The 144,179-nt window shown below is 36.2% G+C and overlaps 2 protein-coding genes across 2 annotated transcripts; one reads left to right on the top strand and one right to left on the bottom strand.

Moving 5' to 3' along the window:
- Positions 1-53,096: 53,096 nt before the first annotated feature.
- LOC148952400 (uncharacterized) lies at positions 53,097-53,471 on the bottom strand. The gene has a single exon (XM_089089200.1). The coding sequence runs from the start codon at positions 53,469-53,471 to the stop codon at positions 53,097-53,099; it is 375 nt and encodes a 124-aa protein (XP_088945326.1).
- A 1,350-nt stretch (positions 53,472-54,821) lies between these two features.
- LOC148952399 (gamma-soluble NSF attachment protein-like) lies at positions 54,822-141,680 on the top strand. Its single transcript, XM_089089857.1, has 9 exons — positions 54,822-55,121; positions 89,876-89,943; positions 96,185-96,269; positions 98,527-98,544; positions 100,507-100,714; positions 117,389-117,459; positions 121,873-122,050; positions 130,066-130,344; positions 141,507-141,680. The coding sequence occupies exons 1-9, from the start codon at positions 55,066-55,068 to the stop codon at positions 141,564-141,566; spliced, it is 1,023 nt and encodes a 340-aa protein (XP_088945983.1). The 5' UTR covers positions 54,822-55,065; the 3' UTR covers positions 141,567-141,680.
- The last annotated feature ends 2,499 nt before the right edge of the window (positions 141,681-144,179 follow it).

Below are 144,179 nucleotides of genomic sequence, written 5' to 3'. Positions count from 1 at the left end.
CCCTAACCATGTGATCTAATTTTGCTCCGAATATAACATGTGCAATGATATGAAATTTGACCAAAGACGAGCTGAGAGGTAGCAACTCCCTTGCGTCATTAAAAAACAGAATTAAGGATCATTTGTTAGCATTAAAAAAAAGTTGATCTTTTCTCTTTTTATTCATTATATTTATTTTTCCTTCATTTTTTATGATGGGGTGGTTTCCTCTAAGGCTAGGAGCAGGAGAATATTTGGTTAAATTTATTGATTGATGAGAGGTAAAATCGTGTCTGAGAGTAGGAGTTATGACCACTCTGAGCATTTCTGTTTAAAAATGTAAATGTTGTGGTTCTCGGCATCCAGGAATGGATTGAGATTTGTTTTTTCCACACGTCCTCTTCCCTCCCGAGAATCAATGCTTGGCTCTTAATCGGCAGAAATACCAAGTTATCCCTGCAGTCTTTAAATATGAGTTCAACGGTCTAGAGTGAAGTAATTTGCAATTTCGACGTCTCAGTGCATCTCTAAGGGTGATAGATACAGAGTTTTGGCCGATTCCAGGAGACCTCTGGATTGCTTGGTTTACCAATTTGTCAACCTCCTCGTTAAGACGTATTCCCTGGTGGCTGAGCACGTGTTGGAAAGCTAGTTCTACCCCTCCTTGGCAGGGGCTATTATCAATTCTCGCAACCGATGGACATCTTTGCCAATAGCTTCAAAATGGATTTTCTTAATAATTTGTACAGATGATTGAGAGTCTGAGAATACATCTGCCTTTTTCCTGGGAGGAAGGTTTGCGTTGACCACCTTCAGAGCCTCATATATTGCAGCTATATTACCCGTGATGACGGAGGAACCGTCGGGGAGCAGTTTCCAAATGTGGAGGTTTAGCTGAGCAGCAGTTGCTTTACCTAATTGTACGGAGCCATCTGTATAAATTTCCATGAACTCATGGAACTTTGTCACTCTATTTTTTTAAAAATTCCGCTTGAGTTATTGCAGGAGGGATATTTTGTATCTTTTCGGCAATTATTCGAAGGCATACATTAACAGGAGTTACCCTCCATGCTGAAGGAAATGACAGATAAGTGGAAGATAAATGGTCATTTCGCCTGGTTGGGCATTTGAAAATAAAAGTATCCCATCTCTCCGTGAAGATTGAGTATTCGTTTTCCCGAATGTTAACGGATACGGTGGATGGTCTGAGCCATATGGCTGAGTCCTTTTAATATACCCTACTGATAGTATTTGGCTCTGTTCAAATATCGAAGAAAATCTAGTTAGTTGGGGAATTCTAGCTCCCTCTAAGTGGTGGTGACGCCCTAAAGCAGTTCTAAGAGATTTATTTTGAAGCTGTATTTGAGCTTTTCTATGGTGATTTGATTACAATTGTTATATACTATCAGTCTATAATCAATTTTTGATAAGATAAACCTCTTATAAAAATCCAGCAGAACTTTGGGAGAATTCATCCAGGAGAAGGAAGTAAGTTGTCTAAGGATTGATATTCTCTTCACACAAGACCGCTTCACAGCTTTGACTTGAGCATTTCATGTAAGCCGTTGATCCAAAGTTAATCCTAAAATCACAGGGTTATCTTGAAGCTGAATTAATGAGCCTTTCATGTAAAGCTGTGGTGATCGGACATTTGGTTTTTATGGAAGATTACTGCTTTCGTTTTAATAGCTGATACTGGAAGGGACATTGTTTCTGAGTCGCCTCAACTTTGAAAACTTTTAAATATACAAACTCTTTAAGGCCGCCTTAAAATTGTGATTAGAGAGGTAGAAAAATGGATAGATGACTCTTTACCATTCATTAACTATCCATATACAGGGTTTCAACATCTACTGATTCATCACTATTTCTAGTGATTTTTTATGTTGCCTAATGATTTTCTTCTAGCTAGTTATTTATAGTGATTTTTGTTCCAAAACTAGGAATTTTTTCATAAATATTGTTATTTTTCACATTATAGCGTGAACATTCATATTTCAATCGAATAAACCATATAAGAAGCTAATTAATAAAAAAAAAAGGGCAAAATAGTGATTTAATACACTTCTTAATATGTTCCAGATTAGCATTTATGCAAACGTACCACCTTTAAAACTTCCAATTTCTCACCGACCCGGCTCAATAGTAACCGAAACTCTAAACAACGGAATTTTGACACCAATAGATACATCAGAAGAATTAGATTTCTATGCTGATTTCAAATCTATAAGTTTCATCAAGCTTAGTTTTACCCATCAAAAGCGACGAGCCTGAGAAAATTTGTGTTATTTTCGAAAAAAGGAGACAACTCCCCCTAACAGTCATAGAATCTTAACGAAAATAACACTATCAGTTTCAATGTATTAGAGAACCATAGTGTAAAGGTTTGAAGCTCCTATCTGCAAAAATAAGGACTTTTGTTTGCCAGAAGAAAGATGACGGATGCGTGTTTATTTTTATTTTTTCCAGGGGTGATCGTATCGATTCAGTGTTCCTAAAATATCGTGATAGTGCTTATTCAAACGGAAATTAAAAGTTCTAGTGCCATTTTTTAAGTAACCGAAAAATTGGAAGGCAACTAGGCCCCCTCCCATGCTCATTTTTTTCCCAAAGTCACCCGATCAAAATTTTGAGACAGTCACTTTGTTCAGCATAGTCGAAAAATCTAATAACTATGTCTTTGAGGATGACTTAATCTTAAATATATATTAAATATAATTAAATTATTAACAACATATTAAATACAATTTTCTAAATAAAAAAAGAAATCATTAATAAAGAAAAGAGGACTCAGTGCTTTTTATAATAGGATTTGTAATATAACTAAATAGGTTAAATCGATTGTAGTTTGATGATTGAAGTTGGTTAGGGGCAAAGGGGGGGGGGTATCTGCTTTGGGAATTGTCTAATGGTTTTTAATATTTACTTCTAATATCAAATCGAAATTCGAATAATTCTCCAAATTCTCTTATTTTTAATTGAAATACCTAATAAGCGCAGCTACCGTTCTACTCTCTAAATTTTTAGATATATGTACTATTATATCAAATATTTTGGGGTAACGAACTGCTAGAATGGAGCGACAATAGTAACCGAAACTCTAGAAACAGAATTTTGATATCAATCGATATATCATCGGCTTATTAACCCTTTCAGACCTGAACCAAGAAGGAGTTGCGTAAAAATTCTGAAAATATCAGAGAGTGATCCTGGAGGTTCAACTAGAACATATTTATTTAAAAAAAAAATTTATTTCATTCTAAATCCAAACTGTGAATGGTTACCATATGGTCACGTCAGGTATATACAGGTACTATTTTAGGTGAAAATTTGTGAAACAGTTGCGATCTGAGTTCAAACACAGTCGAACTTTGCACTTCGAACACATGATTCGACTGGTTCCACCCCTAACGCACTTCTCATAGTGCCACCTTCCCTTTTCAGTCGTATCCGAAAAATGCGAGGTCTGGTCAAACCTCATTGATTCCGAAGGCATCCCGTCTCGCGAGGTAGACATATTGTTCTTCGTCACTAATAAGGATGGTCTTCCAACTCGAGGACTTTGAGATACGCCAGTAAGAACCAACCCACGAGCAATGTCCATTTTGAAGTACAGTAGAGACATATGCTGAACATTGGTCTGCTTACACTGTCGGCGGTGTATCAGCCAGGCGTCGTTCACAGCCATGTCAAAGAAGTAGTACACAATCCTCATATATCATTTCTTCGAGCAAATGTCTGTCCTGTAAAGCTTCAGGAACATGTCAGCAAGATCTACGCCCTCAATTGATTTGTTGTACTCACGGACGATTTGGGGGCGATCAACTTCGACGTATTTCCGTGTTGTGCCATCCCATCTCTGACACTTATCAATTGGGGTGACTGCACAGTATGACGAAGCCAAATGGACTGGTTTGTTGTCTTACCATTTTACTACCGATACTTCTGAATGTCTTTCAAAACGGAAGTCCACTGACCCTCGTCCATTCTTCTTCATGTTGGCGTCGGTATCTAGAACAGAGCCCCTCATTCTGTTGCTGCGTATCGTACCACATGACTTGATGCCATATTCAACCCGAAGCTTGTGAATGAGATCGATGTCAGTATAGAAGTTATCAAAGAACAGCTTGAAGTTCATGAACCTTGGCAGATTTTCTACAAACCTTAGGACAACGTCAGTACCTTGGCCAAATTAAGAAATTTCAACAGATCCTTTTCCTGTATATATCTCTATGTCACACACTATTCCGCTGATGCCGGCTCTCGTAAGAAACTTAACACCCCACGAGTGGGGCTTGTCCTTCAAGTGCTTTCGAAATCCAATTCTTCCTTTGAACAGGATCATCTGTTCGTCAATACTTTGGATCTCTTCAGGGTCTCTCCCTGAATGCGTCGTATAGTCTTCTGATCTTGAACAGTTTATCATGACCAGCCTCCCCTTTCGGTATCATTAAGGTGTCATCGCAAATGTGGAAGAAAGATCTCAAGCTGATGAACCTATCTCTGCTCATGGTATCAGCCACCGGGGAATATCGTATTCCATTCTCCCAGTACATTCTCACAGCCGGAAGCTTGAGAATGCTCATAAGCATTTGAACTCCAAGAAATCTGTGCAACTCTTCAAGAGAAAGTTTCAGAACAAGATTCTTCTTTCTCATAGCATTCAGGTTCGTTTGGTCCACAGTGTTGGAAAGAATATCTTCTGTGATAAACATTTGGAAGAGATCAAGAGACGTTTTTACCTCGTCGTAGTTTGGCATCAAAACCTTCCATGTAATATCTCGAGGTTCGGGCTCCATTTTTATCCACTTGTATTGCTTTGCCTCCTTTGCTACCTTCTTTTTTGCTACTGGTTTTGCCGTGACCTGAGGAGAATCAGTTGGAGTTACTAGACCGGCCACTGCTTGGGAAGGAGCATTTTTCTTAGCTATTGTAGGGACAAAGGGTTCAGCAGGTGCAATAACTGTTGCTGACTGCATTGCAGAAGAAGTTGCCACTGGTGCTGATGATGTGCTTGAAGAACTGTTTGACGCTGCTGTGTCATTCAAGCCCGGGAGAGGCAAATCGAATTAATCCGTGTCATCGCCATTGTCTAACTCGAACCTGCCAAGCATCGATAAAGGGATGTCGTCTGTGTGGTCAATATCCTCTTCATCACTTCTTTCTTCATTGCCATAACAGTTGAGAGAACGTAGAGGTTGAAATTCTTGATCTGGATTGTCTGGTGCCCAGTTTGGGTCGTCGTCGTCGGACGAGATATCGAGATCTAAGTCACAATCAGGTATGAATAAAAGCATTGCTGCTTCTTCTGCAGTCATTTTCTTGGCAGCTCTTTTGCTTCTTTCCTTGATCAGTCTCTATTCTAAGGGGTTAGGACCATGACCTCCCATGGAGTCAGAGCTCGTGCTTGGGCCAGCTGAAATGAAATTCAAGGTAAGTGCATCACTTAATAAAAATAATATAATGCAATAAAATACGCCATTGGCCTCTACACTTGCTTGAGACAGAAAATAGCTCTTTTACCCTTGTTACCAGTAAAAAGGAGGAACAGAAAGAAAATGTGCCTATTCCCGATCATAAAAAGGACTTGCTGCCTCGTTTGCTGTACAAATCTGCCTAGGTGTGGTTTGGCAATGAATGCCTGACGTGACCATTTGGTAACCGATCGTTAGCAACCTTGTTTGGGGCTAAACTACAGCTCAGAATTAGACTAGTGATATCTCATTCGAAAGATCGCATTCTTAGCTACAAAATAATATCATAATCAGGCTCTGAACTTACCAGAAACGTCCAGGTCATCGAGGTCAAAATCTGCACCTTTCCTCTTTTTCGACATTTTATGTTTTGTCTAAACTTGGACGCTCGCTCGACCGCTCGGGTAAAGCCTTGAGGGATAATAAATTCAAACGCGAAAGAGCCAAGCAAGCGCTATCTAGTGGAAAAGAAATCACGGTTGTAACTTTGTCGAGTCGAGAGAAAAAAAATAGGGGGCGAGGGGTATCCGTATGGTAACCACAGGCATGAAAGAGTTAAGTTGATTCCAAATATATAAAATTCATTAAGCTTAGTTTTACCCATAAAAGACTAAGAAACTGCGAAAAGTTACCTGGTTTTCCAAAGAGGGAGGAAACACTCACTAAAAGTCAAAGAATTTTAATTAAAACCAAATCATTAGATTCGGCGTATCAGAGAACCCTACTGTACAGGTTTCAAGCTCCTATCTGTAAAAGTGTTGAATTTGTATTATTTGCCAGAAGACAAATCACGGATGGGTGTTAATTTATTATTATTTTTCCAGGGACGATCGTATTGAATTAACGGTCCTAGAACATCGAGAGAGATGATTCGAACGGAAATTAAAATTTCTGGCGTCTTAAAATTTTGTTTAGCACAGCTGAAAGGTTCCAAAGCTATACCTTTTGCCCCTGAGGATAGGTCTGGGGATGAAAGAATGCTAAGGATTATGCATCATCTATGAAAACCAGTTTCATAGCCACAAAGGCAAATAAAGGGTGACAGAATGCATTGGACTTGTAAAACTCGGGCTATATATTTGCATATTTGGGGGTGGGGGTAAGGTTAGGTTAGCTAAGGCTACTTTACCCCCACACCCCCTAATGTGCAAATATATAGTCCAAGTTACATTATTGTATAAAGTAAAGTATTATATTTTCATGATATTTTGGCATATTTTATTGGGATTAACATAACTTTACTTCTTGGGTGTGTTCTGTATAATCAAAAATACCTTTTTTTTATTAAACAAGCAGTAAGACCGATGCTTATCGAAATTTGTGAAGGATGGGGCAAATTTTTTCCATGAAGATATAAAGAGGTCATTTTCAAAATTGTAGCTTGTGTCCCTGTAATTATACTAGCTAGACTTGAGTAAAAGGAAAATAGTTCCTATACTTTTTGGGAAATAAACTGGGATTTTGAATCGACAAGGATAACAAAAAATTAAAAAGAAAAAGCAGATATTTCGATTAGATCACCCATAACACATTTTCAGTGATCGAGGCATAAGCCGATGGTACCAATTCTGGAAAATACAGGGAGGAAGCAAAGATTTTGTTCTATTCTCTGCTTAAATATGCAAAAAGGCCTTTTTCAAAATCACAAGGGTAATTTTCTCTTGAGAAAAAACAAAAAGTCAATCTAAAGGTATTTTTCCACATCTAGGGGAGTAATTTTACCCCTTCCTGTAGGTCCGTCTGTATCACACCTGGTAAAGAACCAAAACAATTGTTAATTACAATGATAGACTACATGGGCGTAGGCAGCATCTTGTGTAGGGGGGGGGCAGCCGCTTCTGTGATGGAGGGGGGAGGGATCTTACTAATACTTCCCGAGATCCTTTGAATATAGGTCTTTAGAAACTAGTCATTCTATATTTCACTAAAACTGTGCCTTTAACATTTTCCATGTTCTACTTTTCCTGCAACAGTATAACATAAGAGACCCACTATCGTACTTCCAATTTCCAGAAAACATAAACACCACAAAAGCGATTTGACACAAATCACATTATGGTTAGATAACAGCTTTTTCTAAGAATTCAACTCAAAAGTTTACAGTTGGGCAAAATTAAATATCAAAATTGGTATAGGGCCCACGTCTAGCCAAAGCAAACAGTTTCAATACAAAAACCTATGGGGCTTCTGGTGGATTATATACGCTCTGACAGATTGCAGTGTATTTTTTTTTTAAAGTCTGACCTTAATTAATACTTTTACCAAAAATTTCAGATTGGATCAGGTGTTATGGTGATTAACTCTGGAATTTTGTTCAATTTTGTCTGAAAGCTTTTATCCTAATTACGAATATTAGAAAACTCGCGTTGTAAACTAACATTGTATTCTCCTATTATTTGCCTGTTTTTGGCAGCTTCCGAGACGTACCATCTTCACCAGTTTGCTGTTAGTATTTTTTCATCCTGTGGGATAGTGAACTCCCATGTTCGGCCACAATACCCAGGGTAAATTCGGCATGCCGTACCAAGGCGTCCAAAAGTGGGCTATGCTTTTAAAAGCTGTGTAAAGATCATATTTAAAGGTTGAAGGCAAGCTTAATACCCAAAACTGTGTTATTTCTGGCGTTGTTTAATCCTGTCAGAACAGTAGGTGAACTGAAATTCTTTTTTTTATGTTAAATTTCATTCAAGATAAAATGATTAAAAGTAAAACAGAAGAGAAAAGAAAGAAAGGTGGCTGTGATCCAGAAGAAAATAAAATAGCAGTTTTTTCTGCCTTATCCTACAAGAAGTCAGTTGGATTCTCTGGAAGTACCATGGGTGTCCCTAGAGGAACGCTGCAAGACTACATAAAAAAAAAGTTGAGAAGCTGAATATCCCTCTAAAAAGTCTGGACCTGAATTTCCTTACACCCTGTTACAACCCATGATCAATATTTACAGAGGAACAAGCAAAAAGACTAAAAACTTACTTGAAAACGATAGCTTATATGCTTTCGACTGTATTCCCCTAGTAGCTTGTAAATTTGCATAAACTTTTGCCATTATTAAGAGCATAAAAGTACCGGATAACGGAACTGCAAAGGTAGTGGAAACAGTGGAGGAATTACAGGTAAAGATTGGTACCGTGGTTTTATGGATTGACTTAAAACTCTATCAGTAAGAACGCCAATAAGTACAAGCCTATGATGGACAACTGCTTTCAACTGTCACAGTGTAGGAGCTTTCTTTAAGAACCTGGATTGAGGCCTGTATAAACACATATTCAGACCACAAGACATTGGAAGTTTTGACGAATCAGGTCTGAAAAATCCACAAGCCTGGTTAAATCATTGCAGAGCGAGGCCAGAAGCAAGTAAGGAAAGTCGCGTCAGCAGAAAGAGGCCAGTTGACCATGATTTGTGCTTGTGTTAAGGTGTTGGGAACACAGTCCCTCCTCTACTTATATCCCCACAAAAACAGTGTCCGGAAATTTTACTCAAGGGAGCATTGCCAGGAACCATCGTTATCGGCTCAGAAAATACTTTTGGCTGGATGAATGTCTCACATTTTTTGCTTTACTTGCAGCATTTTATCAATCAAGTCAAACCCAAAAAATCAACAGGAAAGAAATATGAAAAACTCAGAAGTGCTTACTGACACCCCTATGAAAGAATGCATTACTGCTAAGATAAAAGCTGTATCTGCCAAAAGGCCCTAGTGTAGCGATAAAAGAATTTATATTGTGGTAATGGGAAGATTCGCTACTGTGGTGATAGAGATTTCTCCTATAGCGCCACTTATAGCGCTGGAGATTGTGTCAACTAGGCTAGCGCCGCTCTCGATTAATGAGAGAAAATTGAATATGTAGACATACCAATGTGGCTTCTTCTTTCTTGAGCTATCCGGAGATCAGATTCCTTTGGGAGCATTTACCTTGGAGACTGGCAAACTAATTACCTATTATCGGACTAGACTCAGACATATAAGAGACACAAACACATATAAAAAGACAATAGATTTATTGAACTTACATGCTTAGTTGTACAGCAACGGGTCACTTCAATGACAATAATGGAGACCGAAATTATTTGCGGTACGAATCGTTTTAAGTCTGACTTCATATTAAAATCAAAAAACACATTTACCCCACTCCCAAACTCAGTTCTTTTGTCCTGCGATCTAGGGACTGCCTGCCATTGGCTCACGTGCCCCCATGACATGAATCCTCGTCCAATAATATCTTAAATATTTTTCAGATGATTTAGGCGTTCACACGGTTCTTTGCCTTTTAAACTTCCTTGGAAGTTCTATGCATTGCATTTTTTTTTTGCTACAATTATCTTAGCGAAATTAGAACGACTAGCGCCGATGTCTGACTGAAGCTAGAAATGCAATTTCTCTTTTTGCTGATTAAGGACTTTTCATTTTTGCGACTAGATTTAGCTTAATTATAAGTTTCGGAATTATCTTTAGAAAGAAACTTTATTTTGGTATTTCAAATACATCACATCTTACTCATGGTGCATATCACCCTTCCCATGAAATAATGACGCCCCGTCATTAGTTACTGCCCATTAGGAGTTTTAAAATTTTTCAATTATTTTTCTTATTTTATTCTACACCCCTATCTAAAATTCATCTACCGGACTATGATTATTTTTGGTTCTAGGTTAGCTACTGTACTAAAGGTTTTTTTTTCTATATCTAACTCTGATTACTTTTACTTTTCCAATAAGGTTGGGACTATTCTACTTTTACATTAGTTTTTTTTTTGATTTTGCTGTCTATATGACGTATTACATACTATCTACACAGCGTTAAATGAATAACATAATAATATTACACCTAATTCTACTTGTGGTACATACATGAATGATTTATAACATACAATATTTGGTTCAACATATTCACTTATGACATTAAAACACTTTCACTATTGAAATTTTTGCATTGTCAAAGCTGTTGGGAAGTAACGAATGTAGCTTCACATCTATTCATCACCTTTCGTGTCCTTAGTGTGCTACACCCTTCTGTTGTAAATTACTATCCTTCACTACTTTTGTCCTGGCAAAAATTTTGAAGAACTTACGTTATGGTTTCTTCATGGAACAGTTTGAGTCTAGTTGTCTGGACACGGTAAATGTTCCCTAATAGTCAACTGGGAAATGACCGTTAAATATCGTTCTAATGGTCAACTGGAAAATGATTCTTCCCACTACAGGTGTTGGTGTTTTTTTTTCTTTTCAGCATATCATTTTTAGGATTTTTGGGGCACGTAGAGAATGTATTATCGCATAAAACTGTTCATTTGTGCCTTTTGAAACGGGTTGTCGTCATACTATAGTGACTCTATTAATATATTGTCTTTAAATTCAACTTCAAACATCTTCAACTATCATTTAACTTCAAATATCGTTAAATATTGTTTATCTTGTACTGATCGATGGCGTTCTCAGAGTTAAAGTTCAAATTGTCTTTAATTTCTGCTTCGAATATCTTCAAATGTCTTTTAGTGTTATTTAACTTTAAATACAGTCTATCATGTGCTGATTGATGGAGTTCTCAGAATTAAACTTCAAATTGTCTTTAATTTCGTCTTCAAATATCTTCAAATGTCTTTAAGTATCATTTAACTTTAAATATCGTTTATCGTGTGCTGATCGATGGAGTTCTCAGAATTAAACTTCAAATTGTCTTTACTTTCATCTTCAAATATCTTCAAATGTCTTTGAGTATCTCTTAACTTCCAATATCGTTAAATATCGTTTATCTTCAAATATCATCACTATACTGTCAAATTATTCTGGGGTCCATAGTGAGTATCAACAGCAATATCTGCGTATTTATATCTTGTACTGACCGATGGGTTTCTCAGCGTTTATGCGATTATATAATTCGTTAAAGCACTTGATACTGAGGTTCAAATATAGTGTTACCTGATACATAATATGGTTCATAGTCGAAGAAACGACGATCGAAGGTAACTGTTGTTTTCGTAGACGAAGTTGGGATGAAACTTGCCTGGAGTTCTGGTGAGTACTCTTCGTTGGTTGAGATATGATAAAATAGATGTTACTGGGTCGTATCTGTACTGGGCAGCTTATTGTAATACTCAATGACTAAAGTGTCCATTTACTTTCCTGCAATAAAAACAACGCGGCAGAATCACATGTTCTTTTAAGTAAATACACATACAATAATTCACGCATTAATTGGGTTATAATTTCTAAGCTATGAGACAGAATTAAATAAATACATTATTACTAGCACTCAAAATGAAAATCTAAAACAGAAATTTCTTCAAATTTGTTCTGATAACGAAAATATCAATATTAAATAAACATAATTTACCCTTCATTATTAAGTTTGAGGTCTACTTTTACGATATTTTTCATGCCTGCATTGTTCACGCACGTCCGTGCTGTATAAGAAAAGCATGTGCAGCGTCATAACCACACGGTTTTACGCAAACGATACTACAATGAGGGAACAAGACATAACAAGGACTAGTGGAGACCTCTATACCCACTAGTTTTCTGATGTCTTCCCTATTTCTTGGCTTAGACGTTCTCATGGGGCTCCGGGTTTAACGGCTGGAATGCAGAGGTTCTTAGTCTCAGGATTTTTCCGTAATTGCAAGTCCACATTGGTGCCTCATATTCGTTTTTCGAATAAGGTCATTAGATGCAGGATTTCCAAGCTTGCCTCCGTAGATTCCGGTTAATGCTTGGCAAAGAATATAAGCATAATGAAGAACTGACATCAATATCTTATTAGAAGGCTATTGTATGAGCAAATCCTTCAGCACTAAATAAATAAATATTATATTAAAGTCTTATTAGAATCCGTTAAGCGAGAAACACCTTCACATTAATAGGGAATTCCTTGTGGGTTATACTTAGTCGCCATTGGACATACACAGGGTTTCAATCCGTATATCTTAACTGATTAAATGGTTTTAAAATTTTACATATTATTATTGAGATATAATTTCACATCCGCCGTGAAATTCTACATATAAACGTCCCAATAGGTTGTTTGGTTATAGTTACCAATAGTTTGGCAATTTGTACATATATTACTCGAGTAAGAAATATTTTATTCCTTGAGTAACAAATAGACGAATAAGCGAGCGTGCAGCACGTAATTACTCTGGTATCATATTTTTTATGTGTAGGCCTAAAATAATTATAATCTGCACTAAGATAAAATATTTCGTATAATTAGACGCTTCTGTACTGATAATTTCTTTTTTTTTGATAATATCCATCTTGGAGTCAGTATAGGTAAGATATAACGTGACTGACCTGCAAAAATATGTCCCAAAAATTAGAGCACAATATGTATCATAGATAAACCAATGAAATTAAAGAACATTTTTGTCACCGAACTATAGAACAGTGATCTCTCTGTTATTGTATACGTCATAGATATAAACTAACATAATTAAATTTTTCACCAAGGAGCTAAAAAAATTAATGTCTCTGTTTCTCTTTGGAAGTAATGTTTAACACGGAGCTGTAGGACAGCATACGTCATTGATATGATATAATTAAATTAAAAAGCTTTTCTCTCTTTTTTTTTTTTTGACTCGGAGCTATCAGAAAGTAAGCTCTCTGTTTCTCTATCAAAGCGTTATGATTAAAAAAACGAAAACTTAACTCACTGAAGTTTCTATTCAACCTTTAAGTGTTGTTTTGATTGGCCCGGATTGGCATAAAAATACTAATTTCTTACACTTGAAGGACTGAAAAATATCCCTTCCTACGGTCGTTGAAAAAAATTACAAAACAAAAAATGGACTTGAGTTACTAACCAGGCTTCCCACAAAACGTGGTCAGTCAATTTAGATTTGATTAAATAAACAAATAATGAGTAGGGGATCATTTCCATAGTTTATTTGTAGAATAGAAGTTGAATTCCACAGAGGAGTATGAATTTGAAGTATGAACATCACCAATTCACATTAGAATTGATGATATTGACTTCGAGAACACGACCTCCCCTCCTCAAGACATAAGATCCGTTATTGATATCAACTACTGGGTACAATATAGGTAATCCAACTGATTAATTCGCATTTAAAGGGGCATAGTTGATTTTCATAAGGGATTTGAATTTTTCTTTACGTTAATTATGGATATTTCCATCTGTCAGGTTTTTTTTAACAGTTCTACCTGACTGTGTCGTGATTTTATACTAGGTTTGTTGCGGTTTTTTCTTTTTCGGGTTGTATAGTGAAATAGGGTAAAGCTTTTTGTATTTTTTTTTAAAAAATTATTTCCCTTTTTATTTAGTTTGTTTACTGTGTGCGGCTGCTGAGGTCGGCCTTGATTTCCCTATTTCTTTAGATACTATTTGGTCTGATTCACCATCAGACTCTTCTGAACTGGTTTCCGACGAATCCGGATTAGAACTTTTAGAGGTGGCCCTTTTTGAGGTGTCACATGCCCTTCCTTCGTAAATTTCTATTCTTCTGGAAGTAGAAGGTTTATTCTCTAAGTCCTCGCCTTGAGTTCTCAACTCGGGGTATTTGAAAGATTCTTGAGAGCTTTGGGAGGAATCAAGAGTTTTTGAGGGGTTCCTCCATTGTTTGAAGGCCATGTCTTCAGGGGGATGGGGCATTCTTTGCACAAAGGTTTCCCTACATTAAGTCGACTTTTTAGGTTTGACTTTGGACACAGTTATACCATGATGTTGACCTTGCTGGTCATCCTTGGGAGTTTTATTCTCGGGCGATGTACTTTGACTCTTTTTTATGGGGAAATTAATTAAATCCATAGCTTCTCGCAGGTTTGTTTTAATTAACTCTTTGAGAGGAGTTTTCTTTACAGTGATACCGGGGGTTTCTACAGCTCTGTTTAATTCTTCCTGTAATGACAGGGGCCTTTCTATTGGTGTTGTAGGGGAAACCATATCGTCTGGAAATCTTTTGGGGGGACATGGGGTCGAGATTCTATCGGGGAAAAATTGGGTTTTTGGAGATATTGTATAATCTAAATCTCCTGCGTTTGCCGATGAATAACTTTTTGGCGTTTTTATTCTTACTGGTGTTACGGATTTTTTTTCTGGAATAACTAGATTTTCCATAGACAAAAATTCTTCAAAGTTTTGTTCATCACTTTCATTTTCAAAATAATCTTGTTTGAAATTAAAGGGTTTTAGTTTTGCCAGTCTTGACCTAGGGGGCTCATTTTCCGAATCTGACGAATACGTAGAAGAGGGATGGGATACCCATCTCTCTGGAAATTTGGCTATTTTTATTCGGCTAACATGCGCCTTGTAAGTTCTTCCGCTATCGGGGTTCTCCATTTTAAAGGTATATTCATTATCGTACTTTTTGATTATTCTGTACGGTCCAGAATATTTGTTGGAAAGTTTTCTTCCTTCCGTTTTCGCCTCGTTCTTTCGGTAAACGAAGTCTCCTACTTTGAAATTTATATTACCCTTAACTTTGGGTTTGTTTCTAAGCTCTTGGTTTATTTTACATTTTTCCAGTTCTTGCCTAACTATTTTATAAGTTTTCCTCATCCTATTTATGAATTCTTGTTTATAATCTTCTGAGTCGTTATAAAAATGCCCAGATTAAAAAAACTCATCATACGGGATTCTAAAATATAGACCAAAAATTAAATAAAATTGATTGTATTTGGTTGTTTAGGAATAAGCAGTGTTAATTACGTTAGTTAAATAAGGTAAGAATTTATCCCAGTTACTCCTATTGTATTTACTATAAATACTTAGAACGTTAGAAAATATTTTATGTCAGTTTTATATTTTGCCATTATCTTGTGGATGGTACGGTGCGGTCACCATTTTATATATATTAAGGAAACTTATTAAATATTTTGTTACTTTTACAACAAAATTGCTCCCGTTGTCGCTCAAAATTTTATTAGTAAAGCCAAATTGTAAAAATAATTTTGCTAATGCCCTACTTGTGGCATAAGCACCTTGATTTTTTAATGCTTTTGCAAAAGTAAATCCGGCCAAATGATCCACACCAGAAAGAAGACCCATAGGGCCTCTGCTAGAAACAGGTTCGACTCAAGTTGTACCGTATAGGTCGAATGAGATAATATCAACGGAGTACTTTGCTACCGGGATCCGTCCCATTGGAGGAGTTGGATCAGCTGGGGGTATTTTTCTCAAGTTACATGCTTCGCATGTACTTACACAGTCTTTAAGCTTTATCAGTGCCGATTGTACGTAAAAGTATTGTTTTAATTTATGGAATGTTTCTATAACTCCTAAATTTCCACCTGTGTCCGAATGAAAATATTCAAATGCAGGCCCTGTCAAGTTTTTTGGTAACACAGGTATTATCGAGGTTTGGTTTCTATTTGTCTCAACAGTCACAATCCTACACAGTATTTCTTCATCAAGGTCGTAGTAAAAATTATCTATCTCTTTTCTAAGAGTTTTGAATTTATCCGGTAACGCATCATCATTCACAAAATAATCAATTAGTGCTACACACATTTCGTCCTTTTTTGATTTCTTTTTATATTTTCTAAAGACAAGGGACAATAGTTAATCTTATTTTCTTTTACTGCATCTTTGAATTTGTTTTTCTTATATCCATGTTTAATTTTAGCATTTCTAGCGTTAACTTCATTTTCTTCATTTTCCGACCGACCATTTTCTGGATATCTACTCAAAAAGTCGCAAGCTACGTTTTGTTTTCCCTTTAAATGTTCAAATTCATAATCTAGGTCTTGAATTTTCATAATCCATCTAGCTAGAATGCCCGTGGGGTTTTTAAATGTGCGCAGGTACTGCAAGCTTTTATGGTCTGATCATAATATGAATTTTCTACCAATTAAATAATGTCTACATTTGTCCAAGTTGTAGATAATAGATAACAATTCTAAGTTTGTGGCGGAATAACTGCTTTCTCCTTTTGATAAAGTTTTACTCGAATAGCATATAACTTTTTCAATTTGTTGGTTTGATACATGTATAGGGATAGGATTTTCTACTGGGATTGTTTGCGAAAGGATAGCGCCTATGCCCTTTGAGCTAGCATCAGTGGTAACGATGAATTTTCCGTTTTCGAAATCAGGGAGTGATAAAATTGGTTCAGAAGTGAGCGCCTTTTTGAGCTGGTCTAGGGAAGTTTGAGCTTCCTGGGACCAGGTAACATTATGGGAGTTTCCTTTGGTTAATTCCGTGAGGGGTTTCGCAATTTGGGAATAATTGCGTACAAATTTTCTAAAGTAGCCAGTAAGTCCTAAAATTCCCCTTAATTCTTTCATAGTTCTGGGGGGCTTGAGGTTTTCAACACATTTTATTTTATCAGGGTCTGGGGATATCTTTCCCTGGGTTACTACTACTCCTAAAAATTTAATTTTGGATTGAAATAAATTTACTTTCTCAGGCCGGCATTTTAAATTTCCTTGCCTGAACTTCTCGAACACCTTAGCTAAAGTTGCCAAGTGTTGCTCAGTGTTTTCCCCCACGCATATAATATCATCAACAAAATGAATTATGTTCCTTAATCCTCTCAACAGGTGCAATAGGGGTCTACATAATGCGCTTGAACTTGTTTTAAGCCCAAATGGTACTCTCAAGTATTCATAAGAACCATATTCGGATGCTGAAAATGCAGTTTTATGGACATCCTTTTCGGCTATTTTCACTTGGTGGTAGCCTTGGGTAAGGTCCAAAGAGGTAAAAATTTTGTTTTTGCTTGAAATTGAGTCAAGAATTTCGACTATTCTTGGTAGAGGAAATTTATCGCTAACTACTTGTTTGTTGAGAGCCCTATAATCTACTACGAGTCTAAGATCTCAATTCTTTTTTGGTACTGAGATCACTGGTGCACTATACGGACTTATACTTGGGCGTATAATTTCGTTTCTTTCTAATTCATGGATTTTATTTTTTAACCACTCTTTGTGCTTATATGGCACACGGTATGGCTGTTTTGCTACAGGATTACCAGTCATTCAAAATTAATTCTGATAAAATTGAATCAGCCCGATATAATCTTAAGATGCAGAAAATAAATACTTAAAATTACATAATAATTCGCATAATTTTTTCTTAAGTTCCATATCCGTAATATGATCCATTTTAAATTTGTTTAAAAATTTCGATTTAGTCAAAGGATATTCGTTATTTTAAGTTTTAATACCGTTAACTATGTTTCTTTTAGAATTTTCCTATGTATTTAAATCATTTTCCGTTAAAACCTCGATTTGGACTAAACAAGTCCCCTTTTTAATTGTAATTGTATCGTTTTCATGGTTATTGGATACCCAAATAAAACCTTCCCCTTTGTTATAAGATATAATCTGCTCCTCGCATAACAGATTTTCGAGTATTTCAGACGGTGTCGCAAACCATATTTCTGATTTTCTAATTATTGGCTCGATCATTTGTGATATTTGAATTTTTTGCATCGTGTTGGGAGGGACTTTTGTTTTCCTTATCGCAAATCCGTAATATTTTTCTTCATTTTCATTGTTTATTTGATTCATACTGGCGCTATGCTGCGCCATTGCGGCATCTTGTGGCGTCACGTTGGGTTTTACTATGTTTTTCCACAATTCCACTATTTTCTTAATTTCATTTGACCTGTACTGTCGCATATCTCCTATTTTTATTTTCGCAAATTCAGTACTGTTATTATTTAAATTTACTTGATTTCTGCGATATCTTTCAGGATAATTGAATAAATTTCCAATTTTGCCATGTCTTTGCGAGACATGGGGTTCAAAATACTTCGACATTATACCGTTAGAAATTTTGTTTACTGTTATGTTGTCTTCGTAACCTCTGTTACGATTTCTTAAGGTAGAAATTTCTTCCCCTACCTTGGCTGGGTTTACTAACTTCTCGTTGGCTACGTCTAATAGTATCTTATTAGACCTTAGAAAATTTGCCCCTATAATAGCTTCATATGGGAGATTATCACATATAATAAAATTTGTCATGAAGGTTCTGTTGTCTCTTTTTACGTTTAGGCAAATTGACCCTTTTACATTTAATTTATGGCCTGTAATACTTGTTAAATTGGGATTATTAGGGTTCTTTTGTCGCCTAATGTGCAGAGGCAACGTATTAAATACGCAAGAGTTTATGATATTTACAGTAGCACCACTGTCAACTAAGTCCGTAAAGTAAACGTTTTCTACACAAAAATCATTAAATATAGGTAACGAGTTAATAATATGACTACAAGAAGGCACTAGTATTTTTTTGGACCTATTAAATAGTCCTGGCACCCTCGGGGTACAACTTATGTTTCTGAGGGGCCTGAAGCGTTTCCCTAAGAATTTATCACATTTGTCGGTGCCTGTAATAGATATTCAGACGTACTAGGTTCCGTAGGCATACTTAAATGATTTACGTCTGCCTGTCTTCGCCATGTATTATTATGGTAACGTGGATGTCTCGTGTCAGTGCCGTTTGCTGGCGCGGTTTTCCAGTTCTGTTGGCTTGTAAAATTTTAATTTATCATCGGCAAATTTTGATTATTTTTATATTTCATTCTAGCATTATATTTGCCTTGGCGAGTATTTTGGTTTTAAAAACGGTAATTAATTTGCCTGTTGGGGAAAGGGCTGCACAAATTTGGTTGGTACGCATTATAAGGTACTGATTGGCGCACTCCCCCTTGGCTATAGCCTATTGCACGACCGGTGCTAAAATTTGTTCTTCTGAACAAATGGTTACCGTAATTTTGCGTATTACCGACAGCTAAACAAAAAATCGTTTTTGTTTAGCTGTCGTTCCTTTCTCCTTTCTCCTTTCTTTTTAGCCTCGTTTCCTTTCTTCGCGATTTTTTGTTTATCATGATTAGCCAGTGTGGTCTCAGAAATTATTTATTACCGACAGCATTTCTTGGTATGGGATTGGTGACGTAGTGGCACTCTCTTGCTATGTGGCCGACACGATTGCAGTTATAGCACCTTATTATTGTAGGGTTAATGGGCTGAAAACGTACTGTTTTCTGCCTAGCGGTTTCTGGCGTTTTGCTTCTTTATGCTACTGGGGAGTTATCTCTTGAAAAGAAATTTGGGGATGTCTGATCGCCCTTGAAGATTAGGTTCGCGTTTGGGTCGCCTAGGCTGTTTATTTTTGCATTACTATGATTAGCAACCATTTTATCAACTTCAATTAGTCGTTCTACCTCTTGGACTGCAAGATCCAACGTCTGAATATTCTTGGATATTACTACTGTATATAGTTTTGGGGTTAGCCCTTGAAAAAAGGTATTTAGTATGACTTTTTCATACAGTTGCCCCGAACCACTTCCGTATTTTGCTTCTACAGAAATGCGTATATTATCCAGATATTCCCTTATATTTTGTGAAAAATCAAAGTTCACTACTCCATGTTTTAATTTATTTATTGAACTGGTTTCTATAAATCTCTCTTTGAATGCTTTTAATAAGTCATCAACCGTATTTATTGGCAAGTTGGCGTTATTCCCTATGGTATGCTCGACCTGTTTTAGAAAGGTTAAGGCCTGGCCTCTTAATCGTAGAAGCAGCATTTCTTTTAACGCTCCAACGTCTGTTTTTGTTAATTGTACAAACTGGGTCAATTGGATATTAAATTCGTCAATATCTGATTGACCATTGTATTCCGGGATAGATTTTGCAATCTCTATATTTTTTGCGACCAACTTTTGCACTATTAGTAATTCATTTAGATCGTCCATGTTTTTTTTTGCGTTTATATTAACTTAAAATTTTACTTAACCTATTTTTGGGGTAGACTATTATATCCTATGAGATATAAGGGGTTTCCTATCGTAGCCTAGCGGCTATAGGCCTAATCAATTTTCTTATATGTCTGTATCTTCCCAAAAATTAAATTTGAATTACACAGTTTAAATAGCCTAATTAGTTAGCAGTTTTCCTCCAGTATCCTACACGCGCCATTTGTACCATTGAAGAATTATTTGTGGTAATAGAAAAGGTTTGCTCGTGGCGATAGAGATTTCTCCTATTGCGCCACTTATAGCGCTGGAGATTGTGTCAACTAGGCTAGCGCCGCTCTCGATTAATGAGAGAAAATTGAATATGTAGACATACCAATGTGGCTTCTTCTTTCTTGAGCTATCCGGAGATCAGATTCCTTTGGGAGCATTTACCTTGGAGACTGGCGAACTAATTACCTATTATCGGACTAGACTCAGACATATAAGAGAAACAAACACATATAAAGAGACAATAGATTTATTTAACTTACATGCTTAGTTGTACAGCAACGGGTCACTTCAATGACAATAATGGTGACCGAAATTATTTGCGGTACGAATCGTTTTAAGTCTGACTTCATATTAAAATCAAAAAACACATTTACCCCACTCCCAAACTCAGTTCTTTTGTCCTGCGCTCTAGGGACTGCCTGCCATTGGCTCACGTGTCCCATGGACAGGAACCCTCGTAAAAGAAGCTATTAAATTTATTTGATGAGTTAGTCTTCCAAACAGTTTTTTGACTTTTAATAGTACTGGTAAATTCCATGCAGGGCATTTTTTTTTTGCTAAAATTATATTATAGAAGTTCGACTAACTCCCGAAGTTTTCTGATTGAAGTTAGAAACGAAATTTCTCTTTTTGCTGATTAAGGACTTTTCATTTTTGCGACTAGATTTAGCTTAATTATAAGGAATCGGAATTATCTTTAGAAAGGAACTTTATTTTGGTATTTCAAATACATCACATCTTACTCATGGTACACTAGTCCTGGAACGGAAGAATTTCAGACAAGTGAAAAGACTAAAAAGCAGAAGGCGTGTCTCTGGCAACAAGAGTTACAGTTAGAGTGACGATTCTGACGTAGATGATCCTGTATGCAACAACTTTTTAGACCCCAGCATAGACATTGAAGACAAGCCCCGTACCAGCAACTTCTAATTTTACACTGAGAAAGTCAAGGCTGGTGATTACATTTTGATTGAGCTGAAGAGCAAGAAAGGGAATTCTGTTCGCAATGTTATCATTATCAAAAGTAGCAACTGAAGAACTTAAGGTCCTCTTTTGGAAAAAGACTGGAGCAAGAGACTTTGCGCTAACTGACGAGATGAATAGTGTCTTAAAGACAGAAGTTGAAATAAAACTGCCACCACTGAAACGTAGAACACCAAGATTAGCGGAGCGGCTTACTTTTGGTGTTGATCAGTCAATGTATAATTTGAAATTAATACTCTTTAGTTTTTTTTAAACCTTAATGAAATTCATTTTGTAGTTTTTTTATGCTGACCATATTCTTTCTTAATTTTATAGCCGAAAAACAAGCTTTAATGTTCCCCCGGTCACTTTTCTTTTTCTTTTGTCTGGTGGCCAAATTCATGGAGAATTAAACAAGTCAAAATCAGCCGATCGTGGGCCAGTCTCCTATCTATATATCGGACCAAAAATCAATATTAAAGTTAAAAACATAAATATTGATATTGCCAATGATGTTTAGAAATTCCTGTACGTTTTTGGCTTTTTTAACCATCCACCAGGTATCATCCAATACTAATTTTCGACGTGTAGACAGGTCTCCTTAATATATAGTGTGAATTTGAAGTACTAGGGGGGACAACTGCCCCCCCTGCCCCCCCCCCCCCTTCCCTACGCCCATTTTCATGTGTTGCACAGCCTATTATAAGATTCCGCTTTGAATCTACTACCACAATTAAAGAGGAGCATGCTAGAAGATTGGTTTTTCTTTTGATGACCCTTCAGATTATGACTTTGTGAAGTGAAGAAAAAAGAAGAGAAATTGTAATGTTATATTTTTCGCGCTAAACCGAATCTAGATCTTTAACGTTAAAGTTACCGCGTCACGTGATGATTGTTCATCTGCCCCTATTGACACTTTTTACAACACACCCGAGTAGTATTCTTCATCGGTTTCAAACAATATTCGTCGTTTTACTTAGTTAAATCATTAACACTTGCGGCAGTATTTAAAATTTGCATGCTGCAGAGCTCATGGAGCCAAGGTATCTCCTACCCTTTTCCACCCTTTTCCAGTATCTGGGAGACACAAAATGAGGTTTCGGTTGAGTCAACAGCAGGATTGCCAACGCTTTGAAATAAATTATACCATTTTCCCGACCAAAGTTCTACCACAAAGGATTAATTTCTGCCATCTGAACAGTAGGTTAAAAATTCGAAGCTCGCGTTGCTTTGCGACGCTGACCGGTAGTTACGATTAATTGATTTTGCTGAAAACTGAGAGAGAAAAAGTTCTAGGGCAAGAGCAGGAAAAATAAACCCAAGGCAGTAGCAACCTCATAACATGAAATATGAAGAATGCTTTTATAGACTTTCTCAGCTTAACAAAATAGCAGACCCGAACCACTAAAAGCATTTTAGAAGAAGGTTTCAGTAAAATTTTCTGAAAGCGTTCTCTAATCAGATCGTTAGGGTTAATTCTTTTTTTCGAAATTTTGGGAATTAAGGCGAATAATAGATAAAGTAAGAAGACCAATAACGTAGCGTAAACAACTTATTATCCACCTATAGGATGAGTAACGAGCGCCAGAAGCTACAAACAAAACATATCAGCCATCACGCCATGAAAGGGGCTAACACCACAGATTCCCATGGATCCACGGACTAGGCTACTCACCGGTGAGTTACGGGTTGACCACAAAATTCACTGGTCATCCTGCATAAGTTCTTGGTCGACTCTCCTATTCACAACTAAATTAATTCAACAGTTGTATTTCGACTATATTGCACATGAAATCAGGTTAAACCACACAAAGGTAAAAAAAAACTGTAATATTGAAAAAAAAGAGGAACATTTGTGCTAGTTGGTCATTTTTTCTGCTGTTTCTTCTTATAGCCCAACTTTTTCATATCCCCTTCCACAGTTTTTCTCCTTTGGATGCAGAACCGTTTTCAAGGGTGGTTTCCAATTCCTTGAGACGATCCGTTTTGCTCTGAGAAGCCCGTTCATGGTGGTGAAACCGAGACGATTCTAATGCTGGTTTTATTCAGATTGACAGCTGAGAAAGTTTGCTCAGCAGCAGCGGAAGCGTGTGGGAGAACAAGTAGGCTTAAAGTTAAACCCCCAAGCAGAGAAAAGCGCTTTGATCCATTAACATCTCTGCCTGTAAACCAGAGTCCAAAACACGGCTGAATTTGATTCAATCAAATTACTAAGCTCAGAGCAAACGGTCTTCCACTCTTAGGCGGTATCTTCCAGGTCATTGTCACTCAGTAAATTTGGAAACTGAGCCAGAAGTAGTACCAGGTTTGGCTGATCTTACTCTACTCCCAAAGTATTGCGTGGATAAAGCATATCGAAGTTTCTTACCGATGGATACCTGGAGTTGAAAAAACGCTTCCTCATCTCATCACAGAGCACAATAAAAAATTTCCTACGCTCTTTTTTAAACTCAACTGCAGCAGATAGAGATACCTTTTTTAGTGCAAAAATCACTTCCACTCGGCTCCCAAAGTCCACGTCCTCGACATCGACGTAGTAGCTGGTGTCATATGGGTTTATAAGGCGGGAATCACTTTCTTTGGTATAACTACGCAGCAAAAAGTGGAATGCTATTGTCTTGTACACTTCAGAAAAACGATTATTGACAAGATGAATCTGGGTGTCCTCTGCCTGAAATTCCTTGTTTATGTCTTCGATATACTTCACAATATACACCAGGGAGGCAAAGTAAGCCTTGAAAACCACTGACAGAAGATCTTTTAGTATGGCAGTGGCCTTTCACGGCTTGTTGGCCTCTTTCAGACTTTCTGCACGGAAAAATATAGTCAAGAAATCCCACTCTTCCAAATATCGAGCTACAACGGCTTCTCTAGACAACCATCGAGTTGTTATATGTGTCAAAATTCGATGTTCTTTCAACTCCATTTACTTTTGCAATTCCAAAGTCTCACTGGCCCGTTTTGGGCTGCGACAAATATAGCTGTATACATACTGACAAAATCTTCAATTTCTTTTGGCAATTGTTTGCCGGCAGTACTAGCACGCATGTGAATGGAATGGCATGGACAACCAAGTCCAAATACACTGGAGCAGTCTTCTGACAGTTTCGCCTAAACACCACCTTGTTGCCCCATCATAACCAACACATTGTCTGCAACAAATCCTTTTAGGTTTGCCTTTGGAGCTCAAATTTCTTAAAAAAGTAGTTTAGTTATGGCCCGGTATATATCCTCAGCTGTACATTGCTAAACTTCCATAAGTCACAAGACGGAGTCTCTTACAGGGAAACTGTCTTCTCGATCGACACCATTCAGATCAAGATGGCGAACATCTATAACCAGGCTCTTTTTGTTACTCAAGTGTGTGCTTTCATCAACTATTATCGAGAATATCTGCTTCTTGGTGATTTCTTGGTGATCTTTGAAATCAACTTCTCCAATAACGTTATTGACGAGATGTGAACGACGTTAAAATTTGGATTGTACCAAAAAAATTTCAAATGTACCGCATGTTACCAGGACCTCTAAATTTTACCAAAAACGGTACAATTGCACCGCGTTCATACCATTCCCCTCTGGAACAAAATTCCCGTGTACGCACATTCTAGGACCAATATTTCATTTAAGAGCAAAATACTAACTTGTGTAATATGAAAAAGTAAACAAAAATAGAAACAATCAAATTAGAAAAGCGAAAGAAAAGAACTGTTTATAAAAAGGAAGGAAGGAAGAAAAAACAAAGAAAAAGGGGAAAAACGAAAACTAACAATCGTGCATATTACTTCCCTCAACTTTCTCATTTTTTCGAATTGTGCTTTCTGAATCGGGACCGCCTTCTTTAGCTGCTATGTCACAAACGCCTTCGTCAGGATGCTTTGGTAAGTCTGCGCCTTCTTCAAAACGTTCATTTCTATTCTGTGAAGAAAACAAGAGCCAATAAATATTTTTAGAACTACTTTTTTCTGGGCTGACTGACTGTACTTTAAACCGCCAAACAACAGATTTTTTCAATAAAATTATTTTTAGTACACCCCAGGGCCGTACTGGGGGGGGGGGTGGGTGAGGCGTTTGCCTCGAAGTGCATGACTCCCCCACCCCTCCCCTCCCCTCCGAAATTCTAAATTTCCTTGAATCTATGGGCAATTCTTATTCAAATTATCAATTTTTTATCCCCACCCCCGAAAAAAATTCTTGCGTATGCGCCTAATATAGTCAATATTGCATTCAAGAGGATAGATAATACTAACTTGTATATAATGAAAAAACAAATCAAATGAGAAATACGAAAGAAATAAAATATAAATAAAAGTTCAAATAGGGATAAAATCCTTTTAATAGACAGTGATGATGATAACAGTGATAGAAATTCACAAAAATACCAGATATTTCGGTCACATATACAGCGACCGTCATCAGTAGTAAAACAAAATAAAACGATTTAAAACAATATTTTATGTACGAAATCAAACAACACTTCATATCGTTCAAATTTCTAATTATTTTTAAAGTAAAGGCGGGAGGTATTCTCTTTGACCTTCTTGTATTTGGTTCATTATTGTTCAAAGATACAAAATCTGGACAAAGGTCAACTACATTGGGTGAATTGAACTTTACTCTGTCAGATTTTAATAAATTATCATAGATGGATAGAGTTCAGCCCATATTTGCCAGTATCCCGATTCAAAGCAACATTCTTGAATAAGATTTTCTTTATTTCAAGAGCTTCACGAAAAATTTGCTTTAAACCCCGATCCCTAGAAATCAAAGAGACATTATCGAGCAAAATAAAATGGTCTGGAAAATTAAAAATATGTCCTGAAAGGGCTGAAGTAAAATTTTCAGACATAGAACCTTGCTTTGAAGCAGAAGGAATAGAATTTTTGTGTTGTAAAAATCTCATCTTCAAACTCTGGTTAGTGTGCCCTACATATGAGCTTGTGCGAATACATGGCATCTGATAGACTCCACTCTACTGCCCAAATGAAGTATGATCCTTCCTAGAATTTACAAAACTATTCAAAGTATTATTGATCTTTAAAGTTACACTTTAGCTTTAAAGCGGTCACTGTATATGTGACCGAAATATCTGGTATTTTTGTGAATTTCTATCACTGTTATCATCATCACTGTCTATTAAAAGGATTTTATCCCTATTTGAACTTTTATTTATCCTCATGGAAAGGCAGTGTGGTCTCCGAAATTATCTACGAAATAAAATATTTATAAAAAGGAAGGAAGGAAGAAAAATCAAAGAAAAAGGAGAAAAACGAAAACTAGCAATCGTGCATATTACTTACCTCAACTTGCTCATTTCTTTTTAAATTATACTTTCTGAATCGAGACCGCCTTCTTTAGCTGCTATGTCACAAACGTCTTCGTCAGGTTGCTTTGGTAAGTCTACGTCTTCTCCAAAACGTTCATGTATATTCTATGAAGCAAAAAAGGGCCTGTAAATATTTTTAGGCCTACCTTTTGCTAAGCTGACTAATAGGAATTTCAAACGGCCAGTAGTAAAGTTTCTTCACTACACACACATTTAGCACAGCACAGGGACGTATGAGCGGTGGGGAGGGTGTGGGGTTTGGCTCGAAGCATATGTTCCTCTCCCAAAATCCTAAGTTTGTGTGTCATCCCTAGAGATATTATTTTATATTCTTTGGACTATTTTCAAAAAAAATCGCTATCTCATAATTTAATCAGATACGTTTGGTGAAATAAGGGGTTGTAGGAGAGGGGGGGGGGCTAAATGCCGTTCATCACTTTTGACGTTTAAATAGGAGCCAGAACTTCCAATTTACGACCAAATGAGCCTCTTCTAAAATTAAACAACCATCCCTTCCATAAAAACCTTAAATACCCCCTGGGTATAACACAAATCCCTTGCCCCTAATCTCGGGGTTTTTTTTCAACCCCAAAAACCATGTTATATGATATTTAGACTATTTTGAAAAGAATGGCTATCTCAAAATTTCTATTAGATGCATTTCGAGACAATACGACGTGTGTGTGTGGGGGCAGGGGTAGCCACCCTCCGATCACTTTGACTCTTAAAAAGAGCACTAGAGTGTCTGATTACCGATCCGATGAGCCCCCTCCAAAGTTTATATGACCAAGCTCCATCCTGAGGAATGGAGGAATTTGTTATCATCAAAGACATATTTTCCAGACATTTCAAATACGTTGAACAAAATAGTAGTTTCAAAATTTTGATTGGAAGTGTTTGGGAAAATGATGGGCGTGGGGGGCATTCACCCTCCGATCACTTTTGACTAATCAAAAGGGACCAGCCCTCTCAATTTCCAATCGAATGAGCTCTTTCTGAAGCTTCTATGACAAAGCTTTCTTTAAAACCCTAAATGACCCAAGGGAATAGCTTACTAGCCTTGTACCGAGGGCTATGGAGAGAGGGAGGAGGGTTGTCATCCTCAAAGACATAATTTCCACACCTTTCAACTACGTTGAACAAAATGGCCATATGACACTGTTGATCGGAAATGTTTGGGGAAACGAAGGGTGGGGGGCTGATTCTCCCTCTGATTACTTCCGACTACTAAGAGGGGCAATAGCCCTCTGAATTTCCAATCGAATGAGATCTTTTTAAAATTTTTACGACAATGCTTTCTATAAAAACCTTATATGCCCCCAGGGAATAACTTACAACCTTAGCCCTGAGGGCTGTGGGGTTTGTCATAATCAAGGACAGACTTTCCAGGCCCTTCAACTACGTTCAACAAAATGGCTGTATCAAAATGTAATGGGAAGTGTTTGGGAAAATGGTGGGCTTGGGGGGCATTTGCCCTCAGATAGCTTTTGACTATTAAAAAGAACACTAGCATTTTCAATTTACAATTGAATGAGCCCTTTTTAAGTTTCTACGACAGCACTTTCTATAAAAACCTTCTATGCCCCCAGGGTATAACTTACAACTTTTGCCCTGGGGGCTTTGGGGGGTTTATCATCCTCAAAGACATAATTTACGGACCTCTCAACTATGTTGGAAAAAATGAATATCTCAAATTTTGATTGGATTTGTTCAGAAAAATGGTAGGCGTGAGAAGGGGGTTAGTTGCCCTCTAATCACTTTTGACTATTAAAACGGGCACTAGCCCTTTCAATTTTCAATTCAATGAGCCCTATTTGAAGTTTCTATGACAACACTCTATAAAAACCTTATATGTCCCCAGGGTGCAGCTTTCAACCCTTGCCCTGAGGGTTCTGGGGGGGAGTGTCATCCTCAAATATATAATTTCCAGACCTTTCAACTACGTTGAACAAAATGCCTATCTCAAAATTTTGATTGGGTGTGTTTGGGTTCCTACATGGTAAGATCCTCCCACATAACCCCCAACCCACGCCCCCCCCCCCACTACCAGAAAAAATACCCTCTGAAAACGTCTGTATACTTCCCAATAACGAATACTATATGTTAACATTGGGTAAAGTTCATAACTTTCAGCCCTCCCCCCGGGGACTTCGGGGGATTAAGAGTAGAAGGGCCTTATTGACTCCCACGAGGACAATACCCCTTCGAATCCCGATCCGGACACTTTTTTAAAAATTCCGACGCCCACACCATATATGGGCATAGTCATTAGGGAGAATACGTGGCTAATGGGGTCAATGACCTCTTTTTCCAAGGTCGATTTATTTGATGTTTCTATGTGTAATAGCTCCGGGGCGAAGGTTGCACATGCGCATTGAATTCTAACGGGAACAATGTTATTGATCTAGGACTCGAGGGGGAAGTGAATTTCCGAGAAATTGATTGCGTAATCGAAGTGTGTCAACAACAACAACAACGACCTTGACATTCGCTGAGAGCGTGCACTTACAACAACATCGACCGTGGAACACCTGTGCTGTCGACCTCAATTCACCTATCGTGAATCAATAATTCCCCTTAGAAACAACAAATTAATTTTCATTTCTTGACAGATCAATCAATCAATGACATCATCTGTCAGACTTTAAAAATTTTCGCCCTAGAAACATTTCTCCAGGAATAGATCCAAGTCAATAATGTCTTTGCCTCGGGAACAACTCTTTTGGTCGAACTCCAAAGGATATTAATATCCAAAGGCCATGGACACAATTAGGCAAGAAACATCTTAGCGATGAATTGTTTTAGCGCGCGAAAAGGTTTCCTATTAATTTGAAATGCGTTAGCACAGAGATGCCAATAACAAAGGAACACGCTGAATTTACGTTTAGGGATTATTTGGGCGAAACCGTTTTAGACAGGTTATGGAACTATTTCGGCGAAACAGATAGAGACATTTTAAAAGATGATTTTTGAAGAGATTTTAGAAGAGAATTTAATGGTGAAACTCTTTGGTCGTTATAATACACAAGTTTCATTTGAACAGTGTTGTGAGGTCCTCTAACCCAACCCTAAAGGGTTCCAATCCTCCTACCCCAACCCCGAAGGAAGCCCCCGGTCCTCAAAGGCCCCCCAAGCTCCCAAAGGCCCTCCACCGGTCCCCAAATGTCCCCCAGGCCCTCAACTGTCCCCCCGGACACTCAAAGGCCCCCCAAGCTCCCAAAGGGCCACCGGCGCCCCAAAGGCCCACCCAGACACCCAAATACCATCCCCGGGCCCCCCAAAGGCACATCGAGCTCCCAAAGAACCAACGGGGTCCCAAAGGCCCTCCACCGGTCGCCAAATGTCCCCCAGGCACCCCAAGACCCTCCCGGCGCCCCCACGGCCTCCCCAGACCCCCAAATGCCCTCCCCGGACCCCCAAAGCCCATCCACCGGTCCCCACAGGTCCCCCCCGAGCTCCCAAAGGACCACCGACCCTCAAGGGACCCACAGACCCACAAAGGCTCTCCCCGAGCACCCGTCTTTCGTTGATGTGTGTTGTCTGAAACCTATGATTTGGGATGTGTAGTTTGCTACTTCAGGCTTTTCTGAGCTAAGGTTTCCTAGTATTTCCTAGGTGAATGTTGTCTGAAACCAATAGTTTGGGATGAGTAGTTTGCTATTTCAGGCTTTTATGAGCTAGGTTTCTTAGCCTTTCGTTGGTGTGTGTTGAGTGAAACTTATGATTTGGGATATGTAGTTTGCTATTTTTGACTTTTCTGAGTTTGATTTCTTAGTCTTTCATAGGTGTGTGGTGTCTGAAAACTATGATTTGGGATGTGTAGTTTTCTATTTTCGACTTTTCTGAGCTGGATTTCTTAGCATTTCATAGTTATGGGTTGTCAGAAAATTATGATTTAGGATGTATAGTTTGCTATTTCAGGCTTTTCTGAGTTAAGGTTTTATAGTATTTCATAGGTGAATGTTGTCTGAAACCAATAGTTTGGGATGAATAGTTTGCTATTTTTGACTTTTCTGAGCTAGGTTTCTTAGTCTTTTGTTGGTGTGTGTTGACTGAAACCGATGATTTGGGATATGTAGTTTGCTATTTTTGACTTTTCTGAGCTGGATTTCTTAGTCTTTCATAGGCGTGTGTTCTATGAAACCTATGATTTGGGATGGGTGGATTGCTACTTTTGACTTTTCTGAGCTGGATTTCTTAGCCTTTCATAGGTGTTTGTTGTCTGAAACCTATAGTTTGGGATGAATAGTTTGATATTTTTGACTTTTCTGAGCTAGATTTCTTAGCATATAATATGTGTGTCCTTTAAGAAAATTATGATTTGGGAGGTGTAGTTTGCTTTTTGGACTTTTCAGAGCTAGGATTCTTAGTCACTCATAGGTGTTTGTTGTCTGAAACTTCGAGTTTGGGATGAGTAGATGTCTATTTCAGACTTTTCTGAGCTAAGGTTTCTTAGTATTTCGTAGGTGAATGATGTCTGAAACTTATGATTTGGGATTTGTAAATTACTATTTCGGGCTTTTCTGAGTTAGATTTCTTAGTCTTTCATAGGCGCGTGATGTCTGAAACCTATGATTTGGGCTATGTAATTTCCCTTTCTGACTTTTCATAACCGGATTTCTTAGTCTTTCGTAGGTGTGTGTTGTCTGAAACCTATGATTTGGGATGTGTGGGTTGCTATTTTTTTACTTTTCTGAGCAGGATTTCTTAGCCATTCGTAGGTGTGTGTTGACTGAAACCTATGATTTGGGATGGTTAATTTGCTATTTTTGACTTTTCTGAGCTAGATTTCTTAGCCTTTCATAGGTGTGTCCTTTCAGAAAATTATGATTTGGGAGGTATAGTTTGCTTTTTGGACTTTTCATAGCTGGGATTCTTAGTCACTCATAGGTGTTTATTGTCTGAAACTTCGAGTTTGGGATGAGTAGTTGGCTATTTCAGACTTTTCTGAGCTAAGGTTTCTTAGTATTTCGTAGGTGAATGCTGTCTGAAACTTATGATTTGGGATATGTAAATTACTATTTCGGGCTTTTCTGAGTTGGATTTCTTAGTCTTTCATAGGTGTGTGATGTCTGAAACCTATGATTTGGGATGTGTAGTTTGCTATTTTCGACTTTTCTGAGCTAGGTTTCTTAGCCTTTCATAGGTTTGTGTTGTCAGAAAATTATGATTTGGGATGTGTAGTTTGCTATTTCAGGCTTTTCTGAGTTAAGGTTTTCTAGTATTTCATAGGCGAATGTTGTCTGAAACCAATAGTTTGGGAGGTGTAGTTTGATTTTTCAGGCTTTTATGAGCTAGGTTTCTTAGCCTTTCGTTGGTGTGTGTTGAGTGAAACTTATGATTTGGGATATGTAGTTTGCTATTTTTGACTTTTCTGAGTTGGATTTCTTAGTCTTTCTTAAGTGTGTGTTGACTGAAACCTATGATTGGGATGAGTGGTTTGCTATTTTTGTCTTTTCTGAGCTAGATTTCTTAGCCTTTCATAGGTATGCGTTGTCTGAAACTTATGATTGAGGATGTATAGTTTTCTATTTGAACTTTTCAGAGCTATGATTCTTAGTCCGTCATAGGCGTTTGTTGTCTGAAACTTCTAGTTTGGGATGAATAGTTTCGCTATTTCAGGCTTTTCTGAGCTAGGTTTATTAGTCTTTAATAGGTGAATGATGTCTGAAACATATGATTTGGGATATGTAAATTACTATTTAGGGCTTTTATGAGTGTGATTTCTTAGTCTTTCATAGGTGTGTGTTGTCTGAAACCTATGATTTGGGATGGGTGGATTGCTACTTTTGACTTTTCTGAGCTGAATTTCTTAGCCTTTCATAGGTGTTTGTTGTCTGAAACCTATAGTTTGGGATGACTAGTTTGCTATTTTTGACTTTTCTGAGCTAGGTTTCTTAGCCGTTTTTAGGTGAGTGTTGTCTGAAAAGTAGGATTTGGGATATGTAAATTACTATTTCGGGCTTTTCTAAGCTAGATTTCTTAGTCTTTCATAGGTATGTGTTGTCTGAAACCTATGATTTGGGATGTGTGGGTTGCTATTTTTTGACTTTTCCGAGCTGGATTTCTTAGCCGTTCATAGGTGAGTGCTGTCTGAAACTTGTGATTTGAGATGGTTAATTTGCTATTTTCGGCTTTTATTAGCTAGGTTTCATAGCCTTTCATAGGTGTGTGTTGTCAGAAAATTACGATTTGGGATGTGTAGTTTGCTATTTGAACTTTTCAGAGCTAGGATTCTTAGTCCATCATTGGTGTTTGTTGTCTGAAACCAATAGTCTGGGATGACTAGTTTGCTATTTCAGGCTTGTTCATTTTGAATTTCAGTCATGAAATACAAGAGTTGGAAAATTAGGGTCTTAGTCCACCAGCCTGAATGGTGGAAATCCACTAGCTCAGTATTAGGGTCCCAATCCACCAGCCTGAACGGTGGAAATTCACTAGCTCAGAATTAGGGTCTTAGTCCACCAGCCTGAATGGTGGAAATCCACTAGCTCAATATTGGGGTCTCTGTCCACCAGCCTGAATGGTGGAAATTCACTAGCTCAGAATTAGGGTCTTAGTCCACCAGCCCGAATGGTGAAAATTCACTAGCTCAGAATTGGGGTCTTAGTCCACCAGCCTGAATGGTTGAAATTCACATTAGACGACACAAAAACTTACACACACACAAAAACTTACACACACACACACACGCACACAAAAACTTACACATGAACACAAAAAACTCAAACACACACGCACAAAAACTTACACACACACACACACACACACACACAAACTTACACACACACACACACACGAAAACTTACACACACACGCCAAAACTTACACACACAAAAACTTACACACACACACACACACAAAAACTAACACATACACGATAAAACAAACATGAACACAAAAACTTACAAGGACACAAAAACTTACATCCACACACACACACAAAAAACTTAAACACACAAACACACTAAAAATCACACACACACACACAAAAACTTAAAAACACACAAAAACTTACACACACACACACACACACACACAAAAACTTACACATGAACACAAAAAAAACTCACACACACACACGCACAAAAACTTACACACACACACACATACACAAAACTTACACACACACACACGAAAACTTACACACACACGCCAAAACTTACACACACACACAAACTTACACATGCACACTAAAAATTACACACACACACACGAAAAATTACACACACACGAAAAAAATAACACACACACACACACAAACAATTACACACACACACACACACACACACTCACACACACACACACACACACACACACACAAAAAATAACACAAGCACACGAAAACTAACAAGAACACAAAAACTAACATGCACACAAAAACTTACACACCCACACACACACAAAACTTACACACACACACACACACACACACGAAAACTCACACACACACGCGCGCGTACGTAGGCTAACCTAGCCTAACCTAACTTAACCTAACCTAACTTAATCTAACCTAACATAACCTAATCATACACCTAACTTTTTGCCTGTCTCTCACCTAACCTAAGCTAACCTAAGTGAAGCATACGTGGGCTAACCTAACCTAACTTAACCTAACCTAACTTAATCTAGCCTAACCTAACCTAACCATACTCGCCGGAAAAGGTTAGGTGTCGTCTCTTTGGGTGTGTGTTGTCCCTGTGGGTTAGTCGTCTCTCTCTGTGTGTGTGTGCGCACGTAACCTCGTCTAATGTGAATTTCAACCATTCAGGCTGGTGGACTAAGACCCCAATTCTGAGCTAGTGAATTTCCACCATTCAGGCTGGTGGACTATGACCCTAATTCTGAGCTAGTGAATTTCCACCATTCAGGCTGGTGGACTGAGACCCCAATAGTGAGCTAGTGGATTTCCACCATTCAGACTGGTGGGCTATGACCCCAATTCTGAGCTAGTGAATTTCCACCGTTCAGGCTGGTGGACTGGGTCCCCAATACTGACATGGTGGACTAAGACCGCAATTTTCCAACTCTTGCATTTCATGACAGAAATTCAAAATGAACTTCGAAAAATCAAGAGAATGTAACTGTGAGAAGGTAGAGCACAGCAAGTCACTACTGAAATATTTCGACTCTTGCATTTCACGATAGAAATTCAAAATGAAATTTGAAAAATTAAGACAATGTAACTGTGATATGGTAGTTTTCGTGTGTGTGCATAAGTTTTCGTGTGTGTGTGTGTGTAAGTTTTTGTGCGTGTGGTTCAGTTTTTGTGTGTGTTTTAGTTTTTGTGATTGTGAGTTAGTTTTTGTGTGTGAGTATGTTTTAGTGTGTGTGTTTATTTGTGTGTGTGTGTGTGTGTATGTTTGTGCGTGTTTGTTTAAGTTTTTTTGTGTGTGTGTGTGAGTAATTTTTTGTGTGTGTTAGTTTTTGTGTGTGAGTGTGTGTGAGTTTTTGCGTTTGTGTGTTAGTTTTGTTGTGTGTGTGTGTGTAAGTTTGTGTGTGTATAAGATTTTGTGTGTGTAAGTTTTGAAGTGTGTGTGTAAGTTTTAGTGTGTGTGTGTATAAGTTTGTGTGTGCATGTCAGTATTAGTGTGCATGTGTAAGTTTGTGTGTGTGTTTTTTTTTTTGTGTGGTTGTGGTTGTGTGTGTTTGTGTGTGTGTTTGTATGTTTTTTTGTGTGTGTGCTTGTTTTTGGGTGTGTGTGTTATTTTTAGTGTGTGTGTGTGTAAGTTTTTGTGTGTGTGTGTGTGTAAGTTTTTGTGCGTGTGTGTAAGTTTTTGTGTGTGTGTGTAAGATTTTGAGTGCATTTTATTTTTTGTGTTATTGTTTTTTTTTTAGTTTTTTTTATTTTAATTTTTTTTTTTTGTAATATATTTGTTTTCTTTTATATTTCTTTTTTTTTTTTGTTTTTTGTTTGTGTTTTTTAGTTTGTGTGTGTGTGTGTGTGTGTGTGTGTGTAATTTTGTGTGTGTGTTTTTTTTTTTTGTGTGTTTGTTTAATTTTTTTTGTTTGTTTGTGTGTGTGTGTGTGTGTGTGTTTTTGTGTGTGTTTTTTTGTTTGTGTTTTATTTTTTTTGTATGTTTTTAATTTTTCGTGTGTGTGTGTGTTTTATTTTTTTGTTTGTGTGTGTAATTTTTTTTGCGTGTGTGTGTGAGTTTTTTTGTGTTATTGTGTATGTTTTTGTGTGTGTGTGTGTGTGTTTGTGTGTGTGTTAGTTTTTGTGTGTGTGTTAGTTTTGGGGTGTGTGTGTGAGTTTTCGTGTGTGTGTGTGTTTGTGTGTGTAATTTTTGTGTGTGTGTACGTGTGTAAGTTTTTGTGTGCATGTAAGTTTTTGTGTGAATGTAAGTTTTGGTGTGCATGTGTTAGTTTTTGTGTGTGTGTGTGTGTGTGTATGTGTAAGTTTGTGTGTGTGTGTGTGTGTGTTATTTTGTCGGTATGTGTGTATGTGTCATTTTTTAAGTGTGTGTGTAAGTTTTAGTGTGTGTGTGTGTATGATTTAGTGTGAATGTGTAAGTTTTTGTGTGTGTGTAAGTTTTTGCGTGTGTGTGTAATTTTTCGTGTGTGTGTGTGTAAGTTTTTGTGAGTGTGTGTGTGTGAGTTTTTTTGTGTTCATGTGTAAGTTTGTGTGTGTGTGTGTGTGTGTATGTGTAAGTTTTTGTGTGTGTGTAAGTTTTGGCGTGTGTGTGTGTGTGTGTTCGTGTGTTTGTGTGTGTTTTTTTTTTTTGTGTGTGTGTGTGTATGTTTTTGTTTGCATGTTTGTTTTTGTGTGCATGTAAGTTTTCGCGTGAATGTGTAATTTTTTGTGTGTGTGTGTGTGTGTAAGTTTTTGTGTGTGTAAGTTTTTGCGTGTGTGTTTAAGTTTTCGTGTGTGTGTGTGTGTGTAAGTGTGTTTGTGTGTGTGTGTGTGTGTGTAAGTTTTTGTGCATGTGTGTGTGAGTTTTTTTGTGTTCATGTGTAAGTTTTTGTGTGCGTGTGTGTGTAAGTTTTTGTGTGTGTGTAAGTTTTTGTGTCGTCTAATGTGAATTTCAACCATTCAGGCTGGTGGACTAAGACCCCAATTCTGAGCTAGTGAATTTCCACCATTCGGACTGGTGGACTAAGACCCTAATTCGGAGCTCGTGAATTTCCACCATTCAGGCTGGTGGACAGAGACCCCAATATTGAGCTAGTGGATTTCCACCATTCAGGCTGGTGGACTAAGACCCCAATTCTGAGCTAGTGAATTTCCACCGTTCAGGCTGGTGGACTGGGACCCTAATACTGAGCTAGTGGATTTCCACCATTCAGGCTGGTGGACTAAGACCCTAATTTTCCAACTCTTGCATTTCATGACAGAAATTCAAAATGAACAAGCCTGAAATAGCAAACTAGTCATCCCAAACTATTGGTTTCAGACAACAAACACCAATGATGGACTAAGAATTCTAGCTCTGAAAAGTTCAAATAGCAAACTACACATCCCAAATCGTAATTTTCTGACAACACACACCTATGAAAGGCTATGAAACCTAGCTAATAAAAGCCGGAAATAGCAAATTAACCATCTCAAATCACAAGTTTCAGACAGCACTCACCTATGAACGGCTAAGAAATCCAGCTCGGAAAAGTCAAAAAATAGCAACCCACACATCCCAAATCATGGGTTTCAGACAACACATACCTATGAAAGACTAAGAAATCTAGCTTAGAAAAGCCCGAAATAGTAATTTACATATCCCAAATCCTAGGTTTCAGACAACACTCACCTAAGAACGGCTAAGAAACCTAGCTCAGAAAAGTCAAAAATAGAAAACTAGTCATCCCAAACTATATTTTTCAGAAAACATACACATATTAAAGGATAATAAAGTCAAATCATAAAAGTCAAAATTAGCAATCCACACATCCCAAATCATAGGTTTCAGACAACACACACCTATGAAAGACTAAGAAATCCCACTCAGAAAAGCCCGAAATAGTAATTTATATATCCCAAATCTTAGGTTTCAGACATCATTCACCTAAGAACGGCTAAGAAACCTAGCTCAGAAAAGCCTGAAATAGCGAAACTAGTCACCCCAAACTATAAGTTTCAGACAACACACGCCTATGACGGACTAAGAATCATAGCTCTGAAAAGTTCAAATAGCAAACTATACATCCTAAATCATAAGTTTCAGACAACGCATACCTATGAAAGGCTAAGAAATCTAGCTCAGAAAAGACAAAAATAGCAAACCACTCATCCCAATCATAGGTTTCAGTCAACACACACCTAGGAAAGACTAAGAAATCCAACTCACAAAAGTCAAAAATAGCAAACTACATATCCCAAATCATAAGTTTCACTCAACACACACCAACCAAAGGCTAAGAAACCTAGCTCATAAAAGCCTGAAAAAGCAAACTACACCTCCCAAACTATTTGTTTCAGACAACATTCACCTAGGAAATACTAGAAAACCTTAGCTCAGAAAAGCCTGAAATAGCAAACTACACATCCCAAATCATAATTTTCTGACAACACATACGTATGAAAGGCTAAGAAACCTAGCTCAGAAAAGTCAAAAATAGCAAACTACACATCCCAAATCATAGGTTTCAGACATCACACACCTATGAAAGACTAAGAAATCCAACTCAGAAAAGCCCGAAATAGTAATTTACAGATCCCAAATCCTAAGTTTCAGACAGCATTCACCTACGAAATACTAAGAAACCTTAGCTCAGAAAAGTCTGAAATAGCCAACTACTCATCCCAAACTCGAAGTTTCAGACAATAAACACCTATGAGTGACTAAGAATCCCAGCTATGAAAAGTCCAAAAAGCAAACTATACCTCCCAAATCATAATTTTCTGAAAGGACACACCTATGAAAGGCTAAGAAATCTAGCTCAGAAAAGTCAAAAATAGCAAATTAACCATCCCGAATCATAGGTTTCAGTCAACACACACCTACGAATGGCTAAGAAATCCTGCTCAGAAAAGTCAAAAAATAGCAACCCACACATCCCAAATCATAGGTTTCAGACACCACACACCTACGAAAGACTAAGAAATCCGGTTATGAAAAGTCAGAAAGGGAAATTAAATAGCCCAAATCATAGGTTTCAGACATCACGCGCCTATGAAAGACTAAGAAATCTAACTCGGAAAAGCCCAAAATAGTAATTTACATATCCCAAATCATAAGTTTCAGACAGCATTCACCTACGAAATACTAAGAAACCTTAGCTCAGAAAAGTCTGAAATAGCCAACTACTCATCCCAAACTCGAAGTTTCAGACAACAAACACCTATGAGTGACTAAGAATCCTAGCTCTGAAAAGTCCAAAAAGCAAACTATACCTCCCAAATCATAATTTTCTGAAAGGACACGCATATGATAGGCTAAGAAATCTAGCTCAGAAAAGTCAAAAATAGCAAACTAGTCATCCCAAACTATAGGTTTCAGACAACAAACACCTATGAAAGGCTAAGAAATCCAGCTCAGAAAAGTCAAAAGTAGCAATCCACCCATCCCAAATCATAGGTTTCATAGAACACACGCCTATGAGAGACTAAGAAATCCAGCTCAGAAAAGTCAAAAATAGCAAACTACATATCCCAAATCATCGGTTTCAGTCAACACACACCAACGAAAGACTAAGAAACCTAGCTCAGAAAAGTCAAAAATAGCAAACTATTCATCCCAAACTATTGGTTTCAGTCAACATTCACCTATGAAATACTAGAAAACCTTAGCTCAGAAAAGCCTGAAATAGCAAACTATACATCCTAAATCATAATTTTCTGACAACGCATACCTATGAAAGGCTAAGAAATCCAGCTCAGAAAAGTCGAAAATAGCAAACTACACATCCCAAATCATAGGTTTCAGACACTACACACCTATGAAAGACTAAGAAATTCAACTCAGAAAAGTCAAAAATAACAAACTACATATCCCTAATCATAAGTTTCACTCAACACACACCAACAAAAGGCTAAGAAACCTAGCTCATAAAAGCCTGAAATAGCAAACTACTCATCCCAAACTATTGGTTTCAGACAACATTCACCTAGGAAATACTAGGAAACCTTAGCTCAGAAAAGCCTGAAGTAGCAAACTACACATCCCAAATCATAGGTTTCAGACAACACACATCAACGAAAGACGGGTGCTCGGGGAGAGCCTTTGAGGGTCTGTGGGTCCCTTGAGGGTCGGTGGTCCTTTGGGAGCTCGGGGGGACCTTTGGGGACCGGTAGATGGGCTTTGGGGGTCCGGGGATGGCATTTGGGGGTCTGGGTAGGCCTTTGGGGCGCCGGGAGGGTCTTTGGGTGCCTGGGGGACATTTGGCGACCGGTGGAGGGCCTTTGGGACCACGTTGGTCCTTTGGGAGCTCGAAGTGCCTTTGGGGGGCGCCGGGGATGGCATTTGGGTGTCTGGGTGGGCCTTTGGGGTTCCGGTGGCCCTTTGGGAGCTTGGGGGGCCTTTGAGTGTCCGGGGGGACAGTTGAGGGCCTGGGGGACATTTGGGGACCGGTGGAGGGCCTTTGGGAGCTTGGGGGGCCTTTGAGGACCGGGGGCTTCCTTCGGGGTTGGGGTAGGAGGATTGGAACCCTTTGGGGTTGGGTTAGAGGACCTCGCAACACTGTTCAAATGAAACTTGTGTATTATAACGACCACAGAGTTTCACCATTAAATTCTCTTCTAAAATCTCTTCAAAAATCATCTTTTAAAATGTCTCTATCTGTTTCGCCGAAATAGTTCCATAACCTGTCTAAAACGGTTTCGCCCAAATAATCCCTAAACGTAAATTCAGCGTGTTCCTTTGTTATTGGCATCTCTGTGCTAACACATTTCAAATTAATAGGAAACCTTTTCGCGCGCTAAAACAATTCATCGCTAAGATGTTTCTTGCCTAATTGTTTCCATGGCCTTTGGCTATTAATATCCTTTGGAGTTCGACCAAAAGAGTTGGTCCCGAGGCAAAGACATTATTGACTTGGATCTATTCCTGGAGAAATGTTTCTAGGGCGAAAATTTTTAAAGTCTGACAGATGATGTCATTGATTGATTGATCTGTCAAGAAATGGGAATTAATTTGTTGTTTCTAAGGGGAGTTATTGATTCACGATAGGTGAATTGAGGTCGACAGCACAGGTGTTCCACGGTCGATGTTGTTGTAAGTGCACGCTCTCAGCGAATGTCAAGGTCGTTGTTTTTTTTGTTGACACACTTTGATTACGCAATAAATTTCTCGGAAATTCACTTCCCCCTCGAGTCCTAGATCAATAACATTGTTCCCGTTAGAATTCAATGCGCATGTGCAACCTTGGCCCCGGAGTTATTACACATAGAAACATCAAATAAATCGACCTTGGAAAAAGAGGTCATTGACCCCAATAACCACGTGTTCTCCCTAATGACTCTATGCCCATATATGGTGTGGGCGTGGGAATTTTTAAAAAAAGTGTCCGGATCGGGATTCGAAGGGGTATTGTCCTCGTGGGAGTCAATAAGGCCCTTCTACTATTAAGTCATCCTAAAAGACATAGTTATCATATTTTCGACCATGCTGAACAAAATGGCTATCTCAAAATTTTGATCGGGTGACTTTGGGAAAAAAGTGAGCGTGGGAGGGGGCCTAGTTGCCCTTGATTTTTTTTGGTCACTTAAAAAGGGCACTAGAACTTTTAATTTCAGTTCGAATGAGCCCTCCCACGATATTTTAGGATCACTGGGTCAATACGATCACCCCTGGGGAAAAAAAACAAAAAAAAAACAAATAAACACGCATCCGTGATCTTTCTTCTGGCAAAAAATGCAAAATTCCACATTTTGTAGATAGGAGCTTGAAACATCCGCAGTAGGGTTCTCTGATACGCTGAATATGATGGTGTGATTTTCATTAAGGTTCTATAACTTTTACGGGGTTTTTCTCCCTTTTTTCGAAAATCAGCCAAATTTTCTCAGGTGCGCAACTTTTGATTAGTAGGTAGGACTAAACTTGATCAAATTTATATATTTGAAATCAGCATTAAAATCTGATTCTTTTGATGTATCTATTGGTATCAAAAATCCGTTTTTTAGAGTTTCGGTTACCATTGAGCCGGGTCACTCCTTACTTACAGTTCGTTACCACGAACTGTTTGAATAAATTCTGCTCATTTCAGGGTTTAATGTTACTCTTTACGTTCATAATAGTAGCGCAGACCAGAAATTATTCCCAGAAACTATCAGGAAGAAGATATGAATTTTAAGTTTTTGATGCGTTTTTAAATTTTTTTTGTACCCCCCCCCCCCCAAAAATACCTCCCTCTCCAAAAAATATTGGTTATGGCCCTGGGAACTATACATCAAGTTTATACCTCCACCCTCCGTCTCTCCCATAGAACTAATTCTGTATTTATATAATGTCTCAATTGAACACATTACAAAACTTAAAAAGACATTTAACCCTCTACAATGGAGTTCTCCGATTCTTTTGTAGTTAGGGAGGGAGGGAGATACCCCAAAGGGTACATTTTAATGCCAAAATATCCCAGCTCTGATTGAGCCTTCAGAAAAATACATAATTAGTTCTAAGGGAGAGAAGAGGGGAGAGCGGAAGTACAAATTGATCTATAATCCCCAGAGAGCTCTACTTGGGGTCTCAGTCCGCCAGCCTGAATGGTGGAAATTCACTAGCTCAGAATTGGGGTCTTTGTCCACCAGCCTAAATGGTGGAAATCCACTAGCTCAGTATTGAGGTCTCAGTCCACCAGCCTGAATAGTGGAAATTCACTAGCTCAGAATTGGGGTCTTAGTCGACCAGCCTATCTCCACTGCCAGCCAGTCGACCGACTATCTGGGCTTTATTTGTCAAGACCTGAATGCTAAGCGATGGACATGAGCTAGATTAGGACCCCGTGTGAAAATGAAAAACAAAAATAAAAATATATTGTTGGTATGTGTGTAGAGCATGGCATGGTTACCGCTAGGGCAACAGTCTAACCGTTGACGGTTTTAGGTATCCGTGAATAAGTTCTAAGGCGAGAGTGGAAGTTGGGACACAAATTTTTGGAGGTGCCCACCTCACTTGCCCAGAGTCTCAGGCAAGTGACCCTAAATTTGAAAAAGTGGAAATTGGCTCAGATTTTCTAAACTGAGCTGAGACAATGAATAGATACTATTGGGAAATTGACTGGAGACGCTGGGCATCCATGAACAAGTGCTAAATTGAGAGAGGAATTTGGGACAATAATCGGGGGTGCTCACCCGCCCAGAGTCTCGGGCAAGTGACCCAAAAATTAAAAAAATATGTGAAAAATTCAAATTTTTTTCAGAATGTTGGGCTAAGCTTAGGCAACGAATAGGTACTATTTGAAAGATAAGAATGGATTTAAACAATTGTTTTGCCTGTTATTTCAAGCAAATTTATGGTCCTATGTCAATTTTAAATTCTTGGTCAACCTTCTTAAGACCATAGGCGGGTCTGCCTTGTTTGCCTTTTTTTTAAATTCTTGATCAGCATGCCTAAGACTCTAGGCAGGAATGCCTTTCCAAAAACTAACCTGACAAGCATGTGTCCAATAAGAGAGTCATTCATACTCCTGCCATTTACCCCTGCCATTTAAACATTTGCCTCTCAATTACTTGGACTATCTGTCTTGGCTTTTCTCTGTCTACAATTACCCAGCCCAGTCTTGATGCAACCTATTGCCCAAAATACTTGATAAATTCAATTATATCAAGGAGGCACACTTGTGCCTCTATAAAGAGGCGACCCACCACAATGTTAAGCGATTTCATGTCCTAGAGGTCGCAGAGAGACGGCGGTAATCGCATTTTGTAGCTCAAGCTCAAACTAAGAACCTTGCAAAATTTCATCCTCCTCCGACTTTATCTTCATGGGGTAAACTGGGCCGGAAGTTTGGACCCTCCCACCACAGCCCCCCTTTAACGTTGTCCGATTGGGCTGAAATTTAGAGGTTAAGCTTTCCTAGGGCCCAAAAGCTTATCCTCGAAATTTCAGCTCAATCCGATCACTCCTTCCCTGTTTTCAAAAAACCAAATATAGCCACTTAAAATTCATCATTTCTTTTTTTTTCTTAGCCACGCCTACAGGCCATAGTTGGCAACGGATCCGGGTGAATGAGGACTCATTCGAAGCAGAATTTGACCTGTTAGTGCCTTTTGATATTTTCAGACCGAAAAAATTATCCCCCGAATTTACATTTACGAAAAACCTCGTTTTCATATAATAGCCCATGTTAATTTTCCCACCGCAAACCCCCTTTTACGTTGTCTGATCGGGCTGAAATTACGAGGATAAGCTTTTCTGGGGCCTGGGAGCTTATCCTCGAAATTTCAGCTCAATCTGATTACTCCTTCCCTGTTTTCCAAAAACCAAATATCAAGTTTTTTGGGAATTTGCTTGCGTCGAAAATAGCTTCCATTTACTAAAAAATAATTACTATTGTGTCTCTATAGTCCAGCGGTTGATACTCCAGACTGTCAGGCGGAAAACCCGGGTTAGATTCACCGTCAGAGCAAATTTTTTATATACTGAATTTAAACTTTGAAAAATAAACTCAGTTTCTTTTTTAAATTATTTGAAAAAAATTACGTTTTCTAAAGAGTTAAAGAGGCTGAGTTACAAGGTCGACCCTTAAAACGTACAGGGATTAGGAGGCACAGTTGGGGGGCTGTTAAAGAGGCTGAGTCACAAGTTCGAACCTTAAAACGTACAGGGATTAGGAGGCACCCTGTACGACGTGATTTGAGTATTCAGGAATTAAAAGCCTTAACACAAGAATGCTGAAGAGCGGGGGGTTTGGGGGGCGGCAGCCCCCAACTTTAACTCCTGACACGATCAGCTAACAGTTAGTTAAGCAATAATAAGTAATAAACTGTACAAAAACGTGCAGAAATTATTTGAAAAAAACTACGTTTTCTAAAGAGTTAAAGAGGCTGAGTTACAAGGTCGAACCTTAAAACGTACAGGGATTAGGAGGCACAGTTGGGGGGCTACCGCCCCCAAACCCCCGCTTTCGCAGCCTTTAAATATAAAAAAAATTCTTTAAACTGAAAGTAAGGAGCGACATTAAAACTTAAAACGAACAGAAATTATTCCGTATATGAAAGGGGCTGTGCCCTCCTCAACGCCTCGCTCTTTACGCTAAAGTTTGACTTTCTCACAAATCTTTTTTTTAAACAATAACTGAGTTTCTTTTTTAAAATTTAAATTCAGTATATAAATATTTTATCTGACTCTGAATCCAACCCGGGTTTTCCGCCGGACAGCCAGGAGTTTCACCGCTGCACTAAAGAGACTTAATTGAAATTCTTTTTTAGTTAGGTGAATCTTTTTGACGCAAGCAAAACGTGATATTCGGTTTTTGAAAAACAAGGAAGTAGTGATCAGATTGAGCCGAAATGTTGAGAATAGGCTAACATGCCCTAGGAAAGCTTATCCTCTAAATTTCAGCCCGATCAGACAATGTTAAAGGGGGTTGTGGTGGGAAAAATTAACATGGGCTAATATAGGAAAACAAGGTTTTTCGTAAATGTAAATTCGGGGGATAATTTTTTCGGTCTGCAAATATCAAAAGGCCCTAACAGGTCAAATTCTGCTTCGAATGAGTCCTCATTCAACCGGATCCGTTGCCAACTGTGGCCTGTAGGCGTGGCTAAGAAAAAAAAGAAATGATGAATTTTAAGTGGCTATATTTGGTTTTTTGAAAACAGGGAAGGAGTGATCGGATTGAGCTAAAATTTCGAGGATAAGCTCCCGGGCACGAGAAAAGCCTACCCACTAAATTTCAGCCCAATCAGACAACGGTTAAGGGGGGCTGTTGTTGGAGGGCCCAAACTTCCGGCCCAGTTTACCCCATGAAGATAAAGTCGGAGGAGGATGAAATTTTGCAAGTTTCTTAGTTTGAGCTTGGGCTACAAAATAAAATTACCGCCGTCTCTCTGCAACCTCTGGGACCTGAAATCGCTTAAAATTGTGGTGGGTCGCCTCTTTATAGAGGCACAAGTGTGCCTCCTTGATTTAAAACGCACATCTTCAGAATTTTGGCTTGATTACCTTTTGCTGGGAATAATTAAATGTTTCGCCAAACAGAGAACCCTGCAGAAAAAAAGCTGCGTTTTTTTCATTGCTACTTTTTTTTTTCTAGCCAGAATCCATATTTAAGCCGTGGGTTTTCTTAAATACATGGTTTTTGCCAAATTTAACGCTTAAACGAACTTATCTCCTGTAATTACCTCATGCTGGAAATAATTAAGTGTTTCGCCAAACAGAGAATCCTGCAGAAAAATGCTGCGTTTTCTTCATAGCTACTTTTTTTTAGTCAGAATCCATATTTAAGCCGTGGGTTTTATTAAAAACATGGCTTTTGCCAAATTCAATGCTTAAACGAATTTTTTTAACGTCTTGACCCATCTAGATCGTTTATTCAGGAAAAAAAAATCTCAACTTGCCAGTTTTCAACAATGAAAAAAATATGGTGGCGTTTTCAAGTAAAACTTAAATAAGTCATCTGGGGCTATCAAATTATCCTTTTGGATGTTTCATACTAGCTGAAAATAGCATATCAATAGTTTCAAATAATTTTGAGATGTTTCAAATTACTCTGACATCTTCTTATGTTTTACCTAATAAAGAAATGTTTAATCATCAGCTGTTCTCCTATTTGCATTGGCTTATCAAAAAAGAGCCATTCGGAAACATTTGAAATGCCTAAGATTTAAAGCAATAAATTGAAAAATTCACTCTTGATTTAGGGGTTTTGAATTGTATTTGAAAATTAATAATCAAGAAAAATTATTCAAAATAGAGCAAAATTAGTTGCAGTTATCAAATTATTATTAATGTTTAAATATAGAAAATAATTTGTATAAGCCTTTTGTACAACTTAATTGGACAAAAAAAAGATATATTGAGTTAATATTAAACGAAAATTATAAAACGAAATAAAACGAAAATTATAATTTTTGAACTGCTGAATTGAATGAAGATCGACACCCTGATCTTCATCAATCAGCACACATTAGGGTGTTATTCCCATGAATTTATTCGTAGTGTTGGCAGATGAAGAGTAATTGGGAAGCGAAAGTGTCCAAACATAATAGTCTAGTTGACCAGTGTTACCAACACCTAAAAAAAAATGTACCACAAATTGCATGAAAAATGTACCAAAGACAAAAAAGTTGTACCATATCCCAAATTTTTTTCCCCGTGTTACGCGATCGTTGTAAGACGCGGATCGTCGCGTGGTTTATCCGCTATCGTCGGTTACGTAAAGTACTATCTATGGAAATTTTGCATAAGACATTTTCATTCACTTTCTTTCTCCGTTCCTTTGTTTTTCTTTCTCTTCTAATACAGTGCATTACTCTTGACCGTACTTGAAAAAATTGTTCGAAGTAACATATATTACCACAGAAACATTTTACTACAGGCCAACAAAAGTTAAAGACAGAAGTTGAAATAAAACTGCCACCACTGAAAGGTAGAACACCAAGATTAGCTTACTTTTGGTGTTGATCAGTCAATGTATAATTTGAAATTAGTACTCTTCATTTTTTTTTAAACCTTAATGAAATTTATTTTGTAGTTTTTTATGCTGACCATATTCTTTCTTGATTTTATAGCCGAAAAACAAGCTTTAATGTTTCCCTGGTCACTTTTCTTTTTCTTTTGTCTGGTGGCCAAATTCATGGAGAATTAAACAAGTCAAAATCAGCCGATCGTGGGCCAGTCTCCTATCTATATATCGGACCGAAAATCACTATTGAAGATCGAAACGTAAATGTTGATATCGCAAACGATATTTGGAAAATTCTGTTTATTTCCAGCTTTTTTAACCATCTACCAGGTAACATCCAACAAAAGATTCCAACATACGAAAAGTTCTCGCTAATATCTATCGTAAATTTGAAGTTCTAGGGGGGGGGGCAGCTGCCCCCCCGCCCTGCCCCCGTTCCCTTAGCCCATGTTCGTTTGTTGCACAGCCTACTATAAGATTCCGCTTTGAATCTACTACCACAATTAAAGAGGAGCATGCTAGAAGATTGGTTTTTCTTTTGATGACCCTTCAGATTATGACTTTGTGAAGTGAAGAAAAAAGAAGAGAAATTGTAATGTTATATTTTTCGCGCTCAACCGAATCTAGATCTTTAACGTTAAAGTTAGCGCGTCACGTGATGATTGTTCATCTGCCCCTATTGACACTTTTTATAACACACCCGAGTAGTATTCTTCATCGGTTTCAAACGATATTCGTCGTTTTACTTAGTTAAATCATTAACACTTGAGGCAGTATTTAAAATTTGTATGCTGCAGTGAACATGGAGCCAAGGTATCTCCTACCCTTTTCCAGTATCTGGGAGACACAAAATTAAGTTTCGGTTGAGTCAACAGCAGCATTGCCAACGCTTTGAGATAAATTGTACCGTTTTTCCGACCAAAGTTGTAACACAAGGGATAAATTTTTACCATCTGAACAGTAGGTTAAAAATTCGAAGCTCGCGTTGCTTTGCGACGCTGACCGGTAGTTACGATTAATTGATTTTGCTGAAAACTGAGAGAGAAAAAGTTCTAGGGCAAGAGCAGGAAAAATAAACTCAAGGCAGTAGCAACCTCATAACTTGAAATATGAAGAATGCTTTTAAAGACTTTCTCAGCTTAACAAAATAGCAGACCCGAACCGCTAAAAGCATTTTAGAAGAAGGTTTCAGTAAAATTTTCTGAAAGCGTTCTCTAATCAGATCGTTAGGGTTTATTCTTTCTTTCGTAATTTTGGGCATTAGGGCAAATAATAGATAAAGTAAGAAGGCCAATAACGTAGCGTCAACAACTTATTATCCGCCTATAGGATGAGTAACGAGCGTCAGAAGCTAAAAACAAAACATATCAGTCATCACGCCATGAAAGTGGCTAACACCACAGATTCCCATGGGTCCACGGACTAGGCTACCCACCGTTGAGTTATGCGTTGACCACATAATTCGCTGGCCATCCTACATAAGTTCTGGGTCGATTATACTAATCAGAACTAAATTAATTTAACAGATGTATTTCTACTATATTGCACATGAAATCAGGTTAAACCACACAAAGGTAAAAAAAAACTGTAATATTGAAAAAAAGATGAACATTTGTGCTAGTTGGTCATTTTTTCTGCTGTTTCTTCTTTAGCCCAAATTTTTCACATCCCCTTACGCAGTTTTTCTCCTTTGGATGCAGAGCCGTTTTCAAGGGTGGTCTTCAATTCTTTGAGACGATCCGTTTTGCACTGAGAAGCCCGTTCATGGTGGTGAAACCGAAACGATTCTAATGCTGGTTTTATTCAGATTGACAGCTGAGAAAGTTTGCTCAGCAGCAGTGGAAGCGTGTGGGAGAACAAGTAGGCTTAAAGTTAAACCCCCAAGCAGAGAAAAGCACTTTGATCCATTAACATCTCTGCCTGTAAACCAGAGTCCAAAACACGGCTGAATTTGATTCAATCAAATTACCAAGCTCAGAGCAAACGGGTAATCTCTTCCACTCTTAGGCGGTATCTTCCAGGTCATTGTCACTCAGTAAATTAGGAAACTGAGCCAGAAGTGGTGCCAGGTTTGGCTGATCTTACTCTACTCCCAAAGTATAGCGTGGTTAAAGCATATCGAGGTGTCTTACCGATGGATACCTGGAGTTGAAAAAACGCTTCCTCATCTCATCACAGAGCACGATAAAAAAATTCCTACGCTCTTTTTTAAACTCAACTGCAGCAGATAGAGATACCTTTTTTAGTGCAAAAATCACTTCCACTCGGCTCCCACATTCCACGTCCTTGACATCGACGTAGTAGCTGGTGTCATGTGTGTTTATGAGGCGGGAATCACTTTCTTTGGTATAACTAGGCAACAAAAAATGGGATGCTGTTGCCTTGTACACTGAGAAAAACGATTATTGACAAGATGAATCTGGGTGTCCTCTGCCTGAAATTGCTTGTTTTTGTCTTCGATATACTTCACAATATACACCAGGGAGGCAAAGTAAGCCTTGAAAACCACTGACAGAAGATCTTTTAGTATGGCAGTGGCCTTTCACGGCTTGTTGGCCTCTTTCAGACTTTCTGCACGGAAAAATATAGTCAAGCAATCCCACTCTTCCAAATATCGAGTTACAACGGCTTGTCTAGACAACCATCGAGTTGTTATATGTCTCAAAAGTTGATGTTCTTTCAACTCCATTTACTTTTGCAATTCTAAAATCTCACTGGCCCGTTTTGGGCTGCGACAAATATAGCTGTATACATACTGACAAAATCTTCAATTTCTTTCGGCAATTGTTTGCCTGCAGTACTAGCACGTATGTGAATGGAATGGCATGGACAACCAGTATTGACTAGGGGGCGAACCCTCTAATATACGTATTAAAAATATAAGAATATAGAGGTTGGTTACGTCAGTTAATTCGTAAGTTACGTATATTTATTACTAATAAAAACGTTCAAACATAAATTATTCCGTATATGAAAGGGGCTGTCCCCTCCTCAACGTCTCGCTCTTTACGCTAAAGTTTTTAATTGTTTAAAAAAAATGGAGTTTTGAGAAAGTCAAACTTTAGCGTAAAGAGCGAGGCGTTGAGGACGGGACAGCCCCTTTCATATACGGAATTATTTCTGTTCGTTTTAAGTTTTAACATCGTTCCTTACTTTCAGTTAAAAAAACTTGTTTTTTTTATTTAATTTTTGAACGTTTTTGAATTAATGCAGGTTTTGATATTGGCTTACCGTACATGAATAATTGAAGAAAAAAAATATGTATATTAATTTTACTTCTATTTGGTTAAATGACTTTCTCGAAACCTGTTTAATTTTATTTACGAACGTTTTTATTAGTAATAAATATACGTAACTTACGAATTAACTGACGTAACGAACCTCTATATTCTTATAATTTTAATACATATATTAGAAGGTTCGCCCCCTAGTCAATACCTTGTTCTTTAAGCTAAAGTTCGAATTTTGTTCCAATTCTTTAAAAATGACCCCCTAATCACAAATGCCGTTAATTAGAATAAATAGCTCTTATGAAAGTACTAAATAATCTTTGGCTTAAAGAGCGAGGCATTGACTAGGGGATGAACCAAATCATATACGTAATGTTTTCTGTCGTTTTAAGTTTTAATATTTCTCCTTACTTTCAGTTAAAAAACTTTTTTTTTTTTATATATAATTTCTGATCTTTATTTAAATAATGCTGGGAAATCCGGCGACCCCTTCATAGCAATGTCCCTTTTCCCATGAAAACTTCCTTCATGGTAAGATCCTCCCACATAACCCCCGACCCACTCCCCCCCCACTACCAGAAAAAATCCCCTCTGAAAACGTCTGTATACTTCCCAATAACCAATAATATATGTTAACATTGGGTAAAGTTCATAACTTTCAGCCCCCCCCCCCCGGGACTTAGGGGCATTAAGTCATCCTAAAAGACATAGTTATCATATTTTCGACCATGCTGAACAAAATGGCTATCTCAAAATTTTGATCGGGTGACTTTTGGAAAAATATTAGCGTGGGAGGGGGCCTAGTTGCCCTCCATTTTTTTGTGTCACTTAAAAAGGGCACTAGAACTTTGAATTTCCCTTCAAATGAGCCCTCCCAAGATATTCTAGGACCACTGGGTCTATACGATCGCCCCTGGAAAAAAACAAACAAACGAACAAATAAACAGGCATCCGTGATCTTTCTTCTGCAAAAAAATGCAAAATTCCACATTTTTATAGACAGAAGCTTGAAACCTCTGCAATAGGGTTCTCTGATACGCTGAATCTGTTGGCGTGACTTTCATTAAGGTTCTATAACTTTTAGGTGGTCTTTTTCCCTTTTTGCCAAAATCAGCCAAATTTTCTTAGGCACCGAGCTTTTGATAAGTAGGTAGAACTAAACTTGATGAAACTTATATATTTGAAATCAGCATTAAAATCTGATTCCTTTGATGCATCTGTTGGTATCAAAATCTCGTTTTCTAGAGTTTCGGTTACCATTGAGCCGGGTCACTCCTTACTTACAGTTCGTTACCACGAACTGTTTGAATAGATTCTGCTCATTTTGGGGTTTAATGTTAGTTTTTACGTTAATAATAGCAGCGTAAACCAAAAATATTCACAGAAATCATAAGGAAGAAGATATTAATTTTACATTTTGGATGCGTGTTTTAATTTTTTTTTGTACCACCCCCTGAAAAAATACCTCTCTCTCCAAAAAGTACTGGTTATGGTTATTGGAACTATACATCAGTTTATACCTCCACCCTCCTTTCGTCTCTCCCTTAGAACTAATTCTGTATTTATCTAATGTCTCAATGGAACACATTACAAAACTTAAAAAGACACTTAACCCTCTCCGATGGGATTCTCTGATTCTTTTGTAGTTAGGGAGGGAGGAAGATTCCGCAAAGAGTACATTTTAAAGCCAAAATATTCCAGCTCTCATTGAGCCTTCAGAAAAATACATAATTAGTTCTAAGGGAGATAAGAGGGGAGAGTGGAAGCACAAATTGATCTATAATCCCCTGAGAGCTCTACTTTTTTTTTTTATATTTAAGTCGAAAATGATTGGAGAACAACCAGCCACAAAGGGTATTTTCCGGGGGGGGGGGTGTATTTTCCATGGGGGGGTATTTTTTACGAGGGGAAATATTTTCTAGGGGGCATTTTCTGCTGGAGGAGAGGGGGTAAGCTCTTAGAACGTTTCAAAGAACAGGCTACAATTAATGTGACGTAAAGTACTATCTATGAAAATTTTGCATAAGACATTTTCATTCAGTTTCTCTCTCCATTCCTTTGTTTTTCTTTCTCTTCTAATACAGTACATTACTCCTGACCGTACTTAAAAAAAATTGTTCGGAGTAACATGAATTACTACAGAAACATTTTACTACAGGCCAACAAAAGTTAAAGACAGAAGTTGAAATAAAACTGCCACCACTGAAAGGTAGAACACCAAGATTAGCGGAGTGGCTTACTTTTGGTGTTGATCAGTCAATGTATAATTTGAAATTAATACTCTTTTATTTTTTTCAAATCTTAATGAAATTTATTTTGTAGTTTTTTATGCTGACCATATTCTTTCTTGATTTTATAGCCGAAAAACAAGCTTTAATGTTTCCCTGGTCACTTTTCTTTTTCTTTTGTCTGGTGGCCAAATTCATGGAGAATTAAACAAGTCAAAATCAGCCGATCGTGGGCCAGTCTCCTATCTATATATCGGACCGAAAATCAATATTGAAGATCGAAACGTAAATGTTGAAATCGTAAACGATATTTGGAAATTTCTGTTTATTTCCAGCTTTTTTAACCATTTACCAGGTAACATCCAACAAAAAATTCCAAAATACGAAAAGTTCTCCCTAATATCTATCGTAAATTTGAAGTTCTAGGGGGGAAGCTGCCCCCCCCCGTCCCTACGCCCATGATACTTACTTACTTAGAACTTAGGTCCTCCTGAGCCATCTGGGGCGCCTAGGGCATCGACGAAGCCTCGGTAAACGTTACGTATTGGCGCTGTGGCAAGTACATCCTCCCACTGGGGTTGTAGTGATGTGTGAGCACTGTGTAGATCACAATCGTATGTGTGTCTGAGCGGGTTTCTCGGTCTTCCCCTCTGTCGACACCCACGCGGCTGCCAATGTTGAACCTGGTTCGGGATTCTTGAGTCCTCCATGCGAAGGACGTGGCCAAGATAGCCCCATCTCTTCTTCTTAATCACTTCAGTAATAAGCGGCTGGCCAGTTCTTCTACGTACCACGATGTTGCTGACTCTTTGACGCCAACAGATATTCAGTTCGCGTCTGAAGCACATGTTTTAGAAAGCTGTGAATGTTCTCACTGTCCTAACATCTACTTTACAGCACTCACTATCATACAATAGCACGGACAAAACGTTGCTATTAAAAAGTCACAGCTTTAGTGCAAGCGAGTACTTCTTTGATTTCCATACTGGCTTAAGTTTGTTGAAAGCAGCGTTTGTCATGCCAAGTCTTCTCTTGACCTCAATTTGCACTTTTACTGTGTAATCGACCCAGCTTCCAAGGTATTTAAATTCATGGACTTGTTTGACTCTACGATTTTTTTGCAGGAGCTCGACTGGCGAGCCTGATGTTGCCATTGATTTAGTCATGTGTGTGTTGATGTTTAGGCCAACTTTCTCCGCTTTAACGCTCACTTTATTAAGGAGCTCCTGGAGTCACTGCTTTGTCATTTCCAGAAGTACCACATCATCTGCAAAGTCAATGTCCGAGAGGATTTTATTTCCTACTGTTATTCCGAAGCCAGCCGCTTCACTCAAAACATAATCCATTAAAATTACAAATAAAAACGGTGATAAAACGCATCCCTGTCGCACTCCTGACATAATTTTGAAGTAGCTAGTTGTTCCATTCTCTGTCTTTATGCAACATTCCGTATTTTCATAAAAGGCCATGACCAAACTTATTATTTTCTTGGGGACACCATGATACTTTAGAATTTCCCAGAGTGTGCCACGGTCCACGGAATCGAAGGCCTTTTCAAAATCAATGAAGAGCATGTATACTTTGTTGGACCACTCATTTGATTCTTCTATCAGAGTCCTGAGCGCGAATATGAGATCTGAACAAGATATACCGGTCCAAAAGCCATGTTGCTCTTCTCTCAGATACGGATCAAGTGTTCGAGTATTACAAGCGCTACAACCTTGCTTGGTACTGATATTAGAATTATACCTCGCCAGTTATCGCAGTTAAGAGCATCACCTTTCTTAAATATCTTAAAAATTATCCCTTTGGTCCAGTGGCCAGGGACCTTTTCAAACTTCCAGACTGTTGTAATCAGTGTTATCCACACTGAGAGGCATGTCCTCATTGATGCCTTGATCATTTCCGAAGTTATGCGGTCTTCACCAGGTGATCTTCCATCCTTGAGTTTCTTCACTGCAACAAGTATTTCCGCAGATATTGGGGGATTTTCGTCAATCTTAAGGTTAAGAAAGGGCGTAGGAGGGATGCTTTCTCGGTCAGTTGGTCTCGGTCTATTTAAAACCTTTTCTAAGTGGGATACCCATCTCTCGTCAATTTTCTTAGTTTCGGTGAGAACATTTCCGCTCTCATCTTTGACTTGGCTGGATCTGACTATATAATAATTGGCTGGATCTGACGCCCATGATAGACTATAATAATTCTAGTGATTTCTATTCAATAATCTAGTGATTTATGTGCTGATTTAAAGATATTTTTTGAAGAATCTAGTGACTTTTCTTTTCACCGGGCGATAAACCTGTCCACATAGGAAAATTTAATGATTTTGATATTGAAATCTATTTATTGAAATTGAGCTCTCATTATCTTGGATTTTATTTTTAGCTGATGACTTAGAATTGGTCCCAAAGTTTAAATGTATAAGTAAAAAACTCTGCAAGAATGGAAAATAAGAAGCTGAATCAAGCCCTGGATCTTGTTAAACAAGCTGAAAAATAGTATGTAACCTGATAATAAAACTGTCAGTAACTTCTAGGCCTAGGGCTAAAGCAGTGCTTCCTAACCGATTCTGGGCCATGCCCCACCTAGGCATATGTAAAATTTTGATTCCCACTCATGATGTTTAAATTCTATTTTTTAAAATTTAACAGGTCTTTACCAGAAGGAAACTTAAAAGGCTATTAACTTGGGATATTTTTTTAACTTGTCTTTTAGGTATATGGTATATGTTGTACTAATGAAAACTTGCATCTGCATACAGACACAACAGGTCTAGAGGCTCAATTATGGGTTAATTTTTACCAAATCGTATTATTGAGTTTCAAATAAAATGAATAAACCATTTGATGCCTTTTTTTTTTTCTTATTACAAATATAATAATAATTTCTTTTTGAAATGAATTTTAGCCCCCCCCCCCCCTATATATACCAATTCAGAGTATATATTTCTAAATTAGGGGGGTGGGGGCAAATTTTATTTCTGGTGTAAATGGGAGGTAAGTTTAAACTTTACCCCCTCCCCCCCCTAATGTAGAAATATATACCCTGAATTGGCATATATCGGAGGGGGGGGGGGCTCAAATTCATTTCTGATAGAAATGATTATTATATTTGTGATCAGCATAAAAAAGGCATCAAATGGTGTATTCACTTTATTCCTAACTCAATAATATGATTTGGTAAAAATTGACCCAATTATGTCCCAGGAAGGTATTTTGCAATACCTACCTTAAGTCCTTCTCTTTCTAGAGGGTTCTGACCTTTGATGACCTTGAAAAATCTGTGTGCTATAGAAGTGAAACCTTGCAAAATAGATCTTCTGCTTAAATAAAGTACAGCAAAATTATTTTCAGCTTCAAAATTTTGCTCAATCCCAATTTATAAGGTTTTAAAGATATGCAAATACATTTTCTAAATTTTGGAAATAAAACATTGATATGGCTTAAAATTATGCTCAAATAACTGAAATTGCATTTTCAGAGCTAAAGCCAGACAAAAAGAAACATAACTGAAAATTAAGGTGGTATTCATATGTTTTTTTTTCAAAATTAAGGCTCTAGAGTAGGCTTTATTCAGCTGAATAGTGCATGTCCTGCAAATGACCCACCAAAGTAATGTTAGGCCCTACTGGTGGAACCTGTCCCCATGTCAAGAATCATGGGGCTAGAGGTAAAATCCAAGATGATTAATTTTTTTTAACTTGGAAAGTAGTAGTTAAATGAATAGAGCCTTCCAGACTATGCACAGAGCTTGAAAAAGTCATGAGAGTGATTTTGTTAGGCCTATATTTATGTTGTGACCTAGCCTAAAATAGAAATCTTTAGGAAAACAAAAAACATAGCAAAACAAATCCCTATTCAGTACTCTTTTCAAATATAATAACACTGAAATCAATTGTGTCCCAGCCCCCTCCTTAAATGGGGCTAAAAATAACCATAGGCCAAGCTGTATAGAAATGTTTGCTGATCTGTGGGTTTACATTATTTAAGGTGCTTAATTCTCATCAACAGTCAGTCCATTGTGCCAAAGAGTAAGCAAATGTTTATATAGGCTACAGTTCAGGGCTATACCAGAATTATGGGGGTATGGGATAAGGATTTCCCTTAATCAAGGTTCAAAAAGAAGTAAGGCTACTTAAAAAAATTATAGCCCTTTTTGGTTTTTCTTCAATCTTTTTGAAGGGGGGGGGGGGGGCAAATTTGGGTCTGGGGGGGCTGTTGCCCCCCACACTGCCCCAAAGTAAATTATGCCCCTGAATTTAATGCTGGTAAGCATGGGATTATTGATTTTCACTGCCATAAAAGTAGCCCTTTCCCTTCTGTGGATTTTAGTTCCTCTCACTTTCAAAAACTGTGACTGTTAGTATTGGGGTACAAAAATGGGTTTGAATCCTGAGAATGTTTAGAAGACTATGTTGCTTTAACTAGGAATAACTGAGGGCAAAGGATAATGAAGAAAATTAGTCAAGTGGATAGCTTCACTTACTTGGGGGTATTATTAGTAAAGATAGTGGTTGCAGTGAATATGTAAAAAGTAGAATATTCAAGGTGTAGTTTTTTTTTTTTTTTTTTTTTTTTTTTTTTTTGCTGTTGAAAAAAAGTTGGAAGAATAAAACATGAGTCATCAAATTAAAATTACTATGTTAGAAGCCATTGTAGTGACAGTGGTTGAGCGTGGACACTTGAAAGGCAGAGGAGGATTTGCTAAATGTTTTTTTTATTGGAATTATCTAAATATAATTTCAGGTACTTGTTTAACTGACTGTATAGTAAGCAGAGCTGTATGAAAAAAGTGATCTCATTCTTATTGTTAGACCTACAGTGAAACAAAGGTTTAGAGGTTTAGGCCATATTCTGTGGTCCATCTGGAGCCAAACAAAAATCAGGTTGACCAAATGAGGTGGAAAGTGACCATAAGAAAGGGTTTAAAGAGAGTTGGAACTTTGCAGGAAGAGATAAAGAGTTTAGCGTAAAATAGATTGGGGTAGAAGAGGAGTGTGCACACATGACTTGGCTTCAGGTGGCTTGATTCTGCAGTGAAGTTAGTAATAGCAGATGACCAATACAGGTTAGGCTACTTAGAGTAAATAATTTCTTTCTGCATACCCTTTCTTTAATATTTTAGTGAGTAGTTGAGATATGTGAATGAATAATATAGAGATTTTAGAATCAGAGGTGATTCCTGAAAGTTTTATTTTCCTGGCTCTACCACTTTCTTTAAAATCAGAGGCAATGCTATAGCGTTGCCTATAATAAAGGCCATACAGCTTCACTGTTTTATTATTATTAATTAAAAAAAACTTTCCGAAAAATAAGTTTTTCAAAGAAAAGTAAAGGCCATTTTAAACTTAAGCTCAGCAGATACAAATACCTGTTAAAATTCAAGCTCAAAACAACCAGAAATTACTATTAAAGAATAAATGAAACCCAAAACGAACATAAATTAAATAAACAATCATAGGAAAAAAAATACAACAAGTAGTAATATAAATGAGTAAATATATCTTAAAGCGTGTAATGCTTAAATTGAATATGCAATTTAAGCTTAAAACGAAAAAAAATATTTTACTATTCAAGTGTAAATTAAACTTAAAACGAACATAAATTAAATAAACAATCAATGCAAACAAACATACAACGGGTACTAATGTAAATGAATCAATAAATCTTAAAACGAGTGAAACTTAAATTGAATATACAAGTCAAACTTGAAACAAACAGAAATCACCACAAACGAGAGTTTGAGTACTGTCTCCTTCTCTCACTGTAAAAGCCTAATACCTACTGTGTCATTAGCACTTTACTGAAAACCAATTTTATTACGAATATTGTCTTTTGTACCTAATATTGAAAATAAACATTCAAATTATAGTAAAATTTTGAACTGAAGAGCTTTCAGCAATTAATATCATTATACATTAAATATTCAGCTTAATTTATTAGTTCTTTCTAAAGTTGTTCAAGACAAATATAGTTTCACTACAAACAAGAGTTTGGATACTGCCCCCTTCCTTAACTGTAAATAAAAACCAAAGGCCTACTGCATCATTGGCACTTTACTGAAAACAAATTATATTACAAATATTTTTCTTTTCAAGTTCTTACAGCATTGAAAATAAAAATAAAATTAGAGTGGAATAAATTCTTGTACTGATGGAGCTTTCAACAACTAATATCATTATATATCAAAATTCAATTTGATGTTGTTTATACTTTCCAAGACTGTACAAGACACATATAGTTTTCAGTAAACTGCATATAGCAAATATTTGTAATAAAATTGGTTTTCCGTAAATCGCCAATGATGCAGTAGGTTTTAGACTTTTACAGTGAGAGAAGGAGGCAATACCCAAACTCTTGTTTGTAGTGATTTTAAAAAGGGAACTAGCCATTTAAATTTCCAATCAAATGAGTCCTTTCTAAAGTTTCTACAACAACGCTTTCTATAAAAACCTCATATGCCCCCAGGGCATAACTTACAACCCTTGCCCTGAGGGCTGTGAGGGGGTTGTTATCCTCAAAGACCTAATTTCCTGAATTTTCAACTACATTGAACAAAATGGCTATCTCAAAATTTTGATTGGATGTGTTTGGGGAAAAGGTGGGCGTGAGAGGGGGGTTAGTTGTCGTCCAATCACTTTCGACTATTGAAAAGGGCACTAGCTCTTTGAATTTCCAATTGAATGAGCCCTTTTTGAAGTTTCTACAACAAAGCTTTCTATTAAAAACTTATATGCCCCCAGGGCATAGCTTACAACCTGGGGCGGATCTCCAGCATGTTTATTGGGGGGGGCAAGAGGGGTCCATATCCAGATAGTCAAAGGGCATGGGATGTATAATAATTTTTTTCTCCATATTATTGGGGGTCAACGGCCCCCTCTTGCCACCCCCAAACGACGCCCCTGCTTACAACCCTTGCCCTGAAGGCTGTGGGGGAGTCTCCTCATCAAAAACATAATTTCTATCTGGAAATAAACTATGCTGAACAAAATGGCTATATCAAAATGACTAGAACTCTCCATTTCCATTCAAATGAGCCCCCTTTGAAGTTTCTACAATGACCCCTTCCATATGAAGTGCCTCTGGGAAAAAATAATCAGAGGCAACGCTGTAGCGTTGCCTATAGTAAAGGCCATACGGCTCCAATGTTTTATTATTATTATTTATTTTATTTTTTTTCCCCCAGAGGCACTTCATATGGAAGGGGTCATTGTAGAAGCTTCAAAGAGGGCTCATTCGATTGGAAATTGATAGTTCTAGTGCCCTTTTTAATAGTCTAAAATGATTGGCGGGCAACTAGCCCCCCCCCCCCCCCCACGCCCATCATTCCCCCAAACACATCCAATCTAAATTTTGAGATAGCCATTTTGTTCAGCGTAGTTGATTTCCAGATAGAAAAAATATTTTGGAGTTGGATACTCCCCCAAAACCCTCAGGGCAAGGTTTTCAAGTTATGCCCTGGGGGCATATAAGGTTTTTATAGAAGGCGTTGTCGTATAAACTTCAAAAAAGGCTCATTCGATTATAAATTAAAGAGCTAGTGCCCTTTTTAATAGTCGAAATTGATTGGAGTGCAACTAGCCCCCCCCCCCCCACACCCATCATTTCCCCAAACACATCCAATCAAAATTTTAGATAGCTATTTTGTTCAGCATAGTTAATTTCCAAATAGAAAATACATTTTTGAGGACGTCACTCACCCACAAGCCTTAGGGCAAGTGTTTTAAGATACGCCCTGGGGGCTTGTAAGGGTTTTATAGAAGGCGTGTTCTTAGAAACTTCAAAACAGGCTCCATTGATGGGAAATTAAAAGGCTATTGCCTTTTGTATTAGTCCAAAATCATTGGAGGGCAATTAGCCCCCCCCCACGCCCCTCCGTCTCCTAACCCCATCCTAAAAAAATTTTGAGATAGGCATGTGGTTATGCCGAAATGATTTTTCTGATTGAAAATATATTTTTGATGAGGACAATCCACCAAAACCCACAGAGCACGGGTTTTAAGTTATTCCCTGGGGGCATGGAAGGTTTTTATAGAAGGCGTTGTCGTAGAAACTTCAAAACAGGCTCATTCGATTGGAAATTAAAGGGCTAGTGTCCTTTTTAATAGTCGAAAGTGATTGGAGTGTAACTAGCCCCCCTCCCCCCCCCCCCCACGCCAATCATTTCCCCAAACACATTCAATCAAAATTTTAAGATAGCCATTTTGTTCAGCGTAGTTGATTTCCCAATATAAAATGTGTTTTTGAGAAACATAATCCCCCACAGCCCTCAGGGCAAGGGTTTTAAGTTATGCCCTGGGTGCATCCAAGGTTGTTATATAAGGCGTTGTCGTAGAAACTTCAAAACAGACTCATTCGATTGGAAATTAAAGGGCTAGTGCCCTTTTTAATAGTCAAAAATGATTGGAGGGCAACTAGCCCCCCCCCACGCCTACCATTCCCCCAACCACATCTAATCCAAATTTTGATATAGCCATCTTTTTCAGCGTAGTTGATTTCTAGATAGAAAATATATTTTTGAGGAGGATACTCCCCCACAACCCTCAGGGCATGGGTTTTAAGTTATGCCCTGAGGGCATGTGAGGTTTTTATAGAAGGCGTTGTCGTAGAAACTTCAAAACAGTCTCATTCGATTGGAAATTAAAGAGCTTGTGCACTTTTAAATAGTCAAAAATTATTGGAGTTCAACTAGCCCGCGTTCCCCCCCCCCCCCACGCCCATCATTTCCCCAAACACATCCAATAAAAATTTTCAGATAACCATTTTGTTCAGCGTAGTTGATTTCCAGATAGAAAATATATTTTTGAGGAGGACACTCCCCCACAACCCTCAGGGCAAGGGTTAAGTTATGCCCTGGGGGCATATAAGGTTTTTATAGAAGGCGCTGTCGTAGAAAATTTCAAAACAGGCTCATGCGATTGGAAATTAAAGGGCTAGTCCCTTTTTAATTGTGGAATGTGTTTGGTGTGCAACTACCCCCCCCCCCCCCCCCCACGCCCATCATTCCCCAAAACACGTCCAATCAAAATTTTGAGATAGTCATTTTGTTCAGCGTAGTTAATTTCCAGATAGATAGAAAATATGTTTTTGAGGAGGACACTCCCCCACAACCCTCAGGGCAAGGGTTTTAAGTTATGCTCTGGGGGCATATACGGCTATTATAGAAGGCGGTGTCGTAGAAACTTCAAAATAGGCTCATTCGATTGGAAATTCAAAGGGCTAGTGCCCTTTTTAATAGTCGAAAGTGATTTGAGGGCAACTAACCTCCCTCTCACTCCACCTTTCCCCCAAATACATCCAATCAAAATTTTGAGACAGCCATTTCATTAAACATAGTTTTAAGTTCTGAAAATTAGGTCTTTGGTGATGACAACTCTCCCACAAACCTAAGGGCAAGGGTTGAAATTTAAGGATTCTCCGAATCCTTCCCATTATTTCTTATGGAAGGGAAGCTTGTATAAACTTTGGAGAGGTCTCATTTGACTGAAAATTGAAAGTTCTTGTTCACTTTTTAAGAGTCAAAAGAGATTGGAGGGTGACTACCCCCCCCCCTCATCCCCGCCCTAAATTTATCAGCTAAAAATTTTGAGATAGACATTTTGTTAAAATAGTTTAAAGGTCTGATAACAAAAAACTCCAGTGTCGACACAGCCCACCAGGGCCCGGGGGGAGGCGTTGTAAGTTATGCCCTGGGGCATAACTTATTAAAGGGGTTTTTTTACTTATGGGAAGGGGTTTTGTATGGGAAGAACTCATAGGAAATCTATTATAATTATCCAATTATAAGGTTAAAATACATACTCTGAGATATATGTAAAATTCCTTTGGCACACAAAATCCTATTAAGGTCAATTCCAAACAGTCGTGATCCCTTTGTGTCAGCAAGTGAAATGGTCTAAACCTCCTTATTGGAGATATTTTTTGAATCAATTCCTTGTTGTCAATCGCTGTCCACAAGTTATGCAAGCTGTCTATTGTTCATATATAAGGTTTTTATCAAAGAGGTAATCGTATGGACTTCGATAAAAGCCTCATTCGATTTAAATTGAAAGTTCTAGATCTGTTTTTTAAAGTAAATAATAATCGGACAGTATGCAGACCTCCCCCCATGCCATTAAAACTTTAAACTTTTTGCGATAAAAAACGAATAAAAATTATTTAAAAAAAAACTTTCCTAAAAATAATTTTTTAAAAGAAAAGTAAAGGCAATTTTAAACTTAATCTCTGGATATACAAATACCTTTTAAAATTAAAACACAACGCGACCAGAAATTACTATTAAAGAATAAATAAAACCCAAAACGAACAGAAATTAAATAAATAATCATAGCAAAAAACATGCAACAAGTAATAATATAAATGAATAAATAGATCTTAAAGCGAGTAATGCTTAGATTGAATATGAAAATCAAGCTTAAAACGAAAACAAATATTTTGCTATTAAACTATAAATGAAACTTAAAACGAACAGAAATTAAATAACAATCAATGCGAACAAGCATACAATATATATTAATGTAAACGAATAAATAAATCTTAAAACGAGTGAAACATAAATTGAATATGCAAATCAAGTTTGAACCGAATAAAAATAACTACAAACAAGAGTTTGGGTATCGCCTCACTACAGAAGCCTAAAACCTACTGCGTCATTGGCGCTTTACTGAAAACGAATTATATTACAAATGTTTTCTTTTGTACTTAATATTGAAAATAAATATTAAAATTTTGAACTGATGAGCTTTTAGCAATTAATATCATTATGCATCAAATATTCAGTTTAATTTATTAGTTCTTTCCAAGATTGGTCAAGACAAATATAGTTTCACTACAAACAAAATTTGGATACTGCCCCCTTCTTTAACTGTAAAAACCTAAAGCCTTCTGCGTCATTGGTGCTTCACTGAAAACGAATTAGTCGTATATTACAAAATTATTATTTTCCAGTTCTTACAGCATTGAAAATGAAAATAAAATTACAGTGAAAAAAAATCTTGAACTGATGGATCTTTCAACAATTAATATCATTATATATCTAATATTCAATTTGATTTTGTTTATACTTTCCAAGACTGTTCAAGACTCATAGAGTTTTGCCATTTTTTTTTATTTCTGCCATTTTTTCTAACTAATCGTGTTGGTTTGCTATGGAAACATTCTATGGCCTCTAGGCATTTCTATTTGAGCGGAAAACTGCACCTCAAACTTTTTGGAACATGCATTTTCTTGCATGAAACACCATAATATAATAAAATGTCAAGTTTCGAGTGTTCCACTGCTCGCAAGCAAGTGCCATTGGTATTTTTTAATCCGCATGGTCAATTTAGGGGGTGGAGGGTAGGCTAATTCTCGTAGCAGCCCCATTCCGTCGTGGTATGATTCACACTTTCAACACCTGGCGTCCAGACTATCTTATAATCTACCAAGCATACAACTATCCCAAATCAGTATCAATAAATAAATGAAACCCAAAACGAACAAATATTAAAATAAATATTAGAGTCAAACTCAAAACGAGCATAAATTAGTATGAGTAGGGCTCAAAACCCCTATGCTTTCTAAAAGCCAGAATATAATTTGTACTTTACTGAAAAAAAATTCAAATGAGTTTACTGAAAAAAAATGTCCATTTTCAATTTAATATACATATGCTGATTTATTCCCTAAAATCTTAATTAATGAAAGAATTGTTTTCAGTAAAGCGCTAATGACGCAGTAGGTTTTAGGCTTCTGCAGTGAGGCGATACCCAAACTCTTGTTTGTAGTTATTTTTATTCGATTCAAACTTGCTTTGCATATTCAATTTAAGTTTCACTCGTTTTAAGATTTATTTATTCATTTACTTTAATATATATTGTATGTTTATTCGCATTTATTGTTATTTAATTTCTTTTCGTTTTAAGCTTCATTTATACTTCAATAGCAAAATACTTGTTTTCGTTTTAAGCTTGATTTTCATATTCAGTCTAAGTATTACTTGCTTTAAGATCTATTTATTCATTTGTATTATTACTTGTTGTATCTTTTGATATGATTGTTTATTTAATTTCTGTTCATTTTGGGTTTCATTTATTCTTTAATAGTAATTTCTGGTAGTTTTGAGTTTGAATTTTAAAAGGTATTTGTATCTCCTGAGCCTAAGTTTAAAATGGCCTTTACTTTTCTTTGAAAAACTTATTTTTCGGACAGTTTTTTTTAATTAATAATAATAAAACATTGGAGCTGTATGGCCTTTACTATAGGAAACGCTATAGCGTTGCCTCTGATTGTTTTTTTTTTTTTTTTCCAGAGGCACTTCATATGGAAGGGGTTGTTGTAGAATCTTCAAAGGAGGCTCATTTGATTGGAAATTGAGAGTTCTAGTGCCCTTTTTAACGGTTAAAAGGGATTGGAAGGCAACTAACACCCCTTCAACGCCCACCAGTTCCCCAAACACATCCAATCAAAATTTTGAGATAGGCATTTTGTTCAGCGTAGTTGATTTCCAGATAGCAATTATATTTTTGAGGAAGACACTCCCCCACAACACTCAGAGTATGGGTTTCAAGTTATTCCCTTGGGGCATATAAGGTTTATATAGTATTTTTTGCCGTAGAAACTTCAAAAAGGACTCATTTGATTGGAAATTCAAAGGGCTAGTGCCCTTTTTCATAGTCGAAAGTGATTACAGGGAAACTAACCCCCCTCTCATGCCCACCTTTTCCTCAAACACATCCAATAAAAATTTTGAGATAGACATTCCGTTCAAAGTAGTTGAAAATTCAGGAAATTAGATCTTTAACAACCCCCCCCCCCCACACACACACACACACACCTCAGGGCAAGGGTTGTAAGTTATGCCCTGGGGGCATATAAGGTTTTGTATAGAAAGTGTTGTTGTAGAAACTTCAGAAAGGGCTCATTCGATTGGAAATTTAAATGGCTAGTTCCCTTTTTAATAGTCAAAAGTAATTGACTATTATGCCCACCATTTCTCCAAACACATCCAATCAAAATTTTGATATAGCCATTTTGTTCAACACAGTTTAAAGTTCTGGACATTATATATTCGAGCAGGACACTCACCCAACAGTCTTCAGGGTCATGGGTTATATGCTATGCCCTGGGGGCATATATAGTTCTTATGGAAGGACTGCTCGCATAAACTTCATAGAAGGCCCATTTGATTGAAAATTGAAAGTTTTAGTTCATTTTTTAAGCGTCAGAAGATATTGGAGGGTAACCAGCCCCCCCCCCAAACCCTGTTTTCCCAAATGTATCAAATAAAAATTTTGAAATAGCTATTTTGTTAAAAATAGTCCAAAGATTAAATAACAAAAACTCAGGGGTCAACAGAACCCACCAGGGCCCAGGGGCAGGCGTTGTAAGTTATTCCCTAGGGGCATATATGGTTCTTATGGAAGGAATGCTTGCATAAACCTCAAAGAGGCTCAATTGATTGGAAATCGAAAGTTCTAGTTCACTTTTTAAGAGTCAAAAGAAATTGGAGGGCACCTAGCCCCCTCCCCGCCACGCCCTTTTTCCTCAAACCCATCCAATAATAACTTTGAGATGTTTTTTTTTAAATAGTTTAAGACCATATAACAAAACTCCAGGGTCGACACAGCTCACCAGGGCCTGAGGGCAGGTGTTGTAAGTTATGCCCTGGTGGAATATATGGTTCTTATTGAAGGGTTGCTCTTAAAAACTTCAGAGATGGCTTAGTTGATTGGAAATTGAAAGTTCTAGTTCAGTTTTTTAGAGTCAAAAGAGAATGGAGGGCATCTAGCCCCCCCCCCCCACGCCCCTTTTCCCCCAAATGTATCCAATAAAAATTTGAGATAGCCATTAAGTTAAAAATTGCTCAAAACTCAGATAACGAAAACTCGGGTGTTGTCACAGCCCCCCAGGGTCCGGGGGCGGGCGTTGTAAGTTATGCCCTTGGACATATATGGTTTTTATGAAAGGGATGCTTGTATAAACTTCAGAGAGGGCTCATTTGATTGGAAATTGAAAGTTCGAGCTCACTTTTTAATAGTCAGAAGAGATCCAATGGCAGCTAGCCCCCCCCCCCCCCACGCCTTCTTTTTTCACACCCATCTGATGAAAATTTTGAGATAGACATTTTGTTAAAAATAGTGCAAAGGTCGGATAAGAAAAAATCCGGTGTCAATACAAACCCCCAGGGGAACGCGCTCTAAGTTTTGCCCTCAGTGCAGGTATGGTTCTTAGGAAATCGATGCTCGTATAAGACTAATACAGGGCTAATTTGGTTGGAAATTTAAAGTTCTGGTTCACTTTTTAAGCGTCAGGAGAGCTAAGGGCAACTAGCCCCCCCCCCCCCCCACGCTCTTTTTTCCCCAAACCCATCCGCTACAAATTTTGAGACAGCCAGTTTTTTTTGGAAATTGTTCGACAATTAGATAACAAAAACTCCCCCCATGGCCCGGGGGATAGGTGTTTTAAGTTTTTTCCTGGGGATGTATATGGTTCTTATAAAAAGGATGCTTGTATAAACTTCAGAGGGGGCTCATTTGATTGGAAAATGAAATATCTAGTTCAATTTTTCAGAGTCAAAAGATATCCGAGGGCAACTAGACCCCCCCCCCTCCCCCCACACACCCTTTTCCCCTAGCCCATCCGATAAAATTTTTACAATAGCCATTTCATTAAAAATAGTTCAAAGGTCAGATAATAAAAAATTCTGTGTCGACGCAACCCCCCAGGGCCCGGAGGCAGGCGTTATGAGTAGGCCTAATGCTCTAGGGGCAAATATAGTTCTTATGGAGGGATCCTCGTATAAATTTCGAAAAGGGCTCATTTGAGTAGTATGCTTCGTCTGGATTTGCTCGGGGCTATAGCAATTTCTACGTTATTCTATAGAAGCTCTACACCTTTTCAAAGAGATTCAGAGCTCCCTCACATGGCATATGGAATTCTATGGAAGCTATAGCAAGGACTGGTTTGGTGGGTATAGTCTGGTTTGGTGGATATAGTCTGGTTTAGTTTTTCAAAGAGAGTGAGTATTTGACATTTTTGCTAAAAGGGACTCGCAAATTGGACACTATGAACGATATTAATTAATGTTTTGAATAATAGGAGTGTGAATGATTCTAATTAGTGATTGGATTGTATGAAGGGGGAGAAAAAAAAAGATTAAACTGATTAGCAGTTAAGGTGGCCCCGAAGGAGTTGTTAACTCAGGTAATTTGTTATAAATTTGAAACATCAACAGTCTATGAAAATGGCTAACGACGATAGAATGACATTGTGACTTGACCTAGCTTTACCTTTCCGATGTGGTCTGTATAATGCACAAGTGATGTTTGATAGGTATTGTCAATTTAAAATAGGATCTAACATTCCCTTCGTTCCCCCATTTCTGAGAGCAGGGGAGGGGGAGGGGGAGTCAATTTCAGAGGGAAAACCAAAAATACTCAGAATCGAAAATAAACGGGATCTGACTCATGGGGAAGACTCACAGACCCTTCGTTCCCCCATTTCTAATGGCAGGGAAGGAGGGGGGTAATTTTTGGAGGGAAAACCAAAAATACTCAGAATCGAAAATAAACGAGATCTGCATCACGGGGAAGGCTCAGTGGCCCTTCGTTCCAACATTTCTGAGGGCAGGGGAGGGGGAGGGGGAGTCAATTTCAGAGGGAAAACCAAAAAAACTCAGAATCGAAAATAAACGGGATCTGTCTCATGGGCAAAGCTCAGAGGTCCTTCGTTCCTCCATTTCTGAGGGGCAGGAGAGGGAGGGGGTCAATTTTGGAGGGAAAACCAAAAATACTCAGAATTTAAAATAAACCGGAATCTGCATCAAGGGGAAGGCGCAGAGGCCCTTCGTGCCAACATTTCTGCGGGCAGGGGAGGGGTAGTAATTTTCTGATTGAAAAACAAAACAACTCGAAAACGAAAATAAACGAGATATGACTCAGGGGCAAAGCTCAGAGGTCCTTCTGTCCTCCATGTCTGAGGAACAGGAGAGGGAGAGGTTAAATTTTGGAGAGAAAACAAAAATAATCAGAATTGAAAATGAACGGGACTATGCCTCAAAGGGGAGGCTCAAAGGCCCTTCGTTCCCCCATTTCTGAGGGCAGGGGGGGGGGTTAATTTGGGAGGGAAAACCAAAAATAATCAGCATCGAAAATAAACGGGATCTACCTCAAGGGGAAGGCCTGGGCTGATGTTTGCAAGTCAAAAAATTTGTCTTTGTTGGTTTGAATGTCTAAAGTGCCTGTCTTTCTCTGTTTACATGTCTGATTCTTTTTGTTTGCATGTCTGGGTTGGTGTTTGCAAGTCCAAGTTGGGTATTCAGACATACGTTTTTTAGATTTTCGTGGGTGTTTGGTTCCCGGGGTTTATTATTTGAGAAGTTAACTTTAGTATTTCGTGATTTGTCGTGCCTGAAATCATGAGTTAGAATAGTTAATTAGCTGTTTGGGTTTTTAGACCTAGTTTTTTAGATTTTCGTGGGTGTTAGGTTCCAGGGATTTATTATTTGAAAAGTTAACTTTAGTATTTCATAGTTTGACTTGCCTGAAATTATGAATTAGAATATTTAATTGGCTGTTTGGGGATTTTCAGACCTAGGTTTTTTAGATTTTCGTGTGTGTTTGACTCCTGGGGTTTATTATTTGAGAAGTTAACTTTAATATTTTGTGGTTTTACGTGCCTGAAATCATGAATTAGAATAGTTAATTAGCTGTTTGGGTTTTCAGACCTAGTTTTTCAGATTTTCGTGGGCGTTAGGTTCCTGGGATTTATTATTTGAGAATTTAACTTTAGTATTTCGTATTTGATGTGCCTGAAATCATGAATTAGAATAGTTAATTGGCTGTGTGGGGATTTTCAGACCTAGGTTTTTTAGGTTTTCGTGTGTGTTTGACTCCTGGGGTTTAATATTTGAGAAGTTAACTTTCGTATTTTGTGGTTTTATGTGCCTGAAATCATGAATTAGAATATTTAATTAGCTGTTTAGGGTTTTCAGACTTAGGTTTTTTAGATTTTCGTGGAGGTTTGACTCCTGGGGTTTATTATTTGAGAAGTTAACTTTAGTATTTTGTGGTTTTACGTGCCTGAAATCATGAATTAGAATAGTTAATTACCTGTTTAGGGTTTTCAGACCTAGGTTTTTTAGATTTTCGTTAGTGTTTGTTTCCTGGAGTTTATTATTTGAGAAGTTAACTTTAGTATTTCATGGTTTGACTTGCCTGAAATCATGAATTAGAATAGTTAATTAGCTGTTTGGGTTTTCAGACCTAGTTTTTTAGATTTTCCTGGGTGTTAGGTTCCTGGGATTTATTATTTGAGAAGTTTACTTTAGTATTTCATGGTTTGACTTGCCTGAAATCATGAATTAGAATATTTAATTGGCTGTTTGGGGATTTTCAGACCTAGGTTTTTTAGGTTTTCATGGGTGTTTGTTTCCTGGAGTTTATTATTTGAGAAGTTAACTTTAGTTTTTTGTGGTTTTACGTGCCTGAAATCATGAATTAGTATAGTTAATTAGCTGGTTGGGTTTTCTGTCCTAGTTTTTTAGATTTTCGTGGGTGTTAGGTTCCTGGGATTTATTATTTGAGAAGTTAACTTTAGCATTTCATGGTTTGACTTGCCTGAAATCATGAACTAGAATATTTAATTGGCTGTCTGGGGATTTTCAGACCTAGGTTTTTTAGGTTTTCGTTGGTGTTTGTTTCCTGGAGTTTATTATTTGAGAAGTTAACTTTAGTATTTTATAGTTTGACTTGCCTGAAATCATGAATTAGAATAGTTAATTAGCCGCTTGGGTTTTCAGACCTAGTTTTTTAGATTTTCGTGGGTGTTAGGTTCCTGGGATTTATTATTTGAGAAGTTAACTTTAGTATTTCATGGTTTGACTTGCCTGAAATCATGAATTAGAATATTTAATTGGTTGTTTGGGGATTTTCAGACCTAGGTTTTTTAGGTTTTCGTGTGTGTTTGACTCCTGGTGTTTATTTTTTGAGAAGTTAACTTTAGTATTTTGTGGTTTTACGTGCCTGAAATCATGAATTAGAATAGTTAATTAGCTGTTTATGGTTTTCAGACCTAGGTTTTTTTAGATTTTCGTGTGGGTTTGACTCCTGGGGTTTATTATTTGAGAAGTTAACTTTAGTATTTTGTGGTTTTACGTGCCTGAAATCATGAATTAGAATAGTTAATTAGCTGTTTAGGGTTTTCAGACCTAGGTTTTTTAGTTTTTAGTTGGTGTTTGTGTCCTGGAGTTTAGTTTTTGAGAAGTTAACTTTAGTATTTCATGGTTTGACTTGCCTGAAATCATTAATTAGAATAGTTAATTAGCTGTTTGGGTTTTCAGACCTAGTTTTTTAGATTTTCGCGGGTGTCAGGCTCCTGGGGTTTATTATTTGAGAAGTTAACTTTAGTATTTCCTGGTTTGACTTGGCTGAAATCATGAATTAGAATGTTTAATTGGCTGTTTGGGGATTTTCAGACCGAGGTTTTTTAGGTTTTCGTTTTTGTTTGACTCCTGGTGTTTATTATTTGAGAAGTTAACTTTAGTATTTTGTGGTTTTACGTGCCTGAAATCATGAATTAGAATAGTTAATTAGCTGTTTAGGGTTTTCAGACCTAGGTTTTTTAGATTTTCGTGGGTGTTTGTTTCCTGGGGTTTATTATTTGAGAAATTAACTTTAGTATTTCGTGGTTTGACGTGCCTGAAATCATGAATTAGAATAGTTAATTAACTGTTTGGGTTTTCAGACCTACGTTTTTTAGATTTTTTTGGGCGTATCTGATGAAATAATTTAGGTCGTATGATCAATTTAATTTATTTTTTAATGCAGTAGTTTTTCAGTAAGGACATTCGACATCCTAAAAGTGTTTAATTCAAACTTTTACCTTGACCATCGATGTTGTTAGCAGAATTTCAAAAGGATCATTTATGAGTGCTGGCGTATCTGATGAAATAATTTAGATCGTATGATCAATTTAATTTATTTTTTAATGCAGTAGTTTTTCAGTAAGGACACTCGATATCCTAAAAGTGTTTGATTCAAACTTTTACACTGAGCATCGATGTTGTTAGCAGAATTTCAAAAGGATCGTAAATGAGTGCTAGCATATCTGATGAAATAATTTAGGTCGTATGATAAATTTAATTTTTTTTTTTTTTAATACAGTAGTTTTTCAGTAAGGACACTCGATATCCTAAAAGTGTTTAATTCAAACTTTTACCTTGATCATCGATATTGTTAGAAGAATTTCTAAAGGATCTTTTATGAGTGCTGGCGTATCTGATGAAATAATTTATGTCGTATGATCAATTTAATTTTTTTTTTTAATGTAGTAGTTTTTCAGTAAGGACACTCGATAACCTAAAAGGGTTTGATTCAAAATTTTACCTTGAGAATAGATATTGCTAGCAAAATTTCAAACGGGTTGTTTGTGAGTGGTGGCGTATCTAATGAAATAATTTAGGTCGTATGATCAATTTAATTTTTTTTTAATGTAGTAGTTTTTCAGTAGGGACACTCGACATCCTAAAGGTCATTAATACAAACTTTTACCATGAGAATCGGTTTTGTTAGAAGAAGAGTGCTGGCGTATCTTAAGAATTAATTTAGGGAGTATTATCAATTTAATTTTTTTTTTTTAATGCATTATTTTATAATTAAGGAAACTGGAAAAAATACGATGGTTTGATCAAAATTTTACATTGAAAATCAGTGATGTTAGCAGAATTTAAAAAGGATCGCTTATGAGTGGTGGCGCATCTGATGAAATAATTTAGGTCGTATGATATTAGTGGTAGTTTTTTTTAAGTAAACTCGATGTTTCTCTGTGATTCAATCCCAACGTCCCCCTGTTCTGAGTGTTGAAAATGATTTCACGACATTATTTTAGTTTTTTTTTCTTGCCCCAAACTATTTTTTTTTATCAGAAACCCTTTTGAGACAAATTTGATCAACTACTTGGTGCCCCATTAAAAACGAAATTTTTGAGTTAAATAAGTAGTTTTTGTATCTTTTAAAAGAGCTTTAAGGGGTTTGAGAGATTTTTTTGTTCGGCATAGATGAAAGGTCTAATACCTCAGTTAAGCTAAGAAGATAAACTTTGATATTGTTTTATAGTTCATTGGATTTTAAGGTTTTTTTTTAATTTCATAATATTTTTGTCAATCACCATCCTTAATCATTCCCAGTGAATGCCGAAAAAAGTCAATTTCCAGCGTTTATCAACATTATAAAGTTATGATAGTTGTTATGTTATGTTTAATACTCGTGCGCTTGATTTCATATTGATGAAGAATTTAAACACAACTTCAACTAATTATTTTTTTTTCTTCGGCATAGATGAAAGGTCCAATACCTCAGTAAAACTAAGAGGTTACATTTTGATATTGTTTGACAATTTGCTAAATTTTAAGGTTTTCTTTAGTTTCAAAATGTTTTTGTCAGTCACCATCTTTAATCATTCACAAACAATACTGAAAAAAAACCGATTTCCACTGTTTATCGACATTAAGTTGTTAAGACGGCTATTATTTCATTGAAATACGCATTTACATTTTTAATTTTCATGTTTTTGATTTTATGTTGATAAAGAATTTAAACACATCTTCAACTAGTTATTTTTTTTGTTCGGCGTAGATGAAAGGTCCAATACCTCAGTTAAACTAAGAGGTTACATTTTGACATCGTTTGACAATTTACTAAATTTTAAGGTTTTCTTATGCAAGAGTCGGAACACACATACACACAAACACACACACAAACATACACACATGTTACCAAATTCCACATTATTGCACAGAAATACCAAAATCATAGGTTAGGTTAGCCTATGTACGCGCGCGTACATAGGCATATCCTAAAAGTGTTTGATTCAAAGTTTTACATTGAGCATCGATATTGTTAGCAGAATTTCTAAAGGATCGTTTGTGAGTTCTGGCGTATCTGATAAAATAATTTAGGTCGTATGAACAATTTTTTTTTTTTAATGTATTATCTTCCAACTAAGGACACTAGATATCCTTAACGTGTTTGATTTTTACTTTTATTTTGAGCATCTATCTTGTTTGCAGAATTTCAAAGTGTCGCTTATGAGTGCTGGTGTATCGAATAAATTAACGCAGGTCGTCTGATAAATTAAATTTATTTTTTCATTCATTAGTTTTCAGTAAGGACACTCGATAACCTACAAGTGTTTGATTCAAAGTTTTACCTTGAGAATCGATGTTGTTAGAAGAATTTCAAAAGAATCGTTTAAGAGTGCCGGCGTATCTAATGAAATAATTTAGGTCGTATGATATTAGTGATAGTTTTTTTTAAGTAAACTCGATGTTTCTCTGTTATTCAATCCCAGCGTCCCCCTGCTCTGAGTGTTGAAAATGATTTCACGACATTATTTTAGTTTTTTTTTCTTGCCCCAAACTATTTTTTTTATCATGAACCCTTTTGAGATCAATTTGATCAACTACTGGTACCCATTAAAAACGAAATTTTTGAGTTAATTAAGTAGTTTTTTTATATTTCAAAAGAGCTTTCAGGGGTTTGAGAGATTTTTTTTGTTCGGCATATATGAAATGTCTAATAACTCACTTAAACTAAGGGGTTAAAGTTTGAGACTTTTTGACAATTTACTAGATTTTATTGTTGTACTTACTTTAAAAATTTTTTTGTCAATAACCCTCTTTAATAATTCACAAACAAAACTGAAGAAAACCAATTTCCAATGTTTATCGACATTAAATTGTTAAGAAGGCTATTATTTCATTTTTAATTTTCATGTTTTTGATTTTATATTTATGAAGAATTTAGACACAACTTCAACCAGTTGTTTTTTTGTTCGGCATAGTTGAAAGGTCCAATACCTCAGTTAAACTAAGAGGTTACATTTTGATATTTTTTGACAATTTACTAAATTTTAAGGTTTTCTTTAGTTTCAAAATGTTTTTGTCAGTCACCATCTTTAATTATTCACAAACAATAATGAAGAAAAACGATTTCCACTGTTTATCGACATTAAGTTGTTAAGAAGGCTATTATTTCATTGAAATACGCATTTACATTTTTAATTTTCATGTTTTTGATTTATGTTGATGAAGAATTTAAACACATCTTCAACTAGTTATTTTTTTTTTGTTCGGCATAGATGAAAGGTCCAATACCTCAGTTAAACTAAGAGGTTACATTTTGACATCGTTTGACAATTTACTAAATTTTAAGGTTTTCTTATGCAACAATCGGAACACACACACAAACACACACACAGACAGACACATAAACATACACACATGTTACCAAATTCCACATTATTGCACAGAAATACCAAAATCATATGTTAGGTTAGCCTATGTACGCGCGCGTACATAGGCTAACCTAACCTATGATTTTGGTATTTCTGTGCAATAATGTGGAATTTGGTAACATGTGTGTATGTTTGTGTGTGTGTCTGTGTGTGTGTTTGCGTGTGTGTGTTCTGACTCTTGCATAAGAAAACCTTAAAATTTAGTAAATTGTCAAACGATGTCAAAATGTAACATCTTAGTTTAACTGAGGTATTGGACCTTTTATCTATGCCGAACAAAAAAAAATAACTAGTTGAAGATGTGTTTAAATTTTTCATCAACTTAAAATCAAAAACGTGAAAACTAAAAATGCAAATGCGTATTTCCATGAAATAATAGCCTTCTTAACAACTTAATGTCCATATACAGTAGAAATCGGTTTTCTTCAGTGTTGATTTTTAATAATTGAAAATTTTGAAGTACAAAAACATTTAGTAAATAAAGAAAACCTTAAAATTTAGTAAATTGTAAAAATACATCAAAATGTAACCTCTTAGTTTAACTGAGGCATTGTACTTTTCATCTATGACAAACAAAAAAACAAACATTTGAAATTGTGTCTAAATTCTTCATCAATATAAAATCAAAAACATGAAAATTAAAAATGAAATAATAGCCTTCTTAATAATTAAATGTCGATAAACAGTGGAAATTGGTTTTCTTCAGTCTTGTTTATGAATGATTAAAGATGGTGACTGACAAAAACATTTTGAAACTAAAGAAAACCTTAAATTTTAGTAAATTGTCAAACAATTTCAAAATGTAACCTCTTAGTTTAAGTGAGGTATTGGACCTTTCATCTATGCCGAACAAAATAAATCTCTCAAACCCCTTAAAGTTCTTTTAAAAGATACAAAAACTACTTATTTAACTCTAAAATTTCGTTTTTAATGGGCACCAAGTAGTTGATCAAATTGATTTCAAAAGGGTTCATGATAAAAAAAAAATAGTTTGGGGCAAGAAAAAAAAAACTAAAATAATGTCGTGAAATCATTTTCAACACTCAGAGCAGGGGGACGTTGGGATTGAATCATAGAGAAACATCGAGTTTACTTAAAAAAAAATACCACTAATATCATACGACCTAAATTATTTCATCAGATACGCCAGCACTCATAAACGATCCTTTTGAAATTCTTCTAACAACATCGATTCTCAAGGTAAAAGTTTGAATCAAACACTTTTTTGGTTATCGAGTGTCCTTACTGAAAAACTACTGCATTAAAAAAAAAAATTAAATTGATCATACGACCTAAATTATTTCATCAGATACGCCAGCACTCACAAACGATACTTTTGAAATTTTGCTAACAATATCGATGCTCAAGATAAAAGTTTGAATCAAACCCTTTTAGTTTATCGAATATCCTTACTGAAAAACTACTGCATTAAAAAAAAAATTAAATTGATAATACGACCTAAATTATTTCATCAGATACGCCAGCACTAATAAACGATCCTTTTGAAATTCTGCTAACAATATCGATGCTCAAGGTAAAAGTTTGAATCAAACACTTTTAGGATATGCCTATGCACGCGCTTGTACATAGGCTAACCTAACCTATGATTTTTGTATTTCTGTGCAATAATGTGGAATTTGGTAACATGTGTGTATGTTTGTATGTGTGTCTGTGTGTGTTTGTGTGTGTGTGTTCTGACTCTTGCATAAGAAAACCTTAAAATTTAGTAAATTGTCAAACGATGTCAAAATGTAACCTCTTAGTTTAACTGAGGTATTTGAAATTTTATCGATGCCGAAGAGAAAAAAATAACGATCTGAAGATGTGTTTAAATTCTTCATCAACTTAAAATCAAAAACATGAAAATTAAAAATGTAAATGCGTATTTCCATGAAATAATAGCCTTCTTAACAACTTAATGTCGATAAACAGTGGAAATCGGTTTTCTTCAGTATTGTTTGTGAATGATTAAAGATGTTGACTGGCAAAAACATTTTGAAACTAAAGAAAAACTTAAAATTTAGTAAATTTTCAAACAATATCAAAATGTAACCTCTTAGTTTAACTGAGGTATTGGACCTTTCATCTATGCCGAAGAAAAAAATAACTAGTTGAAGTTGTGTTTAAATTCTTCATCACTATAAAATCAAAAACGTGAAAATTAAAAATGAAATAATAGCCTTCTTAACACTTTAATGTCGATAAACAGTGGAAATTGGTTTTCTTCAGTATTGTTTGTGAATGATTAAAGATGGTGACTGACAAAAACATTTTGAAACTAAAGAAAACCTTAAAATTTAGTAAATTGTCAAACAATATCAAAATGTAACCTCTTAGTTTAAGTGAGGTATTGGACCTTTCATCTATGCCGAACAAAAAAATCTCTCAAACCCCTTAATGCTCTTTCAAAAGATACAAAAACTACTTATTTAACTCAAAAATTTCGTTTTTAATGGGGCACCAAGTAGTTGATCAAATTTGTCTCAAAAGGGTTTCTGATAAAAAAAAATAGTTTGGGGCAAGAAAAAAAAACTAAAATAATGTCGTGAAATCATTTTCAACACTCAGAACAGGGGGACGTTGGGATTGAATCATAGAGAAACATCGAGTTTACTTAAAAAAACTATCACTAATATCATACGACCTAAATTATTTCATCAGATACGCCAGCATATCATACGACCTAAACTATTTCATCAGATATGCCAGCACTCATAAACTATCCTTTTGAAATTCTGCTAACAATATCGATGCTCAAGGTAAAAGTTTGAATCAAACACTTTTAGGATATCGAGTGTCCTTACTGAAAAACTACTGTATTAAAAAAAATAAATTAAATTTATCATACGACCTAAATTATTTCATCAGATACGCTAGCACTCATAAACGATCCTTTTGAAATTCTGCTAACAACATCGATGCTCAATGTTTAAGTTTGAATCAAACACTTTCAGGATATCGAGTGTCCTTACTGAAAAACTACTGCATTAAAAAATAAATTAAATTGATCATACGATCTAAATTATTTCATTAGAAACGCCAGCACTCATAAATGATCCTTTTGAAATTCTGCTAACAACATAGATGGTCAAGGTAAAAGTTTGAATTAAACACTTTTAGGATATCGAATGTCCTTACTGAAAAAAAACTGCATTAAAAAATAAATTAAATTGATAATACGACCTAAATTATTTCATCAGATACGCCCACGAAAATCTAAAAAACGTAGGTCTGAAAACCCAAACAGTTAATTAACTATTCTAATTCATGATTTCAGGCATGTCAAACCACGAAATACTAAAGTTAACTTCTCAAATAATAAACCCCAGGAAACAAACACCCACGAAAATCTAAAAAACCTAGGTCTGAAAACCCTAAACAGCTAATTAACTATTCTAGTTCATGATTTCAGGCACGTAAAACCACAAAATACTAAAGTTAACTTCTCAAATAATAAACCCCAGGAGTCAAACATACACGAAAACCTAAAAAACCTAGGTCTGAAAATCCCCAAACAGCCAATTAAATATTCTAATTCATGATTTCAGCCAAGTCAAACCACGAAATACTAAAGTTAACTTCTCAAATAATAAACCCCAGGAACCTAACACCCACGAAAATCTAAAAAACTAGGTCTGAAAACCCAAACAGCTAATTAACTATTCTAATTCATGATTTCAGGCACGTCAAACCATGAAATACTAAAGTTAACTTCTCAAATAATAAACTCCAGGAAACAAACACCCACGAAAATCTAAAAAACCTAGGTCTGAAAACCCTAAACTGCTAATTAACCATTCTAATTCATGATTTCAGGCACGTAAAACCACAAAATACTAAAGTTAACTTCTCAAATAATAAACCCCAGGAGTCAAACCCACACGAAAATCTAAAAAAACCTAGGTCTGAAAACCCTAAACAGCTAATTAACTATTCTAATTCATGATTTCAGGCACGTAAAACCACAAAATACTAAAGTTAACTTCTCAAACAATAAACTCCAGGAGTCAAACACTAGGTCTGAAAATCCCCAAACAGCCAATTAAATATTCTAATTCATGATTTCAGGCAAGTCAAACCATGAAATACTAGAGTTAACTTCTCAAATAATAAACCCTAGGAACCTAACACCCACGAAAATCTAAAAAACCTAGGTCTGAAAACCCAAACAGCTAATTAACTATTCTAATTCATCATTTCAGGCACGTAAAACCACAAAATACTAAAGTTAACTTCTAAAATAATAAACTCCAGGAAACAAGCACCCACGAAAACCTAAAAAACCTAGGTCTGCAAATCCCCAGACAGCCAATTAAATATTCTAATTCATGATTTCAGGCAAGTCAAACTATGAAATACTAAAGTTAACTTCTCAAATAATAAAGCCCAGGAACCTAACACCCAGGAAAATCTAAAAAACTAGGACTGAAAACCCAACCAGCTAATTAACTATTCTAATTCATGATTTCAGGCACGTAAAACCACAAAATACTAAAGTTAACTTCTCAAATAATAAACTCCGGGAAACAAACATCCACGAAAACCTAAAAAACCTAGGTCTGAAAATCCCCAAACAGCCAATTAAATATTCTAATTCATGATTTCAGGCAAGTCAAACCATGAAATACTAAAGTTAACTTCTCAAATAATAAATACCAGGAACCTAACACCCATGAAAATCTAAAAAACTATGTCTGAAAATCCCCAAACAGCCAATTAACTATTCTAATTCATGATTTCAGGCACGTCAAATCACGAAATACTAAAGTTAACTTCTCAAATAATAAACCCCAGGAACCCAAAACCCATGAAAATCTAAAAAACTATGTCTGAAAACTCAAACAGCTAATTAACTATTCTAATTCATGATTTCAGGCCTGTCAAATCACGAAATACTAAAGTTAACCTCTCAAATAATAAACTCCAGGACACAAACACCAACGAAAATCTAAAAAACCTAGGTGTGAAAACCCTAAACAGGTAATTAACTATTCTAATTCATGATTTCAGGCACGTAAAACCATAAAATACTAAAGTTAACTTCTCAAATAATAAACCCCAGGAGTCAAACATCCACGAAAATCTAGAAAACCTAGGTCTGAAAACCCTAAACAGCAAATTAATTATTCTAATTCATGATTTCAGGCACGTAAAACCACAAAATACTAAAGTTAACTTCTCAAATAATAAATCCCAGGAGTCAAACACACGCGAAAACCTTAAAAACCTAGGTCTGAAAATCCCCAAACAGTCAACTAAATATTCCAATTCATGATTTCAGGCACGTCAAATACGAAATACTAAAGTTAACTTCTCAAATAATAACACCCAGGAACCTAACGCTCACGAAAATCTAAAAAACTAGTTTTAAAAACCCCAACAGCTTATTAACTATTCCAATTCATGTTTTCAGGCACGTAATACCACAAAATACTTAAGTTAACTTCCCAAATAATAAACTCCAGGAGTCAAACACACACGAAAATCTAAAAAACCTAGGTCGGAAAATCCCCAAACAGCCAATTAAATATTCTAATTCATGATTTCAGGCAAGTGAAACTATGAAATACTAAAGTTAACGTCTCAAATAATAAATCACAGGAACCTAACACCCACGAAAATCTAAAAAACTAGGTCTGAAAAACCAAACAGCTAATTAACTATTCTAATTCATGATTTCAGGCACGTCAAATCACGAAATACTAAAGTTAACTTCTCAAATAATAAACTTTAGGAGCCAAACACACACGAAAATCTAAAACACGTAGGTCTGAAAACCCAACTTGAACTTGCAAACACCAACCCGGACATACAAACAAAAAGAATCAGACATGTAAACAGAGAAAGACAGGCACTTTAGACATTCAAACCAACAAAGACAAATTCTTCGACTTGCAAACATCAGCCCAGGCCTTCCTCTTGAGGTAGATCCCGTTTATTTTCAATTCTGAGTATTTTTGGTTTTCCCTCCAAAATTGACCTCCCCCCGTCCTCCCCTGCCCTCAGAAATGGGGGAACGAAGGGCTTCTGAGCCTTCCCCCTTGAGGCAGATTCACGTTTATTTTCGATTCCGAGTATTTTTGGTTTTCCCTCCAAAATTGACCCCCTCCCTCTCCTGCCCCTCAGAAATGGAGGAAGGAAGGGCCTCTGAGCCTTCCCCATGAGACAGATCACGTTTATTTTCGATTCTGAGTATTTTTGGTTTTCCCTCTGAAATTGACTCCCCCTCCCCTGCCCTCAGAAATGTGGGAACGAAGGGCCTCTGAGCCTTTCCCTTGATGCAGATTCCCGTTTATTTTCGATTCTGAGTATTTTTGTTTTTCCTTACAAAATTGACCCACTCCCGCTCCTGCCCCTCAGAAAGGGAGGAACGAAGGACCCCTGAGCTTTGCCCATGAGACAGATCCCGTTTATTTTCGATTCTGAGTATTTTTGGTTTTCCCTCTGAAATTCACTCCCCCCCCTCCCCTGCCCTCAGAAATGGTGAAAAGACGGGCCTCTGAGCCTTGCCCTTTATGCAGATCCCATTTATTTTCAATTCTGACTATTTTTGGTTTTCCCGCTAAAATTGACCACCCCCCTCCCCAGCCCTCAGAAATGTGGGAACGAAGGGTCTTTGAGTCTTCCCCTTTAGGCAGATCCCGTTTATTTTCGATTCTGAGTATTTTTGGTTTTCCCTCTGAAATTGACTCCCCCTCCCCTCCCCTGCCCTCAGAAATGGGGGAACGAAGGGAATGTTAGATCCTATTTTAAATTGACGTATCACTTGTGTATTATACAGACCACATCGGAAAGGTAAAGCTAGGTCAAGTCACAATGTCTTTCTATCGTCGTTAGTCGTTTTCGTAGACTGATGATGTTTAAAATTTGTAACAAATTACCTGAGTTAACAACTCCTTCGGGGTTACCATAACTGCTAATTCATTTGAATCCTTTTTTCTCCCCCCTCATACAATACAATCACTAATTAGAATCATTCACACTCCTATTATTCAAAACATTAATTAATATCGTTCATAGTGTCCAATTTGCGAATCCCTTTTTGCAAAAATGTCAAATACTCTCTATCTTTGAAAAACTAAACCAGACTATATCCACCAAACCAGACTATACCCACCAAACCAGTCCTTTCTATAGCTTCCATAGAATTCCATATGCCATGGGAGGGAGCTCTGAATCTCTTTGAAAAGGTGTAGAGCTTCTATAGAATAACGTAGAAATTGCTATACCCCCGAGCAAATCTAGACGAAGCATACTACTCATTTGATTGAAAATTGAAAGTTCTTGTTCACTTTTTAAGAGTCAAGAGAGATCGGAGGGTAACTAGCCTCCTCCCCCTCCTCCACACCCTAAATGCATCAGATAAAAATTTTAAGATAGATGTTTTTTTTTAAAATAGTTCAAAGTTCAGATAACAAAAAACTCCGGTGTCGACACTGCCCCCCAGGGGGTAGGCCTTGTAAGTTAAGAACTTGGGGCATATACGGTTGTTATGGAAGGGATGCTCATATAAACTTCATAGAGGGCTCATTTGATTGGAAATTGAAAGCTCTAATTCACTTTTTAAAAGTCAAAAGTGATTGGGGGGCAGCTAGCCTCCCCCCCCCACTCTATTTGTTTTTTTTCCAGAGGCAGTTCATATAGAAGGGGTCGTTGTATAAACTTCAAAGGGGGCTCATTCGATTAGAAATCGAGAATTCTAGTACCATTTTTAAGAGTCAAAAGGGATCGGAGGGCAACTGCCTCCCCAAGCCCTTTTCCCCCAAATACATCTGATAAAAAATTTGAGGTAGCCATTTTTTTACAAATAGTTCAAAGATCATATAACAAAAACTCCTTTGCGTATGGCCATTTCGTCAAAAATAGTTCAAAGGTCAGATAAGAAAAACTCATGTGTCGACATAACCCCCCCAGGGCCCGCGGTAGGCGTGTTTAGTAATTCTCTGGGGGCAGAGAGGGTTCTGATGGAAGGGATGTTCGTATAAACTTCGGAGAGTGCTCATATGATTGGAAATTTAAATGTCTTGTTCACTTTTTAAGAGTCAAAAGAGATCAGAGGGCCACTAACCCCCCTCTTCGAGCCCTACTTTTCTCAGCCCCATCTGAAAGGAATTTTAAGATAGCCATTTTTTTCAAAATAATTCAACAGTCATAAAACGAAAACTCCGGTGTAGATATATCCCCCGAGGGCCCGGGGGCCGGCCTTGTAAGCTATATCCAGGGGTAGGATATGGTCCTTATGAAAAGGATGTTCGTATAAATTTCCGAGAGGGTTCATTTGAATGGAAATTAAAAGTTGTAGTTCATTTTCTCAGATTGAAAAAAGATTGGAGGGCAACCTTCCACTCCCGCCTTCCACGCCTTTGGGTTTATCGGATGGATAAACCCATCCAATAAAAATTTGAGGTGACCATTTTGTTAAAAATAGTTCAAACATCAGATATTAAAACTCCGGGGTCGACACAACCCCCCAGGGCCTAGGGACAGGCGATGTAAGTTATACTCTGGGGATGTATAGGGTTCTTATAGAAGGGATACTTATATAAACTTCAGAGAGGGCTCATTTGATTGAAAATAGAAATTTCTAGTTCACTTTTAAAGAGTCAAAAGAGACCAAAGGTTAATTAGCCCCCCCCCCCCTGCGCCCTTTTTCCCAAATCCATCTGATAAAAATTTTGACATAGCCATTTTGTTAAAAATAGTTCAAACATCAGATAGTAAAAACTCCGAGGTTGACACAAACCCCTTTTTTCACTTTGATATTGTTACTTTGATACCAGTTTTGATACTTTGATGAGCATTTGATTTTTTTCTAAAGTTTTATTTTGAAATAAAGAATTTTTAAAAAGTTGAAACTTTTTGCAGTCAAAAATTAATTAAAAAGAAATTTCCGAAAAATAAGTTGTTCAAAGAAAATTAAAGGCCATTTAAAACTTAAGCTCAGCAGATACAAATACCTTTTAAAATTCAAACTTAAAACGACCAGAAATTACTATTAAAGAATAAATGAAACCCAAAACGAACAGAAATTAAATAAACAATCTTAGCAAAAACATACAACAAGTAATACTATAAATGAATAAATAGATCTGTAAGCGATTAATGTATAGATTGAATATGAAAATCAAGATTATGACTAAAAATAAAATTTTCCTATTGAGGTATAAATGAAACTTTAAAAGAATAGAAATTGAATAGATGATCAATGCAAACAAACATACAATAGATATTACTGTAAATTAATAAATTATTCTTAAAACGAGTGAAACTTAAATTGAATATGCAAATCAAGCTTGAAACGAACAAAAATCACTACAAACAAGAGTTTGGGTATGACCTCCTTCTCTCACTGTAAACGTCTAAAACCTACATCTTGAACAGTCTTGGAAAGTATAAATAACATCAAATTGAATATTTGATGTATAATGATATTAATCGTTAAAAGATCCATCAGTTCAAGAATTTATTTCACTATAATTTTATTTTTATTTTCAATGCTGTAAGAACTGGAAAAGAAAATATTTGTAATATAGGCCTAATTCGTTTTCAGTTAAGCGCCAATGACGCAGTAGGCTTTTGGTTTTTATTTACAGTTAAGAAAGGAGGCAGTATCCAAACACATGTTTGTAGTGAAACTATCTTCGTCTTGAACAACTTGAAAAAGAGCTAATAAATTAAAATGAATATTTGATGCATAATGATATTAATTGCTGAAAGCTCATCAGTTCAAAATGTTACTATAATTTTAATGTTTATTCTCAATATTAGGCCTAAGTACAAAAGAAAATATTTGTCATAAAATTGGTTTTCAGTAAAGCACCAATGACGCAGTAGGTTTTAGACTTTTACAATGAGAGAAGGAGGTTATACCCAAACTCTTGTTTGTAGTGATTTTTGTTCATTTCAAGCTTCATTTGCATATTTAATTTAAGTTTCACTCGTTTTAAGATTTATTTCTACAGGAATAAGTTTATTTTTAAATACTCTCAAATAAAAAGAGCAATTAAATTGCATGCAAAATGAAACGAAATACAATAAATTTTAAATGACAAGGATTTCTGGCTAAGGGATCAATTTATTTAATTATTATGCATTTAATCTTAAAAGAAAATCAAACTCAAACCATAATTACAGGAAGATTTATTGCTTCCGTAGATTATAACAGATAAAGACTTGTCTCTATGCAATTTCCTACGCTTTAGAATAATTTATAGAAGGAGTAGAGATACTCAGAAATCATCCTGCCTGCATAGATACCACGTTTTGATTTTATAACGGCCATGTAAAATGTACCTCTTTCAGAACAGGACAATTCTCCCTCCCTTGAACTTATATCCTTTATATATTCAGACATTAAGAAACAACAGAATTACAAAAGAAAAACTGTGCAATTTCCTACGCTTTAGAATGGTTTATAGAAGGAGTAGAGATACTCAGAAATCATCCTGCCTGCATAGATACCACGTTTTGATTTTGTAACAGCCATTTAAAGTGTACCTCTTTCAGAAAACGACAATTGTTCATCCCTCGAACTTATAGCCTTTATATATTTAGACATTAAAACCAAGTAGAATAGCGAAAGAAAAACAAAATTTAAACTTACTATCTAGCTTCCCAATTAACCCTCTTTCTTTTTAGTGTCCAATATAACTAAATAAAATGAACAGGTTTTTTATGCTGCTTCTAAATATATAAAAAAAAAATCAGTTTATTGTTACCCACCCAAAACCAAAAATCTGAGAAAATTTGCCTGATTTTTGAAAAAAGGGGAAACACCCCCAAAAAAGCAAACGATCTTATTGAAGATCTTTTTATTAGATACATCATATCAGAAAACCCTATTATAGAGGTTTCAAGCACCAATTTTCAAAATGTGGAATTTAGTAATTTTTTTGAGAAGAAACGTCGTCGATGAATGTTTAATTGTTTCGTTTTTCACAGGGGTGATTGTATCAAACCAAAGGTCCAAGATAATTGGGAGGGAGCTCATTCAAACGTGAATTTAAAGGTTTTTTTAAAGTCGCCATACAGATTGGGCCAGCGGAAAGTCTTGTTTTCTTGGTATTTTAGGGCACCAAACTACGACTTTACCACGAAGAGGACGAATTTGCAATCAATTTGAAATCCTGAGAAGCTAATTGATTTAAAAGTATCAACTGTAGCTTAGGTTTTCCAGTTGCAAAAGAAGTAATGCCACACGGTGGCAGTACTGGATTCAACCAAGTTGATTCGCTTTATTTGTAATGAAAACAGGCTACGTTTGGTGATCTGTAATTGCGTATCAGCTATAATGAGGGGGGGGTGAGTCATTGTTTAGGGGTGGGGAAGGTAGATTATGAAAAACGTATATTTTAATGGACAAACTGCTTACTCTTCATGAGGCTTCAGATAAATATTGAAAGAGGTAGGGGGGAGTAGGAATTAATTAAATTGTTTCTCGATTCAGCTAATATGTTACATTCCCACATCTACCAGCACAAAGGTGGAAAATGCAAGGCAGGTTATAATTAGCCCCGCCAGGAAATTTCTTTGGGGTGGCAAATACCGCTAGGAACTTGTTTTTCAGCAATTTTAAATGGTGCTATTTTCTTTTTCTATTTTTACGAAGTACTTTAAAGTACCTTACTTTAGTTGAAAAACCTTTTCTATTTGTTTAATTACATTTTATGAGACTGTAAAGTTTTGTGAATACAAGACTTTTGGTAACACAGAAAAACGATCAATATTTCAATGATCTCTGTTTGCATTTTGAGTGGTAATCAAACAGCTCGAGGTAACGAACTGTAAGTAAGGAGTGACCCGGTTCAGTAGTAACCGTAACTGTAAAAAATGGAATATTGATATCAGTAGGTATGTAAAAAGAATTAGCTAATTTTTCTGCTTCCAAATATATAAGTTCCGTTCAGTTGAGTTTTACCCATAAAAGGCTACGAGCCTGAGAATACTTGTCTGATTTTTGAAAAAAGGAAGAAAGACCCCCTCGAAGTCATAGAATTTTTATGAAAATCACACCGTCGGATTCAGCGTGTGAGTCGAGAGAGGGCTAATTCTAACGGAAATGAAAATTTCTAGTACCCTTTTTAAGCCACCATAAAAACTGGAGGGCAACTAGGCCCCCTCCCACGCCACTTATTTCCCAAAATCGTCCGATGAAAATTTTGAGATAGCTTTTTCTCCAGCATAGTTGAAAGGCCCAATAACTATGTCCTTAGAGACAAAATGACCCCTACAGCCCCTGGGGAAATGTTTTAAAGTTATAAGATTTACCTATTGTTGTATTTGTTGTTGGGAAGTATACATACATTTTTCAAGTCGGGAGAGAAGGATGAATTTTCTGCTGGAAGGATTTTGCACGAACTTTCCATGGAGAGGGAAGTTCCCAGGGCGTGAATTTTTCAGGGAAAAATTTACACTGGGTGAATTTGCAAGAATTCCTATACGAAATTCGTCTTTATATGTCTTGCTTTTTCTTTACCGATTCAGTTTTAGCCGTGGAAGTGTTAAGGGTAATTGTCCGGGGTAAATTTTCGCCAGGACTGAATTGCCCAGATGATATTTCTGTGGAAAAGGGGATTTTTCCGTGGAGTAGGAGCCAAGTATCCTGGCTATATTTAAAAAAAAGATCAGAAATTAAGTAAAAAAAAAGTTTTTTCAACTGAAATTAAGAAGTAAAATTGAAACTTAAAACGAAAAGAAACTTTTACGCATGCTAGGGGTTGCCCCTCCTGAACACCTTATCCTTTACGCCTTAATTTGAATTTTGTCCCAATCTTTTAAAAACGACTGAAACACAAGGGCCGCTTAATTAGAACAATAGATAGCCAATTTTAAAGGGCCGAAAAACTGTAGCGTGAAGAGCGAGGTGTCGAGGAGGGGGGCAGCCCCCCAAATATACGTAATAGTTTCTGTTCGTTTTAAGTTTTAATGTTGCTCCTTACTTTCAGTTAAAGAAACTTTTTTTTATTTATTTAATGAAGCTTAGAGACAAACATTTTTCTAAAAGCAATGGAAAAAATATGTCGATTAAAGTAAAAATGTATAAAAATGAAAAAAAGTAATTAATTACAAAAATAATACACAAAACAATAGCCTACTTACAAAAACTAAGGTATAAACTCCCAGCATTCAGTTCTGTTGAGCAATGCCGAAGCATTGTGACGGATATTTTTTTAACAATATTGACAGTTTTGAACTTGGTTATCAAACACCAAAATATCTAATGACTTTAGACTCAATTGTTTATAAAAAGTAAAGCATTATCAAAGTAGTTTGTTCAAAGTAAAACATTAAAACTAAAATAAAGAAAATTAAATAAACATTTTTAATTCAACATTTTTAGAATACCAAAAACCCCATATATATTTGACGCCTTTATGCTTCAGAATAGTAAAAAAATTAAATCTTTTTCAAAGTGACGACTAGATAAATACAATCACTCCTGGAAAAAAAAATAAATGATAATAAAACACAAAAAAAAACGATCCGTTCAGGGGGAAAATACAAAAATTTCCAGCATTCCGTTCAGGGGAAACATTTCTGATTATAATGGCTTCATATATCAGCTCATGGGTACTCTTGCAATGCAAGCAGAAGTGTCTTACAGCAATGTAAGCAAAAGTGGACGGCATATTTTTACCGAAATTGCCACTTATTAAGTTATTATCCTTTTGTTTTCTAAAATTAAACGAACTTTCTTGTGTACTAATAGCTGCAATAATTACTAATAAACAAATACATATGTAGGATCACCATAAAAAGCTGATTCTTTGATTGAATGTTATCAATACTTAGGCTCTTACATTTTCGTTATTGATAAGGATCGTTATTTACTTACCATTCATTACTATAAAGAATTTTATTATTTTTTTGTTACTTCAACCAAATCCTATAGAACAATGGTTCGTGGGAAATTAGAAACGGCTCACTCAGTCACAAATTAGGACTTAAATCTTCCTTATTAAGGGTCAAAATCAGTTGGCATGCTGCCAACAATGGCGCAACACACATTTTTTCCATGTTTTTTCCCTATTCTGCTCTTTTTCCTTTGGTTTCCCAAATTTCCAGGGAGGGGTCCATGCCCCCCCCCCCTCGTGCCGGTGCCCATGGCAATAGACAAATCTAGCATGTCAAAACATGTTTCAAAAACTTGCCAGTTCATTTGTTGTGATTTCTACAATCGTATTGCAAATGAACTCCCAAACATTTGTTTTTGGTGAACAAGCAACCCCAAAGAAGGCTTAGAGATGTTTCATATGATGTAAAAATAGTCATTTAGTGTACAGTTTTGGATATGCTAATTTGTGCATTGAAATTCATGGTCAAATATTGAATATTGACATTGTTACTCATATATTCTCCATTTGCTACTTTTACATGAAATTATTTAATATTAGTAATTTATTATTCTTTAAATGTTTGCACTTTTACACTGAACCTCTTTTATCTTGACCTTGTAACTATATATAGCAATATAAGTATAGGAATATTACAAATCCTGCTGTTACTTTTTACTACTTATATTCTTATTACTACTGACTATTACTTCTTTTTTTTTATTTCTCTGACCCATCTTTTTTGGTTATCTTTTCAGGATATTCAGAAGTTTGATTTTTTTTTTCTAAAAATGCATTGTATTCTCTTTTCTCACTCTTAAAAATAGTTGCGAAATGGAGCTTTTGATCTCAAAATAGTTTTCATTGTATTTTGAACGCTTAAAAATCCCTGAATTTTGTATTCTTATTCTGGAAACCAGCACATGGAATCTGAAATAGTCCCCTTTTAGCTGGAAAGAAAATTTTTTGGTAAAACTTTGCTTTTTGTATTCTTCTTTCTAATCAATCAGTCCTGAATGACATCCAGTCATTTTGAGTTTCTGCATCCACTCCAGATTTGATTCGTAAATGAAAAACCTTACTTAAGTATTACTTGTATAGGTCCTTAATTTTGGTTTGACATATTCTCACAGTTTTCTGTATTTTTAGTCTGAAGACGTCGCTACTGAAATGGAGGCCTGATTATGATTCAGCTGCTCACGCCTATTCAGAAGCTGGTTTGTAAAGTATTTCTTTCTTCTGCCCACAGTTTATAGAATTATCCAGTAAGTTTATCGCAGATCATTTCTGGTCTTCATTCTCGGTATGAACAAAAAGCTCCTCCCACTTCTTTCTGCATTACCGGGTTAGTCTGTTTCCGATTGTTTCCAACAAAGTGCATTATTCGTAATAGCTGGTTTCCTCTTGTTTCCGATTATATCACAGTCTGACTTGTCTACCCGTGAAAAGATCTGATGCCGCCTATGTTTCTATCTGCAAAAACGTTCTCTGGAGCACTCGCACCTTGGTCCGGGTTTTTATAATGGGTGAGATAGGGAAATATCATACTGGATAATTACATAAACTGTGCTTCTGCCTATAAAATACAATTCCCATGCATGCTTAGCTACATATCAATGTGTAAGCATAAGCATTGTTGACCAATCATAAATGGCTTTGTCTTTTTAGTAACCCTGATTGGCCCAAAGTGATGATGTCTACACATTAATATCTAGCAAAGCCTACATGAGAATGGGGCATATCCAATACGAAATCTTGAAAGAACATAAGGAAGCGTTAAAAACACTTACCATAGTATTGCAGCTGTCTCTTGATGTTTACAACACCATGTCATTAGGTTACTTAAAAGTATATTGGTGAAGCAGAGCAACTTTAAGACGATTTGAACTGGTAAAGTACTCATTCGCCTCAAACAGGCCTAATGAGTACCGGGAGTGAATCTTAAGTGGATTTCGCAGGGAGGGGTTCAAAGAACTCGGCTTGAAATCTACAGAAAAGATGGCCACATAATTAATATTGTACATTTTTTATTCTAGAAAGATAGTTATTTTGAATAATTATGTTTCGTTTGAAAGGTAAATACACTAAATGAGCCCACTAATTTGCAGTAAGTCACTTATTTATTGGTGAGTCTACTTCTCCCCAAAATGCATCTGACCTTCTCAAAACTTACCTGAAAAATTGCAACTATAATCAGCATACCCTAAAGTTGAGAAAACAACACATGAACTTGAAAAGTTAGCTGCTAATTCTCTATAGCATTGTGATGCATGTTTTCGTGAATAGACTTCTTAACCATTTCTAGTCTTCCTACTATTGTCCAATCTTGCAATTACGTTTATTACCCCCCAAACATTGTTATATATAATAAATAAAAAGAATAAAGATAAAATAGTCCCGTGTCATTAATGGTGCACAGGATGTCGAATCGATGTTTTAGTTGCTGTATTTCAAACAGTTCATGGTAACAAACTGTAAGTAAGGAGCAACACGGCTCAATAATAACCAAAACACTGAAAACAGAGTTTTGATAATAATAGATATATCAAAAGAATTGAATTTTTATGCTGATTCAAAATATTTTAAGTTAATTAAGTTTAACATTACCCATCAAAAGTTACAAGACTGAGAAAAATAGCCCAATTTTGAAAAAAGGGGGAAACGCCCCCAAAACGTCAAGTGATCTAATGAATATCACACCATCAGATTCAGCATATCAGAGAAATCTACTGTAGAAGTTCCAAGCTCCTGTATACAAAAATGTGGAATTTTACATTTTATTTTCCAGAAGAAAGATCATGGATGCATATTTATTTAGTTATTTATTTTGTTGTTTTTTTCCAGGGGTGATCATATTGAACCTGGGATCCTAGAAGATCGAGAGAGGGCTCACTTTATCGGAAATCTAAAGTTCTAGTACCCGTTTTAAGTAAACAAAAAGATTGGAGAGTAGCTAGCCTCTCTCCCATGCCCCTTTTTCCTCAAAGTTGTCCGATCAAGATTTTGAGATGGCTATTTTGTTCAACATAGTTGAAAGGTCCATTAACTTTTTCTTTTGGGATAACATTACCCCCCCCCCCCCCCAGGTCTTGGGGAAAGGGCTGTTAGTTATGAAATTTACCCATACATATAGCATTTGTTATTGGATAGTATACAAATATATTTTTTTTGGTGGGGGGGGGGGGAGAATTTCGCTTGATGGGAATAACTACAGTGTAAATTTTCCGGGGGTGAGCTTTCCAGCAAAAATTTTACAGTAGAAGAATTTGCCAGAATTTCTTCGCGAAATTCTTTTCATTTGTCTTACACTGTCTTTGCAAACTAAATTTAACATTTGGAGTTGTTCTAGAGGAAATTTTCACCGGACTTGGATTGTCTGGAGGACTTTTCCATGCAGGGGGGGGATTTCCGTGGGAGTAATTCTGTAGGGAAGAATTTTCCTCAGGAGAAATTCTCCATGGGAGAATTTTCCACAGGAGAAATTCTCTATGGGTGAATTTTCCGCGGGAGCGACAAACTACTGGTGGTGGGGGGATTTCCTGGAAAAATTTTTAACGGAGGGGAGATACCCAACATGATTTGAAAAAAGTCAGTAATTAAAGCATTTTTCAAGTGAAAGTATGCTAAGAAGAACTTTTTAGGTGGAGTCGTCTGAAAAAAAAACCGTGCGGGATTTTCAGAGAGGATGGAATTGTCCGGGTGGATTTTTTAGGGGGGGGGGGTATTTTTCGTGGGAGGAACTTTACCTGATGGGAGGGAATTTTCCATGATGGGAAGCTGGATTCCTCGGCATTACTTGAAAAACGAACAGAAATCGACTATAAAAAGAACAGATTTTTTTTTTTTCAACTGAAAGTAAGAAGCAACATTGAAACTTAAAACGAATAGAAATTATTACACATGTGAGGGGGGTTGTCCCTCCTCCTAATTCTTTGAGAACAATTCCTGAAACTCAATGGCTGTTTATTTAAAATAAGAAGCTTTTTTATGAATTTTAAAATATTTTAGCGTGAAGAGCGAGGTATTGAGGCAACCCCCCTCATATACGGAATAGTTTCTATTTGTTTTAACTTTCAGTGTTGCTCCTTACTTTCAGTTGAAAAAACTTGTTTGTTTTTTTACTATTTAATTTTTATAGGAGCAGGTTGCAGGTTTTGTGGCAGCAGTAATCCTCGATCCCATATTGTCAAGCAGAGAATCAATCCAATGTGCTACCACAGGGTGATAACAAGAGTAAAATGAATAAGAAAACAAAAAATAAGCGTAATAACAATGTTAAGCACTTTTTTTTTGCTAAAGACAGATAATACAGTGAAAAGACCCTAGCCTTAAATGAGTATTTGCAACAAGCTAAGCACATAGTACATTAAAAACACTAATAGTAAATGTGACACGTTCCTTAGTTACTTTAAGTTGAACCCAAATAACAGTTACTTGTTTCAAATCAGTGTCAATTTCCCTCTTTTTTTTGTCTCTAAACAGCTTCCTTAAAACATTTTTCTTTCTTTACACTTTTATTTTTGGTTAGTATGGGCCTAAGTTCACACTTTACTAGATTGCAGCTATTGTTGTACCTTTGAATTCTGTACAGTAAAACCTAATTCTACAACACCCCAGTGTTAGGAGACACCTCAGTGATGTTCAGTTTTAGAAGACAAAAATTAAGGAAGGAAATTTAAAAGGTTTTTTTTTTGTGTTTGTCCTTTCCCACCCAAAGTAATATTGCTGGTTTCTGGTCCAAAAGTCCCAAAAAATTGGTTTTCTGTGACAATATGAATTTTCAGTCCAGTAATCATTGGGAACGATCTGTGATCCCTCTGTTTTGTATATAGAATTAAACTGAATTATTGCTGGGCATGATAAGTTTTGGACTACAGCTGTTATGATGCTCTCCTTTGATGTGTAGGCTAAAAAAAATCTTAGTCTTGTGGTGTCCAAAATTTTGGTTAAAAAATCTTGGATTATAGACTCGTTATAGTTAGAAAATATTTTTTGTCTAAAAAAATCTTTGTTTTATTGAGTCTTTGAATTTTAACTATAGAGAGAAGTAGTCAATTGCCGTTTTCTCTAGAGCGAAATAATTTTCTGCAATATTTTCACCGTTTCTTTATTTTATTTGGTGCTGAAGACAGATTTTGATAGTTGGTCTATAGTATCAGCCATCTCTTTTCTTGCCTTAATCTGTGGTGGCTCTACCAAAAATATGGCTTTCTAATGTTGTTATGGTTGAAAAATACTTTCTATTGAAAAATAGGTTAGCCTTAAAGGACCCGAATTTTAACTGGAGAGAATAGAAGCCAATGGCCATTTTCTCTGGTTTTAGACAAGCTTTCTTTGCTATTTCTTTCTTTTGTTCAGTGCTGAAGACAGATTTGTGATGCTCACAAATCTGTAGTGCTGAAGTTCAGTGATAAAGATAGGTAATTCAGTTGGTCTGAATTATCTCCCATCTCTTTTTCTTTGGTCTATATTGGCCTTAATTGTTGTGGTTATACCAAAATCTGTGATTGTAGTAGTGCTATGTTTGAAAACTTCTATAATATTGAAAAAGCTTAGTCGGGGATTTGAATCTTCATTAGATACCAAAGAGGTAAATTACCATATTCTGTAGGGCGAAAATAAAGCACTTTTTTTTGCTGAAAAATCAGAAAAAAATGTGCTCTAGATTGAAAATTTTAGACAAATAAAATGTTCTTGTGCAAAATCCATGACAATTTAATCAAATATTGTATACGCTTATTCGAAAAATAGTATGAAATTAATAGAAATAATAAATCAAAATAAAAACAAGTTGAAAATAATTTAAAGAAATGAAACTGAAAAAAATATTGGATTTAAATTGATGTATCCATGGCTATTACTTATGGCCATGGCACTCTTATTATGGCCTTCTTTATCTTATCTATCGCTTCTTATTATCTAAAATCTTACTTCAACTTGAAAGGGTTAATCTCGTTAACCTAAATTAAGTCTAAAATACCGTTAACTCTGTTTCAGGTTATCAACCCTTAAGTATATAGGACTTCCCCCTTTGTTTTATATGTCACATAGTTTTAGTTTGTCAGGTTATTTATTTTTAATCCTTGGTTGGTTTCGAAAGTCGTTTATTTGTAATAAAGTCCCTAAGTCTTAAGGTAGCTTTACATTTCTTATTAAATACTTAAATTTAAATTCACTGAATCAAAGGAACAATCACTGAATGCTGGTTACTCCCTTGTCTTCAAGACGTGTACTTGATATTTTTGTCCTCAAAATTTTATTTTCAAACTATTTCTAAATTCCGAAGAAAGAGAAATAATGTTCTTGTGAAAAAGTAGAAGTCTCTGATTTTTTCTGAACACTATCAGATACAGCAAATTGAAATGGACTTATCGATTTAGGGGAAGTCTTTAATTATTATCCCGAAAGAAAAAAAAATTGATATTCAATTTTATCATTTTTAAGAAATTGCAAGTCCACCTGCAGAGTCATCTAGAGTATTAACCAACCGCCCCCCAACCAACCTTTGCTTAGAGGAATCAACAGGTGACTTGCCCTCTCCACCTTGGCTTGTATTGGCAAACAAACGAAATGCAATCGGATCTCTAGTTCACGGATCTGTTGAGCAAATAAAAAATAAAGAAATAGAGGCTAAAATCTCCCCAACTGTTACCATAATCAACTGTTACATATAAGATAGCAGTTTATCTTCCCTGTTGCTAAAGCTTGCCCTACTAACCCCTTTCTGGTCAGCAATTAGTTTAATGCTTGTAAACTAAATAGATTTAAATGGCTTTTACATAAACCTTGTTATGACAGACTTATATACCCAATTTTCTGCTATTGACAACTGGAAAACACGGCTTTTGACTTTTACCACTTTTAAACATATAGTTTTAAAAGTGTATAGCTACTATATAGTTTACTATTTAATTTATTGGTCTGCTGTCTCTGTAGTGTGTAGCAAATATAATAGGATGTTTTTAAGGGTTGGATCTTTGTTGATTTAGCATGTGAAACTAAGGATTAAGAGCTATTAGCATCACGCGTAGTATAGCGTCTAGCAAAGTCACTGGTAAGAAATTTCAAAAAGAAAGATCTAGAGCTGACGTAGTTGGTGTGCAATTATTTGCTTAAAGCTGAAATTACTCTGCAAGTTACAATTAATCTGTATTTTTTCCAAGAATTATTTTACATCAAAATCCAATCTGCACAAGTGATGCTTGATAGCTGGAGAAAATTTTGTCGGTAGAAGTAGGCCAGTTGGCTTTAAGGCAGTACGTTTAGTGGTGACACAATCCAGTATTCTTTATCCTCCCCTTAATTTTAAAGTACCTGAAAAGACAAGTATGCAATGGTTTGGAGTAGGCTAAAAAGGGAACAAAATCGCCAAATACTAGATGGCGTGGTGATTTTCTTTGATGTTTAGATCGAGCCATGCTTAGTGAAGACTTGTACTGACGTATGTTTATTTTTCAGCGACTTGTTTCCGGAGCGCCAAAGCCTATTCTCAGTGTCAGGAAGCTTTACAGAAAGCGTCTCAGTGTCACAAGCAGACTGGAGCGTATCCTTTTGTCACCATGAGGCGGAGTAGTAAAAAAAGTAAATTTGGACAGTTTCAGTTGAAAGGCACTGTCCTCTATGAATGTACAAATAAAATTTTAAAACTAATGAAAAATTTATTAATGTAGAAACTAGTTCAGTTATAAGGCACTGCCAGTCTAGATTGTTTTAGTTCACTATGAAAGCAGAAAAATTATTTTGGAACAGTTTCTGTTGAAAACAATGCACTGTTCTCTTTTAATGCACAAATTAAAATTATATAGAAACAGGTATTGGAGTAGTTTTTATGTAGTTTAAAAATATTAATGTAGTTAAAAAAAAATATTAAAATAGATATTTTGATTAACTTTTAAATTACATGAAAAAGTTACTCAAAAGAGCTCCTATTGAAAATAATTTGACGCCATCTACTAATGTGCCATACTTGAAGCATCTGTCTTAGATACAAAACAGGGGTTTATTAATATTTAACTCGGTCCTGTACTCAGTTAGGTGTTACACATTTTTAACGGTTCTGTACGTAAAATGATAGAAAAGCACAATGCGATCTTTGTGTGTACACCATGTATGTAATGATTTCGGCAAGAATTGGTTGTTAAGGTTTCCTCCATATGCAGTTTTTCGATCTACTTTGAACTGAGTGGGTCCAAAAAGTCCAATAGGTCTTTTAAAAAGATGTTCCCAAAGGGAAAGAACCAGCATTTCTGTTTCATCCCAGAAATGAATTTACATGTAATGTAAAAATTCCTTGCAAATTGTTTACTGTTTTTCATTTGATGATGTTAATTTGTCATCGTCAAATTGACATTATACGAGAAGCGAACGCGAAGACCTAAATCCTAACATTTTACCGCAAATACCTTACCGACATCTATAAGGTTTTAGAAAAGTTTTTGTCAAATGGAAAAAGAATAAGTACTCTATCAAAGATTAAGAGGCTTTGAATTAAAGTTATCAAATAAGCAGTGTGTATCCAATTATGTTATAGCAACATTTTTGATTTATTTATCTCTACATGGGGGACAGGTGCTATGCTTTTCTTTTTTTTGGGGGGGGGGGGGGGGGGTAATCGTTGTTTCTTGGGAAAATTCCGTGAGTGAAATTGTAAGCTATAATATAATATATTATGGTTTATTTGCAAAAATAGCACAAATAATGTTAAGATTGTGCAGAAAAGTTTCACCTAAAATAACTCTGAAAATGTAAATCAAATCAGTATTCAGAATCATTCTAACATAACTTTTTAAAATGAATTAAAAATAAGAATTAAAACGGTTTTTAAATGTTGAAAAATATCAACCAATCATTATCAAAGAATCATAATAAAATGAGGTATAAAAGAGTTTTTGTAGAATTCTTACTACAATCTTACTATAAACCTTACTATAATTGTTGATAATCTTACTATATTTATGATAAAGCACTCTTCCCTGGGAAAACTTGGAAGGCATCAAACCCCCTGGATGAATGCACCTTTGAATGCTAGATCATAATTTTTTGGCGGGTTCAGGGTGGGTGTCTTGACTCTGTTCATGCTTTTGGGTCACCGTGTTGAAGTGATGTCACGTCAGTTTTAATGTTTAGAATAAGTACTTAGCATGTCTTTAAAGACATGCTAAGTCTCAAGGATGACCCATCTCAAGGATGACCCAAGTGGGTCATCCTTGAATGGGACGGGAAGATATCGTAAGAAAATATTTTAGGAAAATGGAAACTTCTTGGGAGGGTGTAAATTGGAATGGAGGAGGAGCGTGCGTAGCTGTGTTGGCCTCAGGTGGCTCGGGGCTGCTGTTAGTTGTTAGTAGTAGTAGTATGTTATTCTGTCCATTTTTCACTTAGCGATTTCTCAAGAGGGGAGCCAGAATTTTTGTGGAATGAAAGCCGCAAGATAGTAAGTGACCATTTAGAAGCTATGATTTCTTCACAATGTTTCTAGCCAAAGCTTTTGGCTTAAAATGCACATTTGCTGTGTTTTCAACTCTTTGACTACTAGCTCAGTAAATATTGTAGAATGTGTGTCTAGAAATGTTTCAGATGATTACTGTAGGTCCAATAAACGCTCTCGAGCTCTGTCGTTGCTAATACGTCAATTTGAAAAAAATATACAAGCTATTTTTCCTCTTGGGAGGCTTAATTTTCTTCTTTGTTCTAAATCTTGTCTGTCCCTTTCTCTCTCTCTTGTTCTCTATTTTCCCCTCTCTTTTAAAGAGTTTTTTTTTCATTTTATGGTTATATTGCCTTAACAATAAACCAACTAGATTATTTTCTGCCGCAAAGTAAGTTTATATGTTTTTATTTCTTATACTATATCGTATTTTTAGCTTTTCCGTAGTTGTGCCATTTTAGTGTGAAGTTTTCTTTATAATTATAGGCGTTATTCACTGCTTGTTCTCTTGGACAATTAAAATCAATCTAAATTAAAGTTAAGGCTTTTTTCCAAAAACAGTTGAACAGTTTTTTTTTTTAACCAAGTGGAGCTAAACACTTTTAAAATAAACCATTCAGGAAATACATGTTCAATTTTTGCCACCCGGATTTATCTTGTATATGGTCTGAAATATGCCGCATGTTATGCAAGATACCACAAGCCCTCATCTCTCCTCTTGCTTTAATATAGGGTTTGTTCTGTTTATCTTTATTTAAACCAATGATACCTAAAGATTATTAAAATAATAATACATATTTACACTAATATATTTACAATATTTTTATAAATAATAGTATATTTACAATACAGGAAATACATATTCAAATTGTTCCATGCAGATACATCTTGTATAGGTTAAGCCTGGTTAATACTGGTGGAATGCCTGGAATGGTAAGAGGTTTTGGCTCCCCGAACCTCCTGAGAATCCAAGAGGTTTGGGTTTCAAACATTGGATATTCTTTGATAGCACTACTCCACGTTTAAATTGAAAAAAATTCTTCTTTCGTAGTATCTAAAATACTTTAGGAGTCCCGTTGTCGGTTCAGGCCTATGACTAACGTAAAACGAACCGAACGTGTATACAATCAGCTCCACTTATTTTGTCTATTAATATTAATATTAATTTGTCTATTAAAAACTTATTAATGATGTCTATATCTAGATCCGTGCAGAAAAAAATGCATGGAGTTTACTTTTGAGAGAAAATACATTAAAAATAAATTAAAAAAATTATTGTTTGTATTTTGACTTAATTTGAGATTCATTTTTGTTATTAAACATGTATTTTTACCTTTTTTTTTAACATTTTAAGATTTTCTCAATCTTCAAGTTGTCAGATTTCTTCTAGTTTTCAAAATCTGAGAAATATCAGATTTTTTCAAGTGTGTTCAAAGGTTGTAATTATATCCAACAAATGTCATTGCTTTTCTGTTTTATTCCTTTCACTAGTTTTTTTTCGCTTAATCTTTTAGCACATTGGCGAAAAAAAAAAATCTGTAAGCATAGCTTTTGGCCTTTTGTTGTACCTTCTATATCTGATTTATCATGAACAATATTTCATCGTGATCCAGTGGTACTGCTTTTTGACATGAGGGAACAAATCGATTTTTTTTTTTTTTATACTTAACGATTAAGTGTAAAAAAAAACTAATGGAAATTTTCTTAGACTACCAAATATTGGGGCTGCCGTTCTGGATTATGTGAATTTAAATTTCCATTGGCAACCTGAATCAAAAGGCAAGTGAAAAGTCTTGTGGTTATATCATGCTACGCCGTAGAACTTTTCACGCCAGCCTACTTTAATTCTTTATGTTGTGTTATGTTACGAAGCAAATTTTGTCCATAACGGAGACACCGCCAAATAGACTCGAGCTATACTTAGAATTTTACGTTACGTAATGGGAAATATAGCATTCAATATAGCAGCAGCAAAATGAAATTTCTGGATGAAAAATCAATATATTAAAAAAAAAAATAATAATCTTTTCCTAGAAAGCTTTTCGCGCTTGAATATCCATTTCTATCAAATATTATTAATTTTTGAACTGTCTGCTTATGATGACTGTGATGATTTAGACGATGATTATGGTGGTTCTATGGATTTTTACGTTCGCCAATAAAGGACTCGTGTAAGTCAAAGGTTATACTTGATAGCGTAAGTCGACCCTTTAGCATAGAAAATTATGTACGTAGTGTGAAAGGTGCTTTATGACTGTTCTAGAATAGCGTTTGACCTTTCTATGTGGATTTGGTGAATTACTTCACTATTCCAGTTGTTCCATTTACATATTTAAAAGTAATATTTTCGTAGATGCATTGACCAAGTAATTGCCATAGCAAAGGATTTAAACCAATTTGACGTTATTCCTGATCTGGCTCACAAAGCATGCAATTTCTATCTAGAATATGGGGCTCCGGATACTGCCGCCATCTCCCTCGATAAAGCTGCCAAAGCAATCGCTAACGATCTGCCAGAAGAGGCGATGAAGTTGTACATACGAGCTGCAGATGTTGTTGATGTAAGTACAAGTTGGGTTCACTTACCTATGTAAAACGAAATCAGCCTAGAACTCAAACGGAAGAGGATGAAGATTCTTAATTCTAAAAGTTATGTGCTTTTGAAATTTGGGAATTTGAAGCGATCAAACGTGGAGGATTCCTAAAAAAACAGGGATTGCAATTGTTAGAATTAAAATGTGTATCATTGGCCCTTTATGTGCTATAACTGCGAATGGGAAAAAATGAGGTTTCTTAAGTCCTGAGTCTATTTAATCGGATTCTGTTAAAGCTAGCACAAGTTAGGTTGCGCTCACTTTGTAAAATGGAACAAGCCTAGAACTCATAGGAAAAGGGTAAGGTTTTTGCCACAATTTATGTGTCCTGAAGATTTAGTGATTTGAATCAGTCAGGCACTGGGAATTCTTCTAGAAACGTGATTGGCAGCTATTGGAATCTTGGATCTGTCTCATTGACCCTAAAGTAAATTGTTTGACCAAGAAGAACTTGAGAGTTCTTAAGTACTTAAGAAGATTTAAAATAGAAAAAGACTGGTGAAGACCCATTGAGACCCTTTGATAGCATATTGTTTAATAAATAGAAATAATTTCTGTAAGCTTGAAAAGGGTCCAGAAAATAAGTTGATGTTATCTTGAACTTTTAGATGCGACGCTGTGGATGTAATTTCTACGGAAAAAGAAGTCAAACCTAATGCTAACACTGAGCGTAAAGCGCAAAACTGCTACGTATTGCAGAGAAACGCATGCGTATATTACCCCGTATTCGCGTGGTTATTCACTAGACCCATGCGTTGAAAAACCCATTGCATGCGGTTAAAACGCTTGCACATTTCGACAAAAAAAAAGAGGTAGGGCAGTCATAAGGGGAAATCAATGAACAAATCCAGGATTTTTATTTTGGCCGCAATGTTTTTGAACGATTTTTTTTTATCGCTACTTTCTTTTGGAGCGGGGAGAAAAGGTAATTCTAGGTGTCAAGTTTTATCCAACCGCTTTTTACAAACATAACATTAGCCATGAAAGGTCCCTTTTGGTTTTGAAGGCTTGAGAGACATCTCAAGAGGCAAATTTGCCAGTGAGGGATGTGGTGCAATCAATAGAAGCTACTGAACTATTTTGACAGCAGACCATTCACCAAAGTCCGTTAGAATATAGGGGCAGATAGTATTGATGGGGAAGAATAATCAGTGTTTCCCAAATTTGAATTCTTTGCCTTTCTTGAATTGCTTATGTAAACTGACTACGGTTTTACCGCATCGAGGATACAATGCGGAATCTACTCTATACTACGGTTCTCCTGGCTTAACAGCCTATGTGAATATAAGCATTCTTATGGTTTCACCGAAACAAGCTACAAGGATTAAACTTTCCATTTCGTAGAAATTCTTGTACCGTTTTATTGCAGTCAGTTTTGCGTTTCAACGTGACAACCCGTCGCTGTTTACACAAATTTGAACTATTTTGCGAATGCTTCGAAATTAGACTCAGAAAGGTAATGAGCTAGATGAACGTCACTCTCAGGAAGGGATTTACATTAGGACCTAGAGACGTTTCTAAGCTCCTACCTCCACCCATTCCCTCATCAGAGTACCGAGTTCTGCCGAACAGACTCGGGGCTAAAAGTAAAAAAAAAAAATGCTAGAATCTTATTGAAATATCAAGTATTGTCTTGCTGAACTACCTCTGAGAATGTGACAATATTCTAAAATGCACAGTCAAAAAATCCCAAGGTCTGTAAGAAATCTAATATATTAATATTAAATAATAACAAAAAAATAAATAAAGAATATGGCACTAGACTCTACAGTCCCTATCTTTGGTGCTGATCTCCGTTTCTTATCCCATCAATCAGGAAGAGGAATGGGGGTCGGAACCAGCCATCTCGTGCTTTCACACACCCTATTTTCCTTCCTCGGATATTAGTGAGATTATTTTTCGAATATACCCTTTTTCCAAGTTCTTAAATTTAGGATTGATTTTTCAAGACCTCTGAAAAAGTGTGTATTTAAAAAAAAAATCTCAAGAAATATGTTAAATATATATATATTATTATGTAAAATTTTAATATTATGTAAAATTTTGATTTTTGTTCAAACCTTGGGAGTTTTTTGCAAGTGCTTTTTGGAATATTTTTAAACTCTCAGAAATAGTGACAGACAAAGCGAAATAAGCAAATAGACAGAGAGAAAGAGATTAAGCCAAACCTAAAATAATCTTCTTGACAGAATCTTTCAAGCACTACGAGCAAAGTAAGAGCTTGAAAACGTATTCCCGGACCACAATTGAGCCGTAGGTCCTGATATGCACTGTGGATATACTACTTGAATATATAGCATAAAAAGGCATTGTATACCGAGCCGCTAAATGGCTTCACTGTAGCTAATTAGAATGGTAATCAATGTATGACCTTAATAATGTTTCCAATGCTTCGGGATAAATCGCACCACAATTTTTTTTTTTTAGGGCGAAATTGTTGCATTCTACGTCAACATTCAATTTAACCGACAAAAGTACTAGAATAAACTGAAAAGTACGTCAATACAAATATGTCAAGATAAACTGAAAAGCAAGCAACTTTTTTTTCGGCTAACATCTTCACCCTCTCTTAGAAACTGATTTTAAGCGCTGTTTCCTCGTGTGATGATTAGTCTGATGTTTGTGGGCATTTGTTTTTGTGTCGAGTTTATGTTCGACGAAACATCCCTTTTCTTTTGCCTTTATCCCTAGAGCTGGCTGGAAGAAGAATTCAAAAAATTAAAACAACCTGGCAATTGTAATCAAAATGTACCAGAAATTTTGAATTTTACCATAAAATGTCCAGATGTACCACATTGTGCCAGGATCTCGTTGGCAACGCGGGATCTAAACACAGTTGTATCTTTTATGCTTCAAGTATCCGTAGGAAAAGTTTGCTTGTGGCATAGAAGAAAAGGCTCCAAAAGCTGATGAAAACACATGCTGTCTATGTTCTTTCATAAATTAACTCTACTTTGGTACAGACGTTAGAATTCGTCTCGGAGGAGGGAACAGCAATCCGGAAGGGGAGGTTGACAACTTAGATAAATCTAAAATCAATTAATTGTTCAGAGCATTTAAAAAATTACATTGATGGCATTGAAACTGAAATTCTGGGAAATTTGCCTGGTAACTAAGCCCCCTTCCTCTCCTCCATCTCCTGCGTATGCACCTGGAATATCTGTTCGTTTAATTTTAACTTATGTAAAAATAGAGATTTCTAAGTTGGAAAACGCTGCTATTTTCTTTTTTTTACCTCATGAAGGAATATATATGACTCAGTGGGGTCAATTGGAGGGGGCTTTCCCACTCCCCTAGATTTTTTACCTCTACCTTCCTAGATATGAACCATGCCGTATTTGGGCGTACTTTCATTGAAAAGTTCCTTTTCGATATTTTCATTGAAAACATTAAAAAAAAAACATAAAATTTGTCCGCCTAAAGGTTGAAAAATGCATTTAGCTCTCCCCCTAAAGTTTCGGGAATTGACACCTCTCATGTGACTCTTAAAACCTTTGTGCTGAATATGTAAATATCATGTAAGTTTTTCTACTGCCCACAGCTTTAATTTTGCGGTATTTGCCCTTTTGCTTAGTTTTCTGATGCGGGTTTTAATTGTTTTGAAAAGTTCCCTGGTGAAACTTTCATGCTGAATTCACTTATATTGTCAGTCTTTCTAGCTCTTATTGTTTTTGTAATGATTCTTTTATTTGAGTAGAATGGTTTACAGTTCATTCATTTGATCGGTTGCTATTTCAGAAGGGAAACAACTTCAAGATTCATTGCGTAAGTGAAACAATAAAACCTGATAAGATTTTCGAATTCAGTTAAACTATTAAAATTCCTATTATTTATATCCAAAACCACTGAAGACTTTTACGAAAAATTATGACGCAAAAAGGTGTTTTGGAAGAAACAGTTCTGATTAATTTTTCGAGTTCACACTCCCCTGAAATAGGAAGACCGAGTGAACAATGGAAAACCTGCGATTTTGATGAAATAATAGTTATATGCCGACCTTTTCCATGTTTGCACCCGTCCCTAAACGAAATTCTAGTTACGCCGCTGGAATTATTCTATTGGTGTTTATGTGAAGGATATAAATTCCCAGAATCCGACTTTTTAGGGAGATTTTGAGACTTCCATAAACATGTTTTCATGTCCAAATATCCGATTTTCCATATTACCGTTTTTTGTTGTTTTTTTTTCACAAGAGATTACTGGGACGGGGAGTCTTGTTTTTTGCATTAGCTGGTTTAGGTACACTGTGGTTTCCGTCATTTACGGGGTTTCATCTCCTTACCTTAGATCCACCTCTGTCTCTAGAGGGAGCCGCCAATCTTCCCGTGGGTATGATGATACCAGTTTGTCCTCCCGGAGGTTGGATTGACGTATGTTGGTTAAATAGATTTATCTGCTACGTCCGTCGCAGGGTGTTTCTGCGTCTGCGGAATAATCACGTTGGCTACCAGTGGAGTGCCTCATTCAGTAGCCGGAGATTGTCCATACGTAGTACGCATGGACAATCTCCTGAAAGGAGCTTGAATACTTAAATAATTGGACTGATTAGTTACAGATCTATCCATTTCCCGAGGCAGAATTATTATAATACTTAAATTTATAGACTGATCTAAAATTGCTTTAAGAATAGAATTTTTTTCTTCTAATTTTGTATGTTTCCAACTGATTTTTCTATAGAAATGGTAAAGTGAATTTTAGAAGTGTAATCCGGTAGACGGATGAACAGAATCTCAGCTATGGAATAATTGTAAATTGGTAATCTCACGTTAAAACCATAGGATTACAAAAAATAGCGTACTAAAAACTTGCATCGGGAACATAAACTTTAAAGCTAACTACGCATAAACACTATCTATCCCTGTAAAAAACATGTACGCTAGTATAGTTTATCCTGTCCATTCTTATTATAAATAGCAATATAGACAGAAGTTCAATAAATAGTTTATTAAATGTCTGCTTAGTAAGGCTTAGATACAAAATAAATTAGAAGTCAAAGCAAGCATATTTGCTGCAACTTTCACCTTTGGCAAGACCGTCGTTGAGAGGCTGAAGCAGCTCCTTAATTGGAGAGGGTGCGAGTGCAGACATCGCCATAAGAGGTAGTCTCGAACCCTGTAAAAATGGTAAAACTTTGCCTACCACACAAAGAAGTTTCTTTTGACACTCATCTTTCCTCATGATTGTACCAATGGCTGACGTTAAACTAGCAATTGAACTTTCCATATTAAATTCAGGCACTAGCTGTGAACGAGAATTGTCTAACTGACTCACTTGCGTCTTGAGTTTATCACGGCCAGAAATCAAAGAAAGAAGGGAACTTAGGGGTCCTTTACCTTCTTCCATGTGTTTTTCACTCTGGGGTCTTTTCATTCCTGAATCAACTATTCTCATTTTCTGAGGCCTTTTTGGCTTATTATTAAACTGTTTTGGAAAGGCTTGTTGCATGAAAAGTCTTTGTTGTCCGTTCTGTTGAAGTGGTAGAAATAGTGGAATTTGGGGTGCAGGTGCTGCTAATGCCACAGATAGCACAAAAGATAAAACCACCAAAATGTTCATTTTCCTTAACTTATAATAAACTGTTCTTCTCTCATGAAATCCTAATATTCAACTGTTTATCTTCTATAATTTTGTTGAAGATATTGACTTTTTACAAGTTATTTAGCCATTGTATAATTTATTTGTCGTGTTTTAAATCTCCTCATTAGTGTTAAGTAGGGCAAAAAGGTTATCAAGTGCTAACCTAAATGCATAATTTCCTGTGAATATCTCAAGAGAGTTTGCAACCATTACTAACCTTAAAATTTAATTAAAGCTTTAATTAAAATTTTTCCGGTTGATGAATGTCACATAAATATAACTTACGCATGATTTGGTGTTCGAAGAGGGATGGTACAACTTAAAAAAAAATCCCAAAACAGGTGAATAATATGGAATATGTAAGAAATTATAGCAATAATTTAATAATATCAAGGTTTAAGAGACCAAATGCCCCCCTCCCTCCTTGTGTGAGGGCTCTATGAATTTGTTTGCCTTTAACTAGCTTTGGAAAATTTTGGTTAGATTGTTTTGTTGGCATATATGTTGTTAGGGGGGTTGGGATGACCTACTCAGGCGTTACTTGTTTGGAAGGAAGTAAAGATTGTTTTTCCAGCAGCAACATAGCCAGTATTTCATTTTGGGAAGCCTTCAGCTTATTTCTTACCTAGCTGAGACTCGTTTAGAAAGCCTGTATGGTTTAATATATTAAACCACATTTAATTTTTTTTTACATTTAAGCTGGTTTCATTTTAGCGAGACAAATAAATGCCGAGTATTTGAAAAGAGGAAAATTTAGAAATATGAAATTGAGAAACGAGAGATAAAAATACAGCATACATTTATTTTTATGAAAACAACTTCTGGTGCCAGAAGCAGACAGGTTCATTGAAGGGCGGGGGATCAGTGCGCCAATACCAGGAGTCTTAAGACTTTTCTGGTAATTCCTTGTATTTTCCTTTTTTCAAAGTTGTGTCCTCCTCCCGAGCAAATTCCTATGTACTAAGCAACTCAGAAGTGCAACAAAACCAAACAACACATAGGAAGTGCTTTTCAGTCGCAAAATGATTTTGATCTAGGGTCAAATACTCTTGTAGCTCTATGATATAGTTTCGCCCTTTTCCTTTCTGTGCTTTTCTTTGTAGAAAAGCACAGAAAGTATTCTTTCTTTCTTTTCTTTTTGTTCTGTCTTTCTAAAAAGGATGCTATAGGATATATATATATATTCTTTATAAATCTGGGATCTAGGATATTAATGTAGCTCTGCAGTTTTACCTTTTTCCTTTCTGTGCTAGTTATGATACTGTGCAGGGGCGGATCCATGATTTTTTTTAGGGGGGGGGGGCAAAATAGGTTGATCCGAAAAAGTTCTTTTAGGGGGGGGGCGCAAAAGAGGTTGATCCGATAAACTTGCGTTAGGAGCAAATTTAATTAACGCAAACTTTCGTTAATTAAGTAAATTACACTACTTTAGACTACGCTAGGGGGGGGGGGTACCTCCTCTGGACCCGCCACTGATACTGTGTAGTTTTTCGTCTGTTTGAAAAAGAAAATTTGATTGGGAAAATTGTGGAATTTTTGTGGACAATTTGATTATGGAAAATCGTGGAGCGTTTTGGGGGTGATCAAGGACCTATAAAAAATATGGTAAAAATTTAGTCAATTTTTGGGTGGAGGGGAGGCAAGGCCTAAAATCCTCTCCTATCTGCGTAAGTGTCTGTTCGTTTAATTTTCTGTTTCCTAAAAGTTTTTCATTGAAAAAGATTTTTATTATGAATTCGAAATACAAGATCCATTTTTTGTGTGTAACATTTTCATTGTCTTAATAGCGATAAAACAACTATGCTCGATGTTTATGTCTTTTTATTAAGATTCTAAGGCTGTCAACAGGTTATACACCCCTCCCCCGTGAAACATTACCCTTACTATGACATGGCTTTTTTCTTAGTGTTTTCAACATTTGATTGATTGGAGTAAGGATTAAATTTCTGAAAAGGAAGTGAGGCTTAAAATGTGTATAATAAGAAATACTCGAATTAGGAGACAAAATCACTGAGTGTTGGGGCTACAGGCCTTCTCTGCTTTTCTTGGTGGATGCAAGCAGTTACGTACAAAAGAGGTGTTTTTTTTTCATTGTCAGGGGCAGATCGAAGGAAATGTCAGATTACATGGAAATTTGTAAATGATAATGGGGAAATTGAAAAAAAAATTAATGGTTCCAGGCAAGGCACGGGAAGAAAGGTTCACTCATAAAATTTATATTTATTAGGTTAAAGCAGGTCCAGTGGCGTCAAATCACGAAAATTTAGGGGATATATATATATTTTGAATCTAGGGGGCATATGTATCCCCCCTCAATTGACGGCACTGTTAATGAGTATAGTTCCTGACACAAATTCCACGTTTTACAACCTATGCGTAATTTCATTTTCCACAGAAAGGGAGCATTCTGGAAAATAATGTTTTCTAGTTTATATTAATTTGCCACAGAAAACACGAGTGATCCAAAATTACGTTTGTTAATGGTAAGACCTGTATTTAAATATCTGTACTTAAAGTAGTACATTTGCAAAAGCACTTCCGTTGCTGTCACCCATAAAATTTCGTATCTGAAATTTCAACATACCAGATCAAAAGGGTAAAAGTGTCATTGATCATGCATTGCCCTGCTGACCCTCCCTTTGAAAACAGCTTAGGAAACGGTTTTTGGCAGTATACCAGATCTGACTTTTAGACTTTATGGCGACTATTTGTATCTAACTTCGCAGATAATGGTGGAGGCCACGGTCTGGAAGAGCATCCGGATTTGCAACTGGCTTTAAGTCCTCATTATGCCTTAGGACTCTTAATGAATACAATTACAACTTCTATTTCTTTATGTCCTGTAAAGCGGGCGAGGATTTAAACTTTTAACCCCTGGTATGACCTATGTTGTGGGAAACAACAGAAAAAACAACCTATTAAAATATGCTGAATATGTGCACGAATAACTTCGAAAGAATTGAACTACATCTAGGAAAAGAGGTGTAACCAGTCACATTATGGGTGGGAGGGGGGTATTGCAGCCGGGTTTTTGTTCATATAGCTGCTCGTTTTTACATATTTTTTTCTGATCAAAAATGAATAAAATTTCTTAATGTTTCCTGTCTGTGAAATCCAAGGGCGGATCTAGGCCTTTTTTTTAGGGGGCGGGGGCAAAATAGGTTGATCCGATAAGCTTGCGTTAGGAGCAAGTTAAATTAACGCAAACTTGCGTTTATTAAGTAAATAACACTACTTTACGTTAGGGGGCTCTCGCCCCCCCCCCCCTGGATCCGCTACTGGTGAAATCGTTGTTTTTGTCAACCAAAATCATTAGGTAATAAGCCTTCTTTGAATAACCATTCAGCTTATTTAGTTTTTATCCAGTTAAAAACTGAGTCGGTAAAAGTTTAGCTCTATGTGCTGTATTTTATGGAATCGATTTTTTTTCTACTGATTGGGGAATCCGTGTCCCACTTTCCAATACAAAACACCTCTGTCTAATAGTAAGAGCTGGGAAGACTTGGAATGTGCTCTAAAATCTAAAAAATTCTTAGATGTATAATAAGAATCGATGGATTGACCGGGAGAGTTGTTGTTTTTGATATATAAAGACGTTTTTAACCCCCTCTTCATACCCACTGAAATGTGAAAATCGGCTATGTGTGGTTGAAATCCTAATTTCTATGGCTTAAATCCTCATGTTGTATGCTGAGACGTAGGCAAGGCAGGACCTTTCAGGCCTTTTCCCCCGCCCCTTCAAACCTCTATGTTTCAAAATTCGCCCTCAAAACTTCTCAAATTTCCTTTCAAGTGTGCTTATTTTTGTTTTTTTAGTTTATTCCTCTGCCAAAAAAGAAAGAAATTAAGTTCGTGGGTACATGCTTAGTGGCTTTTTAATCTGAACTCTTTGCGAAACATAATTCTCTCACAAGTGCTGCCCAAGACAACCCGGCGAGTTGGGTAGCTCTCAGGCCAGGCCCTCCTCCCTGAAATCTCATGATTTTTACAATTACTTGTACAATTCCTTAGGCTTTCATTGAATTTTCCAGTTGTTTGTGTTTTTTTTTTATTTACTCGCCGTCCCGAATTATATTGCCAAATATGTCTTGGACTCAAGATACAAAAGTTTGAGAACCAGATGTCTAGTCCTCTATTTAGGACACTCTAGTTTGCCCCTGCAATATGGCTGTGGTCTGCAAAATGCTATATCTTATATTTATTTATATATTCTGTTATTCTCTCTATTGTGGATATGCTATTGACTCATTTATTGTCTTTAATTTTCAGCTATAGGAAAGTTGCAACTACTGAAATGTATTTATTATCGTTTATTGGCCACTATACAAGCACAAATTTCGGGTACTTATTGGCTAATTCGCAATGTCGTTTTTGAAGGATGTTCAAGCCTGCAATCCCCTCCCTTTCAGGGTACGGCCGTGAATTAAATTTTATGCATCTCATTCCATAGAAGTTTGAGACCAGATAAACCAAAAGGAAAAATACAGAAAACCGAGTAAAATATTTCATATAAGATAGTGAAAATTAACTAAAAAGTCCTTTTTTCACGAGTAATAATAAAAGCCTGAAAAACACAAATTTAGACCAAATAAGTTTGTAATCAGAATATCAGCTCAAAGTCCTTTTAATCAAAGTCGGTTTTTAATCTTGGTAAACGATTCCAAAATATCTTTACCCTAAGAACTTGGAAATCCATACCCTGGGTACCACCAGGGATGAAAAATTAACTTAAGAGATAGGAAGGCTATTAAATAAGTACTATATATATATATATATATATATATATATATATATATATATATATATATATATATATATATATATATATATATATATATATATATATATATATACAAAAAAAAATCTAAGTTTGTGAGTACAATTGAAAAGTCTTGTTATTTAATTTCACATAATTTATAAACAACTTTCCTTTGAAAAAACCCTAAGAAAATGACGTTTGATTAAAAAATTAATACGTTAAAGTAGTTGATGTATACAGACCAGGATTTACCAATTGGTCAACTAGACCCAGGCCTAGGGGCGCAATAAACTATCACTGAGCAATTTTCTTTTTTTAACAAAAACTAGTGACGTTGGCATCTGGGTTGCCACGGGTTGTACCAAAGAACTATTTTAATACTATTTGATTAAAGCACTTTTCGAATACTTTCTGTGAAAGCAGTAAATTTTCTTAAGGAAAATGGACCATCCCTCCTATGGTATGAATACGGAGCGGCAAAAACGCTGGGGCCTAGAAGCGTGAAACCTTTGAATCCGGCCCTGGCTGTATAGGATCTGTAATACAAAATCCTTGTGTAAAACTGACAATAATTTTTTACGTCACAAAATTGATGTTATCGTAATCTCAAAGGCTTATAAGATAATTTTCAGCTCATTTCAATTTTGACATTAGTCAATATGGAAATAGATAGATTGACAAATGAATATTAATCTCTCTTGCCAAAGAGTATAAATAATTCAATAACGAAATATGTTTCCGTAGTTCCTTGCAAAATTGTTCCTAATTTTTTATTAACGAACATGTCTCAGCTGAACAGAAGAAAATCGTTGATGAATATCTAACAAATTTTTAATTTTCATGGAGAAAATATACTACTTCTACTAACAACTCGTTGTAGCAACAAGCCGCCTGAGGACAACACAACTACGCCCGCTTCTCCTCCATCCCAATCTATTCAAAGCCTCTCTCTCTAACCCTCCGAAGAAGTTCCCATTTCCCGAAAATGTTTTCTTGTGACATTCTCCTACTCCATTCGAGGACGATCCGCTTTTCATTTGGCCCTAGACAGTTACCCAACAAGGAAAATCTTTGGCAATAATCCTTCATCCACAGAACGTAGCCTAGCCATCTCAGCCTTTCATTATAGTCCAGTAAAAATACGGTTTTGACCCTGCATTTGAGCAGCAGATATTTTTTTCACCAAAATGTGCCGAAAAATTTTCTGAATAACATCCCCCGGCACCGTGGCGTATCCACCCCCCCCCCCCCTAACGTAGTCTTGAGTAGTGTAATTTACTTAATTAACACAAGGTTGCGTTAATTAAACTTGCTCCTAACGCAAGTTTATCGGATCAACCTAGTTTGCCCCCCCCCCCCCCGAAAAAATCTTGGATCCACCCCTGCCCCTGCATAACGTCCCTACTGAATAACAAGACTCGGCAGAAACATCCATTTTTCAGGAAAAAGAGGGAGAAATTTCGAATTGAAATATCTGACATATTTTCTGGATTGAAAAGTCGTTTCTTATTAGTTCAAGTCTGAGGAGACCGAAAATGACATGAGAATTGAAAAATGTTCATCGCTTAGTACCCCATTTCCACCCAAACAAGGTCAGAGGGGATGGAAAATCAGAATCTTAATTTTTGCAATATTTGGTGGATTGAAAGGTCGTGTTCTATCATTTCAAGTCTGGGAATACCCCAAATTATATCGCTAAGGAAAAAATTCCATCACTTAGTGCCCCTTTTCTACCATAAGTGATGTCAGAATGGGGAAAAACTCCGTTTGTGGTATAATAATAATATAATACACAATTGAAGAAAATATATATATAATTGAAAGGTTGTTTCCTATTAATTTAAGTCCGGGGAGACCAAGAACGACATCAGACTTTGAAAATTCCATCTTAGTTCCACCCACGCAAGGTCAGAGGGGATGAAAAATCCAAAATACCGTTTGTGGCATAATAATAATATAATACATAATTGAAAAAAAATAATAGGGAAATGGGATGGAAATGAAAACGGGGTACTAATACCCTGTATAGGGAAATGGGATGGAAATGAGTACGGGGTTTTCCAATTCTGTTGTCATTTTTGGCTTCCCGGGACTCGAATGCGAGATTGAACCACATTTTTCGTACAGCTTACTATATGCGATACGGCCAGTCAGCCGGGTATCCAAAATAATCTGTTGGCAATTTCTCTGGAAAACGTCTAGCAACTCCTCTTCCGTTTTTCGAAGCGTCCACGCTTCACAACCCTACTTGACCACTGTCATCACTGTTGCTTCCAGTTTTCTAATCCTGGTTCTCAGAATTATCTCCTTATTTTTCCAAACTTTTTTTTTCACCCGGGAAAAAACACCCTGAGCCTTGGCTATTCTACTTTTAGCATCTTCACTACACCCACCATCTTTACTAATAATACTACCTAAATAAGTGAAGCTGTTCACTTGGTCGATCTTCTCGCTACCCAACATTACCTTTTCACCTTCACTTATTCCTAGTCTTAGCGACATAGTCTAATTGGCGTTAATTTTCAAATATTTTCTTAAACCCTGAACTCGCAAAACCTCCAAAGTTCATTCATTTTACTAAAATTTTCATTTAGGATTCTTAAATCATTAGCATTTTCTAAATCTAGGAGAGTTTTACTTCCCAATTCGATTCCGTGTTCTCCCATAGCCTTTGTTGTTCTCCTTGGACGAAGTCCATCAAAATGATATAAACTGGGGTAGAATGCAACCCTGCTTAACTCCTGATTTAATACAAGACCAGCTGCTAACCTCATTTCCTACCTTAACGGCAGCGGTGTTATTCTCCTAGATAGCACTAATCACTTTCGTGTATCTATCTGGCAAGAGCGGATCCAGGATTTTTGTTCAGGGGGGGGTCCCGATGTTTACAGGTATTTTTTAGACTAATTTAATTGACTCGGTCAAAAATTTCGGGGGGGGGTCAAACCGGGTAACCCCCCCCCCCCCCCCTGGATACGGCCTTGTTATCTGGTATACCATGCAATGATCTGATCTTCTCTAAATCTCCTCCATCAATTGAATCAAGAGCTTGCTCATAATCTATAAAACTTAGAACTAAAGGCATTTGATGAATCAGGCACTTGTAAATTATTAACCTAAGAGGGAAAATTTGGTCGACGCATAATCTAACCTTCCTAAGACCACATTGTTCTTCTCTTAAAACTTTATCTACAGCATCTTTGAGTCTGATAAGTATCACCATACTAAGTAATTTACTTCCTACAGAAACTAGGCTAATGCCTTTATAATTAACACACTCACTCTTATCACCTTTCTTATGGAGGGGTTTAATAAGAGTTTCCCTAAAATCGCTAATAATTTCCCTTTTTCAAAATCATATCCATAATCTTCAGAAACTTATCTCTAACCTTACAACCACCATATTTAAAAAAAAATCGTTTACAACACCATTAGCAACTGGGGCCTGATTATTTTTTAATGCTTTTAGTACTGTCACTAATTATTCCTCACAAAATAAATCATCCTTAGCATTCAAAGTGTCACAAACTTTGTCTTTTCTATATCACAGTTTAGCACACTCTCAAAACGTTCTGTCCATCTCTCTTTAACTTTTTTCTTCTCATTAATTGTGGCCCCATTTCTATCTTTAACCGGGACAAGTCCAGATTGACTATTTCCTCTCAATTTATTAGAATGCCATTATAATACTTTACTATTACGCCGTCTGGCTGTATCTTACAGATCTTCGGAAATTGTATCCATGACCTCCACTTCACACCTCCTTAATTCACATCTTAGTGCTTTCTCCACTTACTTTACATCCTCTCATTTTCATATGACCTATCACTCAAATAGCTCTTGTACAGGCTCCTCCTCCTCTCTATTAAACATAAAACATTTTCACTAAAATTCCTAGTTGCGTTTCTAAAACTCCTTGAGACACTATCAGTGACTTCACCACAAACTATTTTCCTAAAATTATCCATCCGTCTTCTACATTGTCGATTTTTAAGCTCTCCAGTTTAGTATTAAACCTAACCTAAAAAGTTCCTCTCAAATCCTTATCCTGAAGTCTAGTAACGGCGTACCTTCCTGGAGGGTTGTTACCCTTCCTAAATTTTAGCTTTAAATTAACTTTAGGCACATCTAGATTGTGATCTTTACTTTTAAAATCAATAACAGCACTCCTGTATGCCCTAGTATCTTGTATGGATCCTGCCAGTTTTCGGTTTACAATAACATAATCAATACGGCTAGCTGTATTACAGTCATGTGAATACCACGTTAACTTATGGGCCGTTTTATGGCCAACTACCTGTGTTGGTTATAACTAGATTGTTGTATCAGTCTGTAACCATTACTGTTTTCATTTCCAACACCAAATTTACCTAGGCTAGGATCCCATCTATCCCTTTTTCTACCGACCTGGGTATTAAAATCCCCTAATAAAAAATACTTATGTTGTACCTGGAACCCTGTCTATTTGGTCCTGTGTCTATTTGTTTTAACTATAAAAAAAACCTTTTCTTATGGAAGAAAAGAGCGAAGTTTAAACCTTAAACGAACTAAAATTATTGCTTTTCAGATTACTTAAGATGTATTTTCAAAACTAGTTTAATTAAACTGACTCGTGATATTTCCAAATATCTGCAAAATTCTAAAAACTAGCGCTTTACTTAAAACTGAGCTTGCTGGTTTTTTTTTGGGGGGTAATTTAAGGAATGGAACTACAGAAGTCGACATAATTTTTTTTGCAAGGAAAATGAATAAATGTCAGTTTTTTTTTAAACAGGTTTTTGTTTTTCCTTACTAAGGGAGCTGAGAGAGTCGGAATGCAAGAGCAGTGAATGTAAACCTCCTTAAGGATCTTGAACCATGAAGATTGTAAGGATTTCCTTATTTTTCTACCCAGCCTTTCCACTCTAAAAGATATATATATATATATATATATATATATATATATATATATATATATATATATATATATATATATATATATATATATATATATATATATATATATATATATATATATATATATATATATATATATATATATATATATATATATATATATATATATATATATATATATTATATATATATATATATATATATATATATATATATATATATATATATATATATATATATATATATATATATATATATATATATATATATATATATATATATATATGTATATATATATATATATTAAACTGAAGCATTTTTTGACTGGTAATGTTGAAGCAACGATTTGGACAACAATAAAAATTATCAAACTAATTAGAAAGGGACACTTTGTCACAGCACATATTGGGACATAGTTGTTAATACTTCGAACGTGAGTAGGATGATTATCCTTTAATATTTTTATCATTAAATCCCTCTCACCACGGCCATATTCGGGAAAGTGGGGTGCTGGTTAATAACAATATCCCCTAATTGTTTAAAGCTTCTCTAAAACACCCAATACGCACTTTTTTTGTCATTTAGAGGCTCGAAACACCCATTGGCAAGAGTCTGTGCTGCCACCAACACTGTCCCCCTCTCTCAATCAAAATCCCAGGTATGGTCCTTCCTCTCATTTGTAGAAGGTTCTAATATTTCCGTAGCCTCTCTGAAATTAATATAGTGGCAATTAAAATACCCATTTTCTTCCAAAGTCCCATACATTGAATGTAAGTATGAACCATTATGTGCTCTAAGGATAGTTGCGTCAATTAATGGAAATTTAGGGGGGGCTGTATGCATGTATTTTCAGAATAAAGGGGGGAGGATGATGATTTTTTTTTTTTTTTACCGAAAAGGGTATTTTTCAGTGAAAATACCCAACAAAGATACTTTTCGAAAACTTGACCGGGGGCCTGGAATTGTTAAAGGTTTGGTTAAGAATGTTTTTCTTCTTTCATTTAGATAGAAGAGCGTTTGTCGTGTTATTTGAAATATTTCTAAAGCCGCCTAACTGAACAAATATATTTGACTGGGCTCAATACCCTCATAATTTAAAATATTACGAGCCTCATAATTTAACATGCCTCGTATAAGGTTTTGGAGGGGATTACCTTCTCCATACATTTTGAAAGATACCTTTTTGGTATTTCGTTAAAAAAAAATTTCTACTTCTTTTAGATTTAGAAAAATGTCTCTTGTGTACCTGACTTTAAAAAAAAAACCTGCTCCATTCCCTACATTTCTGTACATTTTTTATTGTTGTTTCATAGCTGTATATAAATTTATGTGACAAACATAAAGACTATGTTCAAAGTGCGATTGACAGGTTAGGTTTTGGCTAATAATGTTTTCCTTCTTTTTGTTAGATCGAAGAGCGTCCTAGGGATGCAGCTGAATATATTGGCAAAGCAGCCAGATCCATGGTCACATTGAAAAAGTGAGTAAATCAATAATATTGTGTCAATAATATTTCATTTCAAAGATTTTCGGTTATCTAAAAGCACTTCTACAACTGATACTAACGCTGGTAACAAAATATATTTAAAATATAGAACAAACAATTTAAATCTATTAATCAAATTAGCTATTATCCAATGGTATTCGATTTCATTGTGAGAAGTAACTCGCCTCCCTACTTTTTTGGAAAAAAACTCTTTTATGTAAGAAAACTCTTTGCCACCTAGCGTGCTATAAACCCAGACCAGTGAATTGAGAAAATAGCACAGATAATTAACTCCGGACCTTTTTTTTATTTCAAAAAAGATATCGTTAATATAGATAGACAAGTTGATGTGTGTTTCTTTTGACGCGTTTTCACAGACAGGTCACGTTATTTCTTAAGGCCAGTCGAAACTTACAAATCATTTTGCGAGCCTCAGTGCCGGCTGACCGTCTTAAAAACAAAGAGCCCATTAGCGAATTCTCCCAGCACCACAGGGAACTTGTTTAAAATAATATAAAATGTAATCTTTTACTAATTTTTAAGCAAAGCGCTGTCTATTCAATGTATCTCCAGCATAAATAATACGTCCCCTGTGTCGGCAAGGTTTTCAGTCGAAGCGGGTTAGCACCACAGGGAACTCACAAAACTGTAAAATTAGTTTTCTGTTGTTTATTATGATCTCTAGCCAAGCTCTTTAGTTTATGGCAAAACCGCCTAATGGACCCTGAATAGTTCGACCATTCAAATTCTAAAAGTTTATAATGGATGAGATAGGGCGAATCTTTAAGGAACAAATCGCCTTAAGCGTATGTCAGGAAGGATAGCCAAAGAACTCCGCCTTTTTTAACTATTGTTAAAAAATGAATAAATGACCTCCTCTTAAGGATCTTGAACCATGAAGATTGTAAGGATTTCCTTATTATGCTACCCAGCCTTTCCACTCTAAAAGATATATATATATATATATATATATATATATATATATATATATATATATATATATATATATATATATATATATATATATATATATATATATATATATATATATATATATATATATATATATATATACATATATATACATATATATATATATATATATATATATATATATATATATATATATATATATATATATATATATATATATATATATATATATATATATATATATATATATATATATATATATATATATATATATATATATATATATATATACATTGTTGCTATGTCAAATTTTAGACAGAAAAAAATGAATGAAGTTGATTAGGGGCTGAGATGGGGCTGAGCTTAAAGATGTGGGGCTTTTTGCTGTCTTAGAAAGTAGTTAGCTGGGGAAATGAACTTTCATGAATGAACCTAGGGCGTAAAATATGATCTGGAAATTAGTTGTCAAGGTACAATTATCATCCCTACGTTTCTTTATTTTTTGGGCTTAGGAGATGGCATAGAAGACAGATATATAGCCATATAATTTTGAGAAACAATTTTTTTACCTTCTTTGAGTTTTTAATCTCTTTTTCTTTGGTTCTAGATTTTGAAAATACATTTCCTATAATGTCAACAGGATTTGAGGCTATATTAAGGTTTCATTAGAAGCTTAAAAATTACTGCATATTGTATCCTTAGATAGGTCCTGAGTAACCCCTTTGGAAGGGATAACATTTGTTATCCCTAGTCAATATAGTTAATCTCCCTAGGATAACAGTTTAACAAATCTTCAGAATCTTATTAATCCAGGATTAGCAAAGACATGAGGCTTATTTGACTGTCTTAAAAATCACGGTTGTTAGGTATGAATAAACCTAAAATGAGTTCAGGAGATGAAAAAGGTTTTATTTTTCATGTCCACGGTGCTTTAAAACTCAGACTTCTCTATTTGTAAAAAGCTAAAGAAGCGAAAAAATTACTGCTTATTGTTTTATTAGGTAGGTTCTGAGTAACCCCTCTGGAATGGATAACATTTGGAAAGACATGGTGGTAGCAGGTATTTGAATCCGGTATTCTTCAAATATCACGTTGATGTCGCTAAGATATCAGAATAGAAAGTCTTTCATACATTCATTATAGACAAGAAATAACTAAAAAGAATAGCAAAAGTATATACTAAAATAAAAATAATAAAAGTAAAATAATAAAAACCAAGGAAAGTATAATACTAAAATAATAAAATAAATTAATATTAAAAAGAATAAGAATAGTAATCAGAATAAGAAAAAAACTTAAAATATTGTATTGTTTCGGCATTGGTATGCGTGATATTATGATGTGTTATGAGTTTGTGGACAGTATTTTTTTTGTTGCGTGTGTGTGTGTGTTTTATTTGTTTTGTTTTTGCCATGGCCCAAAGAGGCTATTGTTTTGCAATAAATATCTATATGTCTATGGAATCTTATGGTACATTGCAATACGTCTTATATACTCCGCGTTTTGGCGGAGCATGTACCATGCACCGATATTTGTGTATAGTATTTGTAGTTTATAATATTAGGATGATGATAATAGTGAATCATGCAAGATGTAACTTATTTTTGTAATTCAAACTTAATATTCCAAACATAGTCAAAGACTAAAAACTGTGCTTGTGCCTCATCCGAGATATAGATTCATTTCTGAAGGTAAATATTCCCAAGGTCATAAAAGGTCACTGTCCTTTTCCAGGGCAAGAGGTGGACACTTCAAAAAACCTTCTCGAAGCATCGTTCAGACTCTGGATCCATTCTTGAAAGTCTCATTCACTTAGCTCAATTACTTTCCAAGATAATAAACAGCCGTTCCTCTAGAATTTTACCCACTTTCTAAGATAGCAAAACCCCTCATTTAAAATTTTATCCATTTTCCAAGATAGCAATAGCCGTTCATCTAGGATTTTACCCACTTTCTAAGATAGCAAAAAGCCCCTCATCTAGAATTTTATCCACTTTCCAAGATTGCAGTAGCCCCTCATCTAAAATTTTATCCATTTTCCAAGATAGCAATAGCCCCTCATCTAAAATTTTATCCATTTTCCAAGGTAGCAATAGCCCCTCATCTAAAATTTTACCCACTTTCAAAGATAGCAAAAGCCCCTCATCAAGAATTTCATCCACTTTCCGAGGTAGCTAAAGTCTCTCATAGAATTTTACCAACTTTCCAAAATAGCAGAAAGCCCCTCACCTAGAAATGTATCCACTTTCCAAGATAACAAAAAGGATTTCATCTAGAATTGTGCCCACTTTCCAAGATAACAAAAAAAAAAACATCTAGAATTTTATCCACTTTCCAAGATAGCAAAAGCCCTTCATCAAGAATTTTATCCACTTTCCGAGATAGCAAAAAGCCTCATATAGAATTTTACCCACTTTCAAAATAGCAAAAAGCCCCCTCACCTAGAATTGTATCCACTTTCCAAGATAATAAGAAGGTTCTCATCTAGAATTTTACCCACTTTCCAAGATAACAAAAGCCCCTCATCAAGAATTTCATCCACTTTCCGAGATAGCAAAAAGCCTCATATAGAATTTTACCCACTTTCAAAATAGAAAAAAGCCCCTCACCTAGAATTGTATCCTCTTTCCAAGATAATAAGAAGGTTCTCATCTAGAATTTTACCCACTTTCCAAGATAACAAAAGCCTCATCAAGAATTTCATCCACTTTCCGAGATAGCAAAAAGCCTCATATAGAATTTTACCCACTTTCAAAAATAGCAAAAAAAACCTCACCTAGAATTGTATCCACTTTCCAAGATAACAAAAAGCCTCTCATCTAGAATTGTACCGACTTTCCAAGATAACAAAAAGCCTTTCATCTACAACTTTAACCCACTTCCCGAAATAGTAAAAACCCCTCAACTAGAATTTCCACCCGAGAATGCAAAGCCTGATTGGTTCTTTTGTATTATAATTCAAGTAAGTAAAAAGAATCGAAAGTTTTGTAGCGACAATTACGTGATATCTGACGAATATCGGATTCAATAAATACTGAAGCTTTACTGTTGTGTATTTTTCTTAGAAAAGGTGTTGCTATTAGTGACATTTTCGGTAAAGAGGTTATGTAAGCCACCATTGGATTGCTAGTGCTTCCTTTTGATTACATTGGAGGGATCGCATGTGTTAATACCTTTTAGCTTGTTGGACCACCGGCATAAAAAAAGAAAAATAACGTTTACTCTCTTGTGATGATTACGAACTTACTGAATGTACATGCAACAAAGAATACTGTTTCTATTACCCATTATATGATGTCATGCAATTTTTTCCAGAGTCGAAAAAAGTTATTGGCTGCGAGCTACGGAAACTTACCGAAAATATTCACAGCAAATGGGGTTTCGTTGTTTGGGGCTGGTCGCCTTCATATTATCCCTGATTGCAAGAGCCAAAATCAAAGCTAGACAATATCTTTATATTGTTTTTCTTTTTAGATATGAAGACGCAACTAAAGCAATACTGAAGGAAATGGGACATCACCAAACAGCCGGTAACACGCCTGCTCTTGGGCGATGCACTGTTGCCCTGGTACTTGTAGTTTTGGCCCAAGAAGATGTGATTGAAGCTAAAAAAATGTTTGAACAGTGGGGCTCTACTTGTGACAGTGAAGAGGTAAGCTATATATCCTATACTTGGATAATTTCTTTTGCTCTGCATTTCATAAATGAGTCTTTTGGGTAGGAATATTCAAAAAGACTGATTTAGACATTTTAGGAGTCACCCCCTTGGATATACCCCCTCACCCTCCTCGGAAGATTGTTACCACTATTCTAGTAATTTGTTTTTGTGTACATTTTGATTTTTTTTTTTTTTTTTTAATATTTTGATATACCCTTCTCCCTAAAAAACTTTTGTGTTCTTGAATTCGGTCTTTATCGACTCTGGGCTTTTATGAATGTCCTCAGAAAGCATCCAACATAAGGGCACAAGGGACGACTTCCTCTTGTTTTCAAACTTGTGCTATGCTCAGCAGAGTTAACTATCATTTGACTTTTGGTGACTATTATTCATTAGAACATTCCAGTAAGCTCAAAAATAGAGGCCGTTCCATCAGTCTTGAAAAATGTCAATGTTTTCCCATCTATGACAATAACCGAGCTGAACTAATTTGCAACATGGGTACTTCATTTTCGGTTTCTTATTGTGCTTCAGCTCGAGATTTGAAGTCAATTCTATTTTAAATATTCAAGAAAAAATTAGAAAGGCATTTTGGTTCAATAATTCATGGTATCGTCGGGATATTTAGGTTCTCTTTTAACGTAGTTGCCCCCCCCCCCCGCATGTTCTCTGTCCTGCCCTTCTTTTTACAAATTTTAAAGTCTGCGATTTGTCTTCAATTTACGTTTGCTATTTTAAATTTTTACTTGGTTTTCCTATTTGTTTTAGTAACACTGAATTAGTTTTGAGATTTAAAAAACAAAGAGCCGTTGGTATTAGCTAGGGTTACTTATCATAAGTCTGAAAATTTTCTTTTTATTTTCACCTTTTCCCTTTTTTCCAGAATTTAGAAAATGTTTGATGTATTTGTTTTTCTTACGTATTTTATTCAGTTATATTATAAAGCCTATTTTAGATCAATGATTTTTTTCGTTTGTCGAACTGATTCGTTTTTCTTTTGTAATTTCATTTATGTGTTTTATATACTCCTGGATTTTGAGAGAAATAGATGAAAATATTAAATAAGTTTGGATAGTTTAGATTGATTGGTATTAATTTACGGAAATACGAGGCGCCATTATACCCACATCGATCTATACTATAAAAATGTCAAGTCTTCCAATCACATTTGACTATTAAAAATGGCACTAAGCCTTTCGATTTCCAATCGAATGAGCCCTTTTTGAGTTTCTACGACAACACTTCCTATAAACACCTTATATGCCCCCAGGGCATAAATTACAACTCTTACCCTAAGGGTTGTAAGGGTGGTTGTCATCCTCTAAGACCTAATTTCCAGAAATTTCAACTACGTTAAACAAAATGGCTATCTCAAAATTTTGATTGGATGTGTTTGGGAAAATGGTGGGCGTGAGAGGGATAAGAATCTTTCTTTCATAACTTACAACTTTTAAAACAGGCACAAACTCTTTAGATTTCATCTCAAAGGATCCTTATTTAATTTTATACGACAGCACATTCAATAAGAAACTTACATGCCCCCATAGGATAGTTTACAACCCTTATCCTGAGAAATGGAGGGGTTTTTATCCTCAAAGACCTAATTTCCAGAACTTTCTACTACATTTAACAAAATGGCTATGAAAATTTTGATTGGATGTGTTTGGGGGAATGGTGGGCGTGAGAGAGGGGTTAGTTACCCTCCAATCACTTTTAACAATTAAAAAGGGCACTAGCCCTCTAAATTAAATACATAAGTTCCAGAACTTTAAACTACGTTGAAGAAAATGGCTATTCCTGAACTTTGATTGAATGTTTTTGGGAAAATGGAGGGCATAAGAGTGGGGTTAATTACTCTCCCCTCACTTTCGACTATTAAAAAGGGCACTTTAAATTTCCAATCAAATGAGCCCCTTTTGAAATTTCTACAACAACTTTCTATATAAACCTTATATGCACCATAACTTACAACCCCTGCACTGAAAGCTATGATGGGGTTATCATCCTAAAAGACCTAATTTCCGGAACTTTCGAATACGTTGAACAAAATGGATATATCAAAATTTGATTGGATGTGTTTGGGGAAATGGGGGGCGCGAGAGGAGGATTAGTTGCCCTTCAATCACTTTTGACTATTAAAAGGGCAATAGCCCTTTCAATTTTCAATTGAATCAGCCTTTTTGGATGTTTTTACAACATTGTATTCAATAAAAACCTTACATGCTCCCAGGGCCTAACTTAAAACTCTTGCCCTGAGGGTTGTTGGGGGGATAGGTTGTCATCCTTAAAGGCCTAATTTCCAAAACTTTCAACTGCGTTAAATAAAATGGCTATCTAAAAATTTTGATTGGATGTGTTTGGGGAAAAGGTGGGCGAGAGAGGGGGCTAGTTGCCCTCAAATCACTTTCGACTATTAAAAAGGGCACTAGCCCTTTGAATTTCAAATTGGGGGTTAGTTGCCCTCAAATCACTTTCGACTATTAAAAAGGGCACTAGCCCTTTGAATTTCCATTCGAATGAGCCCTTTTTCAAGTTTCTACGACAAAGATTTCAATAAAAACTTATATGCCCCCAGGGCATAACTTATAACCCTTGCTCTGAATACTTTGAGGGGAGTGTCCTGCTCTAAGGTATAGTTTCCTAAACTTTAACTGCGTGGAACAAAATGGCTATTTCAAAATTTTGATTGGATGTGTTTGGGGAAATGGTGGGCTTGGAAGGGGTGTTAGTTGCCTTCCAATGACTTTCGACTATTAAAAAGGGCACAAGCTGTTTCAATTTCAAATTGAATGATCCCTTTCTGAAGTTTCTAAGATAACGCTTTTTATAAAAACGGTATATACCCCCAGGGCAACACTGACAATCCTTGTCCTGAGGGTAGTAAGGAGGTTGACATCCTCAAAGATCTAATTTCCAGAACTTTAAACTACGTTGAACAAAATGGCTATATCAAAATTTTGATTGGATGTGTTTGGGGAAAAGGTGGGCGTGAGAGGGAGGTTAGTTACCGTCCAATCACTTTCAACTATTAAAAAGTGCACGAGCCCTTTGAATTTCCAATCGAATGAGCCTTTTGGAAGTTTCTATGACAACGCCTTCTATAAAAATCTTTTATGCCCCCAGGGCATAGCTTACAACCTTTGCCCCGAAGGTTGTGGGGGAGTGTCCTCCTCAAAAAAATATTTTCTATCTGGAAATCAACTACGCTGAACAAAATAGCTTTCTCACCATTTTGTTTGGCTGTGTTAGGGAGAATGATGGGCGTGGGGGGCGAGTTGCCCTTCAATACCTTACGACTATTAAACAGGGCACTAGCCCTTTGAATTACAAATCGAATGAGCCTTTCTTGAAGTTTCTACGACAACGCCTTCTATAAAAACCTTATATGCCCCAAGGGCATAACTTAAAACCCTTTCCCCCAGGGTTATAGGGGAGTGTCCTCCTCAAAAACATATTTTCTATGTGGAAATCAACTACGCTGAACAAAATGGCTATCTCAAAATTTTGATTGGATGTGTTTGGGGGAATGATGGGCGCGGGAGGGGGGGCTAGTTATCCTCCAATCACTTTTGACTATTAAACCGGGCACTAGCCGTTTGAATTTACAATCGAAAGAGCCTTTTTTGAAGTTTCTACGACAACGCCTTCAATAAAAACCTTATATGCCCCCAGGGCATAACTTAAAACCCTTGCCCCGAGGGTTGTGTTGGAGTGTCCTCCTCAAAAAGATATTTTCCATCTGGAAATCCACTACCCTGAACAAAATGGCTATCTCAAAATTTTTATTGGATGTGTTTGGGAGAATGATGGGCGTGGGGGGGGCTATTTGCCCTCCAATGACCTTCGACTATTAAAAAGCGCACTAGCCCTTTGAGTTTCCAAAGGAATGAGCCTTTTTTTAAGTTTCTACGACAACGCCTTCTATAAATGTCTTATTTGCCCCCAGGTCATAGCTGAAAGCCCTCGCCCCAAGGGTTGTAGGGGAATGTCCTCCCCAAAAAGATACTTTCTATGTTAAAATCAACTACGCTGAACAAAATGGCTATCTCAAAATTTTGATTGCTGTGTTTGGGGGAATTATTGGCGTAGGGGGGGGGGCTAGTTGCCCTCCAATCACTTTCGACTATTAAAAAGGGCACTAGCCACTCCAATTTCCAATCGAATGAGCCCTTTTCGAACTTTCTACGACAGCTCCTTCGATACGAAGTGCCCGGGTATGGAGAAAAAAAAAACAAAAAAAACAACACATTGTGCCTACATCGTTTTTTACTTAGGCAGCGCTCGCGCGCTGCCTATGATTAACGCCGATTAAACAAATGATAGGTAGTAGAGTCTTGACCTCAGTCGCTATCTTCTAAGCTATTTTTGCTATCTTCACGTAGTTAAATATTTCTTAATTCATAAACTAATTTAATTACTCTTTAATTACTTAATTCTTTTTTTGGATATATTTTTTAGTTTTATTTCTTTGCTTATGAATTAGTGTAATTTTGTTTTGCTCTTTTCCAGCCTAAATTAAAAAGGAATTAAAAAGTAATAAGATCCGCATCTTCTACTGTGACTTGATTATGGCTAAGTTGGGAAAATAATTATTTTAAATCATCGTTGTGCCTGTAGGTGCAACTAAGGAGAGACGGAAACACGGCCCTTAGTAACCGTAATTTTCAAAAGGCGTTTGAAAAAAAAACTGTCAAGTCAGGAAGAATCACCCTTTGATGCTTATTCAGGAAGGGTAACTGTTAGGTTTATCAGGTATGATCAAAAATAATTTGCTGCAACAACAAATCTATGGGAATTTCGAAGAGCCTGAAACCCCTCGAAAATAGTGTCAGGCTAAACTGAAAAATGCTTCATTGGAATCACCATGGTCGGAAAGACCATTTAGGTGAATTACAGTGCCTCATATTGAACAACAAGGAAAATCACTATATAACGCCATTTGTGAATCTTCATCTCGTGAAGCAATGTTGTCTCCTGAAAATTTGTTTCAGTTGTACCTTGTTCATTTGTTAAATATAACTAAGTAGAAGAAAAAGATTCACTCTATTTATTTATTTTCTAAGTGAAGATTTTATACCAGTAAGAAGAAAGAAAATTTTTGAGTCACAAGATTGTCTTACAAGTAAACTCTCTTTTTTATGATGCTGATCATATATTTGAATTTTGTTTCATTAAATAGAATGTTATTACTGACCCCTTCAAAAAGAAGTTTGAAAAGTCCGAAAATGTGACAATAAACGTCATAAAAATATCTTGAGTAATGTGAACTTTATGAAGCTAGGGCTCCATGAAGCTGGGGCATTGGCCATGAAACAAATACAATGTTGTTTATCAGCGCTTTTAAATTGTTCTTAATTGATTTTTTTTTTGCTTCGATGTTGTTATTGTTTTTATCGCATTTTCATGTCTAAAAATGGAGGCTATTCTTAAATATAATCCTGTTTTTGTTTGCTCCTTTATTTTTAATGTCTTTCGGCTTGGTTGTCTATCAGAATAAAAGTTAGATAGAAAGTTGGCACACTTATTTCATCATCATTTGCAAAGATTAATGCTTGTTCGTAGTTTTTTTTTTTTTGGGGGGGGGAAGGGGGCAGTGGGGTATAGTATAGTCTAGCAAATCGCAAGAAGTGTGTTTGCAAGAATCGCAAGAAGTGTAGTAGTGTCTAGGGTTAATTCAAAGCTGAAATTTTGGAAGCGTAACTACTTCCTGGGAAGTTATGATGTTGGTAGGCTCAACGATGAGAATTTGAGACAGACTTTCCAGGAACAATTAAATACTAAACTGGAGGGTTTAAAATTTGACAATGTGGAAGATGGATGGAATAATTTTAGGAAAGTAATTTGTGAAGTTGCTGATGGTGTGTTAGGGAAGAGAGTTAGGAGCGCAGCTAGGAATATTAGTGAAGAAGCTCTATATTTATAGACAGGAGAAGGGGCTTGTGCATAAATTATCTGAGTGATAGATCATGAGAAAACAAAAGGAATGTAAAGAAAGTGGATAATGCATTAAAATATGAACTAAGGAGGTGTGAAGTGGAGGCCATGGATACAATTGCAGACCTGGAATATGCAGCTAGACGGTATAATAGTAAAATATTGTACTGGCATGTTAATAAATTGAGAGGGAGTAGTCAATCCGGACTTGTCCCAGTTAAAGATAGGAACGTGGACATAATTAGTGATAAGGAGAGAGTTAAAGAGAGGTGGGCAGAACATTTTGAGAATTTGCTAAACCGAGATAGAGTTTCAGGAAAAGATTTAGGGGGAAATGAAAATATTTGTGATACCTTGGATATGAAGGAAGATTTGTTTTGTGAGGAGGAATTAGCAACAGGTGCGTTTTTAGAAAAGGTAGAGAATGTGTCGACCAAATTAGGTTAATAATTGAGAAGTGCCCGAGTTGTTAAACACCTTTGGTTCTTAGTTTTACAAATTATGAGCAAGCGTTCGATTCTGTTGATAGAAGAGCTTTTGCAAAGGTCTTATCCTTGTATGGTATATCAGACAAATACATTATAATGATTAGTGATATGTACGAGAATAACACTGCTGCGGTTAAGGTAGGAAATGAGTTTAGCAGCTGGTTTTGCATTAAATCAGGAATTAAGCAGGGTTGTGTTCTATCCCCATATGAATCATTTTGATGGATTTTGTCTCTAGGAGCACAGGAAAGGCAATGGGAGACCACGGAATGAAATGGGAAGGAAAAACTGGATTTAGATTATGCTGATGATTTAAACATCCCAGATGAAAGTTTGAGCAAAATTAATGAACATTTAGAGGTTTTGCGAGTTCAGGGTGCTAGAACTGGTTTGAAAATTAATGTTAAGAAGACTAAGTCACTAAGGCTAGGAATAAGTCAAGATGAAAAGGTGACGTTGGGTAACGAAAAGATTGATCAGGTGGAAAGCTTCACTTACCATGACTGTATTATTAGTAAAGACGATAGGAGCAGCGAAGAGGTTAAAAGTAGAATAGCCAAGGCTCAGGGTGTTTTTTCACAGTTTAAAAAAAAAAGTTTGGAAGAATAGGAAGATACGTCTGCAAATCAAGATTAGAATTTTGGAAGCTACAGTGATGACAGTGGTCAAATATGGCTCTGAAGCATGGGCGCTCCGAAAAGTGGATGAAGATTTGCTAGATGTGTTTCCAAGAAATTACCCGTGGATTGTTCTGGTTACCCAGCTGACTGACCGTATTTCAAACAGTGGGCTTTACAAAAAGTGTGGCTCAAGCCCGCTTTCTAGGGTTTTAATTAGAGAAAGGTTGAGATGGCTAGGGTACCTTTTGCGGATGAAGGATGACAGATTGTCGAAGATTGTCATTTTCGGCCAACCGTCTAGGGCTAAACGGAAAGCAGGTCGTCCGCGGTTGGTGTGGGAGGATGTCATAAAGAAAGATTTAATTGAGATGGGAACTTCATGGGAGGGTGTAAAGAGGGAGGCTTTGAAGAGATTGGGATGGAGGAGGAGTGTGCGTAGCTGTGTTGGCCTCAGGTGGCTTGGGGCTGCGGTGAGTTATTAGCAACAGTAATAGTGTTTAATTATAATGCTGGATTTATGGCCACTATAACTATAAAGCCACTAATTTTTACCGTGTGGTAATCCCTGCCACAATGTGCACAAATGTGTCCAGACTTCAAATATCTATTCGATTTCTGTGACTATTTTATCAGTGGTCACCACAATGGCACATAGTACAGTCTAATAAATCGCAAGAAGTGTGTTAGATTATAATACTGGATTTATGGTCACTGTAATTATAAAGCCACTGATTTTTGCCATGTGGTAATCTGTGCCATAATGTGTATTGTGTACATATATGTCCAGACTTCGAGTATTGATTCGATTTGCGTGACTGTTTAACAATAATCACCGCAATTCAATATCACTACAAATGAAAATCTCGGTTTTCATTTTTTCTCCTGTGATTTTTTGGCAAATTATAATATCTTGGTCATTTTTCTTCTGTCTTATTGTGCCTGTTCACACATCCAGCGTTATTTTCAGATTTATTCTTTGAGCCAAATTATACAAGGATATGAAGAGGACGACCCGGATATGGTTAAGCAAGGTCTTGCAAGCTCTTTTATAAGGTCTATGGATGTAGCTTATGCAAAACTTGCACGTGATCTTTCGCTTCCAAATGTTGCCCAGGTAACGTCTAGCGAGAAGACCAATAAAGTTGAGCCACCTATTGTACAGTCCCCAATTGAAGAAGACGAAGATAATGAGCTTGATAGGTTGGAAGCAAAAATGAAGGCTATGAGGGCTCAAGAAGAGCAAGAGGTGAGAATGTTCAATATGAATAGTTTGACCCAAAATTTGCCTTTCCAGCGTTGTAAAAAAAAAAAATAATAAAAAAAAACGGGAGACTCTCCATAAAGTAATATTGAGAATGGCAGATAATATCATTGTCAGTACTGTAAATTTGATGTGGAAAATGGGTCAATCTTGTCTTTTTTTTCAAAAATAATGAGTATATCTTCATATTTTTATCGTGTTTTATAAATTTTTCCATAGCAAGAATCATAATGCCATCAATAGCAATCCTTCTAGCCTTGGAAATCATCATTGAAAAACGAAAATGGCTTAAAAGTCTCCTTAAAAAGCTTGGAGGTGGCCCCTTCTGGATTAACATGCCGACTTATCATTGTAGAAATCTATTCAGCGCCCATCCGTACAGATTCAGGCAGAAATTATTGCAGAAACATTTAAACAGAAACTATTGATAAAAAATCGTTGTTCCCTGAGGGAACAACGACTATTTTAAAGACCTTTGATTCAAAAGCAACTTCACAATTTTTGTTCAGAAAGTTTTGTTTCGTCAAAATTTTGTTCTAAAATATTGTGAGAAACAACCGACTTTTTCTTTTTCGAAATTGATTCATAACGTGACTGTCTCAGCAATTCTCCACTCCGTAGTAAAATAAGACAAAATGCTTCAAACGAAATACATACAAAATAAAATAGATAACTATAAAATACAAACAAATACAATAAAATTTGAGTAACTAATTATTTATTGTAAGATTTATTTCCAAAAAATGGCTACCATAAACCCAGACGGGCCAGATTCACACTTCCGCGTCAGACTTGAAACAAACACAGAAACAAAAAGCAAACATGATAAGTTTGCTCAGAAAAAATACAATATGTCAAAAATTTGTTAAAATTTAGAAAGGCATTAAACTAGTTCAACGATCACCATTAGACATTTATTGAGAAGAAATATTAATGCATGCTGGTAATTTATTTGATTTTTGTTGCTTAATATTTAGATTTAACCCTTGTAAGAGCAATGTCCCCAATTTTTTTAATAGTATTTTACGACACGCCCAATATTTACAGGGTTGTGCAACAAGTTGGAAACTCGCTGCCGTTCCTCAAATAGATTATCTTTTTCATACCCCAATAAGCCTCAGGTTCATATGCAAGAGAGAAAGGGAAAAGTATCCCATCACCTGAAATATTTATGTTCTAAGATTTGCGTCAATGTTATGTAGTTAGCCTATATTTTGTCTCTTTAAACTTGTTCTCCCTCCACCTGAAGCGTCGACGTCGAACATGCCTAAAATAAGTTCATGTGTATGTGTCTTGCTTACTGGCTAATCTAGAATTAGTTATGTCGCAGTATTAGTAGAAGTAATAGTAAGTATTTCATTGCAACCAAAAACATATTTCGATTAGTGGCGTTAATTCACGAAAATTTAGGAAGGCGACAAAATTTATTTTTGACATCTAGGAGGGGGTGAACTAGCCTTTCTTTTCATTTTTTTTTTTTCAATAAAAACGTAAAAAAAGGCACGTTTCCATGAAAATACCCTACAAAAAAATGTATTTTTCAAAATGTAGGGGAGGGGCGAAAAATCCCAAATTTTTGAAGCACCGTGCCACTACAAAACAAAGGTATTGACAAACAGTATGAATTATTGTAATTTGTTTGTTTTCTATATATCAAGGATTCCCGAAAGCGTTAATATCCGAGTTACTACAATAAGTACTAATTTTTGCTTCTACAGTTATGCATCTCTTTTTGTCTTGAATGTTTTTCTTAGGATATGTGCTATTTTTTCTTGGATGTTCTATTTATTAAGACACTAAAAATAAAAAATAAAGAGGATTTTAAAAGCGGGGCTCGGATTTAGAAATCTAAAGGAGCTTGTCCAAGGAATTTAAAGCCAAACCTTTGTAGTCTAAGACCATGGGACTTTTAGAACCTTACTACTACTACTACAAACAACTGCCTGCACCACCAAGCCGCCTGAGGCCGACAGGGGTACGCACGCTCCTCCTCCATCCCAATCTAATCAAAGCCTCCCTTTTTACACCCTCCCAGGAAGTTTCCATTTCCTTTAAATCTTTCTTTATGACGTCCTCCTCCACAGACGAGGACGACCTGCTTTCCATTTAGCCCTAGACAGTTGGCCGAAAAGGACAATCTTCGGCAATTCATGCAATTCCTATTCTTCCAATCTTTTTTTAACTGTGAAAAAAGACCCTGAGCCTTGGCTATTCTACTTTTAACATCTTCACTGCTCCCACCGTCTTTATTAATAATACTAACTACCAAGGTAAGTGAAGCTGCCCATCTGATCAATCTTTTCGTTACCCAACGTCACCTTTTTATCTTCAATTATTCCTAGCCTTAGTTAGTTAGTCTTCTTAACATTATTTTTTAACCCTATTATAGGACCCTGAACTCGCAAAACCCCTAAAAGTTCACTCATTTTGCTCACAGTTTCATCTGGGATGCTTAAATCATCAGCATAATCTAACTCCAGGAGAGTTTTTCCTCCCCATTGCCTCCCTTTCTCCCATTGCTTTTCCTGTGCTCCTTAAGACAAAGTCCATCAAAATGTCCATATGAAGGGGGATAGAACACAATCCTGCCTAACTCCTGATTTAATACAAAACCGGCTGTTAACCTCATATCCTACCTTAATCACAGCAGTGTTATTCTCGTACATAGCACTAATCGCTTTAATGTATTTGTCTGGCATACCATACAAGGATAAGGCCTTTGCTAAAGCTCTTCTATCAACAGAATCGAACCTTTGCTCATAATCTATAAAACTGAGGACCAAAGGTGTTTGACAAGTCAGACACTTCTCAATTATTAACCTAAGAGTGAAAATTTGGTCGACACATTCTCTACCTTTTCTAAAACCGCACTGTTCTTCTTTTAAAACTTTGTGTACAGTATCTCTCAGTCTAAAAAGTACCAAATTACTAAGTAATATGCTACCTACAGAGACCAGACTAATGCCTCGATAATTGCCACACTCACTCTTATCACCTTTCTTATACAGTGTTTCAATAAAGATTTTCCTAGAATCGTTAGGTGCTTCCCCTTTTTCAAAAATTATATTCATAATCTTCAGTAACTTATTTCTAGCCTCAGATCCACCATATTTAAAAAACTCATTTACCACAATATCAGCCATCTGGAGCCTTATTATTTTTCAATCCTTTTAGTACTGTAGCTAATTCTTCCTCACAAAACAAATCTTACTTCACATCCAAGGCATCACAAACTTTTTCATTTTCCTTTATATCTTTTCCTGCAACTCTATCTCGGTTAGCACATTATCAAAATGTTCTGCCCATCTCTTTCCTTTAACTCTTCCCTTATCACTAATTGTGGCCTCGTTCCTATCTTTGACTGGGACAAGTCCGGATTGACTACTTCCTCTCAAATTATTAACATGCAAGTACAATATTTTACTATTATGCCGTCTAGCTGCATCTTCCAGCTCCACGGCAATTTTATCCTTGGCCTCCACGTCACAACTCCTTAGTTCATATTTTAATGCCTTCTCCATTTTCTTTACATTCCTTTTGTTTTCATATGATCTATCACTCAGATAGTTCTTGCACAAGCCCCGTCTCTTCTCTATTAAACAAAAAGCTTTTTCACTAATATTCCTAGCTGCAGTCGTAACTTTCTTCCCTAAGACACCATCAGCAACTTCACAAATTGTTTTTTCTAAAATTATTCCAACCATCTTCCACATTGTCAAATTTTAAACTCTCAAGTTTAGTATTCTACGGTTCCTGGAAATTTTCTCTCAAATTCTCATCCTGGAGTCTACCACAATCATAACTTCTTGGGGGGTAGTTACCCTTCCGAAATTTCAGCTTCAAATTAACCCTAGATACTACTAGATGGTGATCTTTAATTTTAACATCAATAACAGTACCCTAGTATCTTGTATTGATCCTGTGAGTCTTCGGTTTAAATTAACTGTACTGTATCATAAAAGTCAATGGGAGTGTTCCAGAATTCAATTCTCGTTAATTATAATTGTTTGTTTGTTATTTTTTCCAGCGTTGTCAATCCACTGAAAACGGGGAGGGGGGGTACATTTTCCAAAAGATAGGGGAGGGGGTATTTTTACTGTTTTTAAATTTTTTCAGTTTAATTTTTTAAAGCCGTTTTGCAATCAACATTCCTAAGAAGAGGTATTTTTCAAGACCTAGGGAGGGGGCAGATCCCCCCCTACCCGAATGACGCCACTGTTTTATCTTCGTTCCAAAATAATGGGTTGCACAGAATTATAAGCAGTTTGTATTACTATAATTGCAGAACGGATTAGGCTAACCCTTTTTATGTATTATAAGCTTTTAAGGAATAGGTTTGTTCTTATCCTCCATTCTAGCCTGAAGGTAATAACAAATAATTAGTGATCATTAATAGTAATTGAGGTCTGGAACATACTCTGGGTTACCTGTTCGGAAATTCTCTTTGAGAACAGTTTAAAAAATATTTTTTGACATTTATTTGAGAAGTGTGAAAATGTCAGATACGACCTTTTCACGTGCCTGGGATATGACATAAGACAGTTTTGGATGAAAAGTTTTATTTTGGAAGCGAAAAAAGAAGAATTCGGGACATTTTGCAAAAGATAGCTATGTAAATCTTTGCTAACTCAAGATCATAAGATTGGACCTGTTGATTCAGTGTCTTTAGTTAAGTGGGTGAGGTTTCCTTTTAATTTATGAAAAAAGGTCACATGACTTCTTTTAAATTATCGCGGCCAAACGAATGGGGTTTAAAGCGGTTTGTTCCTACATTGTGCAGTTGTTTGTTTAGTGTCCACTGATCAGTTGATTCAGAGTCTTCGGTTTAGTGGGTGAGGTTTCCTTTGATATGATGAAAAAAGGTCGCATAACTTCTTTTAAACTATCGTGGCCAAACGAATGGGACTTAAAGCGGTTTGTTCTTGCATTGTGCAGTTGTTTGTTTAGTGTCCACTGATCAGTTGATTCAGAGTCTTCGGTTTAGTGGGTGAGGTTTCCTTTGATATGGTGAAAAAAGGTCACATAACTTCTTTTAAATTATCGTGGCCAAACGAATGGGACTTAAAGCAGTTTCTTCCTGCATTGTGCAGTTGTTTGTTTAGTGTCCACTGATCAGTTGATTCAGTCTTCGGTTTAGTGGGTGAGGTTTCCTTTGATATGATGAAAAAAGGTCACATAACCCCTTTTAAATTACCGTGGTCAAATGAATGGGATTTAGTGCGGTCTCTTTCCGAACTTTGCTGTTATTTGTTTATTATGCCCATTCATTATTTATTTATTATATCGTTTTGTCCAGAGTTGACTCTTCTCGGCTTGGGATTTTCCTCAAGATCTTCTGATTTCAGTCCTAAACTTGATATCTTGGGAATGGCATAAACATTAATTTCATAGGTTATGTCATTATTATTTTAGGGACAAAAAGTCAATTTAGCGTAAAGAGCGAGAGGTTAAGGATGGGGCAGCCCTGCTCTTACTCATAATTATTAATATCTTAGAATTTGTCTTCAAACTCGGGATTTTTCGCAAGTGATTCTTGTTAAATTCTCATTGTCAGCCCTGGTTTTGTCCCAAACAAAATGGCGTATCTGAAATATTCGTCGAAAATGAGTTAATAAATGATACGTAATTGTTAAAATCGGTCTTCAGCCCACTGAAAACTTCGTTTAGCCAATTTTTTTTTCCATGTTTGAAAAGAATGACTTTAAATAGAACAAAACAATAACGAAATGAATGAATTTGAGCATGTGGAAATGTACAAATGCAAATTATTCTTTTTCTATTATATTAATAATAATGACTAGACTTTATGTGTCCACATTACGAACTAAAATTTAAGGAAAAAGTTATTTTTTTCCAAACGCAGATTCCTAAAAGAAAGTTTGCGGTGACTCATGCCTTACTCTTCCATCAACGTACCTGAAACTTTTGTCGAAAATGAAATCGGTCGCCATCCACTCGTAGTATTTCCAGGGGCATACTTAAGGGGTTGAGGACATCAGGTTTGATCAGAATAAAAATGTTTCAACACCCCTAGCTGAAAGATTATTTGGTAGAGGTTTTGTATTATATACCAAAAGGCAACCAAATAATCCAGCTAGGCACTACTTTTATTGATTTTGCGTGTTTGAATCTGTGAAAAAGACTGTACCTGCAAAATCTTTCTTCTTTTTTTTGACAAGGTTTTGAAAATGGCTTTTGGATATGTCCATTTGGTTTCAATATTAATTAAAAAAGACTTTTTCCACAAAATAAGTTTTTCAAAGAAAAGTAAAGAGATCCATTAAACCAAAAATGGGCAAAAATAAAATCAAATAATCTGCCATATCCCAAAGTATCACAAATCAGTATCGATGAATAAAGGAAACCAAAACCGAAAATATATTACAATAAATTGCCGGGTCACACTCATGACAAACAAATAATGAGATAAATAGGGATGAAAACCCCTATGCCTCACCGAGACCAACGCCAGATTTGCACTTACCTGAAAAAATATATATTTGCTTGCTCTCATATGTTCATTAAATTGAATAATATTAACATTTTGATTAACAAATATCAGTATATGTATATTAAACTGACAATGCACATTCCCTTTGTATTTTTTTCAGTAAAGTGCAATTTTTTTTTAAATTTCCAAACAAATGAGCCCTTTTTGAAATTTTTACAACAACTTTCTATATAAACCTTATATGCACCCAGGGCATAACTTAAAGCCCGTACCCTGAGGGTTTTGAGGGGGTTATCATCCTCAAAGACCTAATTTTCAGAATTTTTAACTACATTGAGCAGTATATGCATCTCAATATTTTGGTTGGCTTTACCTGATGCAATGGTTGGTATTAGAGGAGGGTTAATTGCCCTTCAATCACTTTCGACTATTACAAGGTCACTAGCCTTTTCAATTTCCAATTGATTGAGCCCTTTTTGATATTTTAACAACATCGTTTATTATAAAAGACTTACATGCTCCCAGGGTATAACTTACAACCCTTGCCATCAGGGCTATTGGGGGGGATGGGTTGTCATCCTGAAAGACCCAATTTCCAAAACTTTCAACAACGTTGAATAAAATGGCTATCTAAAAATTTTGATTGGACGTGATTGGGGAAAAGGTGGGCGTGAGAGGGAGGTTAGTTGTCCACAAATCACTTTCGACTATTAAAAAGGGCACTAGCCCTTTGAATTTCCGATCAAATGAGCCATTTTTCAAGTTTCTACAGACAGAAATTTCATTAAAAACCGTATATGCCCCCAGGGCATAACTTATAGCCGTTGCCCTGAAGACTGTGGGGGGAGTGTCCTGCTCAAAGGTATAATTTCCTGAACTTTAAACTGCGCGGAACAAAATGGTTATCTCAAAATTTTGATTGGATATGTTTGGGGAAATAGTGGGCGTGGAAAGGGTGTTAGTTGCCTTCCAATCACTTCGAATATTAAAAAGGGCACTAGGCATTTCAATTTCCAATTGAATGAGCCCTTTTTGAAGTTTCTACGACAACGCGTTCTATAAAAACCTTATATGCCCCCATGGCAAAACTCACAACCCTTGCCCTGAAGGCTGTAGGGGAGTGTCCTCCTGAAAAACATAATTTCTATCTGGAAATCAACAACACTGAACAAAATAGCTATCTAAAAATTTTGATTGGATGTGTTTGGGGGAAAGGTGGGGGAGAGATTGGGGGGCTAGTTGCCCTCAAATCAATTTCGACTATTAAAAACGGCACTATCTATTTCAATTTCCAATTGAATGAGCCCTTTTTGAAGTTTCTACGACAGCGTGCTCTATAAAAACCTTATATGCCCCCATGGCAAAACTTACAACCCTTGCCATGAAGGCTTTGGGGGTGTCCTCCTCAAAAACATAATTTCTATCTGGAAATCAACGACGTTGAACAAAATGGCTATCTAAAAATTTTGATTGAATGTGTTTGGGGGAAGATGGGGGATGAGATTGGGGGGTTAGTTGCCCTCAAATCATTTTCGACTATTAAAAAGGGCACTAGACCTTTGAATTTCCAATCGAATGAGCCCTTTTCCAAGTTTCTACGACAAAGATTTCAATAAAAACTTACATGCCTCCAGAGCATTACTTATAACCCTTGCCTGTGGGGGGAGTATCCTGCTCAAAGGTATAATTTCCTGAACTTTAAACTGCGCGGAACAAAATTGCAGTTTAAAGTTTCAGGAAATAATTTCCTGAACTTTAAACAGCGCGGTGTTTGGGGACATGGTGGGCGTGGAAGGGGTGTTAGTTGCCTTCCAATTACTTTCGACTATTAAAAAGGGCACTAGCCATTTCAATTTCCAATCGAATGAGCCCTTTTTGAAGTTTCTACGATAACGAGTTCTATAAAAACCTTACATGCCCCCAGGATATAACTTAAAAACCTTGCCCTGAGGGCTGTGAGGGGGTTTTCATCCTGAAATACCTAATTTACAGAGCTTGAAACTACGTTGAATAAAAATGCTATCTCAAAATTTTGATTGGATGTGTTTGGGGAAAAGGTGGGCGTGAGAGGGGGGTTAGTTTCCCTCCAATCACTTTTGACTAGTAAAAAGGGCACTAGCCCTTTGAGTTTTCTATCGAATGAGCTTTTTTCGAAGTTTCTACGACAGTACCTTCTATAAAAACCTTGTATGCCCCCAGGGCATAACTTACAACCCTTGCCCTGAAGGGTGTGGGGGAATATCTTCCTCAAAAACATAATTTCTATCTGGAAATCAACTACGCTGAACAAAATAGTTATCTCCAAATTTTAATTCGATGTGTTTCAGAAAATGGTTGGCGTGGAAGGGATGTTAGGTGTCCTCCAATCATTTTCGACTATTAAAAAGGGCACAAGCCCTTTCAGTTTCCAATTAACTGAGCCCTTTTTGAAGTTTCTACGACAACACGTTTTCTAAAAACCTTATATGCACCCAGGGTATAACTTGCAACCCTTGCCCTGGGAGCTTTGAGGGGGTTGTCACCCTCAAAGACCTAATTTACAGAGCTTAAAACCATGTTGAATAAAATTGCTATTTCAAAAATTTTGATTGGATGTGTTGGGTGAAAAGGTTGGCGTGAGAGGGGGGTTAGTTTCCCTCCAATCACTTTTGACTAGTAAAAAGGGCACTAGCCCTTTGAGTTTCCTATCGAATGAGCTTTTTTCGAAGTTTCTACGACAGTACCTTCTATAAAAACCTTGTATGCCCCCAGGGCATAACTTACAACCTTTGCCCTGAAGGCTGTGGGGGAATGTCCTCCTCAAAAACATTATTTCTATCTGTACATCAACTACGCTGAACAAAATAGCTATCTTAAAATTTGGATTGTGTGTGTTTGGGGAAATGGTAGGCGTGGAAGGGGTGTTAGTCGCCTTCCAATAACTTTCGACCATTTAAAAGGGCACAAGTCACTCCAACTTCCAATTGAATGAGCCCTGTTCGAAGTTTCTACGGCAACTTCTTCGATACGAAGTGCCCTGCTCTAAAGGAAAAAAAAATAAATAATACATTTTGCCAACAGCGTTCTTGTATGCCCTCAGGGCATAACTTAAAACCCTTGCCCTGAGGGGTGTGGGGGAGTGTCCTCCTCAAAAATATATTTTCTGTCTGGAAATCAACTACGCTGAACAAAATGGCTATCTCTGAAATTTTGATTGGATGTATCTGGGGGAATGAAGGGCGTGGGGGGGGGCTAGTTGCCCTCCAATCACTTTCGACTATTAAAAAGGGCACCAGCCCTTTGAATTTCCAATTGAATTAGCCTGCTATGAGAATTCTACGACAACGCCATCTATAAAAAACTTTACATGTCCCCAGGGCATAACCTACAACCCTTGCCCGAAGGGCTGTTGGGAATGTCCTCCTTAAAAACATAATTTCTATCTTGACATATACTGCGTTGAACGAAATGGTTGTCCCAAAATTTTGATTGGATGTGTTTGGGGAAGTCGTGGGCGGGGAAGGGGTGTTAGTTGCCTTCCAATCACTTTCGACTATTAAAAAGCGCAAAAGCCACTCCAATTTCCAATTGAATGAGCCCTTTTCGAAGTTTCTACGACAACTTCTTCGATACGAAGTGCCCTGCTCTAAAGGAAAAAAGTAATAAATGATACATTGTGCCAACATCGTTCTTATATGCCCTCAGGGCATAACTTAAAACCCTTGCTCCGAGGGTGGTGGGGGAGTGTCCTCCTCAAAAAAATATTTTCTATCTGGAAATCAACTACGTTGAACAAAATAGCCATGTGAAAATTTTGATTGGATGTGTTGGGGGGAAGGATCGGCGGGGGGGGGGGCTGGTTGCCCTCCAATCAACTATTAAAAAGTTGATTCCAATTCGACTATTAAAAAGGGCATTAGCTCTTTTAATTTCCAGTCGAATGAGCCTCTTGAAGTTTCTACGACAACGCCTTCTATAAAAACCTTATATGCCCCCAGGGCATAACTTACAACCCTTGCCCTGAAGGCTGTGGGGGAGAGTCCTTCTAAAAAAAAAAAATTTATTTGGAAATTAAATACGCTGAACAAAATGGCTATCTCAAAATTTTGATTGGATGTGTTTCGGGAAATGGTGGGCATGAAAGGGGTTTTAGTTGCCTTCCAATCACTTTAGACTATAAAAAAGGGCACAAGCCACTCCAATTGCCTATAGAATGAGCCCTTTTTAAAGTTTTTACAACTTCTTTGATACGAAGCGCCCTGGTCTAACGGAAACAAATAATAAATAACAGATTGTGCCAACATCGTTCTTATATGCCCTCAGGGCATAACTTAAAACCTTTGCCCCGAGGGCTGTGGGAGAGCTTCCTCCTCAAAAATATATTTTCTACCTGGAAATCAACTACGCTGAACAAATTGGCTATCTCAAAATTTTGATGGGATGTGTTTGGGGGAATGATGGGCGTGGGGGGAGGGGTGAGTTGCCCTCCAATCACTTTCGACTATTAAAAAGGGCACTAGCCACTCCAATATCCAATCGAATAGAGCCCCTTTTGAAGTTTCTATGACAACTCCTTCGATACGAAGTGCCCAGGTATGGAGGAAAAAAAAATAATACGTTGTGCCCACATCGTTCTTTACTTAGGCATCGCTATTGCGCTGCCAATGATAAGTAAAAACATGTCGTACTACTTTTTTAATTTCTATTTTATTTTCAGAATGAAGAGAAAAGCTATTCAAAGGAAGATGAAGAAGATGAAGAACTTGATTTAAAGTGATGATTATACTAAGTTAATAGCGGACTCTGCGTTTTAATTTTCTTCAAGCTTTATGTTTCCTTTAATTGTTCTTTTAGAAATCCATGTTGTATTTATAAATTATTTATGAACGTTCTAGTGACTTATTTGTAATTTGGTGATTTCTCGGCTCTTCAGCGTAGAGCGGAATGTAGATGAATATAGAGCAAAAGATGGTGCATGTTTGACTACTTTTTTTTTAGAAACGGCGGTGAAATGGCTGTGAAAAAAAAAAAAAATAGAAAACACTTTGATTGTGTTCCAAGTCGTCCAAGTATCGTTAATTTAGGCGAAACATAATGCTTATTGACGTATTCAAATTAATTGATATGGCTTTCTGGAACATAGTAGGCTAATATATGAAGTGAAATATAACATTACTTGAAGTGATTTGTTTCACGACACAAATCCCTCAGAGAGGGCCTAAAGAGAATAACATTCCAAGCAAACTTGCAACCTGACTTTGGAGGGCTCCATAAGTTAATTTTTGCCAAAATTTTCACATACAATAGCAAGTGGATGATATCCTCGTTTTCTAGCGAATTTGATAATACATATAAATTATTGGGAAGAAATTATTTAATCTTCAAATTTATTTACCAGCAAAAACAAATTAACTTTCCAAAATACGATGCAGCAAACTTTATTCAGAAAATCAAGATTAGTCAGCACTAGAAATTCAAAAAGCGTTAAAAGACACCAATTTTAAAGGGGCACGCTAACATAACAACATAATTTATGTATTTTCTAACTCTTAATAGTTACGAGTTGTTTTTTTTTAACAAGGGTTATTTTCTTTGGCCATCATGACACAGCAAAAAAAAAAAAAAATCTCATGGAAAGCCTCAGTTTCCAGCTATATTACCAGCCAAAGAAATTAAGATAGGAATAATAATATAAACAAAAGCCGGGTAAGAGTAACCCCTTGAAAGCCAAATGACAATCTGGTAAAAGAAATGGAACAATTGACTTAACGCATTTACTTTAATGGAATTTGGTGTGAATTTCAGTTTGACAAAATTGTCTCACAATACGCTTCGAACTACTGCAGCCGATGTCAATGTAAGCATGAAAGAGCAGCTATAACATTACATCTAAAAACCTTAAATTTCCTAAATTTTTTAGATGCAGAAAGCGTACATGGCAAAATGCGGAAGTTCCTTTAAAATTAAGCGGTTCGAGCCAACTTGGGAAGTCTACACTCTGAAAAGTGGATTTGTGTCCAATGAGATCTTACCCTTTTTTATGAGATTCAGTAGTTTCTTTAAAGGTTGGGTCATAGTCTCATGAAATAAATCTCTGCTGAAAGGCATTTAAACATTTTTGTTACCTCAATATCTTCAAATTAGTACATAAAAGTAGTTACACAATAATAACTGCTGAAGTCCAAATAGAAATTTTTTTTCCAAAATACAGAAGGAAAGAAACACAAAATTAAAATTAGTCGCATGAATTACATATAAAGCAATTAATATCCTATTCCAAAATATGGCCGTTTATTTACATGAAATTATCACCATTAATGTCTCGAAATTTTTCTACACCCAGTTTAAAATAAGAAAAATCTTAGCAACTAATAATAAATTTTATTTAATTTAATTCTCTCCCCAGAAAAAGTAAAAGCGATTACTGTGTGATTGTATCTTATGGAGAGATGTAGTCCTCAAATCTGCCTAAGGCAAAACTATGAAAAAAATAATTTATTTTAGACAAAAATCTTACATTTGTGCCAAAAAATAGCGAGCAACCGCTTTAACGCACTTATGAGAACTGATCACCCCCGTTCTTGCCTCAATAAAATACATAAACACCTCAATACAAGGCTGGGTTGAACTGATCATTGAAAATTTGATAGAATTCCATTGTTAAACTTTATATAAAAAAAAAAACAGGGGAAAATGTGTATATACTAAATGGTAATCCCATTAGAACACTTAAACACTAATGATCATCTAATTATGAATCACTGAACATTCGCTTATTCCCACTGAACATGCATTAAAGGAAAAAGAGATTCATACTTAACTAAAATAGCACTGACCACTACACAGAGAGGGGAGTGGGATCCTTCGGGTATATGGTCTGAAGAATACCCGCTTTCATCTCCCTTAGCAAGAATTATGACACAAAAAACATCATTTTCATAATTTGAACAACACAACCTTAAAGCGGAACAAAAATAATGTTAAGCTTAACTTTATGGCTTTATTGTACATTTAGGATTTTCAAGGGGCGTCAAAAATCACGCGGAACTTTAAATTTTTTTTTTATTATTACAATTAATGCTTTCGGTAACACATTTTCAACATAACCTCCATCAGTCAATCCACTCCTATAGGCAGTGCTTTCATTCTTTTAGACCGTTTTAAAGAAATCTTTATTAGCCATGTTTTTACTGCGTGTTTTGGTTCATTAGTCCTATTAAAATGGACGCCTTTCAACTGTTTTTTGAGCTTTAGGAATATCAAATAGTCAGACGGGGCTAGATCCGGAAGTCACAGCAATTCCCATCAACATTTTCTCCGCCTTCTTTTCTTATGCGTGAAGAATCCGTTGGGGCTTTGTCATGACATACTCAACGACGGAGCTGTGTAA

This window comes from Artemia sp. Qi Xiang Cuo, chromosome 5, assembly GCF_049724085.1.
Source record: "Artemia sp. Qi Xiang Cuo chromosome 5, ASM4972408v1, whole genome shotgun sequence".
NCBI lineage: Eukaryota > Metazoa > Arthropoda > Branchiopoda > Anostraca > Artemiidae > Artemia > Artemia sp. Qi Xiang Cuo.
The sequence above is the reverse complement of the archived record's forward strand: the minus strand, read 5'-3'. Positions and strand labels throughout refer to the sequence as shown.

Coding starts and splice junctions, on each gene's coding strand:
- LOC148952399 (XM_089089857.1), top strand. CDS start 55,066: ATGGAAAATAAGAAGCTGAATCAAGCCCTGGATCTTGTTAAACAAGCT. Junction 89,944..96,184: donor TCACGCCTATTCAGAAGCTG/GTTTGTAAAGTA, acceptor TTTATTTTTCAG/CGACTTGTTTCCGGAGCGCC. Junction 130,345..141,506: donor GGGCTCAAGAAGAGCAAGAG/GTGAGAATGTTC, acceptor TTTTATTTTCAG/AATGAAGAGAAAAGCTATTC.
- LOC148952400 (XM_089089200.1), bottom strand. CDS start 53,471: ATGTGCTTCAGACGCGAACTGAATATCTGTTGGCGTCAAAGAGTCAGC.